The sequence below is a fragment of the Lycorma delicatula genome, chromosome 12 (assembly GCF_047948215.1).
Source record: "Lycorma delicatula isolate Av1 chromosome 12, ASM4794821v1, whole genome shotgun sequence".
Lineage (NCBI taxonomy): Eukaryota > Metazoa > Arthropoda > Insecta > Hemiptera > Fulgoridae > Lycorma > Lycorma delicatula.
Window position 1 is genome coordinate 76,557,870 of NC_134466.1, and position 134,075 is coordinate 76,691,944.

At 30.1% G+C, this 134,075-nt stretch overlaps 4 protein-coding genes across 6 annotated transcripts; 1 reads left to right on the plus strand and 3 right to left on the minus strand.

The window, feature by feature from the left end:
* Window positions 1-10,133: 10,133 nt before the first annotated feature.
* On the minus strand, window positions 10,134-71,968 carry Ythdf (YTH domain-containing family protein). Of its 2 annotated transcripts, none has more exons than XM_075380600.1 (5): window positions 71,741-71,968; window positions 71,596-71,620; window positions 64,767-64,837; window positions 49,998-51,587; window positions 10,134-11,288 (listed from the first exon to the last, which is right to left on the minus strand). In XM_075380600.1, the coding sequence occupies exons 1-5, from the start codon at window positions 71,762-71,764 to the stop codon at window positions 11,211-11,213; spliced, it is 1,788 nt and encodes a 595-aa protein (XP_075236715.1). In that variant the 5' UTR covers window positions 71,765-71,968; the 3' UTR covers window positions 10,134-11,210. The 2 variants fall into 2 exon arrangements, with proteins under 2 accessions (XP_075236715.1, XP_075236714.1); XM_075380599.1 differs by having other exon boundaries at window positions 49,998-51,599.
* A 467-nt stretch (window positions 71,969-72,435) lies between these two features.
* Window positions 72,436-83,893, plus strand: RpL30 (ribosomal protein L30). Of its 2 annotated transcripts, none has more exons than XM_075380082.1 (4): window positions 72,436-72,583; window positions 72,689-72,742; window positions 79,205-79,350; window positions 83,666-83,893. In XM_075380082.1, exons 2-4 carry the CDS (start codon window positions 72,722-72,724, stop codon window positions 83,844-83,846), a joined length of 348 nt encoding a protein of 115 aa, XP_075236197.1. In that variant the 5' UTR covers window positions 72,436-72,583; window positions 72,689-72,721; the 3' UTR covers window positions 83,847-83,893. The 2 variants fall into 2 exon arrangements, with proteins under 2 accessions (XP_075236197.1, XP_075236198.1); XM_075380083.1 differs by having other exon boundaries at window positions 72,455-72,583; window positions 72,667-72,742.
* A 3,551-nt stretch (window positions 83,894-87,444) lies between these two features.
* Window positions 87,445-95,206, minus strand: mRpL55 (mitochondrial ribosomal protein L55). The gene is made up of 3 exons (XM_075380224.1): window positions 95,043-95,206; window positions 92,203-92,377; window positions 87,445-87,697 (listed from the first exon to the last, which is right to left on the minus strand). Exons 1-3 carry the CDS (start codon window positions 95,060-95,062, stop codon window positions 87,554-87,556), a joined length of 339 nt encoding a protein of 112 aa, XP_075236339.1. The 5' UTR covers window positions 95,063-95,206; the 3' UTR covers window positions 87,445-87,553.
* A 5,959-nt stretch (window positions 95,207-101,165) lies between these two features.
* On the minus strand, window positions 101,166-120,965 carry LOC142333484 (odorant receptor 49a-like). Its single transcript, XM_075380722.1, has 5 exons — window positions 120,885-120,965; window positions 120,456-120,555; window positions 116,781-116,882; window positions 105,944-106,099; window positions 101,166-101,492 (listed from the first exon to the last, which is right to left on the minus strand). Exons 2-5 carry the CDS (start codon window positions 120,477-120,479, stop codon window positions 101,427-101,429), a joined length of 348 nt encoding a protein of 115 aa, XP_075236837.1. The 5' UTR covers window positions 120,480-120,555; window positions 120,885-120,965; the 3' UTR covers window positions 101,166-101,426.
* Window positions 120,966-134,075: the final 13,110 nt, after the last annotated feature.

A 134,075-nucleotide genomic window follows, 5' to 3' on the forward strand; every position in this document is an offset into this window, starting at 1 on the left:
TTCACGTTTTTCCTTCAGCTACAGCAAAATTATATGTTGAACTGTATGGATGGCATCCCATGACATCAACCCTACATAAAATTTTGATTTGCATATCAACTGTAATTAGAAATGTTATATTATCAATTGGTCAGCTATTGGAAGAAACAGCTTAAGTGAGAAACAAAACTTCCAGCACTACAGATTAAAGTTCTCGAGGGAAAAGTATAACAGGGAAATAGGCTTTTTCTCAGTTCAGACCCCTTTTTGAGTTACACAAGAATACTGAAGAAAAGAAGCAAGCCATTCTGCAAAGAAACAATAGAACTTCTGCCAAGAGCCATTCAGACAAATTCGTTCATTTGGCAAAGATTAGAGCAGTAAATGATGATGATGCTAAGGTTCAGAATTGCAAAGTGATCAAAAAAAGGTATTCAAAGGATGAAGAGGAGGAGAGTGAGACTGATACCAAGGATTCTGAATAGGGCACTGAACTTTTGAAGTAATATATATATTACTTATTATTAAAAAGTCTAAAATATTTTTATTATTGTTTTGCTTCACAAACTTTAAGTAAGTTAAGCTTTCATTTATAAGCAAATGTTTTGAAATCAATTTTGTATTTTTGTTTACTTGTTTTTATGTTGTTAACTGTAGTTAATCATATATATATATATATATATGTGTGTGTGTATTTATGATGTATGTTTAGTATTTAATTTTAAAAATTGAACAATTTGTTCAAAATGAATTAAAGTTATTTAAAATTAAATAAAATTGCTTTTTTCATGAAATATTTCCTTGTCTATCTGCACTGTTAATCAAACAACTAAGTTTCCTGTGAAATGTAGACAGTAAGTCAAACAAAAGCAATACTGGTAACTAAAAAGAAAACTTGTTAGTTAAAATTGTCAAAAATGTTTTTAAAATCATCATCACATCAGGACATTTTAAAATTAGATAAAATACAATTTAAGACAATCTTTGTTGAAAAAGATTAGATTATAATAGTTAAGTAATTTTGGCCAGCTGTGGATGTAAATTACTCCATTATGCACGATCTAACATTAAGACTGACGAGTAGTGTGTTAAATTTGAATAGTTTTACCTTTCATCAGATTTTGACTCAAGATTTGAGAATGAGAAAGGTTGTGGTAAGTTGCTGCCAAAAAACCTTCCCATTGAACAGGAAGACAATTGGAAGAATGTGTATCTTGACAGAATTGAAAATGACTTCAGTCATGCGATAACTGCTGATGAATCATGTATTTTCGAGTACGATCCAGAAACAAAACATCCAAGTCAAGAGTGGCAGACTGACTGATACTTCTCCTCAACCAAAGAAAGCTCAAATGAGCAAATCAAAAATCAAATCCAGGCTGATTTGTTTTTTAACAGTAGGTGGATTGTTCACAAAGAATTTGTACTCCAAAGGACAAACTATCAATGAAGCTTTTTATAAAGAAGTCCTTGAAACGCTAAAGAAATAAAATTTTTGAAAGAAAAAATCATTCTCATTACTTTCATGCCACACCTCATTTTACAGGGGGCCAAAACTACTTAAAAATTTTAATTACCCTTAAAGTTACAGAGAAAATAATTTTTTTTTAATTACCTCAATAATAAAAATTAAGAGTTAGAGCAAAAAAAAATATTAATTTTTTTTGGTGGGGAAATATAAAAAAATTATTAATTTTTATATATACATTAAACTTAGTAAAGTTTTCTCTAAATCGAATACTCTCTCGAATAAAGGCTAAAACAAATATTTTCAAAAAACGTTTCTGTGTTTATGGTCCAGAGTTAACAATTTTGGAAAACTGACATTTTTTGATAATCATATATAAGATGTATAAAATGCCAAACAATTTTTTTTTAAATATTAAAATGGAGACAGAAAAAAATTGATTGGATTATTTATATATACAACATAGGTAACACATTTGTTAAGTAAAGTTTTTCTTAGTGCCTCTGAAGAAACTCAAAATTGGTTTTTTCACCTCCTCCCTGCAACAAATTTTGAAAAACAATCATTATTAATGCTCTATATATAGATATATTTGAGCTAAATTTGAAGAAAATCAGTTCAATTAATCCTGAGATATAAGACCAAAAGTAGTGCGATACATATGCTTGTTGGTCTAGATGAACTAGTTGCATCCTAAAACAAAAAGATTTGCAAAAAAAACTGATATCCCATTTGATACAACATATTTTCCTCTTAAATTCAACTACTGCAGCTATATTTACATATTTGAATAAAGCTAAATTTGAATAAAATAAAACATGATGTGATGAATAAACAAAGAGTTGATATTTTTGAGGATCTGTTATAAAATAAGAATCATTCATAACTCCGATGCATGGGTCATTGTGATAGAAATCTTGCAAGCTTGTGAGAAAATTTAAGGCAACAGCTGTTTGAATATATTAAATATCAAAAAATTCCATTAACATTGAACGGGGTCAAAAAATATGTTCAGTTTTAAGCAATCCATAATTTAGTGTGAACCGAAGAAAAAAATATTTTGGTTAATGATCACTTATGAAATGTTCAAATATTTTTTAGTATATCTGCAACCTCCAGGACCACTATTAGGTATTACTTCAGAGGAGAAATAAAGACAATTAGCGTGTTAAAATGCCATGGCTAACCGGGATTCAAACATAATAAAGTATAAAATTATATAAAAAATATTTTCTCGTTTGCTGTTTACAATCTGCTGTTTGTATAAAGCAAAACATGACTGGGCAATTATAAAACTCTGAGTTTTATAATTTATTTATCTAACATATACATCAGTCAACCAACTTCACTGTATTAAAAATACATATATTTTTTATCTTGTCAAACAATTAACCTTTTTTAAAATGTAAATGAACTTAACAATTTGTTATAACATGGTGTTTTTGTTTTTTAAACAAGCCGTTTGTCAATGTCATGACAATATATAGAAACATTGAGAATAATTCTAAATTACAATATAAAAAGTATATCCAGAAAGTAAGGTATGTTTCTAAATATTGCCACTACAGTGATACAATCTTGAATCTATGCAGACATTCTTAACAGTCTATCTTAAAAAGAATTGATGCCATTCTTATTCAGTTGTGTAGCTTGTACGCTTCATAGTGTGCGTGCTTAAAATGTTTTAAGAAAATAGAGAAAACTGCCACCTGGGAAATTCAGTTCTATGATCAATTTTTTTGAGACAGAACATTAAACAAATTAAAATTGGTGGTGTTATGAAGAAACTGCAGTGATTCATGGTATGGAGACAGAGTACAATTATTTAATGAAGGATGAGGTAAACTTGCCTGCATGTTCTTCCACAGTGCAATATCTCATCTTAAGCTGGAAATGCAGTTAATTATCTCCCATACAGCTTAAACCTAGCATAGAGACTATCATCTTGTTTTTATATCTTAAAACCTTCCTTGGGTCACAAAACAGGTCAAACAAGAAATTAATACATAGCTTGCATTACAGACAGCATCATTCTATGAGAAAGGCATACTATACAACTTCTAGTGCTTTTACACGGGGAACTATGTACAAAAATAGGGAAATATTTGTACTTAAGAGCAATAAAAAGTTTTACATATGTAGATTTTTTAATAGCCCTTCAGGACTTATTTTCTGGTTAATCTCTCATATGATACAGGATCTAATTCATATCAAAATATGCTGCTTTTTATCAATTAATAAATTGTAGTATATTTTCTTTTACAACTTTATTTTTTTTGAACATATTAAGGGACTAAAAAACAATGTAGCTACACTGTTTTGAATTATTTCTAATTATCATAAAAAGGAGATTCCCAAATTGTTAAAAAAACAAATTCTAATTATTAGAAAATTAAAAAACATTATTAGGTATTGTAATCAGAACCAAAGTAGTTTTATGTATTTCAGTTGAACCATCAATTGTTTAAAACTAAATACACTGTATATTTACAGTTAAACTGACAATTTTCACACAAATTAGAATTAATTAACAATTAATCAGTTGTTTAAGAAGTTCAATTTTATTTTAAGTTAATAAATCTTTAAATTTATTTTTAAAAAGTAAACCAAATTTAAATTTCTTAATTAGTATTTAATTTACAATTAATTACAAAATTCAATTAAAAAGAATTTTCAAAGAGATCCTATCAATTTGATTTGAAAAATACTATTTAGTTATTATCCAAATGATCCTGAACATCAAAATTTTCACCTGTAGAAGCGTATAATATGATGAAGTTTAAGTATCTGGATGATAGTTACGAAGATGGAAAAATTAAGGGGGAGATGTGACAGCAAATTAGTTGAATATTACTTGCCCAGCTGCAGAAATGCTAATTTGGAATGGCTTTCATAACTATGCAGAAATAAATTTGTGGACTGGCCATTGTGGGCGATTCCCCAGACACCTGATGAATTTATATTTATGTGGCACATTGAAAAAATAAAAGTGTAGTTAAGCGACGCATCATTAAAGATTGTGTATCAGACTGATATGAGATTACATATAGAAATATAAATAATTGTTTTTTCTATGTTAATCTATTATCAGAGAAATGGCAAAACTGAATTTTCAAATGGACAAACTTTTTTTTTTAACTTTAATGACAATATAATTTCATAACTATAGTTAATTTTTTATGCATTTAAATTGACAACTGTAAAAATAAATAAAATGCACATTTGCATTTTCCTATCTGATTTTTAATCAGGTAGTAGATTATAGCAAAATTTACTTATTTTTCACTTTATTTTTTTTTGTTTTAATAATTTTTTCTTTTCAATTAAATTTTTACTCCAAAAGCACATATCTATTACAATAACATAAATATCCATCTACATATAAATCTATAAATCAAATCCAGTATCCATTTGTATTGTTTTAAACTAAAAAATTAGGGTTGATTTAGAGTTATTTTTACTTTTATATTTATTAGACTTTGGGAATAAATATTTTTATAATTAAATTTATCTAGTTGACTCCATTTTTAGGTACGGAGTAACACTGAAACTTACAATGCATTTTATTTATTTTTATAACATATTTTTCATGCAGTAATATTTATTTTATGTAAAGACAAAATCACGTTTAAAAATTACCAACAGCTACACTGTCTACAAGTTGAAACAGCGATGTGTTTTTTGTAATTCCCAGTATCTATGTACAGTAAATACAAGTTATTCTCTAAGAATTGCCAAGATGGCATTTTATTATAATGTTATTTTAGTTAATTTAAAGCAAATAACTTTTAGTTGTTGGTTATTTCAATCTATGTCTATTATTTCTTGATACCTTTTTACTATTTGTACAGCATTTTACTTTAATTAGATGTAAAATTTATACGACTGATATTCAAAATCCATCTATTAAATGATTCACATCGATTATAGATTTTTTCACATGAATCTATAATTCATGTGAAAAAATTATCAGCTACCAATTTTTGACAAAAAAATAATATACTTTGGTGCTCACCTGCTCAGGATACATTTATGAAAAAAAGGAATAAGAACAAAAAATTAATCTGTTTCCATTTTGATAAAACTTTCATTATTTTATATATATGATTATTTTACAAAAAAATTCCAAACTGAAAATTAAAGGAAATAAATCTTATATCATTTTCACAAACTTCTGAAATTTTAAACAGGATTCCTCCTGTTTTCATAAAAGTGTTTCCTGTTTTAATAACTTAGTTTTTATTGAAATTAACATTATCAAGATTTGGTAAAACACATCAATTAAAGTCATTATTTATGAAACTAAGTCTCTGCTCAAAAAATTCATTAGATGCAAATTAAGAAAATGGTATCATCTTCAAATTTTTTTCAAAAGCATTTAACAAAATGCAATAAATCATAAATGTTATATCCTTCAAAGGAATAAAATCTATATACTGAAGTAGATTGTACATAAATAATATACCTGACAAAATATATATATATATCACTACTTGAGATTTCAAATTATGTAAAATCAAACACTAATTTTCATCATTAAGTTTTTGATACAATACAAAATATGCAAAAAAAGAAGTGTTCATATATAACACAACACACAAAAAAACATTTCAAACAAAAATTATGAAGTATTACACATATATCTATGAGTATAATCACTTCTAAAATGTGTATCAACATTTTGATAAAACATAAAACAAATGGTAAAAAAATAAGAGAAATATATTTTGAGTATGAGAGGGACACTGCTCTTCATTTTTGAAATCATTTATTTTTTCTCAAGCTTTCCCCAATAGAGAAAATTTTACACAAATTAAACTAATGTTTTTCCAATTTCTGCATTATTTAAAAGAACGGTTATTAAAGTGTGTTGATGTTGAATTTTTTCGTATTCAAGTGTGAATAAATTCATTTTTTTTTAACTAAGTAATGCAAGTATGGATTTAATGGTAGACTGTGGATACCAGTGTTCTTTGGTGGTCGCATTTCAATTAATCACACATCTCAGGATCGGTCGGCCTGAGTCTATTCAAGACTATACATTTACTGCCACTATATACTTACATGCCAGACTGCGAATAGATGCCTTGGCATCTCTGCAGAGTACGGTTGACATCATGTCACTGTGCTGTTACTCTATAACCTGGTATTACATAAAAATAAATAAATAAAATCTAAGTACATTTTTTCAAAATAATAAATAAGTTAATTCAAGTATATTCTTATACGTTGTTTGTGATTAGTAAGACAACATCCAACTAATATTTTTACCGACTGTGAAGCATGCATTATCCACAGTTTTTATACTCTAATCAACATTTTTTTATGAGAGTGATTTTTTTTATAAATGCCTTAGCATTATCACTGATATTATTATTGGTGGAGTTTTACATTGCAAGAGGTTTGGGGCAGGGAGGGGAGATATATTTTTGACGTATCTGTTTAACTTATTGCTTAGTGTTGAGAAGGTGGTTAAAAAACCGGTTATGAACCCAAAAAAAACAATTTTTTTACAAGTATCCAGGTATTAGTTTATGCAGATGATATAGCTTTGTTATTTAGAAATCAAAATTTTAATAGAGAGCTTTAATAATACAGAAATGAGATTGCTAATCCATATAGAAAAAAAAATAACAGAAGGAGAAATAGTGGGCAGGAAGGTGTTTGAAAGCATGAGCTTAAGATCAAGATAGGTAAACTGGAAATGCTTGCAGTTGGAAATAGATATGTTATCAAAAACATTTTGAAAGCTAAAAACATCAGTAAAAAATATATAATACTGTGATGAGACCTGTTGCGTATGGATCAGAAACATGGATGGTGAGCATTACTCGCAGAAGCAGGAGATAAATTTTAAGGAGAGAGCAATGAATAGGAGACGAGAACTAATGTAGAATTGAAGCAGCTGTTTGGAGAATATGATATTGTCACAGAGTAAAGCAAGTGAAAACTAGATGGGTTAGCTATGTCTAAAAAAGTCAAGAGGATATAGCGGTTAGAAAAATATTTGCTGGAAGATTGGATGAAGGAAGACTGAGAATTAGATAGATAATATAAGGAGAATGAGAGTCGCTGAGGGTCAGGATGTTTGAGAATGTTATGCGATAGGCCAGGGTCCTCCACGGATTGCAACATCAACCAGTAATGGTAAATTCAGTGTAAAGTTTTTTCCTTTTAAGGTATCTAATTCCATAAATGTTAAATAATATATATTTTGTGCTGATTATTTAAATTTTTGTTGAACACAAGTAAAACTTATTATTTATTAATATAATCTTTGTTATTCATTAATTTTGTACATTTATTATATTTTTACACAATACTAAAATTATAAGGTATAATTTTTTTTAATAATTTTATGGAATAAAATTATTCTTTTAATAAGTTTAAAAACAACAGAAATAAAATTTAAAACAATAGAAAAAATTCTGAAAATTGCACATCACTTTAAAGAAAATAAATATTTTTAAACTCTCAAAATGGACAATCAGACATTATTTTATTGTTAATATAATGAAACGATCTGGCTTGTTTTACTCAATAAACAATATTTTATAAACTTAAAAACTGTTTTCATTAAAATAAGTTAAACCATTTAAAATATCAAAAAACAAATAACAATATTTAAAGAACAAAGAAATTTAAAACAAGTTTAAAAAGAGACCTGTCACTGAAAACAATGTTCAAGAACTATGCAATGAAGACAGCAGCATGTGTTATATGTTGCTTATCGAAATTACTATAATCAGAGGAAAACAAATAATATACTGAATCCACAACTGATTAAGAATAACATTGTGAAATGTTAAGTTTTTCCGTTGTCACATCCTGAAGTATCATACCTAATGAAGGGAAAATAAAACACTGTAATCAGTTATAAGCTAAATAATAAAGCAAAAAATAAAAAAATAAAACAGAATAAAAATACACTCCTTAAACATGTTCACTGCCATGTGATATTTATGAATATTTTCATTAGTTCACCAGATATTCTTATTTTAAAACAAATGTTTCTACTTTATTATACATGAAAAACTTTTTTAAATTGGTTAACCAATAAATGGTGACCTATATCTGTGTCACACAGGTCCTTCATAATTTCTTTGCTGCAATCCCTTGTGATTCAGATGTGGGTCATACAATAAATTAAATTGTAAAAAAATAGTAACATAAGTTAATGTCACAAATTACTAACACAAAATATATATATAATATATACTGCATAATGAATATATATTACTAAGATTGGGGAAAAAGTCTCTTCTTATTCTCCCAGTAGACTTTTGTGCTTTTGAAAGATGATAGATATATCATGCATTTTTAGAAAAGTAATTTTTATATTATTTTATTTAACAGTTATTGTGTCTTGAAAATGAATGAAAATAAAGTTTGACAAATTTTGAAAATTTATTACAAAAAAAACAACTGAGGCTGCTGTGCTATGTGGTCATGATGTATCAACATTGAGTGGCACAAAGCTGGTTCAAGTTTTTTTTTAATTTGGAAATTTTGATTACAATGATGGTCGGCCAACAGCTAAACAATTTAAGAAACCATAGACAAAATTTAGAAAATTGACACATTAGCAGTCATGATATAGTAATGAACTAAACACTGATCATAAAAGTTTTAAATCATTTGAAGAAATCTGGATATAAAAAAAAATTGTTTTGTATGTTTGGATGCCATATCAAACGGTGAAAAATAAATGGAACGAATTTCGATTCACAAACTTATTGCTACAATAGAAAGAAACTGAACAATTTTTTAAATTGCTTGTTACAGATAATGAATACTGGATTCATTTGTGACAATAATGTTAAGGAAAAGATCATGATCAAAGCAAGGTGAAGCTCTGCCAATAGTGGCAAAGCCTGGATTGATGCCAAGAAAGGTGGTGGTAACAGAACAAATTATTTGCGAGCGGTACTGGTCATCTGATTGTTTCTTAACTCTGTCAACAAATGGAAAGATTATGCCAAGCAATAAAATATGAAATATAGGGAAGGTGTTATCTTCAACCATGTTGACACATCTTTGATAACCCACTGAAAATCGAAAGCTGTCTGGGAAGTTATGATGCACCAACATACAGAAGTTGTACAATGACAGAATCATGATTTTATTTCAAAAATGGCAAAAAATAGTCGATTGAAACAGCACTAATTTGGTTTAATAATCATTATCATTTAAAATAAAAAAACGTTGTTTTATTTTTGCATTAAAATATGGAAAAACATTTTCTCTAACAATTATTTTCAGGGAAACATTTTTCCCCAATATATATATTTTTTTTGTCAAAATTGTAATGTTAACTACCATACATAAAAACTAAAGATAAAATTAAAACATTAATATATTATGATTGAACAGAAAAATACATCAAGAAATTTATGTAAAATGAAGTTAATAGCTACTTTTATTAGCCACAACTTTCAAAGGATATATATAAATATCATAGATGCATTGAAATTTTACATAATTTTATAGTAAACAATTATAAATAAACATCAACTTATGATAAACATTTGGTTCAGACATTTATATAATTATAATCATGTGTTTACGATAAATATGACACATAGCAGCAGTTGACATGTTAAAAAAAAAAAGAAAAAAGTCTAATATTTATAAAATTATACAAAATTAAGACTTAGGAACAAAAAATAAAATGATACAGCACAAATCATACATAAAAAAAGTTGTATTATCCATTTTAACAGTCAACAAAACAAAAAAAGAAAAACTATTAATACCTCCTCTCTTTTTTTTTTTACACATTATTACACAAGTCCTTGAAAAATAAGTCCATGGATTGTATTTTTTTTATTATTATTAATAACAGTCATTAATTACTTATTAATTCTTATAATTTCTGCCTTCTACTAAAAAAAAAAAAAAAAGTAATAATAAAAATTGTCCTTGCGACAGCGGGAAAAACACAACACAAATTACAAAGCAATGAAATAATTATTAATAATATAATTAATGCACAATTAATACCGTTTGAAATAAGTGTTTGAAGTAATTGATGATAATAATAATAATAATAATTATAACAATAATAATAATAATAAATCTTAATAGCAATAATAACAAGCCAAGTATACTTTTATTTTACAACTGCAATATATATATAATATACATATATATTATATTATATATGTACATATACATAATTCACTATTAAAAATTCCTACACCTTTTTCTTCATCTAAATTTTTATAATAATAATATTTATTATCATTATTTTCAGTTATGCCATTATTATTATTTAATAATAATAATAAAGATTATTATTATTAATAATTACATTATTATTTTGTATAAACAAATGTCCCACAGACACAGCAGATGTGAATATAAAGTATTAATGAATTATATGTAACTGTTAAAAAAGTAATAATAATAATAATAATCATAATAATAATAATAACTGATAATGTATAATAATAATAATAATCAAATCACGATAATTATTTTTCATCAAATTCTATGCCAGCAAACATCTAATAAGAATAACAATTAAAACTGTGATAATAAAGGATAGGTTAGATTAAGTTACTTTTTTTTCAATTTTTACTCCGTTTTTTTCTATATATATATTATATTTATATATATACCAATCTCACTTTTTCTTTAAATCGTTCATTTTCTTTTTTAATTCATATATCCATTTATTATATATATCCATTTCATTAATAAATCTATTTTCCATCAGCAGCAGCAATACAGCAGGCGTGGAATTTTAGCTTGTTGATGCTCAATTATTTCTTCCTCCACGTCCACTACCACCACCTCCACGACCACCTCTTCCGCCCCCACTACCACCTTCTCGGTCCTGTAAATTGAATATTAAATGACAAATTAACAAAATAAAAACTAATCTTAATATAAATAAAAGTCATAATATTAATCTATGATGTTCCACATCTCCGAAACTACTGGACTGATTTCAATCATACCGCAACCCCTGCGGAAAGGGTGAGAACCTTAAAACGTAACTAAAAGTTAATTCTGTAACATACGGTAATTAATATTAATATTTTCAAACATTGTAACATTTTGAAAATTTGAAGTACTTGAATATTTTGGAGCATTCTATTACATTCTAGTATATTTTTCAAAGTTTTTGTATGTATATGTCTTTGTATACAACTTACGGCAATCTATAGCATGTTTCTTGATTATAACAATTAATTAATACTTATATAGTCAATTAATTATATACTTAAATTGTTAAATCCAACAAGAAGGAATACAAAGGAGATACTTGCTTTTGTGGAAAGTTTGTTATAATTTTTGTAAAAAAGAAATGGATGGATTTATGAAGAAATTATGACCCCGAGCAATGCTGAGCATATCAGCTAGTTATAAACAAATTATTCAACCAACTATAAGATACTGCAAAAAAATTTTCAAAAACTTTCAGCTGGAAATTCCTATTAAAGAAAATATTTCTAAAAACATTTTTATGGAAACTGTAATCTTTCCCTCTTATTATAACTCGAGTAAAATAGTGTGTTAATGCGGTTTAGACTAAGTCACAGTAGACCATAAATTATATTCCAGAATCTCAAAAATCATGCTCCAGTATGATGAATGATTTAGTTATTACAACACAAGGGGATTTTGTATGTAATTCCTACAGTTTTGTTCAAATGAGCGTGAAATCAAGCTCTACACAAAAAATAAGGATGATAGAGTCTGTTAAAAAAAACAAAAAAACAAAGCGAATGCAAACTACTTTGAGAAGGAAGTGTTACTTCAAATTCTCAATTAAAATTATCACACAATATTACAATTTATTTACTGCTGGAATGAAAAATATCCATTAATAATTAAAACTGCAACAACAGGGTGATGAATGATAGCTGACAGTGAGTTTTATTGTAAAAATCAAATTTTTTGAACCTAAAATCTCCAGATGAAAGGCAAAAACCTTTCTATTCCACCACACAGATCCGGCAAATGAAAAACTGTTTATCATAATACATGTATCGGCTGGAATTTATACTTGTGTGAGACAACAAGAATAATTTCTTAACAAATAAGCCACTGGTGATTTATGAGCTGAATTATACGCTAAAGTAAAATTGTGGAAGATGACAGTCGAATGAATTTCTGCAAGGATATGCAGTGAAACAAAGAATTATTTAACTATGCCAACACCTTTTATTTTTCAATAATAGATTGATGTTACACACTAAGAACATATTGACAAGGAAGTACAAAATTATCCCAGTCTCATGAACACCACCACAATAAACCACAACTTATATTTTGTATCATAAATCCATACAAAATATACTAAAAACGTTTGAGGTTAAGGTGGACAAAACTGATTCCTAACTGATCAAATTTTGTTGATTGTACTATAAAATAATGCAGAATGTTCTGATAAAACACTGGTACATTTCATGTTTTCTAAGTGGATTTATAATAAGTAGTTAGTCATACAGAATTGCAAATGTTTACCAGAGGTAAATTAATAATATAAAAAAAGAAAATAAAATAAAAAAGATGATTGAATGAAATAAATGTTAATATAAATAAAATAAATTAATTAACATATTTCCAACTGACAATAATACGGTTAAAACTTTGTATGATGCAAATTTTCATAAGTTTAAAAAAGAAGAATTGTAAATGCAATGACCATAATGCTGTTACTATTAAAAATTATAAAAAATATTGTAAGCAGTATCCAAGGTGAAAGTACTAACATTGAATGCTTGAAAGTATTAAATATTTTTAAACAGTAGAGGAAGGATTCCTCATTTTCTAATTACTGGAGTGTGAGTGAAGCAAACATCCAAGAATGAACATCAATCGCTTATATTACTTAAGATAAAATGTTCAATGCTACATTGTTTAATCCAGTCACCATAGTAGTAAATGCATTCATAGATTATTTTAATAAAAATTAAATGATCATTCCAGCTGTCTGGTTTTGATAAAAACAATCTCCTAGTTTCTTCCAATATGTTAACTTTCTAAAATATTTACAAAGTAGAAAAGCCTTATTTGATTGTCACACCTTATAATATTTTTAAAAATAGATTTATTCAATAATATTTTCTTAAATATTAAGTAAAATTGTTTTTTTAATTTTATTATAAATAAATTGATGTCAACAGTGCGGGATAAAACTGTACCAAATTTAGTTTAACTTTGCATAGCAACCAGTTTAAATGTGGTTTTTGCCATTGGCAATTCACTGGGCGATTCAAAATAGACTACACAACCTTAAAAGCTTATTTAGATAACTTATAGATTTGGATGAGGTCTCATTTCACAGGTAGAACACAAGTTTTGACTTATGTAGTTCACTAGTACTGAATTCAGCCACCAGTGCAATCACCAGTGTTGTTAAAAATTGATACATTTACTGGTGAGGAATGTGCTCACTATGTGTTTTGGTTTAGTGATTCACAGCCAGCAACTGCAGTTCAATGTAATTTTCGTAGCACATCGTAGGGAGCCTCTAATAAGCATACAACTTACTTTTGGCACTAAACCTTTGTTGGGACAAGTTGTGTTAACATACAAAATCACCAGGATGGCCATGCATTCCAGAAGCTGCTGTGGAACAACTCTGAGAAAGCTTTGCGTGTAGTCCAAAGAAATCAACTGGACGTGTTTTCATGTTAGACTGACATTCCACAAATGACAGTTTAGCACATATTACTTAAACAACTGCACTTGAAACCATACAAACTAACTGTGGTTCAAAACATTACATATGCTTAGCTACAGATATGCATGAAAATTATGGAGAGAAATGCAGACGACAACACATTTTTACACAATATAGTGAGGGGGCACATTTATAGTGAGGGGTCAATGTTTCACATGGAGTGGCAAGGTCCACTAGTATCCATAACTGCCAAATACGGGGTAACAAAAACCCTCATGAAATTTTACAGAATATTCGTGATAGCCCTAGGCCAATTTTTTTGCGCCCTAAGCAAACAAAGACTGCATAGCCCATTCTTTCAATAGGTAACCATACATGGTATCGGCTTATCTGAACATTCTTCAAAATTTTCTAATTCCTTCCATGTTTTACTAACACTGTTATCATGCCAAGAGGCCAATACTATTAGCATGATAGAACACCACCTCACTACTACCAGAAGTCCAAGATTTTCTTGATACTCAATTCCTAGTGTTCAGGAAGGTCCAATCGCATGGCCACCTCTTGCTCCCCAGATCTGACCCTGCTAGATTTTTTCTTGTGAGCTTTCATTAAAGAATGGGTTTATGTACCATCTGATCTTGCTGAGCTAAGACTTCAAAATAACACTCGACTTGCTCGCTACAGTCTGGAATGATATTGACTTCAGGTGGGATGTATGTCGCATGACTAATATAGGGAAGCTATATCATACCGAAGTGAAAAAACAAAAACTTTATGTGTTTTTTTCTAAGAAATGAAGTTGAAGAAATTTAAAGCTGTGAAGTCCTTTTTGAATCGCTTTGTACTTTACTTCATATTTAGTATGCTGAGGCGTTCCAACTATTTTGAAACCACCAGGTAAGAGATGGGTTTTCAATCTGCAGCCCAAGGGCTGAAAATATTAGTTAAAAAGATTTATAAAAGTATTTATAAAACGACTTAATTTCCTAAGCCAAATGGGTGTGTATCATATTTTTTCTCAAATAAACTTTTAAAGTCCATTATAACTAGTAATTAATAATTGCACAAGAAACAATTTAAATATGATCCTGTAAAAATTTTACAAAATGTTCCATAACTAAAATTAATGTACATTGAAATATGCCCTTTTTGCTTAAGATGGTAGTAATGGTCTATAACAGTAACATAAATATTGATTCGAAGATGAAAACAGGTTGAAAATCCCAGTTGTAAAATACAATTTACTATCTAACCAAAGAACAATGTTATTCCTATGGAACAGGGTGTCTCATATAATATACATCAATCAACCTTCTATAAAATTTGAATTGACAAATCTATTTCCTTCTCCAACATTTTAGTAGAATGAACTTGTCCAACATCTGAGTATTGCACCACTGCAGTAGACATTTACCAGTACAGCCGCTACAAAGCGATCAGAACATTTAAAGAATTGTTAGTGAAAAGATTGTGTTTTCACAAGAGGAAAACATATTTTTATTTGTCGACTTCAGTATGCGATCAGAGACTGCAGTCCAAGAAGCTTTTCACTCTAGGTACAGAGAGAGACCAGTTCCTAATGAGACATCAATATTGAGGTCAATGACAAAATTTGGAGCCAAGTAATGTTAATGACAAGAACCACAAAAGATTGAGTACATTGTTAATGCAAACACAGTCTGCTAAAATCAATAACCTTTTTGTGAATTATCTCACAAAAAGTTTTTATAGTTTTATTGAATGTATTTAACTTTTACCCATGCCTGCCAGCTCAATCAGAACAAGGTCATAAATTGTGATGGCATTCATCTTAAATATGTCCACATAAAATTAACTGTTTCCTCATCTTAAAATACTGCACCTGATTTTTTACCTTAGTTATAGAATAATTTTTTCTTTACCAGTATTGTTGCTTGAGACAGATTAGGTATTCATCTTTGAATGAGCAACTTTTCATAATTCATTCACCATTACCATCTAATATCGTACTTAAGCGATATTATTAATTGTCATTCTATACCAATGACAATTAAGACTATTAGAAGTACTTTATGTCTGTAATTCTTTAATAAATTTAGCACTTTGTTGCACATTACAAGTTAGCTAGCTCTGTATGCATGTACATTTCTTCTGTATATTGAACAATTCCATGTTAATGATATTTCTCACTTTGATTAAATATATCAATAATGTACAGTCCTTTCAAACGAACTGCTTGTTTATATTTAATTTATTTCTAATTAAATTCTTAATATATACAATATTGATATAATTTTTTCCTAGCACCATTGAAAAATTTCTTACTTTCCTTATTTCAGATAATAAATCTTATATCAAACAATATAGCAGTAATATACTGCTTTTAATGAGATGATCTTGGGATTCAATTCCTGGTAGATTCAACATTTCTTAACCAACTATTACATTACCATCATTAAAATACATGTAGAAGCATGTATTTAGGTTGTTAATAGAATTGACAAAATATTACTTATACTACTATAAGCTATTTATTTTCTTTAAATAATAGTTTAAATGAAAACATCTGTAAGGAAAAATTTTGAAATTGTTAAGAAACCAGTTGATCAAATTATACCTTTTGGTTTATCTGAGTGCATCACAAAATAATGAAGAAAAATTAAACACAGAAATAAATATCATAAAACAAATTGCAATTCAAAATGGATATAGTGTTTTGTTAATTGATAATATAGAAATAAAAAACAAACACCAAAACTTAACAGCACCATAACTATAAAACCAATATGTAACACAGAAAACTGAAAAGGTTTAATTAAAATATTCATACACTAACAGTAATGTTGAAAATATAATCAAAGTTTATGACAAGGATAAATTTAAACCTACAAACATTTAAAACTAACAACTACATAATAAAATATTTTAAAAATGAACATTTTAGGCAGTATAAAAAAAAATAGGCTTCTCTAATGTTGCAGATCACTTTATAAATAATAAACATTACATTTCTGATGTTAATACTAATTTCAGAAATATTAGAAATTAAAAAGGAAACATAAATAAAAATTAAGATATTTTAGAAAAATATTATATATATATATATATAGATTCAACTTGATTAACTTACATACATATTTTGAAGGAGAAACACTTATAAAAGTTGCAATAGGTAGCAGCAGTACTTTCATAGATATTACATAAAATATTTATTTAAATAGCACAGTACTGTAGTATTTGACTAGCCATATACATGTTATTAAATGTTTGTTTTTATTTAATTTAATGACTTCATATACTCTTGTACAAGTAATCGCAATGTTAATCTTTTTATCCTTTAATTTTACGTTTAAATGTAATTTTAATAAATATTATACACGACTGATGATGCAGGATTCCGCTGAAGTACTTTTGTGAAAAATTATATAAATATACAAAATAAGGTAAGATTGTCTTATATCTTTACTTGGATGGATTAAATTGAATTATATATATTATCTTGTATTCATAGTAGATAAAATTCTTAAATAATGCACAAATGTCAGCATTAGTAAAAAAAAAGCAACAAATTGTTGAAGTTCTGACATCATTACCTCATTAGTAACCAGATGTCGTAGATCTCAAAACATAAAGAAACTTTGAAATATAGAACATTGCTTTGTTCCATCATTTCATTTTAAATAGACTGATTTATATTGTTTCTTAAAACACCAAATTGGCACATTAACTGATATCTAGTATAGAAATTTATAATTAGATCTAGTATGTATTTTTCATACATACAAATTTATAATTTAAACCAAAAATAAAACTAATTCCATTTAATTAAGGTTCATGCAAATGGTACTGTAAAACACACTGTATCACTATTTACTGAACGTAAAAAAAAATTGTTTCAAGTGGAAACCATAGGCTAAGAATTTATCTACCAGCTAGCGCAATCACTCATCCCTCCAGTGGCACCATTCCTTCAGAATATTTTAATAACAACATTCTCTTATATAATTTGTTTAATTCTACAAGGAATATCTAAAAAAAAATTTAAGAAATTTTGTCCACTAGAGAAGAAAATTAGGAAATTATATATAATAAAAAAATTTTTCCATTAAGGCAGATTAAGAACTAATCAATTATAACGCACTTGGGAAAATCTAAATATTTAACATATAATCATGCAACATAGGGGGTTTGATATCAACAATAACAACCACTTTTTAAAATGACAAAAAAAGACAATGGCAATAACAAAGATAAATATAATGTAACAATTAACTCTTTTGAGCCAAGAAGTGCTAGATTGAATAGAAATTGAAATCACATAATTCAAAGCAATGTCAGTATAATGAAATAAGCTTTAATTTAATAAAAAAAAAAAAAAAATTGTAGTATACTGCCAAAGCATAAATAAAATCATGAAATTTTTTTTATTCACTGCCCTTCCAAATAATGATGTCACAATCCTGTACTTTCTATTTAGAATTTTTGAGTACCCTTTTAGGAGCTTCATGGGGCTTAGTATATGACTGTTTCATATATTTAAAAAGAAAAATGTTTACTCAATGGAACTGTTTTAAAATCAGCCCTCTACTACAAGATGATTAAAAAAAAATTGTATTTATTAGAGATTAGGTGAATGCTGGTTTTGTATACTTTATAAATTTTAAGTAATAACATCATCACAACAATGTAACATTCATCTTTATAACTTTTTGTTAAACAATAAAAATATTTTCAAGTCATATTTCGGGTGTGCCACAATACACAACATAGAACTTCAATAAAGTACGGGAACCCTTAAAGAACCTTTAAACAGTTAACATAGAAAAATTAAATTTACCAACTGCTCCTAACTTGATCTATTTTTCTATACGAGACTACTACAACACCCCCAGTCACCTCATAAACTCAAAAGTTTTAAATAGATAGGGTGGAACTGCAAAACATTTTAAAGGGAACTGGAAAGAAAAATTTTGACAAAGACCCTCAGGCTCTGGCAACCCTAACTAAATTGGTGGCCATTTAACATTTTTTCATGGCTAGTTTCAAAAGCGGTCTACATGCAGTTTATCCAAGTAGTGTTGTCATAGCAAAATATATACAGTTTTGAGGCAGGGGGTAAAAAGGTTTTTCTTTTACTGTACAGCAGTTATTTAAGAGGTACTGTAGACCATATTTAAAACTAGCTATGAAAGACATTCAGTAGCTTTAATTTTTATTTTATTTTCCTGTTTAGCCTCCGGGAATCACAGTCAGGTATTACTTCAGAAGATATGTATGAGTGTAATTGAAATGTAGTCTTGCACAGTCTCAGGTCGACCATTTCTGAGATATGTGGTTTATTGAAACCCAACCACCAAAGAACACCTGTATCCAAGACCTGGTATTCAAGTCCATATAAAAGTAAATGCCTTTACTAGGATTTGAACGTTGGAACTCCTGACTTCCAAATCAGTAGATTTGCGAAGATGTATTCACCACTAGACCAACCCAGTGGGTTCAGTGGCTTTCATTTAGATTAGGGTTGTCACACCCTGAAGTTTTTACATCATACTTTTTTCCTAAATGCCCTTTAAAAAATGATGTGTCACAACAACCGCACCACCTTAGAACTGATGGGAGGAGTACAAAAAATATAAAAACGAAAGACGGAATAAACTAAAATTGTACATTTATGAAAAATTATAGAAATTACTAAGCAGCAAAGGAAGTAATGTCAAAAGACCAGATGGAAGACTACTGATGAGGAGAGAGGAGAAAGCTATACGGTGACAAGAATGCATAAGACTGTGGAAAGATAGAAAGATTATTCATTAGAAGAGGAAAGAAAATTGATAATTTCAAGAATCTACAATCTGAATTACTACACCCAAATATACTGTGTATATTAGAACATTATTACATGCAAAAAAATATTATAGACTGAGTGATTACCAACACATTTAAATAAAAGCATTACTTTAACAACAAACATATCAAACACACACTGGAAGTTAAAACACATCATTCATATGCATAGATATGCTGAACAAAAATGAATTCAGTCACAGAAATAAAATTGGGTGAACAAGAAAAGTTTTCAGATGAATCATTTTCCTGAATATAGTTACAGTAGCTATAAGTAAAGGGGAAAAATATGATGATCATACAAAAAAATGGGGTATTGAGCTTTTAGCAAATCTTACATTCCAGGGTCCAACTAGTTCATCTAGACAAAAAAAAAAAAAAAAATACGTAAATGCATACGTGTATATAAATTTTTTTCCCAAAAAATCAATCCCCACTTCTTAAAATTTGAATAAATGTTTTTTTGTTCTTTTGCTCTATATCCCTTTTTTTAAATATTTTTTCAAAATTCTTTTGAAAGTTTATACTTCATAATAAGAGCCACTGAAAAATGTCTACAACTTTTCTAAATCTAAATTATAATCTCTGAATCTGAAGTGCAGAAAATATTTTATTCTCATTCTAGCCTTTATGAAGGGAGCGTTAGATTTACTTAAGAAAATTTGCCAAGCTTAACCGATATATATTTTTTAGAAAATATTTTCTTAAAATTTATTCTCACCTCTAAAAAGAGAAGAAGATATATTCTGTTTTTTGTCTCAAACTCTTTTTATTTTTAATATTATTAATCAGGATTGCATTATTCATGCAATACTTAGCCAGATTTTTATAAAATAGAATGAAGAAAACTAAAGTATGTAAATTATAATGGTACACATTGAAAAAGATTTTGATCTGATACAATGGAATGGAATGCTATGTTAAGAAAAATAAGATTAAAATATAAAGTACAAATTATTTATGATTTTATGTGCACCGACTGCAATAGAAGTAGAATAACAGTATAAAAAAAGAAAGCAAAAGTAACTGGTTTAACCCAGTTACTTTTTAATTTGGTACGGAATATGTATTAAAAGAACTAAAGAAAATTTAAGAGCAAAGTATAAAAAATTAAAAGTTTTGCTGTAGATTCTTGTCTGACATTAGCAACGAGTCAGGAGTTGGAGGAGAAATTCAATTGGAAAGTAAACAAGAACAAGTATGAACGAGTATAATGAGCAATTAAATAATATATTAGAAAAACAATTATGCTCTTGAAAACCTACAGAACTCTGAGTTACAATTACTGTGATTCCTCTTTATTGTAACATATGAACATATAAAAAATACATTTTCCAACAAATTAATCAGTAATTCAATACTTTTCTAAAATATATATCATAGCTTTTTAAACAACTAATAGCTTTTTTTATTATTTTCTAATAATCAAATTTCACAAGAAAAAAAAAATTGGTTATTATTAGATGACAGTAAGCAGCACTTACAAGAGCCTTCCAGTTGAGATAGAGACACTACCAATATATCGGAAATTGAACCACAATTAAATCTACTTTGGGTTAAACTATCCTGGGATAAAAAGTACAGCAAAGAATACCATATGTACTAAACTTTCTCAAGTACTTTTGGAAACAGAGACCTTAAAGTACTGAAAAAAGGGAAGGGTTGTATTTAAACCAAAGGCAATACTTGACATCAAATTGAGTTGAATTACATGTATTTATTTTATTATCTCAATGAGAACAGGTTATCTACCTTAAGGCATATTGTTCCTTGTAACATGTTCACTTCTTTTCTGTTACAAACAGGGACAAAAGGGAAGGAAGTAAAAGAAAACTCCTACTACAAACAAGGAAAAACTAGTAACACAACTACAAAGTTAGTAGAAATATACAATGTTACTGTGCAAGACTAAAATAATATGACATTGTTTTTATTTTTGCAGTAATAGTGTTTAATTTATAATTCCGGTGTGCAAGTATGATTTATACATTTAAAAATTATAACGATCATTGATTACCTAAATATATTATCTATAATTATTTTGTTTTTGACATATGGCAATAAAATATACATAGGCTACAAGACTACAGTAGCGTTAACACAACTAAAAGATGCCAAAATTGTGACTTCTGCAATTTATTTCAAAGAAAATATTTCAGAATACTATCTAATTAATGAATTTAATCAGACAAAAACTTTAAGTTAAATAATCTTTGTTAAAGATATATTCTTATTGTACTGAGGATAGTGTTTTTCACCAGGGTCAGTTGTAAAAAAAAAATTTGTTAAATAACTTAACATAAATAAAAACTATATAGAATTCTTTTTTAAATGTTAAATAGCTGAATGAAATAATATGTAATCTCTCTCTTTTTTTGGTTTCTCCATCTTGGAGCCGGTAGGCTTTGTTACGAATATAGCAAAAAGGGAGATTCAGAAGGAATTCCTCACTCCTGCACTTCTTCCACTGTCTTTATCTGGATAACCTTGACTGATATCATGGACAATACATAACAAGAACACTCAGTCTGCAGCATAGTTCCAACAATATTCTCTAGGGTAAGCATACCGACATGCTTCCCTATAATCTAGGAACTGATCGCACATCATCACATGTGTTCTTGAACATCCTTCTCCGTACAATAATTGTACTCCGTGTAAGGCGTCAGTGTCCTTGACAGAACACCCAGTGGAACTAGATCGGCTTGTATCCCAGTTTATTGTGTATGCATGCCAGCCATCTTTGGAAGTCTGGGATGAATCTGTGAATACATTTGCCCTTCACTGAAAGATCTTACCTCTCTTGCTTGCATCATGTCCATCGCTATTCTCCTCTAATCCAATTAACCTTTAACATTGAAAGCTCCCGTTTCCTTTTAATTGTCTAAAAATCTTTTATTATTTTTTTACACTTTCTATTTATCCTTCCAGCAATATTTTAATCAATCCTTCTCCTCTCATCAATGCCCCATCCTGAACTGTTCTTATTAAGCTTCTATTCTTCTTAACTCTCCTCATTACTTAATTTTTTTATTTGTCCGTTATTTAATATCTTCCTTTATGTCCAAATCTCAAAAGCCTCCACCCTTTCTTTTTCTTGGTATTCATGTTTCACATCCATAAAGTGAGGGTTACAAAATGTCCCTTCAAGTAACTACATAATACAGTTTTTTTCTGTTAACTGCATCCTCAACATTACTGTTGTTCTTTACTTTGATTTCACTTTTGAAAATTAACTATTTGTCCTGTTTTACTCTGTCAATTATTCCTTCTTTTGTGCCGACATTCATTTGGTTTATAGTCTCTATCCTCAATACTTTTGTTTTCCTACACATTAATTTTCATTTTGTTTTCAATCTCGATGTTCTAATTTTGAAATCATTTGTGGAATATCATGTGTTTCCAATTTTAACAGTGACATTTTAAATTTATATGATTTCCTCCTACAGTGATTCCTTCATAGTTTTCTGAAGCTTTTTTTTTGTTTTACTTTCAACGTACACATTAAACTACGTTACTGATGAGCAGCACCCTTGGTATACTCATCTTTTTAAATCAAACTGCAGTTTGAACATTTTTTATTTTTATAGGTGTTCTCCGATTCATGTACATAATTTCTTAATCTTTTATATTTCTGATTTACTCGTGGCATTTCCATTAATTTGTCCCGACTAAAAGACCATAGGCTTTTTTAATATCTATGAAATATGTTCTTATTCTTTTACCTCTCACCAATACTTATTAGCCCAATCATTCCTTGTTACCCCTCCACTTCCTGAATCCACATTGTTCTTCTGTAACCATTTTCTCAGTCTTTAGTACACAATTCTCAAAAGGATCTAATGAATGCAAATTAAATTAATTGTTCTGTAATCTTGACACTGTGTTATTTTTCAAGGATTTTAATTGCAGTTGTTTCAAGGAAGTCCTTTGCCTACATCCCATTAATCATTTTACTTCATATCTTCTTCTTTTAAGATATTTCATCACTTTCATTTAAATCAGTCTATGAGGTCGTGTTGTTGAACTCATGTAATTTAAAAAAATTAATACTATTTTATGAAAGAACTGATGAAGGAGGTACTTCCAAAAACACGGCCAATACAATCAAATTTCTATCATTAACACATCTAATTTACATTTTACTGCTCAATTGAATTTGGATAATTTATAAAAAAAAGCAGTAGTATTCATAAAAAAATGTTCAATTCAAAAGTTAATTCCTTAAAAATTTGTTTTAAATCTGGAATGAGAATGAACACTGGTTTTTAATAATTCATTGTTAACTTTCCCCTCCCCACCCACCAAAAAAAATAAATTCAGGATATTTTCTTCATACTAAAGAGGAATTTTTCCTTCTTTCATCCCTACAAAACAAATTTTCAGAACTGGTTATATCTATCTAATTCCAGCAGGGATGATGAAAATTTTCAGAAATAAAGTTTAAAAATATCCTTTTCTTTAAAGAGAGTTTTACAGGATAGAAATTATATTCCTAACATATGGATTACTTCTAAATCTGCACCAAAAGTTTAAAATTTAATACAATAATTCAAAATTTTACAAAAAAAAAGTATCTCAAATTTTTTAATGTCAAAAAAAAATCAGGTATTAGGAGAAAATTACATTATATTTTCTAAATATTTTGTAATACAATTGGGATAGAAAGTAAAATTCCAAAAGTAATTACACAATAGTAAAATTTAAGTAAAGATGAAGCAAATATGTTAAAAAATAAACTGTGATGTCATTTTAGAATCATCACTAATAATTTAGTAAAACAAATTTAACGAGTATAGATTCCCAATTCTAAGTACACTTTTAATAAAATATAAACCAGAAATTTATATTTAAAATCACTGAAATACTATTTATTTACAAATTATGTTTCTCTATCTGAGAATGAGAGAAGAAAGTAATAATCACAATCAAAGACAAATCGCCCAATTAAATACATAAAATTATAGTTTAATGAAATTAATTCAATAATATGAATTAATAAAATAACTTTGTACACTTAGCTTGTTATTATTAAGAGATTGTATTTGTCCTTGTCTGGTTACCATAGTGATATATTTTTATATTACGTTTCTATAGTCACCAGTCAAGAACTAAATTCAGACAAAATTCACTGAATTGCATTAAACTTGCACACAATGATTTGTATGTAGAGATAATACTTAGTACAAAAGGAATAAACATTCTTTAATTCTTTTTGCTATTTTTAATGATTTATTGTAATTTTTTTTTAAATAGATTTTAATTATTTTTTTAGAAAGTTTAATTTTTGTTTTTCAAAAAACAAAATTCTGAAGATTTTGGGATTTAACAAAACAAATAATTTATAACATTATTATATTAAATAATAAACAGAGTACAGACTGTACGCCCTACATATAATTATTTTTATTATTTCTTTTTTGTTTTTAAGTGACGTAAACATTATCAAACCACCCAATATTTGTAATGTAATTACAAAAAAAATTAAATATAAAACTATAAAATAAATATAATTTATAAATATAGACGTATGTTTTCTCATGTAAAATAAAATCCTTGTGATGAAATTTACCTAAAAAGCATTAAGTAGTGAACATTTTAACCTAATTATAAAATTTAATGTTTACTATCACTGCAACAAACAAACTTCACAATTTTCTCTATTTCTCATATACAGATTATACTATTATATAGTTATTTACAGTACGTACAGAAAGATTTTAATCAAAAACATGAATATTAACCATAAAATTAAATTAACAAAAAAGATATATTTCAAGTATGTGTTTCATTTAGCTGGCTAGTTTATTGAGGCTTAAAACTTTACATATGAGTAATTATTTACACTGATAAAAAAACCCATACAATATAGGTGTACTGCAATGCCCCCTCGTCTGATGGGAGTGGAAAAATGTTTATTTCATGTTTATTACCATACCGGTAAACCATCAGGAAATACAACCTAATCCCGCATACAGTCATGACTCAGCCCCATCGTATTTCCACTTGTTCGGGTCACTGAAGGAGGCGCTACGTGTAAGATGTTTAATGGCAATGATGATGTTAAAGAAAATGTGCTAAATCGACCTTCCTGTGCATCATAAATTCATCCTACTACAACGGATACTAAAGCTCCTGTGTTGAAGTTTTGAGGTGTTTGAGATAATTGACACCAAGTGAACAAGTGTTTATTGCCCGTCGTGTCTTAATTCTCTTCCCCAAAATAAAGCTCATTATTTTTTATGAGTTGCTATTTCTGACACCGTTCAAATACAGTGCAAGTTAAATCACCTAAAAAAATACGACTTCCTTATAGCAAACCAAGAATGGAAGAAATGCTAAAAGCATGGTAGTGCAAATGTTAAGTACTCTTTTCTGATTGTAAGCAAAGTCTCAAAACATTTTGATAACACATTAAATAGCATGACTGCATACAAACAAACTTGCTTCATTCATTAATTAAATTAAATCTTTTTGTTTAATACTAATGATGGCACTTCAGGAATAAATAAATTATATCCATACTATTTACGGACATTATAATAGCATATTAAATATAGATTTAAAACAATTAACCTCTAAAGTGATAAATACAAAAAAAAATTAAGTAAACTAATGGAAATAATTATACTATCACTGATAATGAAAAATTACAATTATGAAATAAAACTATTATAAGATAAAATATTAGAAATAATTACTTATGTAAAATCAATATTATATAGAAACATTACTTGCATAATTATTATTATACATTATTTTTTCTTTAAATTAATTAACACAATACAGAAGACATACATAAATCAAATTACTTGCACAGTTTTATATTAAAAAAAAACTTCTTAAACAAAATATATTACATTTGTTATAGATTTTAATTTATATTAATAAAATGTATAAAATTAAAAAAATAAAACAGTAAACATAATAATTAAAAGAAAAGAAATGACTATTAAATGTTTTAATAAAATATACTAAATATGAATTCAAATGTCATAATAATAATTACACATAAATATTTACAGCTATACAGTTACAAAACCAGACATCCAACAACAGTAAATATAAATTAGACAGCTTGACATTTAATAAATTAAAAATTATAATACTTTCAAAAATAACACTTTATGAAATCAGAATGTTATTTTCATATACTAACAGTATAATACATTTTGACCAATAAGAAAACAACTTATTTATGTTTACAGATTACCGTCGTCATATATTCAATAATCTAACAATCAGAAAGATCTTTTGAAAAATTAATATTTCTTATTAAAAGAAAAAAAAAATCTATTAAGTTCTAAATAATATTTAATTACATAAACCTGCCTTAAGTCAAATCACTCTAAAAAAAAAAAAAAAAAAGGCATTGAGATGGTCTAATGAATCATATGATCAATGTTACCTAAAATAAAAATACTTTATGTTTTATTTTACATTCAAGTACATGTATATGAGAATGGTTCTCAGAATAATTGTAGATCTTAAGTAGATTTCGTTGCAATCACATAATTTTGTTTGTAAATCTTTTTAACTAATACACGCATAAACCTCAACTAGTTTACAAGGGTCATTCAATACTTACACAAATTACTCTGGTGTTAAAACTGTTTATTTATTCACTATGAAATATTTTCTTTTCAATTTCCAACATAATCTTCAGCAACATTAATGTGCTTGTACTGAGTCTGAATCGGTTGATTTATGTCTGCTACTCAGAAACGTTTGTCTTTATGTCAGAGCCGATTTAGCACATTTTCTTTAACATTGTCATTGCCATTAAACATCTTAGACGTAGCGCCACCTTGAGTGACCCGAACAAGTGGAAATACGATGGGGCTGAGTCATGACTATGTGGGATAAGGTTGTACTTCCTGATTGAATTTGTTGACGGTTGAGTTACCCGAGACGTGTGAGGCCAGGCAAAATATTGTAAAATAGAATGATGTCTTTGTGTGGAGAACCAGACCAGGGCATTTCTTCAGCATGTTTTCAGCTTCACTTTGCAATCATTTCTTCAGCATGTTGGCTTCACTTTGTTAATAAGTATTCACAGTTATAAGTCACTGTTTACTGATCTTCCAGAAAATTGACAAAAAACTGGGCCTTTTATATTCTAAAAGACTTATCATGATTTTTCTTGCCGACAGTCAATCTGTAATTTTTTCTTGGTAGGTGAACTTGTGTGCTTCCACAAAAAGCACATTTATTACAGGTTAGAATACTGTGCTAAAATCATCACCTTCCTGCTGATACCATCATTTCACCTCTGTGCACAACCAAATTCTTATACCCTTACGGGTATCTGTCAATTTATTGGAACCCACCTTACACTTACTTGGAAAAACAGATCACTGCACGCTGCTACTACTTCACAGACTTCAAGAGGACTCACCATCGTAAAGTGAGATTTTGTGCTTGCAAAACAAAACAATTTGACTCAAACAGATGATCAAAAGTCAACACAAGTTTACCAATTTACTTCTTTGAAAGCATTATAACACTCTTACAAACTATTTTGCCACCATAGTTATTTGTGTTTAATTATTTGGTTGGCTATTGGGTATTAATAAAGACCTCAATGTAATTTTCAATTTAAAAATGAATGATAAAAATTAGAAGTGGCATTAAATTTTAAATGAAAATCAAAAAACTATTACTGAAACGTTGAAGCTACTGAAAATAGAACACTACAGAGATGCTCTCAAAGTCATGTTTGGGTGAGGTAAGACATTCAAAGACAGATAAAATGATAAGAATAATCTTCCCAAAGATTTTAAGAGAATTAAAAATGGTGAACAAAGTGAAAAAATTTGTTGTAGATGATAAACAATGAAATTAATGATGGCAAATAAACAGAGAAAGAACCAAGCTAATTTTAATTGAAGAATTGGGTATGAAAAATATTTCTCTGAAGTTTCTGCCTCAAACCTTCAAACAGAAGGAGAAATCTGTGACTGTGAAAACAATTGCATATTTCTGAGTGATGAAATATTTGTTTCACCTAAAATCCCAAAATAAAATGCAATAACATGCTATGGAAATTTCCAAGCTTGCCACATCCAAAGAACGTATATCACGTTCACAGTTAAGACCATCCCGGCTGTATTTTTTCAATCATGTTCAAAGATCATGAGAGAATTTTCTCTCTCACTATGACAGTCACCAAATACAGTTAAACCAGTATACAGTAATGTACAGTTCTGAACATGTATTTTTACGTGTATTATACAAATAAAATTGCCACAACTTGTAAAAGAAGTATATATAAACACAGGTATCTAAGGAGGTACTGACCAGACTTAAGGGCTAATTCAGGATTTCAAAATATACAAAAAAAAAAAAAAAAAAAAAACATTCATATGGACAAAGTTTATTTTATTTTCCCCTCTATTCATCATTTTGTGTTTTTTCAATAAAAATTTATATCTTAAAAACAAATTGAAATTTGGTATACATGTACCCAACAAAATTAACATGTGCAAAAATTTTAATTTTTTATTTGTTGTATTTACATTTGTTTATCATTAATAGCTCCGTAAATATTAGTTTTAACAAATCTTGTTTAAATAATTAAAATTTTAGATGTTTTATTGTGTATAAAACAGCTGCATCAGCTGTTTATCAACCGATCTGAACTTATAAGGGGTATTTTACTTAAAATACAACAAAACAATTTGATAATAATAATATTTATAAAGTTATTAATAATTTAAAGCAAAATTAAGTGGCTTCCAACAAAAGTAAGATTTTTAAATTTATTTAAAAAAATGGTGCACTAGGGAAAATTGAGTAAGATAGGACTGTCCACATCAGCTACTGGCTAGGAACAGAGGGGGTGGTGTAGCGATCAGACACGCTACGAGGTGGAATCTTCTCCCTTCATGAGAGGGGAGGGGAATCAAGATGTCCACATGAACTTCTTAGTTTATTTTGGTGTTCTTAAGCAATTTCTGCCTGAACACCTGTACTTTGAATTCTTCTTAGCAAAAGTGGTATTGTAATTAATTTTACTACTCTGTTTTAAATATTAATTCTTATTCTGCGAAGGACAATAAATAAAAAAAAGGAATTGCTATAAAAAAACCTTTCATTGCCTATCTCCTAAACCCATTGTGGGTGAGAAATTTTGGGGCTATTTTTGTCACTTTGCAACCATTTTCAAACTTCTTTAAGAACAGAGAATACTATTTTTGATAGAATTTTATGAAACTTTTACAACTAATTCATAATAAAAATTCCTTTTTTAATTTTTAATTTTTGGAGCATAAAGTCAATCACAATTTTAGTTTTGAGCTAATCCAAATTTTGTTAAGTAAATAAATTTTATATGTAAAGTTAATTTGTTTTAAAAATTTATTGCATTAAATATGTTTAGTCATAATAAATTCCTAGTTGATGATTTACAGTAATTCATTACTGTAATTAAACCAAAAAATAACAGACCATTAAAAAAAAAAAATATTTTTTACTAAGCAAATTTATTTCAGGTAACTGCAGAACAAGCCTAACACACAAATTATCTGACTTACAGGTTAAAAATTTTCCTTACTTGCAAAGTGATTATTGATTGCATAATGTTATACTTTACAATTAAAAAAAAACAAATAACCGAAAATCACTTACAATCATATAAAAAAATGTTTACATCAAAAGAAAAGTGATCATTGCTTTTTAATTAGCTATTTACTGCTGTGATCTGGTAACAAATAACAAATAGATACACCACAAAAAACTGAGTAAAATTACAAGTTGTTCACTATGATCTAACCTAACATATTTTATTTTTTTGTTGCATAACAACTATTTCAGCAACACAGACACAACGATGAAGGATTTATCATATGTAATACATAATATTTATCATATAAATTTAAGGTATGTGTAAAATAATTCACCTAAAACTTACTAGGGCTTACAGAATTTACATCAATATTTATAAAACAGTACTACAATTTGTTAGAAAGCAGTGTACGACAATTTGGCAATAAATTAATACTGTAATCAGGGATGTCAAAAAAAAAACCACTACTAGATTTAATTTTGAACATAATTAACTTTATTTGTAAGGTATTCACAGACAAAACTTAAAAGGCTTTACCAAATAAATTTTTGATTAGAAATTTCAGATTTAATGCAGCTGGTTAAATTGCTGTGGGATTCAACTGAAATAGAATAAAATTACATTCTAATACTATGAATATTTCATGTCCAACTACTAAACAATTCTTAAAAAAAAAATTAAAAAAATTCAAATAGAGTAAAAAAGGCATAAACAGAGATGAAGTAATTTCTTTAAAAAAAAAAAATTGGCTTAAGAAATTATCATTGATATTTGTTTTTGGATTCAAAAGATTTTTATCTTTAAATAACCACCGGTTTAAAAATATTGTACAATAAAAAAAAAATCACGCACATAACATACCCGCTTTAAAAAGATTCCTGTTACAATACCAGATGATATTATAATCATAGATAAGTCTTATTTAAGTCATTCAAAAGATAACTTGTGTGATGATCAATCCAAAAATAAAATTTAAAGATATTTGAAGTACAAGATAGATGATATGAGGAATCAATAAGATTAGAATTTTATCTTTGTAGATCTTAATGAATAAAATTAACACAATGAAATTTTCACAGCTAGTTATACACCGTAAATTGTATTCCAATTGTTAAGAAGATCTGATATATTTCCTATAAATCTGACATATATAATTAAGGCCTTAGGGATCTAAAATATAATTAAAAAATTGTAGGTTACTTATATACTGGGCAAAAATTAAAACGTTCTAATTTTTCTATGCTATTATAATAAAATAAAAATTATATATATTCTAAAAAAAATAATGAATAACTCTTTTCAAGATTTACAGTATTTAGCAATTTAGGAAATAATAAACTAAATTTAAAAATTAAATATTGCAATAATTAAAGTAAATATCAGTTGACCTAGCAATTTAATTTGTAAACTGTTAATAATTGTGTATTATTATTGTTAGTATTATTTACTATTGTAAAGGATATTATTATTAGTTTTTGGGCCATTAATTTCAATATTAACAATTTAAAGTTTGCGACTACAAATAATTCTGAAGGTAATGTGAAATAAAGTTATAAGAGGCATTTTACCTAGTTTTATTACGACTGTGATTTCTCTGATTTTGCAACTTTGATTGCTTATAAATTTGAAAACAAAGGCATATTATAAAAAAGTAAATTCCACCAATGTTATTCTCATAAAATTAATCACATCTACTTCTTCCTGTTTAAAAAAAAATTTTTGAATTTGATTCAATGTGGTGAATCCAAGTTGGTGGACAAAAATTTCAAACATATCCTAAAGTAGTAATTTTGTAATTATCTACATTTGCACTTGTTTTTACCTCCTAGTATCAGTCAGTTTTGAAATATGAAACCATTTCCGTACTTTAATATCACCTGTATACAACAGAAAATTATTTGTTTGGCATTTGCAGAACTGAGAAAGAATAAAATCTATTGTTAGTAAATAGCGACTGTATATGTTGACATGTGACTGATACATCAGTCACTAATGTATCGTATCACCCTATCTACTTTAGTATCGAGGACTAAAATCTTGCTAAGGTGAATATTTTTTGATTCACTACTCGGTTAGTACTTATTGCAAAATATGTTCTTTGTACTAAATATTTCTCTATATCAGGTCTTTGATAGATACTTTTCTCATCTTGGATGAAATGTAAAAAAAAATATTTTCATTTTTCAGCCAGTCGTGAATAAGTTTTTTTTAATAATAACAATAATGCCACGAACAAATCCAAACCTACGTCCAGGCAATAACATCATGCACATGTCCAGGGCGGGCAATGACATGGTAATTTGGTACCTTCACTTATATCAACCGACTTATGGTTATGGTCAGGAACTCCTCTGTAGAGTACAGGATTGGCCATCCTGAGCTGTCCAAGCGGGTTGCAGTTATGCTTCTCGGTTTCACTGTTCACAGCAGTGGCGGGAGGCATGATTGTGATCCTGTTTTACAAATGCTGAGTGGAGTGTGGACGGCGAGTGCCCATCCCTTAATTCCCGATTGCGGACCCAGATTGAGGGTAGGCTGCTGTGAGCTTGCTCTTCCAAAGTCTTGCGCTGCTTAGTGTGAGTTAAGTCACTTTGGCAGGGATTGTCCCATGGGTATGGGTATCGGAGCCTTCACTGCTACATCCGAGCCCTGTGATGCTGGTATCATGGGTCAGGCAGTATCTGACTCAGGCCCAGGTTAAATCTGTGGGAGGCAGCTGATTGGGGGAACCCAGACAGGATCAGTGATCCAGGGCACACTCAAACGTCTTTCTGCCCGCACCTTGTGGTATACTACTGACTGATGAAAATAAAAGCCTATGGATTCTTTAACATCAACAACATCCATGGTAAAAGATTCATGTAAAAATCCTTGTCCTGGATAGCCACTGTCTTTTGGCTACATTGCAAATGTTTTTACCAGGATGGGAAAGAAATATATTTTTTTCTTTTGACATGGAAAGAGGCTGGTGACCAAAATAGCTGATACCTCTATACCTCAAAAAAAAAAAAATAGTATTAATTAATAATAGTAATAATATTTAGAACCTGCTTCATTTTTTTTTTTTTTTTGCAAAAATGGAGAAATTTTAATCCTATTAAAAGAAAACTTATTCACATCAACAATGTATCACATTCCTTGCAATACTATTATAATCTTTCACATGAAGAAACTAAACAGAATCTACAGCTATTTTATCTGAATATATAACTAACTGATAGTAACGATTTTAATTTTTAATCTCTATTATTTTATTTTACTCAGTTGAGTATTGTAAGCGTTGTTTATTCACAAACATTGTCCGTAATTTTTTATGGAAGTAAAATTTATGTGCAGATGGTGAAGTTTTAATTTTTGTATGCATTTTCTATAAATAGATTAAATTTCAAGTCACTTAAAATCATAGATTTGTATCCATCAAGTAAATTCTATGAACTGTAAGAAAATGGAGATTTATCAATAAATAACATTTTTTTCTGAAGAAATTATGGAATACATTCTACTTTTGATGATGCAAACCAATTTCCTTGATCATGAGATATAGAATCATATAAGATTTATCTACCTTGGAAAGATAGATGTCTCAAATGAATTTTATGTAAAATTGCCCACCATGAATCAATGGTCCTAATGAATAGTGTTTTCTGTTGTTCATTATCATTATTTAGTACCTGTTAAAGCAAGTACTCGCAAAATAAAACTTAAATGAGAAAAGCTACAGGAATACAAAAAAAAGTAAGACTGTAATGCTGTATTGAAATCGGTGTTATCGGAAATGGAAAAAATGTTTTTGTAGTGATAACTAAGTGACCAATTTGGGAAGAAAAATTTAGTATTCATTACTGGGACACTTCTTACTCACAAAACTGGAAGATTTTTTTTAAACAAGGTCTGTAAACAGACAAGCATGTATAAATTGCTGACTTCATTATTTTATATACATTAATATAATATTACCATTTTGACTCAAAAGTGCTCCAATGGGATTTATTGTCTTCTTGGCACTTTTTTATTTTTATATTTATTATTATAGTTGCAACAGACTTGTTTGAACCATTCAACTGCAATGTCCATGTTATAACAGGCGCCTGAAGTCATTTCCATTTTTCATTTAGCTTTGCAGTTACAGACTGGACAGTCTGACAATCAGTGAACTGTTCACATCTTTAGCAAGCGTCTCAAATTTCATCCTGTGTTTAGAAGTGTTTGTTAAATAAATAAGTTTTATTTATTATATTTGCAAATTTTAAAATCAGTTACATTTTTACATTATTCTCAAGTAATTTCACATAAAACAATGGAAGAACATGGTTCCATATGAATTTATATGAATGAAGAGTGTCATAACACATTGTACGATACAGAGCCAAAGAACTCATTAAAATTTGTGAATTTAGTGATAAAAACAAACTACTTATTTTTTTAATGTTAATTCAGAATCACTAGTGTTTATAAATATCATGAAAAAACGTTTTTGTCAAAATTCAGTCACCTGTATGGACAGTTCTATTGTGACCCTTTGAGAACTCATACAAAAACAGTTAAGAAAAACTTACGACAAATAACATTAGAGCAAGCTCTTAAAGAACACATTTTTCCAAATTTAATTTAGTTCCTGGAAAGTCTCTTTGTATCAACTGTTTCAAAAGTAATTTTTTTTAACAGAACAAAGAACTATATGAATACGAAGACCAAGAGCAATACATTGCCCCACATCACATTATTGAACAAATGGATGCTGCTTATAGCATTTTGGGTGTGTGGTCTCCAATAAAATTGAAAAAATTAAGCACCGTCAAAGACTATCGCATTAAAATTAAAAATAAATAAGGTATCTGAAAAATTAAAAAAGAATCATGAATTGTGTTTTGACTCAAAAGTTTCTGAAAATGAAAATCCAGCTTAATCTTCTTCACATGAATATGATGATCTTATTTTAAAAATAAAAGAAAAATGTGTTCTGGCTTCTAAAGATAAGATTAAAATTATAAGTTAACTTCTCCAATGTTGGACCAGTTCTAAAATAATATCAAAGTTCAATATGTCTGAGCATTTGGCTAGACTTACTAGAGAATTAGTTAATGAGCAAGGCATTCTACTGGAGTTAGGTAAAAGACAAAACGGGAATTAGTAACAACACAATTAAGAAAGTTGTGTTATTTTATGAAGATGACAATAACAGCAGGCTGTGTCCTGGTAAAAAGGATTGTGTTAGCATGTATATTGATGGTGTCAAAATGCATACGCAAAAGCGCCTTGTTCTGATAAAAACTTAAATGAATTATATGTTTCCTTTTAAAGTGAAAACCCTGAGGAAAAAATTGGAAGATCAAAGTTCTGCGAACTCTGTCCAAAATGATGTATCTTGGCTGTTGCATTCGGGACTCATACAGAATGTGTCTGTCCCCACCATCAGAACATCAAACTCATGATTGATGGTCACACACAATGTTGATTATAAGGAATAGTAGGCATTTTTGTTTGTGACAAGATTAACTACAGCTGTATGATGTATGTGTGCACCAAGTATCGAGATAAGCAGGCAGAGTTCGACATGCTACTCACACTGTTCCGAAGAGTGTGATGTATTGCCAGATATAATAACGTACAAACAGTGGGTAACAGCTGATAGGGCAGAGATGATTACTGTTCTTCAAACAAAAGATGAGTTTTTAGAATCATTAACGGAGAAAATTGAAAAAGCTGAAAACTCACAATCTTCTGTCAAAATCTCAAGCTCAGTTTTTCAAGAAGAAAAAATCAGAATTAGGTGAAGAAGAATGTTTGGTGTATGCAAACTTTGCAGAAAACTTTTCATTTCTTGTTCAAGATGATATTCAAAGCTTCTACTGTGTCAACAGCTAAGCCACAGTTCACCCTTTTATGTTCTATTTCAAGGAAATGATGTATCACAACAAAAGTGTCTGTATATAAGCAGACACTTTTTGTTGTAATACTGCATCAAGTTATCACTATTATGATCACTTGAAGCACAATACAGCAACATTTTATTGCTTTCAAAAACCTTTTAACAGACCATATCAAGTAAGTATAAAAATAAAAAAAATGTTTGCTAATTTTTCAGTCACAAAAAAGACTTCAACCTTGAAGCCAAATGGCACTTCTTTGGATCATGAAAAAACACCTGTGATGGTGTGGGAGGAACAACAAAACGAGAGGTGGCAAAGGTCACTAGTCAGATACTAAATGCTGATGAAATGTATTGAATTTGTAATCACAAGCTGAAAAACAAAGTATTTTTGATTAAATCAGATGAGATAGCTAAGATTTAAGAAACTCTAAAAAAAATTGTTTTGACTACTGTGAAAGAGTTGTTGGTACTAGAAGCTACAAATATGTTCCTATGTCAGAAGGCATTGTAAGATGTTACTTTACTTCACACTCCAAGGACTACGAAGACTATCTTGTATTGTACCACTTTCACTTAAGGAAAAAGACTCTATTGCTTGTGCGTATGATGGTAATGGTGGATAGGATAAGTGATAGACATTAGCCTTGAAAATGACGATGCACAGATTCGTTTTTCCACCCGGCTGGACCACGTATATAATTTCAAAAATCTCGACAAAGTGTAGGTACCGATCAGCAAAGTCCTGAGAAAGTTGATATCTCTTGAACTACAAGGATCGATCCAGAAATAAGGTTCCCAAAGAGCTTCGGCCGCACGGGAAGGTGCAAGGCGAAATCTGACAATACCGCTATGCGCGGCTGTTCCTCCACTCTCGATTCCGCCTGGCCACGCCGCTCAGTCTTGGCTCAGCAGCCATCTGAGATGGAGGTTCCACTTGTTGATCCTGCCAAATGCGAGATTCGTTCTGTAATTTGCTTTTTGCATGCCAAAGGGACTCCACCCGTGGATATTCATCTCAGTTGACAGAGGTGTATGGCGACAAGTGTATGTCTGTTCAACACGGCCGAAAGTGGTGCAGGGAGTTTAGTGCCGGTCGGAAGGAAGTCCACTATGAAGGAGTTGAAGACCGTCAGTTTCAGAGGCGATTATCGAGATGGTCCAACATGAAGTGCTTCAAAACAGGTTCACCGTCTGTGAACTTGTTGCTCAGATTCCTGGGAGTTCATACGGTACAGTGGAAAGAGCTTTAACTGAAAAATTGGGGTATCACAAGTGTTGTGCTCGATGGGTACTGTGGCTATTCATATCGGAACACAAGGAGAAACGCCTTGACTGTGCTTGCCAGTTTCTTCAAAAGTGTCAAGAAGATAAGGAAGGATTGTTGGACTCCATTACGGGAGATGTGGGTGTTTCATTTCACTCCCGAAACGAAACAAAAATCCAAACAGTGGCGTCACTCAGGGTCACCAGTCGCCATGGCCAGTGTTTTTTGGGATCGTGAGGGGATATTGCTGATCGATTTCATGGAACCTGGGACAACAATCAACTCAGACAGTTATTGTGCAACACTAAGAAAACTAAGGAGAGCTATCCAGAATCACCGGTGAGGACGACTGACAGCCGGTGTAATGCTGCTTCATAACAATGTCTGACCTCACGCCTTCCGTCAAACCCAGGAAATTTTTACACACTTTGGGTGGACTGTCATGCCTCATTCACCTTACAGACCGGACCTCATGCCTAGTGATTATTACTTGTTCCCCAAGTTAAAGGAACATTTGAGTGGCTAATGCTTCCGGAGCGACGATGAAGTCAAAGACGAGGTGAAACGCTTCCTCAACGAGTTGGCGGCAGAGTTCTACGATATTGGGATACAGAAATTGGAGCACCATCTACAAAAATACGTAGAAAAAGGTGGCGATTATGTAATAATAGAGCAAAGTTTCTTCTTTCCAACGATGTAAATTTCTTTGAGAATAAACAATGTTGTCTATTTACAAAATTGATGGGAACCTTATTTCTGGATCTACCCTTGTAACTCAGTGATGGGTTGTTCTCACACAATTTCAAGAGAATTATCAGAAGAGATATCACAGCTGTTGTTTAACCACACCAAATAATAAACTTTTATTGCTACAAAAACAGGCTATTTCAATGAAGATTTAAAATTTTGATACAATTTATTTTTTCTTCGATAATGTTTACAAAAATAAACCAATGTAAAAATAAAAATGAATTCTTGAAAAAAAGATGTGGGCTACTCATTGATATCTCAGTTCGGGTAAGTTTTACAAGCACTTTGAATCAAAATTATATTAGGTTAAGTTATCATAAAATTACGACCTATCATTAATAATTTTAAAAAAAAAAGTTTTAAATATTGAAAAAGTCAACTTCAACAACATAGGGGCTAAATATAAAAAAATATATAAGTGCAAAGAAGACAAGAAACTCCCCTTGGAGCAGTTATTTAGAAAGTCAAAATGGTATCGCTTTTAACAGGTTTTTCATGATTTTTGAAAGGTTATAACTTTTTTATTAGTACATTACACAAGAAACGTTTTTATTTGCCATAAACATCTATAAAAACACTGCAAGTTGTGCAAATTTTAGCTTTTTATCACCAGCCCCATCAGAGTTATTTGAAGCCAAAATTTGAATTTTGTTAAAAAAATTCGTTTTTAAATGTATTCACCATTAATATTATTTATAATAAAACTACCAACATATACCTACATATAAAAAGATAATTCAAACTGTGTATGCCATCCATGCCTCTTGAAAAAAATTACCGAAAGTGAAATTTCACATTTTCATGTTCAACTTTATTGGTAATTTTCTCATAGACATAAGAGAGATAGGTAAAAATTAATCACTGAACCAAACTTTTACTTTGATTAAATTGTGTTTTGTTTCATCCTTCCCGGACCAATAGGTTTTTAGTTATGATTTTTTCCGTAAACTCTTTCAATCACAAAAATAGGTGTGCACACCATAACAAAAATGGCCGCCATACATAACATAAACTGCTTAAATAAAAAATTAAGAAAAAAAATAGTTTTAAGGTCCTGAGACAAGTAGGAAACAAGTGGGTAAGTTTCAATTTTTTTTAAATTGGTCAAGCTACCACCAGCTTATGTTTTTTGGCACACACCACTCTTAAATAAATTTTCAACAATTAAACATGGAAAAATGAAATTTAGCAAGTGCTACTATCTCAAACGATCTACTTTTCAGAATGAAACCACTACACTACTTATCTGTAAACATTGTTTACAATTTCATGCGCCTGTCTTCAGAGCTTTTCACCTTTTACAACAGTCTTAAATTTAGCCAAAACTGTTCATATGTGAATGAATTACTTTAAAAAGTTTGAAACATACACCACAATAAAAACTTTTTAAAAAAGATTGTATCGTACATTAATTGACTATGTAGCAGAATACAAGACATGCCAAAATAACTGTATTGAGCACTTAATAAAACATACGAGAAGCAAAATTAGAATAAAAATAACAGTTTTGTGCTTGAAACATGTCACTTTCTTAATATGGTTAACACACAGAAACACAGGCTTCATAAACAGTTGCGCCATGTTTATACTACTAAGAGATGATTAAATAATGAACTAATCATGATGTGTCAATGTTTCAGAGAACAATAGTATAGCAGTGAAGTATGGGCTGATCATTCAAGGAGTATTCCATTTTAATTCAACAATTGATCGGTGTATCACTATTTTTGATGATATTTGGTATATAACTATCCACGTTGTAGTGGCGAAAGAATATCTTTTTTATATTTTTAATGAATTTTTTTCTTGAATAATAAACTATTTTCTAACTCGCCAACAAGAAAAAATAGCCATTTTCATCACTTTTTCTATGAGCTGTAGCATTCTTATTTTACATTGTACAGAGGATCAAAAAGGGCTTTTTAAAAGAGTAAAAATTCATTTAGTGTACTCAAAATTCATTTTGTTACATAACCAAATCTTGTAATAATTACTAAGTTATGTTTGCAAATTGTCGTTTTTTCGAATTTGGGCCCAAAATAACTAATGAAGGGCTTAGAGTAACAGGCCTCTTTTTTACCTTTTAGCTTTTAGGTACTAGTAGTACTTATAAAAAAAAAAAAAAACTGGACTGTTACCAACTGCCCTTCACAAAAAAATGGCTGCCAAATCATAAGATTTTTAAAAAATCTCATTTTTGGGGCCCAAAAACCACGTGGGACAGGTGGAAAAAAATCTGAAATGTTTACAGCAGTACTTATGTACTTTAAAACCATACACAATTTATTTTGTTACTCAAAGGGGTTGATGAGTACTGAAGCCAACAAGACTCCTAAAAACACTGTTCCTTCTAACTATAAACAACATATCCAAAAATACTGATGTTATATATTTTTTCAGATTATAAAAATTACAACTAAACTCATTAGAATGAAAAAATTGATAATTAATAAATAGTCAATTACAGAATGATGAATAATTACAAAATGATAAACAATTCAAATACATATTAATGTATTTGAATTCACTTTTACCTTATTTTACGCCTGCTAATGGAAGTTATGAAAATCTTGCACTTTTTATAACTAACTTAACATAACTTTGTGCTCATGCCATCTTTTTATTGTGTAGAAGTGATAAGTCCTCATTTATTTTTGGTGTAATGTTGTGTTCTCTTCCAGTAGTTGATAGAAAAAAGCTCTGAAAGCATGAAACTTTAAAATATTTTCCAGTTAAACCCACGTTTGATTATCCCACTGATTCCTTGAATAAGTACCAGGACCCTATGGATGGAAAAAGTGTATTCAATATTTTTCTTCATTTTCGTGTATTTTGACTTCAATGACTTCGCCTAACCACCACTTGCCGTTGTATACGCAGAAGACATAATTTTTACATTTTAGCTATGGTAAACTTATAAAACAATGAGAAACACTAATGTTCTTATGTTCCAATACTAACATAAATGTTTCGATTCAGAAGTCGCCCAGACAGAAAACATTTCTAACTGTGAAAGGTTCTTGATTCTGGGACTGTTCTGATTACCTGATAATGAGAACAGTTATTCTTTAGTCTCTTGAACACCTTTATTAGAACAGAAAATAAATGTTATATTTTTAATATTGTTTTTACAATAATTGTACATTTCAGAAGGTGCAACAATTTGATTGTTGACTGTCCTTTGAAGGCTTGCTTTAGTCACAGTCCTTTTGTGCAGTTCCACCAATACAATCACATGGTCCTTTTCCATGGTATGAGGCAAAAAAATTCCATTTAGCTGTGATTTCAAAATTTTCTTGATGGCACCACAAATTTATGAAATTTTTTTGTTTTTATACTGAGCTAAAGAGCCATCAGAAAAATAAAAAAATTGTTTAATTTGTGGTAAAAGTGTTTTTAATTTATTTATAACTTTGCTTTTGGAAGCAGAAAAACAATGCAGTATTTTGCCTTAAATACTCACAAATCACACAATAGCTTTGGGCTTTGTAATTTTCCTTCTTTTTTAAAATATATGGGAAATGGTTGTACTGTGGCATAAGTTTTTGACCAGTGATTCGACTGGAGTTCATCATGTATCACAAAAGAACAATTTTGAGAGAAGTCTACCATTACAATACATTCACCCTCCGAGTTTTCTTTTTTAATGTTGAAGAAATTAGCTTGTTTGCCTAAAAAGGTAAAAATACCTTTTTAGATTTAAATTTTCAGTAAGTTTATCTCAGTACTCTTGAAATGGAAGAATTTGAATGGTTAGTTCACAACGGCCAACAGAAACCCACTGTTTGAAGATAATTTCAGAATCAAAATCATCCCAGCTCTCTTGCAGTAATCTGAGCGCTTCATTAGTGCCTGGAGATTTTTCACCTTGTGACACCATGCATGTTTCATTTTCTGTATCTTGCCATGGTTGAAAGGAGAATTTTATACTAAAATTTCATTTTTAGAGTAGATAACATAAGTTTTATATTTTGGTGGGTGACATACACACAAACAGAGTGAGTACCTGACCCAACATCCAGAACAAAATTTAGGTCTTCAACAAATTTGGAAAAACCAATTTTTAAATTGTTTTTCTTTGAAGGCTGTATACAATTCGTTTAAGTTACATAAGATAAGCCTTTTTTTAATATTAATTTTCGTCCAGTCAGCTTGTTTTACAGACACAATTCTTCTTGCCTGGCATTATTCAGCTGTGCTCATCATTCTGGTAAAAATCTTGGACACATTTAATAAGATTTACCTCAATTATCTGACAGGGTTTCTTTTTGCCGATTTGTAGCAAAATTCCACTTTTTTAAATAATTGTTTGGATTGACAGGCTAATTTCTGTCTAACACTAAACTCGTTATGAATTTTTTGAATGCTCCAGTTGCTTGGTAATAGACTTAAAATATTAATTTTTCCCTGGGTTGATGTAACTGTTTTCATTTTATCCTTTAATTTAATGATTAATACTTCATATTCCCTAACTAAATCAGCATAGTTTTGTGGTACTTGACTGGTTTCTTCTGTAGAAATATTTAAATCAAAGGAATCGTTTAATTTACCGGTAATCGACTTGGCTGTTTTTGTAACTTTAGTTTTTAAAATTGCACTGCCTAATGATTTTTTAACATTAATGGAGGAAACGCCAAGTGCTAAACAAGCTTTATTCACCAACTCAACTATAACACACTCAAGCTCAAATATTATATGGTTTGCTTATTGAAAGTGTCACAGATATTTCTAACTGGTTTAGTGTGACAGCTAAATGGGTCAGTGCAACGTTTCCCATTAATATGAATATATTTATCTAAATATTCAATTTTATGAAAAGTACAGAAATTGTTTGTTTTAATACTCCCACTTCTTAAAGATATCAATGTTATTTGCAGTTCAGTAAACCCTAAAAAATTGTGCAATACTGAAGATCTAAGTCAATTTGTGACATACTGTTTCAGTATGAATGCTAATTGAACACTTCATAATCCATTTTTATAAAATGCAAGGATTCTTACAATAACAATACAGTTTGTACAAATTATAAAACTACCAACTGCATCTCACTTTGTCTCATACCAGTTTCTCTACAGCTAGAATAAAATTTTCTCTAATTAATAAACTTATTAAAAGATATCTCATAAAAGAGAAGTTCACTGCTAATAAAAATTACTTTATAAACAAGTGTACACTGCCTAACCACAGTGTAACACTAGCACAGTACAACATATCACAATGAAATCTCAAGAGTAACTGAGCCTTCTGCAATGTTTACATTCAGGATTATGCAAACATTCAAACATTCATTAATTAATTTGGGCCCAAAATTAAAAAAAAAAAACATTAATTTGTAAACGTAACTTCACCAAACATTACAAGATTTGATAATGTAACAAAATGAATTTTGAGTACACTAAGATGAATTTCAGTGTTTATTCTTTCAAAAAAGCCCTTTTTGACCCTCTGTTCGATGTAAAATAAGAATGCTACAGTTCATAGAAAAAGTGACAAAAATGGCTGTTTTTACCTGTTGGTGAGTTAGAAAATAGTCTATAACTCAAGAAAAAAAATTCTTTAAAAATATAAAAAAATATTCTTTGGGGACTACAAGGTGGATAGTTATATACCAAATATCACCTATATCAAAAATTGTGATGCAATAAAATTTTTGAAAATTTGTTGAATTAAAATTGAATATCCCTCGAGCTCACCATAACGTGGCAGCTACTGTACATGTAACACGGCTTACGAAAGTAAAAAATTATATTTTCCTACTTTGGAGGAAAATATGTATCTTAAGAGGATCTATGTTCTGTTGAAGCTACGCTTTCTCAAAAGAGAGAAAGATTTATTTATTTATTTCAAACATGCTTTTTTTTATTCATAAAATAATTATATACTTTGATTACTATGCAATACTATATATTAGAAAAAAATTTCAGTTTTTCTATAAATTTTTAAAAAACATTTACTTTTTTTATTTATATTATTAATAACTATCTGGTAATAATTTTTATAAGTGAACAAAAAAATTGAATTTTTAGAATAATAAAAGGGGGAATAATTATTGGAATGTGGATGTTTACTAAAGTTATTATTAATAACTTAACATATTAATAATTCAATAAATTTCGGCTACTTTAAAAATATAAATAATAGTTAATTTATTTAAATTTTAAAAGAAAAAAATTTCATAAATAAATTTAATATTTTGTAAGATTAACATTCCCTATATTATCGCTATTTTATAGTAAGTATTCATTAAGTGTGCTGTATTTACGCTGCCAATCTTTCATTCTTTATAGAATTTCCATAGGAAACTGATCAAACTCTGGTAAGATTTGAATTTTTTTTTGACAACTGAATTAGGTGGGTAGTGTTAAATTTAATTTTATGTTTAACAACTGAAAACATTTAAGGATTCCCTGACTTTAATATTCAAGTCTTGTATGTACGTACTTACCTATGTACGTACATATATATAAATATATAGCATAAATATATATGCTATGAAAACACATAATAAAATTAATATATTAGATGAAAACTTAAATAGAATAGTATTATTCACTTTTAAAACAGATATGAACAATGATTACTGAATTTCAGTAATTTTAAAGAAGTATTTTTTTAAATATAATTTTTCCAAAGCTTTAAAACTTCCTAGAAATAATTAATAAATTATCTCTAAAATTAAAACAATTGTTTAACTTAATTTATATGGTCAGATATTTCATTACACTATACAACACAATTAAAATTTTCAACTTTATATATATACATATACTTGATATATTTACAGGAACAAACAAATTTATAACAGAACTCCAGTCAAACCTGAAGTGTGTGTCATTCGAATATAGTGAAGAATAAAGTTATGAATATAGTGCGAATGTTATATCAATTAATTGAATTGGTACTAAATAGAATTATAACTAAAACAAAACCACAAATTGGCATATAAAATCGTTTATTGCCATTGCTTCTTTAAACCTCTCTAAATTATATTTTTCAAAAATTATGAATATTAATTATTTCATCAAAATTTACATGTAACAGATTCATCAACCATACATATTTAAAAAAATTTCCAGGATTAGATTTGTGATAATCCTAACTGGACAAGAGATTTACAAAATTTGAAATAATTATTACAGATATATATCAATCTAATAATAAGATAAGAAGAAGACTATACAATTACTCTAACATGATATATAGTCCAACCAAATTACAGAGAAAAAAATTTTTTACCTGAACTTTTTTAAGTGGAAATGGTACGTAAAAGAGGTTATAATAAACATAAGAAAAATAAATGTGTGATCAGAGGTGGTGGAGGGGTGACTTGGGGGGGTTGGAGGTTGAAAAAAGATTTTCCAACAAAAGTTGTAGATCACGCAAAAATCTTTTGTAAATGTCACTTCATAACCTCAAAATTTCCGAGAAAAATGCAAAAAAATCTTTTTTTCATCCTTTATTTTTCATTTCTGCAAAAATAATTTAATTTTGACAAAACTTGATGAAAGTATACTTTTCTGTGTCTTAAATAATCACAAATTTTTTTTGACATCAACTTTCTCTGGAAATCGCAATACCATTTTTCATCCCTTTTCAACTCCGCAAATCAACCCTCTACCGCCCCTGCTCACGCATTTATTTTTTTTACATTTATTATAAGCCCCTTTACCATTTTCACTTATAAAAGTTCAGATTACAATTTTTTCCCTCCTCTAAATGAGTTATTTCAATTGGTCTAATATAATAACAGTAAGTAATACAAAAAGGTCAGATTTATTTGCATTTCAATTTTATTAAAAATAGTTACCATTAACATTTAACTCATAAATTGAGATGTACGCTTAAAAGCATAATTGTGAAGAACAACCTGAAACATTTTTCCTGGAGCATATATTATCGATCCATAATTAGCATATTTAAACATTTTGTTTCTAGCAAACTCTTCCATTGATACAATGTTTATCAAGTAAATGTTTTAGTAACTTTTTCTAAAGATTTTCAAAAGATTTTTTAAAAAAGTAATTTATTATGAGTTTAGCAATAATAAAGTTAAGGTATATAGAGTAATAATAATACAAAATTACAATTATATTAACTTTTCTAATAAATATCATAAATAATTACATGAATATTTTTTATATATTTACAAAAAGTATATGTACAAAAATATAATATACTGTTTATAATGAAGAAAATTATTTAATGAAATGATTAAGTTAGAAAACTTAATCCTGATATAGGAATGAATCCCTATTCACAAAACTAACAAATGTACACTTATCCAAAACAGTTTTCTGAATGTCAAAATGACAAGAGATAGAAGATCTAATCTTTGCTCTAACTTCTATTTCCTTAAACTTTTATTTTACAGTTACCTTCCAATAATGTGCAATTACTGCCCCCTCGCCGGTACCTAACAAAGTTTGATGTTGATTAATGTCAAACCACAGCTACATTCCCTTTTTCGAAACATATGTTAATCCTTGACAAGTTGTACAAAGAAGTGATAAAATTACACACCACCGGTTTTCTGATGACAGGTCATTAAGTGACAAATATTTATAATTATAAACTATATAAATAAGAAAGAGAATTAAAAAAAAAAATTTACTCATAGAGATTACTTCAATAGGATTACGTACAATTATTAATTTAATGTACAAAACTCTCATCAATCATTACAACAAATTTGATAACAGTCAGGGACAAGATTCCTAATTTCAAAAAAATATAATACCATCACAATTTACTCTTTGATCTTGAACAATACGTTAAAACTTTTTACAAATCACACAAACTCATTCAAAAATTGGCACATAAGTATTGCAAATAATTAATGTGAGGAGTAACCAACTGAGATTTCAAATTTGTCTCTTTGGTCTTGCATTGACAAAATATACTAAAGGATAAGAGCATGTTACTATATCTGCTCAGTTCTTGAGCCCTTCGCCTGATGAAGCAGAGGGAAGGAATACAAGTATGTTGACTCATACACTCAGTAATATTATATATTCACTTCCTGGAAACATTAGTCATCAGCAACATAGAAGTACTTATTATTTACTTGTTATTTGAAGCGCATGATGACGTATTGATTTGTGTGTTAATATCTGTATATTATTACTTTACTTCAATTCATTATTAATCTTATATGCACATATATATAAATATTTTTTTAATTTAAAGTGCGTGTTAATATATGATAATTCTTACTTTTTTCATGCAGTATTTATTATTATTATTGATTTAAACTAATTAATTTTGATTCTTTAAGTTTAATATGTCTTCCCACAAAAGTATTCTAAGAATAAGGAGTGTTATGGAGTGGTCTGTAATACACATTTTTCCTAGGGTTCAAGAACCATTATTACATGGATAGTACATTTGGAGGAACTGATGAAAATTTATTGACATGGATTGATACAGTTTACTTAATTATTAAAATCAAACTCAAAACCATGTATCTTATAGAAGGTAGATTCCAAAACTGCCGACTGGCAATGACAAAGAAAATTGATTTAATAGAGTAAGCAACTCAAAGACTGTCAATGAATGGCTGACACAAGATAAATATTTGAAAAGAATAACGACTCATGAGAAAACTATATTATAATTAAAAATTACAACTTATAATTACGGTAATGCAAGTCTGAATAAAAGCAGCTAAACCGTGGAGTGGAAACATCCCAAGTCTCCAGATAGAGCTGTACTCCAAAGCGCAAACAAGGGCCTTTCATCCAAAAGTCCTGGGTTTCAATCCCCGCCAAACATGGCATTTTCACACACTACAAAACTGCCATTTCATCTCATCTAAGCAATACCTAATGGTAATCCATCTCTAGAAAGAGAAAAAATTTAAGACCTAACCAATCATCAGCCAATTGAAGATGATAATAATTAAAAGAAGCTAATAATCTTTTGAAATTTGCAGGTCCAATTCAGTTGTATTATCTTATTAACAGTCAGTACTACCGAAGTATGCTTGAAAACAAAGAAATGCCTCTGCAATGCTTAAAAAATTTATAGAGCAAATGAGCATATGTCTTTAGGATAATACACATCTATACAGTGCATTGTTGAAACTCGACTTATTGAAAATCTGTTACATCCACCTTATAATCAAACCCTTGCACAGTAAGACCGTATGACTGTACATAACTGGCTTTAATCTCAAGATAAAGAATTTTTTGATGATGTCATAAAAAAATTAGTGAAACAATGTGAGAAGTTTACATTTGTAACACTGTGGATAATTTAATTAAAGTAGTTATTAAGTTTGATACTCATCAATAAACAGTATTAAAACAACAATCATTTCTTTACTTATTGAACAATGTGCTCATATTATTACAACTACTCAATTTTATAAAGTATGAAGTACCTGTTTCACACCAATTTTACAAACCAAAATATAGCGTAACCCTAACTGATTTTGTAAACTAGTAACAGAAAAGTTAACTAATTTTAGTGTACTTAGTATATAATGGCTGGTGTAAAAAAAACTGGCAAAAAAGATCTGCTAAAACCTAATGTAATAATGATACTGTTACACAAAACCAAATCACCATGAAAATTCAGTATACACTTTATGAAATAACTTTTACTTATTAGCTTTAGAAATGTTAAAGTATTGATTCTTGGGTAGTATTTGTAAAATCTATACATTTAATAATTTTATTTTTATAAATTACTAATAATACATTCATTAAAACTAAATAAAAAAAATACCTTGAACTAAAAACTTTCTTATGTAAACAACATTTATCTAAGATAATAAAAATTTTATCACATTAATTTATGGCTCATTAATGACATCAAAAATGACTGATTATAAGCAGTTGTATGATCAAAAGCAGTTGTATGTAACAGTTGTATGATCAAAAAAATTATAATTATTAAAATGATTTTATCCAACATTATAACTAATTTTAATATTTTTCAAAACATATATGAGTAATTATAACAATTAAAAGTAATATTGAGAGCAGAATGATCTGAAGGTATTAAAAAAGGCATATCACTGATATTAGTTAACCTCCTCCATGTTTCTAAATAATCAAGGACTAAAATTCTGTGTTGAGAATTCAAAAACATTATTCACACTTCTGAAAAGAGAATGAGATAAATGGAAATAAGTCATCTAGTTGAAATTACTGAAGTAAAAACAATTATTTAAATTAAGACAATCTAATGATTAACACTAGATCATTCTTTCTACTATTAACAGAACATTCAAATAATTCACAGTTTTTGTCATCAATTTTAGTTTTCAGTTTTTAATTAACATTTCAATTTTTTTTTAAAACTATACAAAAATCATCAACAAAAAACCAATAATTGCAAGAAATTTTCATCCTAATACATACTGTTTCATACATAATGAAGTTCTATTAAATCTTACGGTACAATATTGGGATTCCAAATGGCAAAGAAATTATGTTGTTAGTGAACATGCACTGCTATCTGAAACATTGTCATATTAAATGACAATAGACAAGATGTCACATTATCATGACCAATTATTTTTGGCGTGATTATATAAAAAACCTTATTACTACTACAGTTGTGTTAAATTGAGAAAATTTGTACAAAAAAATGTTATTAAGAAAATAAATAAAAAACATAACATACCTTATGATGGTGCGATTGAGCACCCGAGCGATCGCCATGATTATGTGGTGGGCTGGGTGGCTGCTGCAATGCCTCTTTCCTCGAGTCTTCTTCTTCCTGCCGCTTTTCATAGTGTACGAAGTCATCGAAGATAGATGTTGAATGCCGAAACTGATGGATCACTTTCAAAACGTGTTTCCCTTTTTCAAATGGTACTTCTTGCGCATCACGTGAATTAGTCACGGGTTTATTTTCGTTATTTTCTAGACGGATATGCCTCAGCTGCACATTTGGGACATCTTTAACATAGATCCACTGCACTTTGAACTGTCCCTTCCATTTGTCCTGAGACCACACCGAGCTAGACGCGTGGTAGTCCACAGGGGAAGCCATACGCGCCATACCACAGAAATGGCCCGAACCGTTCACAGAGAAGAAAAGATACACCATTCCTTTACCCTCGCGTTCACGACATACTTCACGTTCCCGATAAGCTTCATCCAGACGCTTATTTCCATGCTCTGTTGAGCACCAGATCTCATACTTTATTGACCGATGAATATCGTCCTCTGAATAAGACTTGATAACAAAGAACCTAGCTCCTTTTGCCGACAGGTCAAAGTCCACAGGATTATAGTTGTTTTTAACTCTCAGTTCATCGAGCACAGGGTGTGACGGAAGAGGACCAGGACCTTGAGGTTGCGGAGGCAACATATTGGGTGGGGGCGGTGGCACTTGTTGTAAGTGATGAGGGGGAGGGGGTAGAACAGGCTGGTGAGGGTGCGGTGGTGCAAGGATTGCCACCTGATGATGAGGAAAACTGGTCGGACCAGCGGCCCGAGGACCGGCACCTCTGATTGGACCAGCCCATGTAGGACGAACAGCCGGGGGGGGTGCAACTGGAGTCTTCACACTGCTGATACTTCCTGCACCTCCATTTTTGCCCTCCCACGTACCAATGTCCATGTTATGTTTCCCCGGCACCATCGGTGGAGGTGGCATTCCTGGTCCCTTCTTTTTCATCCCACCTGACCCGACCTGTGGCTGTGGTTTTGCCGGTTGACTGGCGACCGATGCCCACGTCATCTTTTTAGGAGCAGGTTGCGACTGCCCTACCATATCTGCTTTTACACCCACCTGTTCAACGGCTTTCCCATCTAACATCTTAACGGCCGAATTAGGATCTGACAATGAGAGTCCCTGCATTGACTGTTCAACTCCTTTAAGTTGGTCCACTGCACTATACATACCCCCATCTCCAGTAGTAGGTCGGTAATAGTCCTCATAATGCGGTTTCCTAGACATCGGGGCAGAACTTCCCCATGTTGAGTAGTCACCATTACCGTGGAAATAGTTGAAACCTGCTGCTGGTGCTGTTGGCTGTCCGAACGCTCCTCCAAATCCACCACCTCCTCCTCCAAACATTCCATCCATTCCATATGAATCGTGCCCCATCTGACCGCCGTAACCGCCTAAGAATGTCATCGGATCTCCACCGTTGGACCATGTTCCATCTCCTACTCCAAATGCCTGGTACGGGAAGGACGTTCCATAATAATTGGACATGTAAGGGTCTGATGCCATCGAGGTTGAAATCGGGGTGTTGTAACCCTGCAACATAATCTACTTATATATCTAGCTATTCCATACAAGCAAAAATATAAAAGGAAACAAATACTAATGGTTTTTAATTTAAACTAATGGCAAATGTATGAATACAAACTTTATTGAAAATTTTGTATAAATAGTTAATTAATTATAATTAAGACATAGCAGGTAAATCTGTCACATTCAATGACAGTCAATTAAGAACAAGAGCACAGATGTATTTCATAGGATATTGTTGACACTTAGAAAAAATAATAACATAATTCAAAACAAAGAAAATACTCTATATAAATAAATATACAGTACAATAAGCCAACTGTGCAGTACATCATGTTACTTTATTTTCAACCCTTTGCCTTCATAATTTCATGCCTTAAGTGATAATGTATTTTTACCATTCTAGAATGAATATTATTTAAAATAATATTAAATTAAAAGGAAATAATTTTTAACACAATATAACTGATACAACGTAAAATGGCCAGAAAAGGATAAAGAACGACTATCATTAAAAAAAAAAGAAAAAGAATCAGAATTATATATATATATATAAATCTAAAATTTGAAATCACTATTTTAATTCTGTGTTCGATCCAGCAGCATCAATTTTGTTACTGCGCAAGTAAAGGGTTAAAAATCAAGGAAATTATATATATATTTTTTAAAATTATAATTAAATTAGATAGAAAATAACTGATAAAATATTTTACTTGTAAAATAAACTGCGGGAAGGATACTCATCTTTGTTTTGTTTTATGAAGTACAGTATATAATTTAGTCATAAAAAACATATGTTTAAACAAAAAAGGTTTTTAAAAGATAAATACTAATTTAAAAAAAATATATATTATTAATTAATAAATACTACTTGCATTAAACTGCAATAAAGTAGCAATTAAGATTCTCTTAACCAAGCTTTTATTAAATGTAGTCTTTTTCTTAACAAACTTCCCAGTATTTATCTAGGATTACCTTATGGCATAAACCACCAAAAAAAATAATCAATTCCATAATATATTATAAAATAAGTAGTAATTATGAACAGCAGATTGAGGCAGTATTTGTAGACATGAGAGATATAACAGTTCACTCTTTTAACTATTATTTAATAAATAAACTGGTGCAATACTTTCCAATTTACAACAAAATTAATAAATAATGTATCTCTTGTGTGGCTAAAAATTAAAAAAAAGGACACAGAAGCAAAATAAAATGACAGTAGCAAGAATTTAACAAAAATGCTATTAATTACAATCTGATGTTCTACCTGGTGGCAGGTCCCTTACACCATCACTATTGTCTTCATATATTTCTGTTCTTTGTCTCCTTGTGGTTTCCAATTTTCACCTCATCTATTAACTTCATATTTCTTGTTCCTCACTTCTTTGCTTCTTCTATTGACTCTTCCAATGCAGTTGTCAAGATTCCACTTTGTCTAACCGCATGACCTTACTGGTTTTCTTTTCTTTCATGTACTTCCTGCATTAAGTGATTTTCCTTCTTTACTTCTCATTCCTAACTTTATCCATCCATTTTAATTCTCCATATCAACATTTCAAAAATCCTCAATCCAATCACTCACCCTCTTCCTTATCGACCACGTCATAAAATACATCATATATATAGTTAGGCTAACCTTTTCCCTAAATCCAGGCTTTTACTACACAGTAATTTCCTCTTCTTACTGAAGGCTTCCTTTGCCATTGCTATCCTTCCTTTTATTTCCATTGCACTCTAACAGTCCTCTTTCATCAGAATTCCCCAAATTCTGTAATAAAATGCGATTAAAGAATGGATTATTATGGAAACCAATAATATAATTTTTCTTGTATTAAACGATGGCAAAATTATCATACGAGTAGTGTTTAATAATTTACTTTTAAAAAAAGATAAACAGCAAGACAAAAATGAGATCTCTCCTCCAATAAGCCGTGCAAAAGGTGACAGCAATGCTTCTGAAAGCAGTAACCTGTTTCAAAAAGATGTAATGTTCCTTTCACTGATGCAGTTACCATGTTGAAATAGAGCAATCATGTTGCATTTGTTTACTCCTCAGCTGTAGAAAAAGCATTACACTTTTTTTAAAAGAAGTTAGAAACCTAAGACAATAAATATAAATATTTTTAAATATCTATATTCATTTGCGTGTATATCATCATCAAAGTGTAGTAAGTATGCGCTTTATAATACAAGTTATGAATATTTTATAGCTATTTAAGATACAAATGTAATATTCAAAACACTTTCACAATACAAACTCGGTTATCATTTCATCACAAATGAGTTTACTGTTGTTATATTCAATAATTTTGAGGGTTTTCTGTTTTTATAAAAATTTATAAAACAAAAGACATGATCTCTATCATCCAAAAGTTTCCAGAAGCTTTGTCTACAACATTCTTCCAAAAACTTCCATCGGTTAAGAGAATCTCTACTGTAGACATAAAATTATGTAATAATTTGTTAAATTTAATATACTTTCTGTAAAAGACTGATTTTAAAACAAATTTTACAATTGTTTAGTCGTTAGGTCATTCATTTATGTACTTGCTTACTTATTACTATAAATTTCACAAGATAACAGTAAAAAATAAATCACACTGTATACATGGCATCTTTATTTAACTTTTTAAGTGTTAGCCATCTGTTACTTACATTATTTTAAATAAAAGCGTTTTCTTTTTAAACAAGTCAATAAAAACCCACTTGATCAAATGTTTATATTGATGTCTCAAAGTTCATTCTTCCTTTTTGTTTAAATTGGATAACTAGCAATTCACAATTTTGTTTTTGAGTATAGAAAGTGTAGGTAAAAATTAAGGGACAATTCAGGACATCAAAATAAACAAAAATGTTAATGTGGACAAATGATTTATATTGCTTCATTTTTCCTCTTAATGTCATTTTGTGTTTTTCAATAAAAATTCTTTAATAAAATTTTTAATTTTTAACTTCAAAATGTGGCTCTCTGCATTTTCACATAGAAATAATGGAGGCGCCTTCCTTGGTAAAATATTCCGGAGGTAAAATAGTCCCCCGTTCGGATCTCCGGGTGGGGACTACTAAGGAAGGGGTCACCAGAAAATTAAAAAATAACATTCTACGAGTCGGAGCGTGGAATGTTAGAAGCTTGAAAAAGGTTGGTAGGCTAGAAAATTTAAAAAGGGAAATGGGTAGGACAAATGTGGATATAGTAGGAATTAGTGAGGTTCGGTGGGAAGAGGAAGGCGACTTTTGGTCAGGTGATTTTAGAGTAATTAACTCAGCGTTAAATAATGGGCAGGCAGGAGTAGGTTTCGTGATGAACAAGAAGATAGGGAGGAGAGTGGAGTATTTCAAAATGCATAGCGATAGAATCATTGTAATAAGGATAAAATCAAAACCTAAACTGACAACGATTGTTAACGTCTATATGCCTACAAGCGCCCATGATGATGATGAGATAGAGTGTGTATACGAAGAGATTGATGAAGCAATTAAACACGTAAAAGGAGATGAAAATTTAATAATAGTTGGAGATTGGAATGCAAGCATTGGAAAAGGCAAGGAAGGAAATATAGTGGGTGAATACGGGCTGGGCAAAAGGAATGAAAGAGGGGACCGACTTATAGAATTTTGCACGAAGTATAATTTAGTAATTGCCAACACCCAATTTAAAAATCATAATAGAAGAATATACACTTGGAAAAAGCCAGGCGATACTGGAAGGTATCAGATAGATTATATCATGGTTAAGCAAAGATTTAGAAATCAACTCGTTGACTGCAAAACTTACCCTGGAGCAGACATTGATAGCGACCATAATTTGGTGATAATGAAATGTAGATTGGGGTTTAAAAACCTGAAGAAAAGGTGTCAGATGAATCGGTGGAATTTAGAGAAGCTTGAGGAAGAAGAGGTAAAGAAGATTTTTGAGGAGGACATCGCAAGAGGTCTGAGTAAAAAAGATAAGGTAGAAAATGTAGAAGAAGAATGGGAGAATGTTAAAAAGGAAATTCTTAAATCAGCAGAAGCAAACTTAGGCGGAATAAAGAGAACCGGTAGAAAACCTTGGGTTTCAGACGATATATTGCAGCTGATGGATGAACGTAGAAAATATAAGAATGCTAGTGATGAAGAAAGTAAAAGGAACTATCGGAAATTAAGAAATGCTATAAACAGGAAGTACAAACTGGTGAAAGAAGAGTGGATTAAAGAAAAGTGTTCAGAAGTGGAAAGAGAAATGAACATTGGTAAAATAGACGGAGCATACAGGAAAGTTAAGGAAAATTTTGGGGTACATAAATTAAAATCTAATAATGTGTTAAACAAAGATGGTACACCAATATATAATACGAAAGGTAAAGTCGATAGATGGGCGGAATATATTGAAGAGTTATACGGAGGAAATGAATTAGAAAATGGTGTTATAGAGGAAGAAGAGGAAGTTGAGGAGGATGAAATGGGAGAAACAATACTGAGATCTGAATTTAAGAGAGCATTAAAAGATTTAAATTGCAGAAAGGCTCCTGGAATAGACGGAATACCTGTAGAATTACTGCGCAGTGCAGGTGAGGAAGCGATTGATAGATTATACAAACTGGTGTGTAATATTTATGAAAATGGGGAATTTCCATCAGACTTCAAAAAAAGTGTTATAGTTATGATACCAAAGAAAGCAGGGGCAGATAAATGTGAAGAATACAGAACAATTAGTTTAACTAGTCATGCATCAAAAATCTTAACTAGAATTTTATACAGAAGAATTGAGAGGAGAGTGGAAGAAGTGTTAGGAGAAGACCAATTTGGTTTCAGGAAAAGTATAGGGACAAGGGAAGCAATTTTAGGCCTCAGATTAATAGTAGAAGGAAGATTAAAGAAAAACAAACCAACATACTTGGCGTTTATAGACCTAGAAAAGGCTTTCGATAACGTAGACTGGAATAAAATGTTCAGCATTTTAAAAAAATTAGGGTTCAAATACAGAGATAGAAGAACAATTGCTAACATGTACAGCAACCAAACAGCAACAATAACAATGGAAGAACATAAGAAAGAAGCCCTAATAAGAAAGGGAGTCCGACAAGGATGTTCCCTATCTCCGTTACTTTTTAATCTTTACATGGAACTAGCAGTTAATGATGTTAAAGAACAATTTAGATTCGGAGTAACAGTACAAGGTGAAAAGATAAAGATGCTACGATTTGCTGTTGATATAGTAATTCTAGCCGAGAGTAAAAAGGATTTAGAAGAAACAATGAACGGCATAGATGAAGTCCTACGCAAGAACTATCGCGTGAAAATAAACAAGAACAAAACAAAAGTAATGAAATGTAGTAGAAATAACAAAGATGGACCGCTGAATGTGAAAATAGGAGGAGAAAAGATTATGGAGGTAGAAGAATTTTGTTATTTGGGAAGTAAAATTACTAAAGATGGACGAAGCAGGAGCGATATAAAATGCCGAATAGCACAAGCTAAACGAGCCTTCAGTAAGAAATATAATTTGTTTACATCAAAAATTAATTTAAATGTCAGGAAAAGATTTTTGAAAGTGTACGTTTGGAGTGTCGCTTTATATGGAAGTGAAACTTGGACAATCGGAGTATCTGAGAAGAAAAGGTTAGAAGCTTTCGAAATGTGGTGCTATAGGAGAATGTTAAAAATCAGATGGGTGGATAAAGTGACAAATGAAGAGGTATTGCGGCAAATAGATGAAGAAAGAAGCATTTGGAAAAATATAGTTAAAAGAAGAGACAGACTTATAGGCCACATACTAAGGCATCCTGGAATAGTCGCTTTAATATTGGAAGGACAGGTAGAAGGGAAAAATTGTGTAGGCAGGCCACGTTTGGAGTATGTAAAACAAATTGTTGGGGATGTAGGATGTAGAGGGTATACTGAAATGAAACGACTAGCACTAGACAGGGAATCTTGGAGAGCTGCATCAAACCAGTCAAATGACTGAAGACAAAAAAAAAAAAAAAAAAAAAAAAAAAAAAAAAAAACTTCATCAGAATGGACTAAGATAATTTAATGAAATTTATGGTCTGACAATATTGTGCCTGACTAATAATTAATTTATCATTAAATTACAATACTTATAATAGCACTATTAATTATTTTTAATCCAATTGGTGACGAAAATGAAAACAGGCACAGAACTGTGTTAGGCCTCATAATCTATCAATCCAATTTTAACAATTTCAGCTACTGATCAATCGATTTGAAATGTAATGATCATAATATTACACCACCACAAATGCCATCATAAGGCTTCTCATAAAACAAAATTTGATAATTTTTATCATTTCTGATAAGTTGATAAATTTTTATCGGGAAAAAAAACAACGTTGCACAAGCGAAAATGAAACAGATACCCTATGTATCTGTTCAAATGAACTTTTTTTGGTTCGATCACTTGAATTAGTCCCTTAAGTTTAGCCAACACCTCCCAGGCCACCTGTATATGTGAACTTGTTGTATAGTCATTTCTCTCATAAGCAACATTTCAAAGTTGTATTTTTTATTAAAATTTTCACATATCTGTTTAAATTACTACCTAAAAGTTGATGTGTTAATCTAAATACTAAAAATGGAACGATGTCAACTTCTGATTGAGAATTATGGAGTAAAATGGAAATGTACACAATATTTACTTTCTTTTTACAGCAGTAATTTCACTACAATCTTGTTTATAGCATTAGACCTAGGTTATAATAATCAACATAAACTTTCATTTAACCAAGATTGTAATAATTTTCATTTTGAATATAAAACTTCAATATAACATATGATTTATATTTTATTTTTAAAACCTTGTTTTGATCATTCACAAAATGGTAATTTTATTTTCCTAAAATTTATAAGCGATGCACAAAACAGATTTCTTTTACAACAGGTGAAAAATAAGAAACTAAAATAAGTACTATTTTAAGATACACAGAAATTACTTGACTTGATTATTTAAAATGATAATAATATAAAGAAGTTTCTACTAAAAAGACAGATCAATTAATTTAACAATATAATAAAAATTGATATCACTAATGTCTCTTTTAAAAACCATTAATGTTAATTTTTTAGTTTTAGTGAAATTACACAGCTGTACAGTTCACAAAAAAGAACAGAACTTTTCTGTTAACTGCCCAAACTCAGATTTTCACAAATATCACTTGTGATGTTAAACAATGAGAAGTATATAGTACAAACAAATTTCTTGTTAATTCTGAAGAATTTTATTTTAGCTAACAAGTAAAAATTTATGAATACTAATTAAAAAGCAGAAATATAATTCCAGCAGGGTATTTTGAAGCGGTGAAGCATCCTGCTGACATTATATTTGGCAATAGGATTTGGGGGCAAATTTCCACTAAACAAAAAAAGATAATACTGTTTCTGGCCAGGAACAGTAATATCTTGACAAACGGTGGACATAAAATGAATGATATTTGCAACATTTGATGGTTAATTTCTTTAATTACAAAACAATTAAAAACAACAAAAGGAACCGGGCGGAAAATAACAGAAAAATACCAACCAAAATACACTCATAAAATGAAAAGGAGGAAAAGTTAACAATATATAAATGTTGATTCTCAAAAGTTCCAATAAATCTGGTAAAGGTTTATTTAGTCAAGATCTACTAGGAGTTATGTTCCTTTTTCATGAAATGTACATACAGCGATACAATTTTATACATTTGCCAGGCCTAACACAATGTTAAAATAGAACTTATTTTCAAATGATAATCATAAGACAGAATCAAGGAATAGAATGCATAAAATTTGGCCAATATGACTAAGATTTAATCTAAAATCTGCAACTAAATGTGAAAATTTTTGATAAAATAAAGTTTAAAATCAAAATACTCTTAAATAAAAACTGAATCCCTAATATAAACCACACTATACCTTAATCTCTGGATATGCTTATTTTATTGCGGTATGAACAACCATCCCATAAGTTATCCTTCCTATTAAAACAGTAATATCAATATGTAAATCAACAAATTAGTCTGTATATTTGTACTGAAGTCCAAATGAAATTCAAAATCATTGAGTATCTAAATGATTATTGAGTATCTCAATAATTTTGTAAATATATTTATCCAGACATAAATGTTATATGTTAACAATAAAGCTTAAAACTGATAGCAAAAATCATAATTAATATCAATAAGCATACAGTAATAAATTTAAGTGGCTGACTAAATCGTGATGTAAGAGATAAGATTCTGAGTAAAATTACATTAATTTTTTAAATGAATTGATATTTCATTAATAAAAATTGGTTGGCTCTTCTCAAGAAATCACAATTTTACAAAAAATTTATACTTTAAAATGAATTTCATAGGCAAGTAAAAAAAAAAAAAGTAAACTGTATACTATCTACAAGCTACAATCCAATTATATTTGTAAATATTTACGATAAAGAATTTTTCTTTCATGAGAAAATATTCTATATTAAACTAGAAACAAGCTTTACTTTAAATTTTATATCCTTTTATACTCAGATGCACCATTCATATTTATTTATATTCTAATGGACCTAAGCATAAATAACATAACTAACAATTTAGAAATTGAAATCTTAGCGACTATTTATTTATTTAAAACATTTATCACCTTTTGCTAAAATTTTTTTTTTACAATTCGGTATGCAGTTTTCACAAAAAAGAATTTTCAGAGGATGAAAATAAAATTTACAAAAAAGTTTTCATTTTCAATGAGGAATGGGAGTTTAACTCTCATATATTTTATTTTATATTATATAAATCGATTATATTATACAAACCAAAGGTAAATTTAAGTGAAAAATATTTCATGTAATCGAATATTAAAACAAATAACTGTTAACAACTTTCACAAAATCTTAAAGCAGAGTTCCTTTCCCCATCATATAAGGACACTTTTTTTATTCACTCAAAATGAATTTTAATGAACATCTATTACGACAAAAAATAAAATCTAAATAAATTTTCATATAACATTTGCAAATCTTGACTCTAGTTTCCTTCCAAATATAATATAATTTGGTAATTATAAGAACATCAGGTAGTTCACCTTATCAAAGTGTCCATGGCGTTTTATATACCAAAATTAGTTAAAAAAAAAAAAAAAAAAAAATATATATATATATATAAACGAAGCAGTAAAATGGAAGAAATAATACTTTTATAAACACTTCTTTTCAAACTCTGATGCCGATAAATGAAAAAAATATTAATCTAATCTTAAACTGGCAATTATTTATATATTTTTATATTTCAATTATAAAAGAAATTGAAATATTAATGAAGAGATTTAAAAAAAATATTTTTTTTTGGCAACTGTGAGCCTGAACGTCCTCAACTTAAATCTCTTATATTGGAATTTGATGGACAATCAAACTAGTAAAAAAAAACAGAAAAACGTAGAGTAGTTGTTGGAAAGTAGTCTTTATCTGTGTAGGCTTCACAGCTGGTTAAGTTCTCAAAGGCACAGTGCAATATTATTATTATTGTAATGTGCAGAGTTATGGCTAGCTGTTTAAAGTACTGTGGTGTGTTTGTGATAAATGAGAATTAACCACAATTACCGGCACTGAACTTTTGCAATTGGTTGATAACATTCATAAATTTTTCTATGTTCATGGGGCATTATCTAAAACTAAGAAGTGTCCTTTGTGCAACAACATGTGGCTGGATAATAAAAATCAAATTTTTGGATGTAAAAAACATGTTGAAACAGCAGACAAACATAAGGAAAAAATTAAAAAACAATGCAATATATCTGTTTCCCAGTAGCAGTACACGGTTTGTGAAAAGTAAACTTCCTTTACAAACAATTTTTCATTTTTTTCCTATTTTCAGTTTATTAAAACCACCAAGTCAATTAAACATAAGTTCCAAGGCAGATTTCGACTGGTCGAAATGATCAAATTACTTCCATGAAGTTTTTTAATTGTTTTGTTCAAATCCGGTACTGATAGGAGGATCTAACAAAATTGTTGAAATCGACAAAGCTAAATTAGAAAAGAGAAAATATAATAGAGGAAGAACTACTAATGCTAGTTGGCTTTTTAATTGCGTTAAGAAACAAAAGAAAAATTATTGGTTCCTGTTGCAACATGTGGACATGCCACTTTATTGCCTATCATACAAAAGTATATTCTTCCCAGTACGATAATTATTAGCGATTGCTGGAAGACATATAATTATTTGCAACAAGGTGGCTACCAACATTTATAGGTGAACCACAAACATAATTTCAGACATCCGGACATGGGAGCTCATACACAGACAATAGAGTGTCCATGAAGAGAAGTTCATTCAAACGTTCCTCGCTATGGAAATTGTAAGCACCACTTGCACGGGGATCTCACAGAGTTCTTTTGCAAAAGAAAATACAGGGACTACAAGACCTGAGTTCATCATTTATAGTCCAGCCTTGCTTCATTATATCCTGACTATATGATGGAGTTGCCAAAAACAGCTGATAACAACGCTACTGCCATTAGAGATTCTGTAGAAGAATGCTAAGGTAATTTCACTCTTCCGATTTTTGAAACTTGTATTTTTATTAATTATATAACATAATTCAATTACAAAAAGATTAAGGATTAAGGATGAGGATGTTCAGGCTCACAATTACCTTTTTTTTTTTTTAGCTTTTCTTAAGTTTTACAAATAGGTTTTTATTAATGTTTTAAAGTTAGTTGTATTTTTATTTAAAATATGAATTAACTTATAAAAAACAGTATAACATTCTTCTGGTAATGGACCATACATTTTGGTAAAAGTAAGAAAACGAATCCAGAAAATGATGTAAGGTTTTTAACACAATTTTTTAAAAATTTTTCCATGAAAATACTTTGAATTTCAAAATTACATTGCCCTATATTTCATTCTGTTACATAGTTGGTGACAAAAAAAAAAGGAAAGAAAATTATCTTTGTACTGTTATGTTGAAGTAATTTTTCTTTAAATCCTCCATATGTTTTATATAAAAGAAAACTGATGAGACAAATACAGAAAATTTTCTTTTCAAAAGAAATATCTTAAAAATCTGTCAATTAGGTGAAAAGAAAACAGGATAATTCACAAAAAAATATAACAAACATTCATGACATGTTCTACCAGTGAAGATAAAGAAGAAAGTTCATATAAACAGCTTCAGAAACGCTTTCTTAGAGAGTGTCGGATGGTGAAAGATTTCTCCCTTTTTCTGTACCTTCAGTAAAATTAAGCAGACTGTAATTCTTGAGACCCAATGAAGTAGGAACTTGAACGGTTTAATATGAAATATTCCATAAAAAATTGAAAGAAATAAATCACAGAACTGTAGTTTCAGTATTTTTCAAGAAATCAGGGTTAGACAAAAGATTGGGTTCAAAATAACTTGGTAAAATAATTAATGAATACTTAAAAGTTTTAAAGAGAAGAGAATTTGAACGGGAGTAAAATGGTAAGAATAAAGCCCATAGAAACAAAATACAAACTTAAGAATTACAGTTTATTAAAAACAAAACATATTCAAACCTATGTTAATATAATTTTTGTCTTTATTTTCACCAGTAGAATACGTCTAGAAATTTAGATACAATTTTTGAGAATCACCTATATGTTTTTTAAATGAACAATGGAGGTAAAAACTGGGAAAGAAGGAAAAAATTATAAATGATGTGAAATTATTATGAAGGAAAAACACTAACAAAGGATTATAAATAGCAATCAGATGCTAACAAAGAATATTACTCAGTAGATCCAGTGTTAAAGCACTGAAATGAAGTGCTACCCAAAACTTCCTGATATTGTGGCATATGAAACAGCTGCATTACAGATGTTGGCACTACTGTATAAGCTACATTGCTGTTAGATAGTGAAGTGGGATTGCGCTATGTTGGTCTAGGTTTGTAACTTAGTAACCCAGTGCTTTTGTTGTTTTGCGATAATATAGAGTAAATAAAAGGTGAATATGCTTCAGGACAAACACACACACATAACTCATATAAACATTTAAAAAATGCATAACCGTCAGTAGATAATGACAAGCCTTTTTGCTGTCCTTAAACTGAAAAAAACCATCTCAAAATGCAGCACAAACGCTTGGAATATTTTTAACTATCCTACAACAAAAAAAAAATCTATAAAATTTGTGAGATTTTAAACCTGTCATATAATGTTTGTCAACAAATTGTGCCACAAGAACTCAACATCCAGTACACTCCAGCAAATTTTGTTTGGAAGCTTCATAGCATTTAAAATAAAATGCACCGTATTTAAGTTAAAAAAAAAAAAAACTTTCTGAAAGAAACCCAAACTTCACCTCTACCATTATTAATGGGGATGAATTTTAGTTTTACAGCTACAACCCTGAAAAAAAACAACAGTTAACACAATAGAAGAGTTCAACATCACCGTAGCCAAAGAAATGCCTTGGCAAGGCAGGTTCAAAACATCAAGTTGATTTGCTTTTTGACTCCGATGGCAATGCGCTCAAAATTTCTTCTATCAGATCAAACTACAAATGGATACCACCAACTCTACTATGATGTAGTGAGATGGTCACGAGAAGGCATCCGATGCAAATAACCTAACAAATGGCTAACACAATCTTTGTTCTTGCATCATAATAATGAGCCCACACACATATTTCACTTACGTATCATTTATCATCCCACTACATCCAGATATTTCCCTATGGGACTATCATTTATCATCCCACTACATCCAGATATTTCCCTATGGGACTTCTTCCTGCTTCTGAAGATGAAACTGAAGCTTAATGGACAACTGTTGCTGATGAGATCCAAGCAGAATTATAGGAGGTATTTCATATGGATAAAATAATGGGAATGTAATGTCTGTGGAAGAGGGAAAATATCAATTTTTAATACAATTTTTTTTTAAAGATTAATTTCAGAAAATTTAGGTAATACCTCATTAAATCATCATACAACCTATAAATGTATTGACATCAGACATAGTTCAAATATTAGTACCGTATGATAAAAAAACGGGCAAAATTTTTAATAATTTAAAAATATTTAAAGCATACGTTTATTTTTAGAGAATGCAATTAATTTAACTGAGAAATTAGAAATACCACAATTTGAATAAGTAGCATTAGGTATTCACTACATTGCTTCAAATACTCTTTAAGTCATCGTATTTTTGGTTAAAAATAAAACAATATTTATATAAACTAAAACATAATGTACCTGGTGATGCTGAGACCTCCATGAATCAAAATCTTCATGCTCATTTACGTGGTCCTTCGGGCCATTTGTTACTACAAAATAATAATAAAAATTAAAAAATAATATACATTTAGTTCACTTTTTTTTTAAGAATGAAAAGAAAGATATGAAGGAAACATTTAAATAAATAGAAAAATTAATTTCATACAAATAATATCTATTTCACAAATTATGACTATTTTAACTAAAAACAAAAGAACATTTACTCTAAACAAATTTCACAGAAATGAAAAAAAAGACCACATGGAATATATAATTAGTAATTAAACGGCCAATTGTTTACACAATCACTCAAACATATAGCACATTGTTTCCATGTATCCTAGACCAGGATGGTAAAAATTCATCAATGCTCTCTATTTCATAACTCACATCAGTTAATTATTGCTCTCTGTTTATTAATTTTTTTACTGATTTATTGATGAACAGTAAGAACTATGAGCAACTGTTACATTTACATATTAAATAAGACTTAATATGCACAAAATGATTATAAAAAAGCTTTAAAAAATCTTTTCTTCTTCTACCATTATTTTTATTGTTTAATCCAAATAGAAATAAAGGACAAAAGAAGTCTTTCAGGACAGCCTGGATGAATTAAAAATAATATTAAGAATGAACAATAAAAATACTTATTCTTGGGAAAATTCATTTAATTAATTATTAATATGTGGTGAATTCTGAATTCTATACCTTCATAGTTATTAAATAAATAAAATATCAGTATGTGTTGAAAATAAAATGTGAATATACATAAAATAAAAGCTTATCCATAAAAAGGAGAGTTGGGATTTTATTGCATCCCACTATCAAGGGTTAAGTAAAACTAAAAATAAATAATAAAAATTAAAAAAAAAAAAAACTATTTTTATAACCTCAAAGTGTTATAAAATTTATAATTAAAAAACACCAGCTGACATAATAACAAAATAAGCTTTAAATATTAATTGCAGATAATAAACTGAAATACTTAATGATGCATTATTATGTACTTCATTTCACACACAATTAATTTTACATGTATATATCCAATTAAATCAATAACATTTTTTAACAATTTAAGAATTACATAAACATAAACTAGACTCTGATGACCTATTGGCCTAAATCTTACTTCCAATCTGGCTAAAGAGTTTTATACTTCATTTGAGAGCCTTCCACAATTACATGGAAGAGTAAAATTATTACCTTTGGAAAACCTTAAACTTATTCTTAGATGGCACTTTTATAATTTAAAAAAAAAAAATTTGCTGAATGAAAATTAAGTCGAATGTCAACACAAAAATGATTTTCAGTAATATTTTCTGATAATGCAAAAAAAGAGCAGCACATCTAGAATTTTTAATTTTTATCTGGAGGAGGTTGAAATTACCTCATATGGAAGTTTTACTTTTCAGTTTGTGTTGAGAGTGCCCAAACTGTGTGTGGTATAATGGTGTGACTGCCTATAAAACTTCACCACCACTAGTACTCATATTAAATATATCTAAGCTTCCTGAAATAAAATTACAGTAAAACTTGTTTTAACGCAACTGTCAATAAAGCGGAAAACTGCAAAATGGTAAACAATTCTAAATCCTTATCACAAATATGTAAAAAAAAGCCCTCAATAGAGAATGAAATTAAAAAATCCTTTATTGTAGAATTACAGTCTGAATAAAAGAAATTATGTTTTATTGGGAGAGAACTATTTTTGCAGCCTTGTTGGGCACAATTTGAAACAAATTGTGCCCAACTTTTGCCCACTTTTTTCCCCTATTAACACAGAATTCAAATTCTATGATATATCATAATAGTAAGATATAAATAGTTTATTTCTGAGATCTAATCTGGCACTGTTTTAAAAAGTAGTAGACACCTTTAGAAATGTATTAAGTGATCAAAAATTATATTCAAATTTGATAAATAAATAAAATTCTTTATGTGTTCAGCTGTTAGTGTACTATATAAATTTCTTATTATGGATGAAAAGCTATTTTTCATATTTATAGTTACTTTACAAATTTTCAGTTACATAATTTTTTTTAGTTCCACCAGTTAGCCTAGCAGATAAACTCATCATTGCAAAATCATATGATTTTTGAAGTCAAGAGTTCTAAGGTTTGGATCTTTGTAAAGGGAGTTGCTTTTATATGGATTTGAATACTAGACTGTGATACAGGTATTCTTTGGTGGTTGGGTTTCAATTAAACACACAGACTACGTATTTACTGGTACATTTAAATTTACATTGTATTACATCTGCGGCTACGTCAGGCCTGGCAAACTGGTAGCAGTAATTTTATTTGCTTACACCCATGCGCGCACACACGGCAGCAGCTGCAGTACTGAGTGGAAAAAAATATATATATGTAATTTGAATTAATACTGCAGATGACAATATTATGTAGAACTTTATTACTTATTTGAATATTTTATTACTAGCGATTTAGATGATACAAGCTGAATTCTTTAATGTCATACTTTAAATTTTAAACTGGTTTAAAAAAATAATTTTAATTTTACTAACAAATAGTTATAATAAACTTGCAATAATCTACAAATCGATAAATGGAAAATAGATAACATGACAAAGAAAAGAAAATATGTCTGATAATATTAATAATGACATTCGCTAATAGTTGGTGCAAAATGTTTGGAAGGGAGGAAAAGATGAAATTAAAACAACAAATGGTTGATTTGAAAGCTTCAAGAAACAATACGTCATATTAGTGTTGGCTTGGATCAGAACTATATAAATTTTCAATTTTGAGATATTTTATGTAAATATTCTTTGGGTGAGTACTTTTTAGGTGCAAAACTATTGTAAGTGCAATATTCAACAAAGAAGCTACTTTTCTAAAATAAAAATATATTAATTTCCTTTGTGCAGAAGTGGCCTAATTGAACTCTCCTGAAAATGAGTTTTTGGACTTATTAAAGCAAAGTTCTGATCCAAGCCAATAATATGAAATCATGTTTGAATGACACACACCAAAGTAGTATGTTAATCTGATGACAACTAGATTGGAAGAACTATCTTTAAGGATTACGGTATGAAAAGCATAATAGCAAAGAAATTAATCATTTTTTGGATTAATGCAATCAAAATCTTTAGTTGAATGTGACGATACATAAATTAAATAGTATATTTACTGTGTTTTTATTGAAATTATTCTTTTTTTTTAAAAGACTATCATAATTTTCTTAAACTGTTTAATTTTAACAGTTTTCAAACAAAATGTTTGAAATGATATGAAACAATCCCTTAAGTGAAAACCTGCAAAAGGAGAAATTTTTCTCAAACTACAAGTTTCAATTATAGAAAAATGTTGCAGTGTAAATTATTTCAGATATTCTCAAATTAAATTAGGAAAAAGACAGTTTAACATAATATTTCAACATTTTCTGTATGTAATATAATGATTTTCGACTGTATTTTTTATACATTATACATTAATATAACCTAACAATAAATACTGCTGACCTAACAAAAAATTAAAAAAAAAAAGAGGCTTTTTATAAAAATAAAACAATAATGAGCGCATTACGATTAAAATCATTGTGCAATAATAAAATAAAAGTAGTTTTAAGGTTAACATGGTTGCCATTCAACCTGAAAGATTGGGTTTTAAGGTAACATGGTTGTCATTCAACCTGAAAGTTTAATACACAACTGAATAGTTATATTTTGTAAAGTATTGACTCCAGCCATCGCTTGTTACATGATTCTAATTAAAAATTAGCTATATTTTTAATATAAACTAAAAATATAGTTTTTAGTTTATAAAAACTAAAAACTATATTTAGTTTTTACAAACTAAAAACTAAATATAGTTTCGTTTAGTTTTCAGATAAACCTTTCATGTAAATTATTACTTCATGAACAAGCTACAGAGCTGAACATGATTCCAAATAAAATAAGTTGTACCAGATGATTCCCTGAAGATTCGTTGAAATTATCCTGTCCCATAGCAATAGGGGAACAAATTTATTGATTAAAATATTTTTTCACTCCTGTGACCATTACCATAACATTTTTTTTACATTTTACTGGTAAAACACAAAATGCATATTACAAATAACTAGTATATTTTAAATATTGTTTTCAGAAACAACCAGCTAAGTTAACCTATACTTGTTAGTAAGTTTCAGTCTAAATCAATTAATACATCATATCAAAGCCATCTAATAGGTCTTACATAGAGGAAATTTATGTATGTATAGTGTATATATATATATATATATACATATACACTCACAAGAAAAATATGCCTATAAAGTATGACAGAAACAAAAACAAACTTGTGAAAGTGTGTATATAAATATACATAATATAGAAAGTTTTTCATACTTTATAAGCATATTTTTCTCACCAAAATAATGAAAAAACTCATATAAATATGGTTTGAAAACACTTTGTTTTTAAATTAGAAGTAGTAAAGATCTTGCTCACATTTCTGCTCAAAAGGTCAAATAATCCTATATTAAAACTCTATAAACCCTTATTGAGCTAACTTTTAATAGTTTCACACACAATCTTTCAAGAAAAGTTGATAGGGAAAACTTAACGTATACTGGTATATATATTAAATACAAATGGGAAGTTAACCTCTTTAATTTGCAATATATCATTTAATGTTTTCGTTTACTTGTTTCACTCACCCAAAGATTTTTTTGCATAATAATTTAATATATATATATATATAAAAAAAACATACATCATGTGCATTTCAGCTTATAATTTTTAATTATGAAAATACAACTTTCAATAATATTAGAAGGCAGTGAGCTCAAAAAACCTATCTCTGAATCAACTTTTATAAATTTGGGCCAATAGTAAACACAATCATATTTAGCATAGGCGAATTCATGCATTGTTATTTCAATCTCAACTCAACTATTTTTCTGTTATACATCTTAATTTTTAGTGGAAGATGATTAGAAAGAGATTAGTTGCCTTGAATGATGCCATCTCATTCAGGAGACTATAAAAAAAGTCTGTAAGGTTATTATAAAAAAAATTGGCTATTCATTTTATTATTTTTGACTTAATAATAATATAAAATTGTAAGATAGTTTAACCTCACATTTGACATACAAAGTGAATTTTGATAATTCATCAACAAAAACTGTAAAATATATTAAATGTATAAATTTTACGTAAAATATTGTTTACAACTTCTAAGCAACTAAAACCTGCAATGTACCTACGCCTGATTTTAAAAATGAAGAATTTATAAATATCCAATCAAAACTTTTCTTATTTTATTCTTTTACAAATAAACCAAGCAAAATATTTGTTATTTTGTTCTTTATTTAACAGTATAAAGAATAGTTCATGAACAGCTCTCTCTCTCTCTATGTCGGTAAATATCCACTGTTAATAAGGTCGAAGGGGATTCAACAATAGAAAAAATAATTATATTATGAGGTTATCTCGCTTATCAATCATTTTTAATTTAAGCAGACTTTAAAAGCAGGTAAAAGAAATTCAAAACTATACTTTTAAGTTTAAAAGTTTGAATCATTATCTACAAATTAAATCAAATAACTTGCATTCAGTCAAAAGGGCTTAAACATCTACCTAAATACTAATTAATTAAATGCATATTTTATATATTTATGTACAAATGAATTTATATATGGTTTTTGTCTACAACAGTCAAATGATTTAATTTCAGTTTAGTTTTTAAATTTTACACAATGGAAAAGAAATTGTCAAATGATTAATTGTAATTAACAATTCTAATTTGTTAAGAATACAACTTATTATTTGAGTGAGAAAAATGGTTAAACCATTAACCAGATGACAAGATAGTACAGCAATTATTATATTAAGAGTTTCCGGCACTGTTCTGGAGGTAAAATTACAGAATGCCTACACATGATTACTCTTACAAAATTATCTAATATTGATATCTTGAAACATTTCTTTAAAGCCCCTTGATATAGAACCTATTATAGGTTTTTAATTTTATTAGAAATTACATAGTTAAAAGCCAGACTGAAAACAATCAATCGCAAAATAAACAGAAGCTCACAACAGCCAGTAACTGAAATGTTATGGAATATTTTTGATTATTAAAAGAAAAATATAAGCTTTCACAAATACATCGTTAATTATTAATCAACCTTCTGCTAATGTGTTTTAAGAAATTACTAATTTAGTAAATAAGAGCAATCTTCATGTCTAACATAAAATGTCAACTTTCCATTCACCAATGAATTGATAAAAAAAATACAGTGGTTAAAAATCTTACTTTAGAATGGAGAAATGTGTAATTTACCATTAATTTCATTAACATATACAGGTATCATAATAATAAAATATAAGTTGAATAATTTACATATCATACTCATTTCTAAATTGTATTATTTACTTTTACATTAATTTCGGTTAGAAAAAAAAAGAAATAATGAATTAGTGTAGCAAAGACTGAACCCAATATTTATACAAAATAAAAAATTACAAAAACGTAATATTAAATCGGTAGTCAAAATTTCAATAAACATAAAGCTTGAATTTTCTTAAAACTAATCAATAGAGGACCTGTAGCAACAGATGTCTGTATAGACAACAAGGAATAAAATTAATCTATAAGTAGGCCTACTTTGTAACCTATTTTTTAATTTAATTTAAAAAATTCAAACCGCCAATTAATTTTTATATTTAAATATAATTTGGTATTCTCCGGTAATATCTACGCAACATCAATTACTTAGGCCAGCGTAATAGCAGTTAACTAAACTAATTGGAATTAGTCCCTCTAAACATAGGTCAAAATTAATTGATATTAATATGACATACCTTGATTCCCTTGTCCTTTCATCCGCTTCAAGGGCAGGCACGTAATCACATGAAAAATAAAAGGAAAATATTAAAACCACAAATTATTTAAAATATAAATATAAATTTCAACAAATTACGCCCAAGACAAAATTCATTTGCCTACCTGGTCTGACACGCCTGCTGACATTACCTATTTTCGGCACTATTAAAAACTTATTCAAGATAAAGTCTATAAAAATATTATATATAACCTGTCCACAATAAAACAAATGTCTTTTAATCACCACACTCACTTTTAACCGGTAAAAATTAAAAGTCCCTCTACAAAAACAGTCCCTTTTAACATATGAAATGGCGGCTGACCCAACTCGGCTGATCGACTTCAGCGCATGCGCTGCATCGAGATGTCTTTCACAAATACGTTCATAAATTCCAATATTACCTAAAAGAATTTCATCAATCAGCTGAAAGTAATATGAATGAATAAGTAAATTTTAATTATTATTTCGCAGAATAATATTTTTTATTTAAATCGTGATAAAGATATGAACATTTTTTGTTAAATAAAACATTCATAATTTCATTTCACGCGAGAATCTTGGATGAAAATTGGATAAAGAGGTATAGTAAAATTCATAAATTGATGCAACAAGCATTTAATTGATTTAAAACAATAATAATAATGATGTTTGAACTTACGCAATTCAATGTTTTGCTACATCTAATGAAAAATAATTTGCTATTATAATTGGTATTGGAGTAGTATTAAATGACCATACCTCTTTATTACATGAAGTAATCTATAATTCAATTGGTCGAATTTAATGATTATAAAATTTTACTAAATAATTGTTATTTTTTAATCATACTATTCTTATTTATGAATATATATATATTTATATTTCGATGGTGATGTAATCGAATATTTCATTAACTGCCGGTTTCCGTTCACTCGTCTTCCTTCCAGTGATTCGATACAGAACCACCTCGTGTAATAGGTTAGTTGGTAAGTTTTGATTTAAATTTTCATGATTTTATTCACTTTTAATCATTTTATTGTATACCTGTGGTTATAACTGTTCTGATTAGTTTTTTTTAATGTTTGTTTCAGTTCTTTTATCTCGGTGACTGAACAAGAAGAAAAATGGTTGCCCAAAAGAAGCAGGTATGTTATTATTTGTCTGTATAGTGCTTTATATCCATTTCCCTTATGGTTGAAGGTTTGAATTGTATTATCTGTATATTCCTAAATGAAATAGATCAGTAATTTAACCGAAAGCTGAATTTTCTTACCCGCGTGTTAACCGCTTTAGCAAATTGGTTGAGGAATAAAACAAGGAAAGCACTCTTGATTACCCTTATTTCGCACAGAACAATTATTATTTATGTTTTAATTTGAACAGCAATTGAATTTCACTTTGATCATATTTGTTGTTTAAATATGTAACTTTTTTTATGACTACTTTAGGTGCCTAAGTCATGCAAACAAATATAAAAATATTTATCACAAATTTTAGAAATTTAGTGAACGAGAATTTTTTACAATTAATTTTTACTTCTCAATATAAAAAAAATATGTGCACACTAAATGCTGTCAACCTCTGTATTAGTATTCTGGGATTAACAATAGTGATTATAGATGAATTCAATTTTAAATTAACTTGTATCTTGTGTATTCACTCAAAGGGCAGATGATAACCTTAGAATGGAGTTTACCCTTTGCGTGGTAGTTTGGTGGCAAATGCCATACTGCCAGAATGATAATATGCCATTTTGGATCTTGTTTTAAATCCAAAATTGCAGCATCTAACTTTGAACTCGAAAAATTATGAATATCATGTTATTCTAATTGAATTTAACAATCGACCAAAAAATTTTTATGGACATGTGAGAGTAGGATTCGCTTGCAGAATAAAGGATTAACACGTAGACAAATGGATTTTGTTTTTTTAAGCAAATTCTGTTTATTTGTTGGAAAAAATTAAAATAAATTTAATTTTCAGAATGCCTGTATTAATCTGCATGATTATAATTATAAACCAAACAAAATATAGTTATTTCAGATTGTGACAGGCAAGCTGAAAATTAAAATAAATTTATTTGAATTTTTTCAAGTTTAATTAAATAAAATTTGCTTGTTTGGTTAATAGATTATATTCAAATAAAGTATTAATTGGCTAACATGAAATCCATGATTACATTTTTGTGTGTGTAAGTAAGAAAAAAGAATAAAAGTTAAAAAAATCAGATGTGTAGGGTCTCAGGTTGAAGAGACCCTCTTGATTATGAAATTTGAATGCTCATTGCCGCTGTTGTGACTAGATATATAAATAAGTTAATTGAGCTAAAAGCATAAATATGCAATAAATGATATACTTGGCAGTCAAATTATTAAAGTACCAGCTGCTTTTAGTATATTTCATTGATTTGAAGAAAAAACCCTCTTAATTGACAAGCATGATGAATATTAAATTTTTAAACTTTTTTACTCTCCTGTCTGTAGCAGAACTATAGTTTTAATAGGGAAAGTATTGCGATTGATCCAATTTGGGCATAAAACAGTTTTCATCAGATCTTTATATTTTGACACCTAAGGAAAACTAATGGAAATTTTCCAGATGTACATGTGTGTGGAGTCGCACCCAAAATTACCTTGTATCTCCTGAACTAATTGACTGATTTTGACCAAACTTTGTCATGTTACTTCTATATATGTGGTACTGATGTCATTAAATTTTCAACTTAGGTAAAGGGGGTGAGGCAATTGAACAAGGACACCCTCAGTATCTTGAAATTTCGCCTAATTAAGGTCTTATTTTTTTAGGAACATTTGTTAACATTTAAAAGATAATATTTTTGCAAAATTCCCCCAAAAAATCTTTAATTAAACTAGTTTGTACACTGTGTTAGTAGTGTCCCTTCTCACCAAAGGAGCGCTAGTGTAACACTGACATACAGCTGCTGTAGTCTATGTTGTGACATCACAGATAAGCAGTAAAATTAAATTAATGAATAATAGTGGCCACTAGTACTGCCACACCCGCACGAATGAAATACAGTATCTGCATGGGTGCTTTAGTTAGAATCATTGAATTAAATAAAAAATATATATAAATAAAATTATAAATGTTTTTAATAAAGTTGTGTGTGTAAGCCATGCATCAGAGAAAAAAGCCACGTGCATGAAAGTCCTACAACTGTGTAGTCAGCTTTTTTAATTTACATACTTAATACATCTATATAAGTAGAAAATAAAAATAAAAAAGTTTTGACAGGTTTAAGGATAATTTGCCCCTGTTTTGATATATTTTAGAAATCTTTATGTAAAAAGTGTATTACTATTTACTTCAATATCAGATTTCTCATTAAATTTTTTCTAGTATTTACATATAAATAACATTGAATAATAAAATCAAAAAGCTTTTTATGTAATTCATTACAGATTGTAGATAAAAGCGTATTTTGACTTAAACTTTTTTCTACTTTAATATACTATAGTAGGTATGCTTAGGATCAAGAAAAGACAAGATCAGAAAGCAGAATTGCATAGAGGGTGACTTGTGCAAGTTAAAAGTCTGTACCTTGTTAATGTGTGAATTATGTCACTTGTTCTGTGAAGAGAGGGTAGGGTTAAGCTTAGAATTTTGTGAAGATTGGAATAAACTAATCTTAACAGTTGTCAGACTAGAGTTAGCCTTTGAAGATAAATGATTGCACTCTTTGTAAGGTGATAATACAACATTGTACTTATGACTGTTCCATTTGTATATAAATTGAGCCAGCTGCCTTATAAGATGGCATTAAGAATTGCCATACCTTGGTTAGTATTCCTAACCTCTCTTATCAGGGGTTAATTGGTCTTTATAACAAGTAGTTGTAAATTGGTAGTCTACTGATAGATTCTATTTATAATTAGGTGCATATATTTCTTTAGGTCACTCAGGAATGCATTATCTCCATCATATTATTTAATATATCTAAAATAATTATATTAAAATTAATTCATCAAAAGTTAGAACATAAATAATAGATATTAATTAATTGATAAATTGTACAGTTTAAAAATTAGTAATGGTGGTATTTTTTTATGATGTATTCAAATATACTTATTGAAGATAAAAATAAAATTAAACTACAGTAGTTTACACCAATATCTATCCTACTATGTGATATTACGTCATATTATGAAATTTTTCTTTAACACCTTTTTGTATAGTAGTAAATGTTAGAATTGAAATGTATAATATTAAAAAGCTGGGGAAGTATTTAATGACTTTTACAGCTGTTAATGATAAAAATTAGGAGACCCAAAAAATAGAAGTGTTTTTATAAACTTTAAAAAACATTTTTCTAAAAATATTCATATGTAGGTTAACCATATACAAATAAAATTGTTATCAATAATTAATAATAGTCATTATTATTATTATTTGAATATAGTTAAGTAGTTAATAGATAAGTCAAATTCACTTCAGTAAAATTTTCTTTAAATTCTAAAAACCCTCATGTCAGTAAAAGCTAAAATTAGGATAAGATTTTCAAAAACTTATACATTTTACTAATGGGGTTTATAATTTTTTTAAATTTTATTAATTTCTTGTTAGCTCTATATATGAAGTATTTTTCAAAAAAAAAATTGAAAAATATTTAAACAGAAAGGAGATAAAGCAAAATATAAACATATATTTCAAAAAGAGGTGGTAGTTAATTTTTTGAAGTGAAATGTCAGTATTGCTATAAATTGCGGTACTTGCGTATTAACGCCACCGCAGCTACAGCTTTATTTAAAAACAAAGTAGTCAATCGGATTTCGGTGGAAAATGGGCTGATATAGAGTTTAACATAGATTCAAAACAGTCTCTTTTTTAATTTTAATAAATTGTTATTTGTATTTATTTATTTTATAAATATAATTTAACCAAACTTAACCTACGCTCACTAACCTTGACTAATTAACAGGAGTGTTTTGATTATTTAAATAATGGTAATAATTACTGAATTTATTAAATAAATACTCAAAAAATTACAGTGTTAATTAGTCAAGGTTAGCGAGCGTAGGTTAAGTTTGGTTAAATTATATTTATAAAATAAATAAATATAAATAACCATTTATTAAAATTAATAAAGAGACATTTTCCACCGAAATCCGATTGACTACTTTGTTTTTAAATAAAGCTGTAGCTGCGGTGGCGTTAATGCGTAAGTACCTAAATTGCATTGTAGATAACTAATTAATAAAGTTTTCTCTAAAATTCCTCCAAACAAAATCGAAATTGATCTTTTTCCAATATTCCCCACTACCGTAATGAATTGGAGATAATTTGTTTGGTCAATCCCAAGATATTAGGCTAAAAGCAACATCCGCATATATGACATGATTACCATATTTATCCCTCCCCCTTATTTTACATAGGTATTCTAGCTAATTTCGCCAGGAAAGTAAAAATGGAATATTTAATTATTTTAAATAAATTAAATTTGTATAATAACAGAGATTAAAATTTATTTAAATTTCAGAATGATAGACGAATATATTTATTTAGATATAAATATTAATGCTAATAAAAAATAATGCGGTTTTTAGGAACAGCACATTCAACTATTCACAGAAAATCAAATCATCCTTGCTCACCGAAAGCAAAAAAAATAAAATTTGACAAAGAAATCTAAATTTCACATTTATAGCAAACAAAAATGAATAAAAGAAAATTTGATAGAGAATATTTATGAAAAGCATACAAAATAAGTAATCCATTAATTCCACGTGGAAAAAACATAAGAAACAAACCTGTTAAATATATGTAATGTATTTAACATATTAAAAATAGTTCATCTGCAATTTTGAAAATTATAGTTATTAATACTGGCATTTATAAAATGAATTATAATAAATGTAAAAAAAGAATATATTGTTTAAATTAAAAACAACCATTACATGTAAAGTTAGCAAATATAAAGAATAATTTAGAAATACTAAGAATAAATAATGAACTTAAATATTTGTAAAAATATTACATTATAAATATCAACATTATGCATACAGATAAATTTGGAATACAGTGAATTGTTTAAATTGGCACATTCTTTAATAACAAAGTTATTTTTAACCATGACAGTTTTCACCTTTGAATTATGACAAGTACTATATTAACTTAGAGTATTTAAATAACTGATTATATATATTAATGGACTCAAAAATTACTTATTAATAAATTGTTAAGTTTACAATTCAGCTTTTACTGTTGTGTGATTTTTGTTGATAATTACAAACTGTAAAAACAATATGTTAGTAGCCTCAATTGAGAAAACTATAAAAGTTTTGTTAGCAGAAATGAACAGAAATTGTAGTTTGAAATGAAACTACAAACTACAAGTTGTAGTTTGCAGATTTTTCTTATTTCATTGATTTCCCCCCTACACAGTGCCATAAAAGGTTCAAAGAAACTATACCTATTTTGGTAAAAATCAAATGAATTAAAAACAACTTAATATGTCGCTACTTACTTTTGTAATTAATTTATCTAAATAAAAAACCATTTTTGCATATGTAAGGTGTGTTTAAAAAGTAACGAGTTTTGAAATTTTCGCGGGTTGTATTAGTCTGATTCTCAGGATTTTTTTGTTATATTGGTAACCATGTCTGAAAGGTATCTGTACATTTTTAGCCGTATTGGATGTTTAGTCTGTTGTCAGCTGTTAAAAGGATAACACATGTGATTTTTTATTTGTATAAATAATGGATCGGAGAATCTGTATTAAATTTTGTTCTAAGAATGGAATAAAATGTAGCAATGTTTTAAAAATGTTTTTGGTGAGTCTGCTATGAGTTGAGCAAGGGTTTACGAATGGTATAAGCATTTCCAAAAAGGTCATGAAGACGTTGAAGTTGATGAGCGCCCCGGATACCCCAAATTATTGCATTATTGCCCCCGGATACCCCATTATAGCAGTTTTTAGCCAAAAACAGCTATAATGATACTCCAGCTGCCATATTCACCAGACATGATAACCCGTGTGACTTTTTTCTATTCCAAAAAATAAAGAGAACTGTAAAGGGCTGTTGTTTTATGAGCATTGATGAGATTAAAGGCAAATTGTTAAAGAGCTAAACACTATTCCAAAGGTGAGTTCCACAAATGTATAATAACTAATGGGGACTATTTTTAAGGGGATAACATTAATGTAAACAAATAAATAAAATTCTTTCCAAAAAATAAATTCTCATTACTTTTTTATTACGGCTAATCTTAAGTAAGATTTCTTACTTGATATCTTATTGATATCAAACTTGAAAATAATATTTGTATTTATTATGATCTGTTCTCGATCATAGACATTATTTTTATGGTATAATACTTTCCTTCTGGAAAAACTGGAAAGTATATAGCTCAGTAAGAAAATTTACTTTAAGTTTTCAAGCCCATCAGGCTGGTCTAAGTCATTGTTGTGTATTAGTTGATTTTCATAAAATATTTTTGTATATAAAATAGAACTGTGGCCTATGATGAAATATTTAAAAACTATCCTGTGAATAAAATTCAATAACAAACCACAATTTTTTCTTTTCATTTTGTGGAAAAAAAGATTTTTTAATTGGAGTAATTTTAATTAAGATTTTTGTTTACAGAAAAAAGCCATGGAGAGTATCAACACTCGGCTGGCATTGGTAATGAAATCTGGAAAGTACTTCCTCGGTTTGAAGCAGACATTGAAGACACTTCGCCAAGGAAAAGCAAAATTGGTTATTATTGCTAATAACACTCCTCCTTTAAGGTAACAGCTGCTGAGAAGCAGGACATGCTTTTTAGTTCTGTGGAGTGGCCTACTTTCAAAATTTTACCATAATGTTCTAAATTTAAATGGGGGGGAAAAGGTGTGAAAGTTATTTGACTGGAATATTAATTGAAAAATAACAAAAATATAATGAATTTTTAAAGTTTTTATTTTTTTCTTATTTATTAATAATCAAAAGTGTAATATAAAGCTTGCTAAAATTGGGAAAATGAAATAAGGTACAATCTGTTAAACCAAGAAAATATAAAATGTGAAATTAACCATTTTGTGATTATTTTATGGGCGGCGATGTTTTATGGCTGTGGGCAGAAGACATTCTAAAAAAAAAGTTCATGCAAAAAGTATTTAAAACGACTTATATCCATTCATGCATAAAAACAACATATACCTTGTGTTTTTGCTGAATTCTGCCACCAACCTGGCTAAGGAACACTGTTTAATTATTGCGAGAAAAAGTTTATGCGAAAACGTCACAAGTCTCACTGAACGCACTAGAATTTGCAAACTGTGGATGATGATTTTGGCTATGTTTTACATTGAGTTCTTTCTATGTAAAAGACGCTGAATAATAATAGTAACAGTAGTGTAACATTGATGGTAATATAATAATAGAAATTTTGAAGAAGTAGAGCACTTAGCAGGAAATTATTTTATTATAATATAAATATTTTTATTCATTTCCTTCTGAATTTTTGCCTTGAAAATTTTGTTTGAATTCAAACGAAGCAAGCCAAAAATGAAGTTTTGTAAGGAACAGTTTGTAAACAAATTGCTTAAAAATGAGTGAAAACATGAAAAAATAATGCTCGCATCTTGTTACATACATATGGTCATTGAATTCTTTTGATAACTGAAGTAAAATGGTTCCCAATGACGTATCAGGAATTCCTGCCTCAAGCTGATTGAAAGAACATCTGCCATCTCTTAAACTTATATATAACTACATGAAGTAATATAGCCGGTCACACTCAAAGACTCATATATGGGTTTCCGCCCTTCAGCATAAGTACAGGTAGCCCTACGTGGGCTTCTGCCTACAAAGGGTTAAAATTTAGAATATTTGAGTCTTTTTTTTTTTTTTGTCTTCAGTCATTTGACTGGTTTGATGCAGCTCTCCAAGATTCCCTATCTAGTGCTAGTCGTTTCATTTCAGTATACCCTCTACATCCTACATCCCCAACAATTTGTTTTACATACTCCAAACGTGGCCTGCCTACACAATTTTTCCCTTCTACCTGTCCTTCCAATATTAAAGAGACTATTCCAGGATGCCTTAGTATGTGGCCTATAAGTCTGTTTCTTCTTTTAACTATATTTTTCCAAATGCTACTTTCTTCATCTATTTGCCGCAATACCTCTTCATTTGTCACTTTATCCACCCATCTGATTTTTAACATTCTCCTATAGCACCACATTTCAAAAGCTTCTAATCTTTTCTTCTCAGATACTCCGATCGTCCAAGTTTCACTTCCATATAAAGCGACACTCCAAACATACACTTTCAAAAATCTTTTCCTGACATTTAAATTCATTTTTGATGTAAACAAATTATATTTCTTACTGAAGGCTCGTTTAGCTTGTGCTATTCGGCATTTTATATCGCTCCTGCTTCGTCCATCTTTAGTAATTTTACTTCCCAAATAACAAAATTCTTCTACCTCCATAATCTTTTCTCCTCCTATTTTCACATTCAGTGGTCCATCTTTGTTATTTCTACTACATTTCATTACTTTTGTTTTGTTCTTGTTTATTTTCATGCGATAGTTTTTGCGTAGGACTTCATCTATGCCGTTCATTGTTTCTTCTAAATCCTTTTTACTCTCGGCTAGAATTACTATATCATCAGCAAATCGTAGCATCTTTATCTTTTCACCTTGTACTGTTACTCCGAATCTAAATTGTTCTTTAACATCATTAACTGCTAGTTCCATGTAAAGATTAAAAAGTAACGGAGATAGGGAACATCCTTGTCGGACTCCCTTTCTTATTAGGGCTTCTTTCTTATGTTCTTCAATTGTTATTGTTGCTGTTTGGTTCCTGTACATGTTAGCAATTGTTCTTCTATCTCTGTATTTGAACCCTAATTTTTTTAAAATGCTGAACATTTTATTCCAGTCTACGTTATCGAAAGCCTTTTCTAGGTCTATAAACGCCAAGTATGTTGGTTTGTTTTTCTTTAATCTTCCTTCTACTATTAATCTGAGGCCTAAAATTGCTTCCCTTGTCCCTATACTTTTCCTGAAACCAAATTGGTCTTCTCCTAACACTTCTTCCACTCTCCTCTCAATTCTTCTGTATAAAATTCTAGTTAAGATTTTTGATGCATGACTAGTTAAACTAATTGTTCTGTATTCTTCACATTTATCTGCCCCTGCTTTCTTTGGTATCATAACTATAACACTTTTTTTGAAGTCTGATGGAAATTCCCCATTTTCATAAATATTACACACCAGTTTGTATAATCTATCAATCGCTTCCTCACCTGCACTGCGCAGTAATTCTACAGGTATTCCGTCTATTCCAGGAGCCTTTCTGCCATTTAAATCTTTTAATGCTCTCTTAAATTCAGATCTCAGTATTGTTTCTCCCATTTCATCCTCCTCAACTTCCTCTTCTTCCTCTATAACACCATTTTCTAATTCATTTCCTCCGTATAACTCTTCAATATATTCCACCCATCTATCGACTTTACCTTTTGTATTATATATTGGTGTACCATCTTTGTTTAACACATTATTAGATTTTAATTTATGTACCCCAAAATTTTCCTTAACTTTCCTGTATGCTCCGTCTATTTTACCAATGTTCATTTCTCTTTCCACTTCTGAACACTTTTCTTTAATCCACTCTTCTTTCACCAGTTTGCACTTCCTGTTTATAGCATTTCTTAATTGCCGATAGTTCCTTTTACTTTCTTCATCACTAGCATTCTTATATTTTCTACGTTCATCCATCAGCTGCAATATATCGTCTGAAACCCAAGGTTTTCTACCGGTTCTCTTTATTCCGCCTAAGTTTGCTTCTGCTGATTTAAGAATTTCCTTTTTAACATTCTCCCATTCTTCTTCTACATTTTCTACCTTATCTTTTTTACTCAGACCTCTTGCGATGTCCTCCTCAAAAATCTTCTTTACCTCCTCTTCCTCAAGCTTCTCTAAATTCCACCGATTCATCTGACACCTTTTCTTCAGGTTTTTAAACCCCAATCTACATTTCATTATCACCAAATTATGGTCGCTATCAATGTCTGCTCCAGGGTAAGTTTTGCAGTCAACGAGTTGATTTCTAAATCTTTGCTTAACCATGATATAATCTATCTGATACCTTCCAGTATCGCCTGGCTTTTTCCAAGTGTATATTCTTCTATTATGATTTTTAAATCGGGTGTTGGCAATTACTAAATTATACTTCGTGCAAAATTCTATAAGTCGGTCCCCTCTTTCATTCCTTTTGCCCAGCCCGTATTCACCCACTATATTTCCTTCCTTGCCTTTTCCAATGCTTGCATTCCAATCTCCAACTATTATTAAATTTTCATCTCCTTTTACGTGTTTAATTGCTTCATCAATCTCTTCGTATACACACTCTACCTCATCATCATCATGGGCGCTTGTAGGCATATAAACGTTAACAATCGTTGTCGGTTTAGGTTTTGATTTTATCCTTATTACAATGAGTCTATAAAAATAGAATGTACATCAAAAGGAAAGTTGTTTGGCGGTGATAGTATAAGCAACATTTCTTGTAAAAATTAGTTATGGTTTTTTCTAGTGAAATTTCTTTTTTCCAAGTGTTTCTTTTTCTCAGTTATTATCGTTACTAATATTTTGAAAAACTGAATAATACCTTCATCACTAAATTCCATGTAATATCATTGCACAAAGCATATTTTTAAAAGTAAAGTCCATTAACAAACTAACAATAAAAACAGTATTTATTTACTACTTTGCTGTGCAGCTGTTTTCAGCTTAACCCAATTTTCATAGCATATCACTTACTGTCATATAAAGATTGGATGTGCTAAATGTTTACATACTTTCAGAGATTTTACTTAGAAAAGATTCCATTGTAAGTTCAGTTCGGTGAAGAAAACAGAAAATTTTCATTTCTATCTTTTCCAAGTAAGCCCTGGAGTGTTATGGTATGGTGTGTTTGTTATGCCTGAAAATTGCTATGCTGTTTTCAAAGTTGTTTGATGTCTCGCATCCATACTATCCTTCTATAAACATTAATTTTTTTAAATTTTAATGCGTATAATAAAATTGTTTATTTTAAAAATAATTTTTGATTACAGGAAGTCGGAGATTGAATATTATGCAATGTTAGCCAAGACTGGTGTACATCATTATTCTGGTAACAATATTGAACTTGGTACAGCATGTGGAAAATATTTCAGAGTGTGTACGCTGTCAATCACAGATCCTGGAGATTCTGATATTATCAGATCTATGCCGTCTGAACAGACGACACAGTAAATTTCTTTGTTATTAAATGGCATTTAAATAAATTAAAAAAAAAAAAATATTGTGCAAGTTTATTTTTTCTTCCTAAATGAAAATTGAAAGGTAAAAATTGCTATTATTTCCATCTTCTTGGACTCATTTTCAGTAGATGTCAGTATATACAAATTTTTACTTTGTCCACTAAATTGAATAATTATGAAAAGTTAAGCTGGTGATACAGAATCCTGTTTTGCAACAAACAATAAAGATTATAATAATTAAATCTTAAAATTTGAATACAAGTAAACAGTGTTGGTCATTACATGGAGTAAGTTTTATTGTATCATTGGTTAGAATGCAAGATTGTTTGTAATGGCAAAATGCTCAAATAAATGATTTATGATGTTTCAAAATTCTTTTAGTCTGAAAAACACGATCAAAAAAAGTTTATAGAAATTACTGAAAAAATTATCTGCCATTAAATTTGGTCATAATTTTAAAAAAGGTGGGGAGAAGTAGTTTTTGTCATTATATATATATATATTCATAGAAAAATTAGCTTTATTACAAAAAAATATTTATGTTATTTAAAATTATAAATTTTTTGATTAATCATTAAAAAGTGGGAAGATATTCAACATAATGTTGAATATCAAGTAGTTTTTTGTTTATCTTGAAAACTGTTGACCAAAAAAGCAGAAATTTATTATAATTATTTGACTGTATATCTCCTGGCTTTGCTTGACTTTTGATTTTGTTGCTAAGTGATTCATGAAGCATCTTGTGATACCTATATTTTTCAGTGAATGATTTTTTTTATCCCTGTTGAATAACATTGCATCAAATGTGTGGGCAGTGTTGTTATTCCTTGCCTATGGTTTTTTTAATATCAAAATTGGATGGAATGATTCAGAGAAATTGTCATTTTTTATGCTGTATTGACCAAAATTAAACAGCAATGGAGAAGGAGATATAAAATTTTATGTATACAAAATATTAAGGGTAGAATCATGTGTTTATCATATTCTAACCCACCGTTAAGTGGTGGAGATAGAAAAATCCTTTTTTTTTTTGATTCTGAATAACAGATGAAGTTTTTTGCTTTTTTTCATCAGTTAACATTTTGCTTGATATCTTTAGACTGTACAATCTCTGAATACCGGTCATTAAAGCTAATTAATGTCAGTCGAGGCTTCTCAATTTAATTATGTTTAGTATTAAACATGTGCGAAAAATAAAAGCAACGTCAATATTTGGTGTGAAATTTCCTGAAGCAAAGAGAAAAACATTCGGCAGATGTACAATACAGTTTATTATTTCTATTGTTGGGTTTTTTAATAGATATGTGATAGGTTTCCTTTAGATTGGAGTAGTTTACTTCAAAAATAACTTTTCTGGCAGTATGGAATGGTACTAACAAGAGCAGATTGTCAGCTTACAACAGAATCATTAATGCCCTTTTGCAAAGAGGGAGTCATCTTTCCAAAATGGCAGCTTCCAACTTTGTCCCATTTCAGAATAATTTTCTTAACAGATTTTTTGAGCGGTTTAAATAGCGTATTTGTATACTTACAAGATCACAGCAGCTGAGTGGCTAGTGTTCCTAGTCTTTAATTGTGGGTTCACATTTCCATATTGTATTTTTCTTAACCTTTCTCTTTCTTTCTTTTTCCCGTTTAGCCTCCGGTAACTACAGTTAAGATAATTCTTCAGAGGATGATATGTATGAGTGTAAATGAAGTGTAGTCTAGTACATTCTCAGTTCGACCATTCCTGAGATGTGTGGTTAATTGAAACACAACCACCAAAGAATCCAAAGGTATCCACGATCTAGTATTCAAATCCGTGTAAAAATAACTGGCTTTACTAGGACGCTGGAACTCTCAACTTCCAATTCAGCTGATTTGGGAAGACGCGTTCACCACTAGACCAACCCGGTGGGTTTCTTCATTGATCTGGATTTTGTTCTAACACCTAGACTTTGTTCTAAGCCTTGGTCGGAACGTCATAATAGTATAGCCGAGTTTTCTCACCTCTCACAATACCGTTCGCATAGAGAGATTTCCCATATTAAAACATTTTAATCATTTCACTCAATGATGAAACATGACGTGACATCTGATCGTCGGTCAAGTTATGCGGCTCCTAAAGGGTACAAAGTTTTCTAACTGGAAGGTAATCTCAAAGAATAGCAAGAACTGCTGATGCATTAATACCCGATGATGACACCTATATTTAGGCCACAGGTTCTGTCTGTCTCAATCATTTTTCGTACTGCAACAACGTTACCCTCTGTCACAGATGAAGTCGGCCGATCTGACCCTTAAGTCCCTTTTCTAACTCACTGAAAGTGACGTTTCTACTGGTGGTGGGAGTGATTTTTCTGAGGAGACGGGGCCTGCCTTGCCCTCCTTGGCGAGTCTTACTCACTACTACAACAGATCTAAATTTCAATGAAATTGATCAAACAATTTTGGAGATTTTCAAGCCATATAGTTTTATATATCAGCTTATATTAAGTAAAAATGTATAAAGAAATTCCAAAATAAAGTGAATGGAATTTTCGTGTATTTTTTAACTTAAATTAAAAAACGCTACACTTTTGTGATTGTAGATATACAAAGAACAATTTTCACATGTACATTTAATCCACAAAATACTAACTCGCATAAAGGTCAACAATTTTCTTTTTTGTTCACTAATTAAGAAATCCTATAATGCTTTAATTATCCTTTAGCCACTTTAAACAGTATTAAAATCATTCACAATACCTGATTTATAAGTGGTTACTATCTTAAGGGTGAAAGAATATATTCAATTTGGTTGAAATTGAATTTCAAATTTTTACTGAGGCACTTGAGAAAAAAGTTGCAAGTTGTTTTTATCAATATCACATAATAACAAGCTATATGATGCTTCAGAAAAGGCATTAATGGAGTTTTTTGCATCTATATTTTCTGCATCAATAAGCTTTCAAATCATTATAACTTTCTTGCCCATCCCACTCCAATATAGTATGTGATAATTTTTTTTTTTTAACTCCATCCCACAAGTTACCTGCTACATTTAAAAAGTAAAACTCCTTTATTTTTTGATAGACCTTATTTTGAGAGAGAAAAAAAATTAGTCAAAAATTTTCATCCCCTTCCTATAAAATCACAACTTTGTTAGTTAAGAATTATGGCATCTGTATTTTTTTTAAAAACAATATTACCACATTTTAAATGCTACCACTTTGGTATGGAAGCCCCTAAAATGAAAAAAAAAGTTCAACTTGAAGAACAAAACAGTCCCACCATTAAATCCAACACAAGTATAGAAATAATCATTTTTTTTTTAATTTAGGTAACATAAATCATAAAATTATAAATAAATAATTTTACATAAAAATGTGGAAAAAAATTATTTCATCATAAGTTACAGATAAAGCTTTTTTATGAAAATATAACACAAAAAAGCAATATGTTTGATAATATAGTATTTTTTTTTTTTGTAGACTTAAAAGTTACTACTGGTTTTCAGCAAGATGATAGTTGCTCATTATTCCACATTGTATCATTCCAATTCATATACTATTATAGCAACATTGGATTGGATGGAGATTTATTTATTGTAAATAATGATAAATGAATAAAATGAAATATAATTTAATAAACAATTAACTACACGTGTAATATTTTCAGATAAAATATATGTAATCTACTATTTGAGAGAAACACATCCTATTAAATAAAAAACATTCATTTTTTAATTAAATTAAGATATTTATTTGGATTAAAATTATCCTCTTCTTCGTCTTCAATTTTAACTTTTGATTTTGGCTTACGTTTTTCCAAACGAGTTTTCCTTTCTTCTTCTGATAATGTTGATAAATCTAATGGAAGCTGAAATTAATAAAAATTAAAAATATTCTTGATTTAAAACAGATTAAAATGACAAGCATACTTATTAAGACCAATAAAAGGTCTGAGTGATAATTTATAGTATTTTGCAGTTTGACTACCTTTTACTTCTACAGCTGTTTGATTATATATAAAAGTGAAATGAATCTGTTTAATAAGATACCAATTAATTAACTTTTTTCTACTGAAGTATTCTGTTAAGAAAATTTTGAGTATGTACAAGGGTGGTTAAAAAATATAAGGTGATTCAGAGAAATTTGTGTTGGTAGCCTGGGGTGAGACTCAGCAATGAATAACTTAAAAGGCCAGCTCACCCCATCTTTTGATATGATGCGCAAGATGCTTTTTATAAAAATAATGAGTGTGAGGGTTGCACAGTAAAGAATTTTACTGCCAGTTTAATTTAGGCACTACAATCTTATCCAGTCAGCACATGGATATGTAATTTTAAGGAGACAGATTCACCAATGAAAAAAAGAAACCTCCACGTTGTGTGTGGATCGTTCACATGCCAGATAATATACGGATGGTTCGAGCTGCTGCCATAAGAAGCTCATCATACTTTCAATTCATTGCCATACAGTGTCTTCAGTCATATTCTTCAAACCCAGCACTGGGTTGGTATAGTGGTGAACTTATCGTAAATCAGCTGATTTCAAAGTTGAGAGTTCTAAGGTTCAAATCCTAGTAAATTTTTATACTAGATCATGAATGCCGGTGTTCTTTGTTGGATGGTTTCAATTAACCACACATCTCGGGAATCATTGACCTGAGACTGTACAAGTCTATAGTTCATTTACAATCATCCTCTGAAGTAATATCTTACACGGAGGGCTAAACAGAAAAAAAGTGTTCAAAGAATACTGTATAGGATTTACTTTACCATCCATACAAGTTGCAGATTGTACGGGAACTGATACCAAATGTCAATAATGCACCATTAATTCAGTAAATATATGGTTGGTAAAGTTAAAAGAGGGCAGTGACTGACTTTGTTAATAGATCATTTCTACCTATAAGCTAATAAACAACATTTTTGTACAAGAGAATCCTACACCAGCACGAATATAGTTGCATCAGACTGATGTCTCCATATTGAAAAAATTTCAGAAATTTCTACAAATTATTGACAATGCTCAGTTTCAAACAAGATGGATCAACATCATACAAAATGGTACAGCAATTGTTTGACAACCATACAATTTTGAGAAATGGTGACAATCCATCATGGCTTCCCAGGTCTCTTGATTTGGCAGTGTGTGATTTCTTCTCATGGGGGCAACTTAAAAACAAAGTGTGTCTGCTGCGACAGAAGAACTAAAAGCCAAAAAAAAATAGCAATTTTTTAAATATTGTGTCAAACCATGCGGAGTTTCACTTTGGAGACTCAGAAATGGAGCTCACCTGCAAGATATGATCTTTAAAAAAAAAATTCTGTCGTGTTCATAAATGGCATGTCTTCTATTTAAATGTTAAAAATAAACTTATCTAATACAATTTTTTTCATTAGAATACTTAATTTTCAAAATTTGCCATCACCTGATCAATACAAAAAAGAGAAATTTTCAAGCTTGTTTTTAATGAGCAATAATATAGATGCGATTTATACAACAAACATTTTTCATTAGTGTTGATTGCTCTTTTTCTCCTCCCTGCCAATTGTAATCATTGTCTAAGTAGGATGAATATTGTAATATTGAAGAGTGAGTTACAGTTAAAATTTATTATAAATTAAGAGATAATTCCATCTTATATTTATATAGGGTGGGTCGTATTGATTGGATATATTTATATTTTGAATACTACGACCAGTAACAGTCGTGCAAGTTTTTCATGCAGGAGTTGCTGATGCATGTTTCTTTCATTGTGGCAGGGAATCCAAGTGATATGGATCGCCATTGAAATTTCATACGTCATGGAGGTGTTCTTCAGTAGTGGAAGTTCTATCATCACACCACAATGACATGTCAAACAACATTTTAAGAAATGGGTAGCACCATCCCAAAAGGTCATACAGGGTGCTGTTCATGACTAGCAAGACCACAAATTCAAGACAAAATTCTCAACTGTTACACAAAACAACATTACACAGTGCCAAGGTTACTATGTGGTGTGCAATGAGTCGTGCCTGTGTGATAGATCCCTATTTTTTCAGAATGAACATAATGACACCATCACTGTTTCCATTAAGCGGTACAACACAATCTTACAAACATTTTTCATTCCCGAAATGAGACGGATTAATCTAAGGGACATGTGGATGAAGCAGGACAATTCCACCAGTCATACTGCAGTAATGTCTACGACAACACTTCCTGGGACGCCTCATTTCTGGATTTAGTGTTATCCATCGGCCATCCGGATCCCCCAATCTAACTCCACTGGACCATTTCCTGTGAGGGCTATCTAAAGGAAAAGGTGTGCACCATAAAGCCACTACCATCAATGAAATGAAAGACAGCATCCAAAGGGAGATAGCAGCCATTCCTGCTCAAACTATGCTGAACATGATTTTTAGGGTCAAAGAATGTTCTTGTCAAGGTGATTCTAAGGGATGTAATCTTCAAACAATGAACACAGTGCAAAACTCCCATCCTTTGGCAATAAGTTCCACACAGTTGGTAATAAACATTGTGTTCAACATGCTCCATAAATGCATTTTAAATGTGTCCCATCAATATGGCCCACCCTTTATAAGATTTACAATGTAATTTGGAAATGATTGGAAGAATATTGTTCATCAATCACTTTTTCCAATAGATCGGTCTAGAGGATTCTATTTGATAATGCAGTATGCGAGAGAGATACAATGAAAGGCACAGGCAAGCAATTTAAAGAATAACAAGAGTTCCTTAGACATAATTCGGGCAGGGGGAGTGCATTGATAATGAAGCGAATGAACATGACCAAAGATAACATTACTACATTTGAAGTTCGAGGGTCATCCAGAAAGTAAAAACTGCTTGTTTTTATAAAAAAAATATATTTTAACTTTAATATATGCATCATGATCTACATCTTTCAAGGGATTTTTCCATATAATCACCTTGTAAATTTAAGTATTTATCAAACTGTGGCACTAGTTTTTAGCATGCTGTCATCAAAGAAGTCTGCCGCCAGTCCATTAAGCCACTCTTGAACAGCTGCCGTGCATCATTGTCACTTTCATAGTGGTTCCCACCAAGAAACTCCTTAAATTTTGTAAATAGGTGGAAATCACTTAGAACAAGATCTAGACTGCAGTGGATGATTAAAAACATTCCATCGAAAACCTTTGAGAATTTCACAAGTTTTTTTTTGTGGCAGGAGGATGTGCACTGTCATGAAGCAAACACACTCCATAAGTCCAAAAATCCACTGTCACCACATACAGCACGAATCTGACAATAAATTTTCATAGGAAGAACACTTTGCGCGTTCAAAATCATGTCCTACAAGATACGTAAGTCAGTAGATTTTCAATTGTTTTATTCATTATAAACACACGCAAAATCACCCTGTGTCACAGTACAGCTAACAAATTTCATACAGTACCTGCAGAATAACAGGCCAGCTCCGCTTGATCCATTTTTGTGAATGAAGATGCATGTGATGCGCAAACAGTTCTTACTTTCTGGATGACCATAGTAGAATAACACAAGTTAAGAGATCCTTTTTTTAAAAATAAGTTTGATTTTTTAATAGACATGTATTAAAAATACATACATTATGGAACCAGTAAAAATTAATTTAGAGAAAAACAAAACAAAGTTTAGAAAAAAGAATTAAACAGGATTGAAGAAATATATTACAAAAATAATTATACTCCAAAAAAAAAGGCTTTTTGAATATAAATTTTATTTAAATTCTTATAATTTAAAAAACCCTTTCAATGTTACTTAAAAATCTTAATCTAGATTGCCATTTCAATCTGTAAACTATAGAAAAAAAATATGTAAAAGGTAAACAAGATAGAGTAGAAGCAACAGAATTATAAACAATATTAATTTGCACATAATTAGTACTTTTGAAACACTATAAAATTAGTACTTTGTGGGAGGATTTAAAAAAATAAAAATAAAATACAAACAGTTATAATTCTCTAAATAAAAGGTATAAATTTAGTTTTAAAATTGCACCTGTTTAAACCTACAATTTGACTGGATTAAGTAGTATTGGCACCACAACATTTTGATAAACAAAATGACCATCTAGGTTCAAATTTAAGTAACATTTTTTTGGAGTATTATTTTTTTTTCAAATTCATTTTCATTTAGCATAGCTTTTTATGTGTATTAAATAAAGAGAGATAATGATAAATCCTTGATGAATAAGCTATTTGTAAGGTACATGAGTCAAATGGTGGGAGTAAATCAAATTATAACAAACAAGTCAAGATTGAATAACATGCTATTTTCGACAACTGTAACACTTAAGAATATTGGTCGGTTCACAGTGTAATAGGGTAAACCTAAAGCCCCATAACATGGAAATTGTAATATCATTACCTGTATAATGGCCCGTGGCTCATAATAACGAATTTCTACAGAAGAACCATCAGGTAAAATTACTTTAGTTGGATAATGACGAAGGAATTGCCTTCTATGGATTTTAGTAATAACTGCAGAAGCACTACTAAGATTTCTGAGTTGAACAGTTTTCTGGATGCTATGTTGATACAATCTGTAAAAATAAACTGAATTTAGTGTAAAAAAAATTAATATGTACTAGATAACAGATATATTTAATACATAAAGTTACCTACCTGAAAAAAAGATTATCTATTTATTTTTACATGTTGATGCTGATGGATAATTAATTTAGTAACATGTGAAAAATTCCAAGCCTGATAAGGACTTGAAGCTGGGCTCTCCAGATAAAAGCTGCTACCATTTTACTGAAGATGGATATGAAAAGAATTTGACTATACAATTAAGAAAATTTACTAATGTGCTCAATGGAACCTATTGTGTAACCAATAAAATTTTAAGATTTATAGGCTACTTCAGGAGTGGACATCCAGACAAAATTAGGAGTTCCAAACTCCTAGATAGAACCAAGACAATTAATAAATGGCGAGCTGGTAAAGGAAAAGGCTGAACAATCCAAAAATGAGATTCTCTGACTGGGGTAGATATTACTGCAGTTTACTGTCGGAACATAACAACAGTACCCAGCTACACTGGTAAAAAAATTAATATAAAACTTTTTTTAATGATAATATGAAACGAGAAATAAACAAACAATTCAGATGGTATTATAATTAAACACTACATAAATCACATGAGGAGTAATTTGTTAATCTGCAGATAATGAAAAGAACTGCTCCAACATTTTTCCAGAAGGATAAAAAACCTTTGTGGATAAACCTTTAATCAGAGTAGCTTTACTAAGTGTACAATTACAAACAATAAAGAAATGGTTATAGTATACATTATCATAAGAATGATTATTTTATGATATAATTGTCATGTGCAATGCAAAAATAAATAAAACTGGTACATGATACCAAGTTGTGAAAGTAATATTTATATTAATGGTATACTGTATATTATATTAACGCTAAACATTCGAGTACACATTTATGTCGACAGAAAATAGTATACAATGTAAACAGGTTAATTAAATCGGTTTTATTTAAAACATTAACAGGGAAATATGATTATTTTGAATGAAATTTCTTTTAATTTAATTTTAAATAAATTGTTATGAAAACCTTTTAAATTGATAAGTAATTTATTAAAAGTAGGTAATGGAACATAATAAAGTCCTTTTTTGAACGTTAAGTATTATATTGTGTAACTTAAAAATAGTTTTGTTGTCTGGTTTGATATAAAGGAATATTATTAATTTTAAACAATAAATGTTACTTTTTTCAAACATTGCACATTTGGAAATAAATAACAAATGCATGAAAATATTAGAATCTTTTATTAAGTAAAAAAAAAAAAAATCGGTCAACACATCATATTCAATGGCACTATAGGAATATTTGACAGCTTATTTTCATACCCAGATTTTCTAAAATAATCTCAAGATGTAACTGGGAGGATAGATAGTGAAATTTTTGCATTTACTGCTTTTATTTTTCATCAGTATTTATTACTTTAAGGAGATATTTGATTCATCAGAATATTTTTAATGAAATCTTATTAAAAAGAAATTCAAAAAATTAAATTTTAGAGGGTCATTTACTATTTCTCACCAATAAAAACTACAAATTTCTCTAAAATTCTAACATTTAAAATTATTTTTTTAATAATTTTATTAAAAAATAAATATGTATTTAGAGGAAAATACAGAACATAAAGGAGAAAATTAAAACAGTAAAAAATTAATTTTATAAACATAATTTGCAAATAAGATACAATTTGCTAAAATAAATAAAATGGCTGAAAAGCAACTGAAAGAACTTTAATTTAAATTTTAAAAAGAGCCTGTATTAAATAAATTCATTACGATGATTATACATGAAAAAAAAATTTTTGTATAATTCTTTTGGCCATCTTTTAATAATACAAATATAATGGTATATAACTTTTATACTATTTTTTTTTATAATTCTATTGAAATATTCTCATTTCTTAATTTCTAATAATATTTTAAGTGATATTGTATTTTTAATGAATGTTTATTATTAACAGGAATCTGACAAATTCCACATAAATTATTGTAATGATATTTCTCATACATAAAAATTGATACAATTATGTAACATTAAACAGTTACTAAAACTAGATGAAATAATCGCACCTTCAATATAATTACTGAATTACGCCTGAAAATGAAAAAGAGAGTTAAGTGGCTTTTTCAAAATGGGCAGCATAAATTGCATTATAATAATTATAAATTTAGTTTACGAGCAAGATTTCAAAATGTTAAACATAAACTTAGTATAATAACATAATTTTCTACTACATAGATTAGTTCAACATATATACAATATCAAATCCTCCGTTTTTCAAAAGAAATTTGGATTACAGTTTGAAAAGTTTCAATTTTATATTGATCCAGAATATGTTTGTTAAGTTAGTTAATATCCCTGACATCATGCCTAAAATGAATCAGTATACTTTTCTGTACAACTTAATTCTAAGAAAATGTGTAACTGTAACTCACAAAATTTGTAGATTCCTCAGTTTTAAAATTCTGACAAAAATACGTACAACTAAATTTACTTTTTTAAATTCATTTAACTTAACACTGAAGAAAAACAAAACAAAAAAGCAATTTCCTATTGAACAGCTAACTATTAAAATAAGTACGAGGATCAAAAACCTTAACCTAAACGTCAATAAGGTTTTTTTTTAAATAACATTAATTATCTTAATATAATTATACCTCGTACCTTAAAATGTTGGAACTCATTGTATAAATTCGATAATTAGTTATTGATAACGAAATATGATTATTTAATCAATCATTACCATATATCTCGGAAACTCTTAGGTTAGGATAACAACAGAACCCAGAAAAAAAAATACTACATAGTTCAGTAGTGATTCGTATTTTTAAACTGAAGAAACGATGCAGATAAGACTTTGAAATCAGCTGATTTCGAATTCGGGAGTTTGAAGTTTCACTCTCTTTTATACGGATTTGAATACTAGATCGTAGATTACGGTGTTCTTTGGTGGTTGGGTTTCAATTAACCACACAAAAGTAATATCTAGTGGTGATTCCGAATGCGAAAAAGAAATAAAGTCTCCTAAGAAATTGTGATTCCTACGCCCATTATAATAATCAAAATCTGAACATAAGTTTAATGATGTCACTTTAATTTTATAATGTATTTTAATTTTTTTATTTAAAAAATTGGTTATATGTAACAAATTTAAATAATTTAGAAACTTTATATGTTATTACAGCAATTAGTTGTATTTCACTCATTTTAACTAAAAAGTGAAAAAATTACACATTCGTAAACAAATGTGAATGCTATGAATTAAAAAAAGAAGAGACCCACCATTTGCTTGGGTAGACTAAGGGAAACTAAGGTAAAACCTTGACTAAAGCACCATCACAAAATTCACAGTTATAACATGAAAAATAGGTGAAATTAAAATTCATATCAATAATTTATAATATAAAGACATGATATAAGACAAGATATGAATATAAAGACGTTAATCTTAACGTACATAAAATAGTTGACAATTCAAAAGGAATTAATGAAAATTACACTAGTCAACAAAAATAAAGTTTTTCATGTATTTGGAATTGTACTTGGTAATTTTATCTACGAATGGTTGACGAATTCAAAATTTATCATAATTTGTGTAATACATCATATTTTTAGATACATTTGATTTAGACATACAATTTATTTACCAATAAATGCATAATCATTGTGAAATCAATATTCTAAAAAAATTATTATTTATGTGTATTCATTAAAATTTGTTTAAATCATTTAAATTTTTATTTATTCAGATACAGATAAATTGAAATACATCCAATACAATTTTAAAATAACATTTTTTGAAATTTTAAATTATTGGAATTGTCTTACCTTTCATTTTTTAAATACTGACAAACGTTTTTTCTTGTACGATGTTTGATCAGTTTCTCTAAATAAAATCCAATAATAGTCGCCAATCTTCTTTGGTACCAGTGCTCCATGGTCAGAATATCCTGATACAAACACTCTGACAGAGCCAAATTTTCAAGAAAAATCTACGTGGGAGTGAAGGAAATGAATTTTAAAGTACAAATTAAAGTAATCAATTAAAAACAAAAAAAAAAAAGTTTTCTTATTTTTTTTCTGTTGCTTATAACCACCAAAAACATCTTTTACGGACTTCCATGCAGCTAGTTACATTCGTTAAGTTTATCATCAAAAGTTAAGTCCTTAAGTAGTTTCTTGATTTGCGGACCAATAAATATACTCTCCTCAAGGAGGGTATATACCATCACTCTGTTTAGAAAAACTTATTTTTAAAATTAAAGATTTAAGATTAAATTCTGGTCGATTCTTGTCTAGTGCCTTTAAAAAATGTTTCATAACCAAGTTTTATGTGAAGTGGCAGAAGTATGATTTTACCACTCTCAATTAATGATAAATGCTTTACATTTTTTTCACCAGCCACAAAGTTCTGCTGCAGTGGCCAGTTGTGTACTTGATAATGGCTTTTCGTTTCACAACTATTCCAAAGACAAAGAAAACAACAATATTTTGTAAACCCACCTTTTCTTTTTCCTCTTTAGCCTCTGGTAATTACCTTTCAGATAATACTTCAGAGGATGAATGAGGATGCTATTGTATGAGTGTAAATGAAGTGTAGTCTTGTACATTCTCAGTTCGACCATTCCTGAGATGTGTGGTTAATTGAAACCAAACCAACAAAGCACACCGGTATCCACGATCTAGTATTCAAATCCGTATAAAAATAACTGACTTTACTAGAACTTGAATGCTGGAACTCTCGACTTCCAAATCAGCTGGTTTGAGAAGACGCGTTCACCACTAGATCAACCTCGTGGGTTTTGTAAACGCATCTAGTAAACCAAGGAGTAATGCAACAACTTTCAGATCACTGCAAACTTGTCACATATGATCTTTGTATTTTATTGTTTCTAATACTGAAGTCAGTCGTAGTTTCATATGTTTCTTTCATGTTTACTGAATAAGCTAATGGAATGGATGGCTGTTTGTTACCATTATGCAATAAAACTATTTTCATGCTGACTTTAGAAGTATCAATAAAAAGACTATATTCTTCAGGAATACACTAAATTCCAAGCTCTTTCATTAGGCCATCGACATCAGCACAAATGCACAAAGAATTTTTCATAGTAAAATAAGTTGAAAGAGATTTATTTTGTGTTTTAAAGATAATAACTTTTGTTTTTCTGCTAAAAGATTCCACTGCTGCAGTCAAGACCCCAGAAGTTAGGCTTGCTGTGTTGATAACTTTAAATCACAAACTAAATCATTAAGTTCATGTTGTTGAATTAAATGAGAAGATTTCTCATTAGATACAGGAAGAAATTCTTCAACATTCTCTACATCATCTGCTTCATTTTCAGATTGTTCTTCTACCGATGTTGGATTAGGTGGTGGAAAAGGTACAAGTAACTCCTCTCCATGTGGTACCAGCTTTAGAGCTGAGGATATGTCTGCATATTTTATGAACCTTCTATTTTTGAATGAAAATCCAAATATATTTGTCATACAAAAGTAGCAGTCAACGAAATGATCCTTAGGTTCACACCAAACCATCGGTACAGCACTTCTCATTTCTCCTTCAACAATTCAGTTAGAGTAACTGAACATGATATGCAAATAACATGAGGTGCCCAGATTTTATCTTGATCCCTGAATACATAATTAAAATAAAACTTATATCAATTCATAGATGGTCATTCTTTGAGATTTAGGCATAAATTTAACACAGATATAGCAAAAATTGTCTGGATGATTTGAACATCCACAAACCTGTGCAAAAGCCATGTTATAGCAAATAAAAACAAGAAAAATTACTCTTGTTTTATAAAGAATTGATGAAAATATATCTAAACATTAATAACTATGTGAAACACAACACAGTACAGACAAGTGAAGATATACTGAATAAGATTTTAAGCTCTGTAGTAGGCAACAGATATTTGTATGATGTCATCATACAGACATGTCTACTTCTCATGATACATTATATATATATATATATTTTTTTTCTTTATGTTGCATATTGTTTAAAAGAAAAAATACATAAACTATTCTTAATTGTAACCAGTAGTTGATGAAAATGAGTTTATTATAAAAAAACTTTTACAAATTTACGATTTACGTAAAATCTTTATGTGGTAACAATTTCAATAGCATATTTGAAAAAAGCACCCAAGTAACAGTGAGGGAAAATGTTTAACATATAAGATACAAATTTTGTGTTGACTAGTGAATTATTACACCATATATTTATGTAAACTTAAACAGGATACAAAAAATCCAGGGTTATAAAAAAAAATTAATCGCATTTAAAAATCCATTGACAAAGTAATATTGTTTCTATAAAAGAAAATCTTTTAATCGCATGTTAAATAAATTGATAGGGACATAATAAGGCTCTTTCTCTTAGGAAATTAGGAATAAGGAAATTTCTCTCCTTAAGGTTGAAGAACAAGTGTCGTTCATGGCCACGCTAGTAATGTACAACACTGAATTGTTGTCTGTATGTTGTCGCGTGTAGTGTCTTTGATTACGTGCGAGTTATTAGTTATAAAATGAATAGGAACATTTATGTTGCCGCCGACTGTGAAATACGTGGTCATACGTTTTTTAAATCATCAAAACGTTAAGCCGTCTGAAATTCATAGGAAGTTGGTTACTGTGTACGGTGATAATGTAATGAATGAAAGAGTCGTCCTAAAATGGTGTGAAAGGTTTAGGGATAACAAAATTAATGTGCTTGATTAAGAACGTTCGGGGAGGTCCTCGATAATCACCGTTGTTGAAACGCGTCGATTTCTGATTTCATATCAGAGCTACGATTTCCGATCTGGCCCTTCTTTTTCCTAATGTTTCAAGAGCTGTTATCGGTCGCATTGTTCGTGACCATTTAGGCTGCAGAAAGGTTTGTGCACGTTGGTGCCGCACGTCTTAACGGAACGTCACAAAAAAAAATCCGAATGGGATTTACTTGGGAATTTTTGATGCGCTATACAGAAAAAGGCGATGAGTTCCTTAATTCAATTGTTAGCGGGGATGAAACTTGGAATCCGTATTACACCCCAGAGAGAAATCGGCAGTCAAGTGAAGGCGTTATCCTCAATCACCAACTATATCAACAATGGTCAAGCCACAGCCGTTTGGACGCAAACTGAGGGCCACAGCTTTTGTGATCGGTTTGGCACGCTGATGATTGATTTCATGCCACGTGGAACGACTGCAAATGCAGAAGCCTATTGTGAAACTCTACGTAAGTTACGGCGCGCCATTCAAAATCGGTGACGTGGGCGGCTGATCGACCGAGTCGTCCTGCTGCACGATGATACGTCCACAAGTTGCGAGTCCGATACGTGATTTACTGAAAACGTTTGGATGGAGAGTTACGATCACCCACCATTTAACCCGGACTTAGCTCCTATCTGATTGTCATTTGTATGAGAAATTTAAAGAATTATTGGGTGGTAAGCGATTCGCAAGTGACGATGAATTTAAAAATGCTGTTAATCAGTGGCTAAATGGACTGGGGGCAGAAGAATATGATGAGGGTATATTGAAGCTGGTGTATCGCTACGACAAATGTCTTAATACATGTGGTGATTATATAGAGAAGTACGATAAGATATGCAGTTTAAGAGAAAAAAAATATATATATTAAGTTTTCAGAATAAATTTTTTACAATGAACAGTCTTTACTTTAGAGTTAAATGAAAATGTTCTGTCGTTTGGTTTGATAATATTATTATTATTTTTTTTAATAATAAGCGACAATTTTTTCAAGAAAAAATGTACAATTTTTTCAAGAAAAAATGTACAATTTTTTCAAGAAAAAATTGTACATTTATAAATAAATATAAAATCACGAATAAGTTAAATTGTTTAATGTTCTAATTATCAATCTGTATGATTCATTTGACAGGATATTTTTGTATGTTAAAACTAGTGACATTTTAAGGAAGCTCCAAAAGATGAGGGGAATATACATACGAATAATAATTATTTAATGACAATAAGTTTAATATTTTATTAAAGTAATTCAAAGGAAAACAGTATTCTTTGACTATTGCAAACATAAATCAACTTGATCATCCCAAAAACACGTATCATAAAATTTTGCTAAGTCATAAATTTTACTTTAAGGATAGCAAAAATAATATTGTTATGATTATGGGAAAGTCTATCAACATGATTTGTCATGTTATGATATGTCTACTGAGAAGCACACTGTAGCTGACTGTTTAGGATTGGTTTACATTTTTTTCTGATGACCAATCCTGTGATGGAGTAGTTTTTTGACAGCAGCACCTTTTCTTTAAGTTGAAACGAAACAAATTTCTTTTAACTGTTTAAAATATCATTCACAGCATATATGCTAATATTAAATCGAACAACTTGTTGCCAAGTCATACTGGTTTGCTCAAAAAAAAAATTCTGGAAACATTTCTTGACATTATAGTACATCTCTTATATTTATTTAATCTTCTATCTGGAATTCAAATTTTGTAGCAAGGAAAAAATATATAAATTTCAACAAAATAATATTTTAATATTTACTACTTACAAGACAAACAATGATTGTTCAATATAAAGAAAATAAAGAGCAGATGATCACAATGTCAAAAGAAACAAAAACTTGTTTGATTTTTAGGAAAAGGAAGTTAGAAAGTGGAAGGGGTAGTCTTAAGAAAGGTTGAATTATTATTTAAACGATCATCAAAAATGGTAAAAGAAAAAAAAATCACTTGTAATTTTTTCAGAGTGCATTTGTGTTATTTCAATGTCTCAATGTCAAAAAATATTTTAAAATTACATGAGATTGCAATTTAAAATGTTTTTGTTCAACTAATGATAAACTGAAACAAAGCAACCATCTCTAAAAGAAAAACAATGAGGGATTTTTATTTGAATGATTTGTGGTTATTTAAATAATTGTGTATCTTTTAATTTAAATGTTTGCGGTTAATAACATTTAATGAAATTATTTTAAATATTAAATACTGCACATAAAGTGTTGTGCTTTCTCTACATTTATTTTCGTGTAGTTCTATTATTTACATTTCCTGATTTTTATGAATAATTTTTATTTGACATTTTGCTAAAAATACTATAATAAGAATAAGCTGCATTCATAACCTGAAAATTAAAACAGAATATCATTTATATAATGAATAATAATAATAATTTTATTTTGTTTAATAAGTAGTATTGTACATATTACAAAATAAAAAAAAGCTGGCAAAGTATAGCATGACTTTACCAATTATGCCGGTCAAGTCAAATAATACCTTATGCAGTGTTTTCATTGCAAACCTTCTCTGGCTTCACTAAAAAATCTTTGTAATTCAATCATTAAAAATCTTATAAGACTTCTTATTTAATGTACTTGTAGCAGTGGGGCTTTTTTTTTATTGATTATAATGATTTGGAAATTTGATGCCAAAATAACATTTAGCATCAAATTTCCAAATTTCAAATAAACATTTCTTTGATTTTGGGGGCACTCTTGCTCTGTAGGGAAAATTTAGTAAATATTTATCTACAAAGAAGTGATCCTTAAGAAAAAAGAAGCTACATGATCACCAAGCTTTGCTCTTTAATATAGCTCTTCTAGCTTATTCACCGGGAAACTAAATATTATTTTATGAAAATAAAAAAAACTTATCTCCTTATAATTGCTTTTTACTTAAATTGGATGTTAAAGAACATTCATCCAATACAATGTAATATCTTAAGTGTAATATTAAGTAAGAATATTAGCATTATTTTTAATTTTATCGCTTTAAAATGATTAATTATAATCAGATTTCTTTTTTAAAAAAAATGGTGCAAAGGTGCCTTTCACAGCATTTTGCCTTTTACTTTCCCAGCAAATATAGCTAGAATAGCTTTTTTTATATTAAGGTAGTATGATAATCATATCAAAAAAGGTGTATTGGGTTTTTGCAAATTTTTAGGGTCCAACTAGTTCATCTACACCAATAAAACATGTATTAATATGTATGTGTAATTGTGTGTTACATTGCTTTTGCCCTTATATCTCAGGATTAACTAAACAGATTTCTTCAAATTTGGGACAAATATTTTTATATATGGGGCATTAATCAAACAAATTTTTCTTTCAAAATTTGTTAAGGAGTGGGGGGATATTGTTAAAAACTATTTTCTTTACTGGCATTTTACAGAAAATTTTTCTAAAGCAAATTTGTTACAATGATTTTATAAATTAAAAAAAAAACTGTTTTTCAAAAAGTCAGACCCACTTCTTAAAATTGAAATATGTTTTGGTTCTTTTGCTCCCTTTGGTTTAAATATTTTTTCAAAAATATTTTGAAAGTTTATACTTCACTTATAGAAATGAATTTTTTTTTATCAAAAATGTGCACAGTTTTTTTAGTCGTTCACCCCAGATGTAAAATGAAAATTTACACCTAATCTTATATGAATATTTTTCTTAAAATTTATTCCCCACTTCTAAAAAATACTTTTTTTTTGTTTTTGTCTCTAACTCTTTTAATTTTTATTATTAATAACTGAGAAAGTCATGTGATACTTTGCCAGCTTTTTTTATTACTATTTATTTTGATCTTATATAAGATTATTTGTAATAATATAATTGACTTTCACAAATTTAAGCAGCACCTTCTTTGTTACAAGACTTCTTTGTTTTTGAAAATTGAATTATCTTGTTATGATATGTGGTATTGTAAGTATCTACAAGAAAATATAATGGATGTGTCTGTATGATCATTAATGGGTCCAAAACGTATTAAACAAGCTAACTTGATGTAATTGAATGTATTATTGTATTATATATATATATATATATATATATATATATATATATATAGGAGGTTTTTTCACCTTTTTAACAAATTAACACCTTATTAACAAATAAATCATTTATTCTGATAGGTATAATAATATATTATTTTACTTGATACCTCCTTTCTATTTCTTTCATGTCCTGATGAAAACTCCCATCAATCTCTTCACTAAGAGCAGCCAGTTTTTACAGAAAACAGCCCTCATGTAAATTTGGGAAGTGAACCTTTAAGCTCATGGAACAGCCTAAATATTTTTACTTCTGCAGCATGTTTTTGGTAAGACTTTGACAGATTGCTTCATCAAGCTTAATTTGATATATAGAGGTGGAAGGAGAATTTTATTCGAATCTACAAAAGCTTTTTGGAGCACATTTTTGATTCTAGGTTCTAATGAAGCTCTTTTTGGCCAATATTTCGTTTAAGGAAAGATAATTTTCACTCTCTGCTATCCAATTCACATAAGAAAACAAGTCCTAGGACAAGTTGCTGTCCTAGGAGCATAGATATTATTTTGAGATCACTGCATGTAATCACTTATGATTGTCTTATTTAGTTTTATTTAGAACAAATTCCAAATTATAGTAATTATCTTTTAAATGTACAGAATGTCTGATGGGTATTGACAGATATGTATTCCCATTGTGAAGAAGGACAACTTTGAGGCTTCTTTTGGATGAATCTATGAACAGCTTCCAATCAGTACTTTCATACAGAATGTTAAATCCACTCGTATGTCCACGTACATCAAAGAAGACGAATTCTAAATCTTCTGAAAAATATTGAAGAAAATCCTTTTCTCTGTATCTGAATCAGGAAAATGAGGTGCTAGCTGCTAGCAAGTTCTTCTCTTTAAGCCTCGAACCAAGCAATTCAGAGTTTTCTTTGGTCAGATGTAAGTCTCGAACCAAATCGTTTATTTCAAACTGTAAATAATGCTCTGGTGCATAGTCATCTCCAGGTTTGTACTCCTTGATGTTATCTTCATTTAAATCACTTGTGGAACTGTCTATTACAGGTAAATTTTCTGGTGGAATTGGCACTAGCATGTCTGGACCATGAGGAACTGAGCAGAAAGCAGATGGCATGTTTGGATAGATGATTCTTTTTCTATTCTTCAAATTGAAAGGGTGAACACCAGTCAAAACAAAATTAATAATCATTAGTGTGATTTCTTGGCTCTCACCACACCATTGAAATTCCAAATCTGAATGCTTCTTGTTCACCCTTTGACCACTGTCTAAGTCCTTTAACACATGTCTAGCAAACATAGTGGGGTGCTCAAGTTTTGTCGTGATCTTCTATTTTCACTACAAAATATGTGAGGTACACTTGTTAAATGAAACTTGTTATATTTCTTTTTTGCCTTTCCACCATTAACTCACCACAAATGCAACAAAAAGAATCTGTAGAATTTTTGCAGCCTCTTGAAGCCATTTTAAAAAGGACAAGTTTGCTTTATGGCCTGAAAATATATTTTCCCCCAACAAGAACACATTTGATCAAGAAGGATGGAAAAAATCGATCTATGCATGCTGATGGTTGAAACATTGTAGTTACACAGTGCATGATTAGAGCAGATAGCTGCCAATAAACATGCTACATCTTGTTATAACATGTCGGCCAAGCTGTTGACTCCATGCATTCACTGAGCAATGGAGAGCCAACTCTCCCACCATCTTATCATCTTCAAACCAAACCCCTCCCTCCTCTTCAGACCAATCAACTGTTTAGCTATAAGGATGTAATGGATAAGCCAAAAAAGTTAATATATTATATTAATTTATTATTTAAAAAAAAAAATTATGTCTATTTTACAGTATCATATTTTTGCAATTTTTCAACTTTTTACAAATTTTGAAATTTGTGATTTCTGAAAAATCCTGATGTGATGGAAAAAAATGAAGGCTAAAAAAGGCATAGGAATCAATTATCAAAAGTTAAAAAACATTCCACAAACCAAATTTTGCAGGCTTGTGTAGTTATTTAAAGTATACTCCATTGTTTACACAATATTTCATTTGATTTAAAATTCCTTAGGTGGTTTCAGAATTATTTTGTATAATTTCAACTGGGTTGAAAATTCTTGTCATTAATTCTTTTTTTCTAATTACTTTTTGTAAGTGACACCACACATCTAACTTCACAGGTGTTAAGTTAATTTGGTGATTAGATCAAAAACCATACAAAACATTAAAATTTACCCTTAATTTAAGTTTAATTTTATCCTCAAAGCAGAGATCAAACTAAAATATTTTGCAAGTTGTAACCCAAAAATGAAGCATTTCCTTTTCCATGGATTTCTTTCTTTATTTTTACTAATAGAACATATTCTGAAATCCTTTTCAATTCTTTGTTAGACATGCTGAATTAATAAAAAAATTTATTCTTACTACAGCTTAAAAGGAAATAAAGTTACAAAAAAAAAAATATGTATTTCTTTTACTTTAGTTGTTGAGATTGCCTGATTATGAGAAGTTTTACTAAATTAACATCAAATGATATAAAATATTTGAAAAATGCCTTTTATAAGGGTTGTGGATAGTGTCAGAACTACCTTTTCTCCTCTTGTTCAAAAGCATACAACCAATGAATACTGAATATGTTTGTACTATGCGCTAATGAATATTCATGTATGAATACTAATTAAAATATTAAGTAACATCTAAAATAACAGCTGGATTAAATTATGATCATATAACCTAACCCAAGATATACCAATGAGTTATTAAAAAAAATAATAATAATTAAAAATATTCTTACCTTTGCAAAATTTTTTAAATTGATTACATATATACCAAATGGTTTTACTTCAATGTTTTTATTCATTCCTGTCATCACTGTAAGCAAATATTTTTTTAACCAGAGCGGCTTATCTACCCAATTAAATTCATTTATTGCTCTTCTAACATTATTATCCTGTAATGAGATTAAATATAGTTATTGGTGTTATCTGTTTATGAAGTGACATCAGTTAGGGTTTCTTATTAATAAAAACTCCTAACAAAACGGATTTTTGTGTTCATATAAATAAGGTTGTAACTATATATAAACTAAAGAACTAATAACGTTAAAGCTGAATTTGTAATAACCAAATTGTTACTTGAATTAGTAACTACAGAATATTATATTTAGTTTTCTGAACTGTTCACTCATTTTCTTGGTATAATAAATTAAGTGAATTATTTTCAATCACAGTAATTGTTACAATAAAATCTTTATAATTAAAAAAAGCTGGCAAAGTATTTTACTTTCTGGCTACGCTGGTCAAGTCATGGCCAAATTTATTTAAATAAAGTTTTCTCTAAATCTAACACATCCTCCAATAAAGGCTAAAATAAGAAAAATAAAATTTTCAAAAAATCTTTCTTTATTTTAGGTCCACAGTGTTTAATCTAAAAAAATTGTAGATATTTCTTGATAGCTCTATGTATGAAGTAAAAAATTTACAAAAAATTCTTGAAAAATATTTAAACTGAAGGGAGATAAGAGCAAAAAACTAATAAGCCTATTTCAATTTTAGGAGGTGGGAATTGATTTTTTTGAAAAATGTCTTTTGGATTACTTATATACACATCGTTGGTAACAAATTTGCTTTAATAAAATTTTTTATAAAATGTCAGAAGAAGGTAAAAATAGATTTTTCTGCAATATCCTCACACTCTTAATGAATAAAAAACAAACTTATGCCCCATATTACATATGTACGTATAATGTATGTGTGTATGCACATAGCTTTTTGTTTTAAATGAACCTTAAAACATAAAGATCTGCTAAAAAACCAATATCCCCTTTTGTCATGATCATTATATGTTCACCTTTAATATATAGCTATATACCTTCTTTTTTTTACCCGTTTAGCCTCCAGGAATTACTGTCAGTATTACTTCAGAGGATGAATGCGGATGATATGTATGAGTATAAATGAAGTGTAGTCTTGTACAGTCTCAGTTCAACCATTCCTGAAGTGTGTGGTTAATTGAAACCCGACCACCAAAGAACTCCAGATACACAATCTAGTATTCAAATACATATAAAAGTAACTAACTGTCTTTACTAGGACTTGAACGCTGGAACTCTCGACTTCCAAATCAGCTGATTTGCGAAGATGCATATTTGTTAATGCATCTTGAATAAAACATAAGTTAGCTGCTTACTTAAGTAAGCTATTATTACTAAGCTGCTATAACTCCAGCTGCTTATTTGATGAATAAAAAAGAATGCATTTTCTTAATGAAATTAATGTTCTAGATTTTATTTAAAAAAAAAAAATCTGACAAAGTAGTAATATATTCTTGGGATTGGTTATTAAAATAGTGAAAAAAAAAATTACACGAAAAAAGTTACCTAAGATTTCTTTTTTGGTGTAGGGGTAATTTATGTTGAAGTTTTATTGTAAAAGTCATTATATGTTTAAGTAAACCAAAAAAAAAGTTTTAAACTCAAAAAACATTTTTTTTTCTGCTCCACAATCTGCAAAATTAACTTCCAAGAATATATTTACTTTCTTGTCTAGATAGCATTATAGCAGACCTATAGTACTAGGAAAGTATTGTAATTGGTTCATTTTAGTCATATGGTTTTCATTGGATTTTGTGGACTTTTGACACCTAAAGGACCCAAAAACCTGGATGGAAATTTTCTGTATGTTAATTTTCATATGTATGTGTGTGTGTTCAGTGTTGGACTCTAAATCACCTTGTATCTCCAGAACTACTGAACCGATTTTGACCAAACTTGGTCAGATTACTTCTATACACAGGGCATTGATGCCATTAAATTTGCAACTTAAAAATTCAGGGGGTGAGCTGTAGAGTAAGGTTACCCTCAGTATCTCAAGATTTCACCTAGTTAAGGCATATTTTTCTTAGGCACATTTGTTAACGATTAAAAATTAACAATATTTGCAAAAAAACTTTTTGCAAAATCGCACCCCCACCCCAAAATATGCCCTAAACTACTGCTATGTTTGACATCAAAGGTGAGTGGTAGAATTAAATAAATGAATAATATTTAAAGTGCAAAAAAGTAACTCTGGTTGGGTCTCAAAGTCGATCGTTCGGTCGACTCGGTACTTATTGCATTAAGCTTCGCGGCTACATCAGTCTGCCAATCGTACAAGCGAAATTTGATCTATGTAAGTTGCGAAATTACATTAGTTTAATTACTGCCGACCGTTGCCGATAGTACCGTTACACCTGCGCGAATTAAATACGGCATGCGCGCACGCTTTAGTTAGAATCACTGAATTAAATAAACAAAAAAAATATTATATTTAAATAAAATGATAAATATTTTAAATTAAGTTGTCTGTGTAAACCGTGCATCAGAAACAATCCACAGTTATAGGACCTTCCCGTCACGCGGCTTTAGCCGCGTTCCGGTAAAATCCTGCAAGGTGTTGTCAGGTTTTATTTGATTTCTCTACGTTTAGTATGTAAAATGGAAGAAATTAGAAAAAAACAAAAATATAATAAAAAAATGTAAAACCAATAAAAAGTCACCTAAAATTTTTTTGGATGCGAGGGTGAATTATGATGAAATTTTTTTATAATACTACTAATAAAAGTTTATTATTAACATTATATTATTATTATTAAACTTTTAATAGTAATAAAAGTTTAAATAAACCCAGAAAAGCTTTGAAAAATTAAAAAAACCGATAAAAATCGATTAAAAAAAACCGATTTTGAAATCGATTAAAAAAACCGATTTTTAAACGTTTATCGGCTCTGCACCCCAAATATTGCCATCAAAGTATTTTTTTTTCAGTCCTATGTACTACTATTATGCCTAGGAAGACATTAAAAAAAAAAGAAAAGATTTTTTTTGTCCTTTCATGTACTGAGCTTAATATAAAGTGGAGTAATGTTGCATAGACTCAGGTTTCATTTATGTTATTTAAAATTTACTATTAATAAGAAACATTAATTTTAATTTAATTTAGGACTTTTACTTCGGTTTCGGTCAGATTCACACGGCTCCTGACGGATGCACTCGGCTCCTGTCGGCTACACTCGTAGTCGACGGGTGGATGGTGTGCCTGCGGAGGCAATGAAGGCGTTGGTGGAGGCCTCTCCGTCCGCCTTTTTGGGGGTATTTAACGGCTGCCTATTTAAAGAAATAGACCATGAAAATATATATATGCCTATTTAAAAAAAAGACACCATGGAAGGTGGCGAGGGTGGTCTTGCTGCCTAAAAAAGTTGGGGGAGAGAGTGGCCCAGCAACATGCAGGCCGGTCTGCTTGCTTGGTAGTCTGGCTAAGCTGTTTGAAATTATATTGGTGAACAGGCTTCAGGAGGAGCTGCGGAAGTCAAGCTTCACTGATAAACAATATGGCTTTCGAAAGGGCAAAGTTCAGTGGACGCTGTCCGAAAACTGATGGAGGGAGCGGCCCGGGGGTCCAGGTATGCGAGGAAGATTCCCCTGGTCGTTCTCCTGGATGTCGCCAATGCCATCAACGCGGTGAGACGGGAGGCTATTTTGCGGCAGTCGGAGGGAAGAGGTATCTCGTCGTACCTGCTGAGGATGGTACTACAGTACCTCAGTGAAAGGGAACTGAGTATTATGTCCGAAGAAGGGAAGGAGGTCGTTATACCCGTGCAGCGTGGGGTACCAAAGGGGTCGAATCCTGGGCCTCATTCTGTGGAATAACGATATCTGTGGTGTATAACGACTTCCTTCAGAAGGAGTGGCCGCCTGAAGTGGAGTTGGTGACATACGCCGACGATTTGGCGGTGGTGGTGACGGCGAAGGAACTGCCTAAGGTGGTGAGGATTACAACAGGGATAGTTGAAAAAATTAAGACCTGGCTTCAGAGGAAGGGACTACAACTGGCAGCCAAGAAGACAGAAATCGTATCGATGACACAGAGACAGCGTATACCCCCATTTTCTATCAAAGTAGATGGGGAGGAGATTGCCCCGAAGAATGGGGATAAGTACCTGGAATGTGGCTTCACAGGTTGAGGGGCTTCGCCTTCCATGTGCAGTAGGAGGCCATGAAGGTGGAGAAAATGTTCTCAACACTGATGAGTTTGATGGCCAATGTCAATGGCCAATGTCAATGAGTTTGATGTCTCAGGGCATCTAAACGCAGGATGTTAGCGTCTACGGGGTGTATACCATATTGTATGTGATGCCAGTATGGTGGGAGGCCTTCAGGATAGGGAGAAATGTTCGGAGGCTGAACAAGGGTATATAGGAAGTTGGCAATCAGGGTGGCCCAACTGCAAAGGACAGCCTCCCTGGATGCTTCACTAGTGGTAGCGGGAATGCCACCGTTGGACTTGGCGGCCAAGGAAATAAGGGACAGGACGATAGAAGGCAAAGAGAAGGCGAGGAACTGCATGTTTACTGAATGGCAGGAGAGGTGGAGGAATGCAAAAGAAGAACAATGCAGCTATATTTTGATCTCAGAGGTAGCTACATGGGTCAATGGACCACATGGGAGGTGGACTTTTGGACGGTTCAGGGGCTAACTGGTCATGGATCGTTTGGGGTCTACCTCTGCAAGATTGGAAGGTGTACGAATCAATGTCAGTATTGTGAAGAAATGGACACAGTAGAGCACACCTTTTTTGTGTCCCAGGTGGAAGGAAGAATTGCCATGAGACAATTTGGACTTGCCGAGGAGAGTCATGCAGTTAGTTGATGCTCTTGTCCAGTGAGGGTTGGACCATGTGAGCTCAGTGGTTTAGAAGAGTGCTCCACCAGAAGCTACTGGTGGAAGAACGTAAGGAGGGCAGCGAGTATGTCGGTTGAGGATGGCACTGGGCGGGAAGGAGGGCACTGGGTCGGTTGAGGATGGCACAGCCTTTGGGGGCAGGTGGTGGGGATACCTCAGCATTGTCATCACCAATGGCTTCCGTGGAACGCATTCCTGCCATCTGAGGCCGGCATAGCTGTACGGGATTATACACATGTATAGTGTATATATTAAGTTGTAAATATGGTGTGAATGTGATTTGTAAGTATTTGTATGAATGTGAGGTGTGTCTGTGACATATGTGGTGCTGAGGTTGAACCTTTACGTCAGTTCCAGTACCACATTGCGTAAAGGAATGGTTTTTTAGTGGGTCCCACAGCAGTAAGTGGTAAACCCTACACACCCAGTGTGTATGGGTTACTGGGCGTTTGGTTTAAGCAAATTTTCCCACTTCCAATGTGAAAAAAAGATCCTTAACCAAATGTTTTAATTTAAATCCTAGTAAATAATTTAAAGGACATACTGTTAGTTATTATGGAAAATCCATTTTTTATCAATGTTCATTTCGTAATTCAAATCATTATATATTTCAATGTAAGAAATTTCTAAATGTGTCCATTGATAATCGTAAAACCTTTTTGGCAAATAATAATTGTCGTTTTAATTGTTTATGTAAAGGCCACCATTCTGTTGATCAATATTATTCAAATCTATGTAAGATTTGTGGTATGAAATACAATACACTCATTCTTATGGACAAAATGAATCATTCTAAGATAGATGGCAATAAGCCTGAAAGTATAACTAACATATTGTTCGTCTAAAAATTATTCAAATGAAAATAAAATTTTGTCAACAGCTGTATGTAATAATACTGATATACATGGTAATAAGTATTCATGTAGATTACTGCTAGATTCTGGTTCATAAGCAAATTTTAATACATTTAGTTTTGCCTGCAAATGCAGGCCTTAAACTTAATAAAAATAATCTACCCATTTCAGGCAAAAAAATTAATTATTTCAATCCAAATATATTGTTACATTTACATTGCATTCACGTTATAAGAACTTTTCGATCAAGGTGAAACGTGCTGATTTACTTGATATATCTGATTGCCTTCCATCAACCAGATTAGACACTTATAATCTTAATCTTCCTTGTAATATATTTTTAGCAGATCCAAAATTCAATGTAGCAAATAATACTGATGTTAGGATTGGAGCTCAATTCTATTTGAGTCTTATCCTTCCTCAGAAATTCATTCGTAATATCTATTACATGATATCTCATTATACAGGAGACTAAATTAGGATATATAATTAGTGGTAGCCTTCTAAATAACATTGAGGGCAACAATAATGTCACGTCCTTCCTTGTTCGTAACACTCATAAACATCTATCTACTTTACTTGAGAATTTCTGGAAACTTGAAGAAATTAATACTGATGCTTCAGATATTGAAACCTCGACATGTGAAAAACATTTTCAATCCAATACCACTAGAAACAAATAGAGTAAATTTGCCGTGTCGTTACCACACGATAATAACATAGATAACAAGATAATAACACTCAATTAGTTGATTCTTTTGTTAATGCTAAAAATAGATTCTTATCATTACAAATAAGACTAATTAACAATGCCAACCTTAACAAGGACTACTTCACTTTCATTCAAGAATATTTAGATTCAAGTCACATGTTGTTACTTAATTCCAATGATTTGTTAATTAACAAACCGAATGTCTGTTATTTACCTCACCATCCAGTCTTTAATCCATCAAGTTTAACAATTAAATTACAAGTTGACTTCAACGGATCATTGAAAACCACAAATGGTTTATCCATCAACGATACTCTATTAGTTGGACCTGTAGTTTAACAAGATCTAATTTCCATATTGCATAGATTCAAAATCGATAATTATGTCATTACTTCTGCATAGCTAAAATGTATCGTCAAATATTAGTTAAATCTAGTGATTACAATTAATAATGTATATTTTGGCATGATTCTCCAGAACAGGAGATAAAACACTACACATTATGTACAGTAAGATATGGGACTGCATGTGCACTATATTTGGCCACACAGTGTTTAATTCGAATTGCAAATGAAAATGAATTTCCACTTGCATGTAAGTCCATTCGAAATGATTTTTATGTTGATGATCTCTTAATGAGTTCACACAACTTAAATGAATTTACTCAGTTAAAAATTGGTATTTCTAAACATTACAACAAAATGGTTTTGTTGTATTCCATAAACGGTTTTCCAATAATAGCATCACTTCTACTTCTGAACACAATACTTCCATTCCTTTAAATCAAAATCAGAACTTACGTACTTGGAATAAGCGTTCTATGGAATAATTCCTCAGATACTTTTCCCAACTACTCATGCTAATGATTCTAAAAAACACACTAAAAGAAATATTCTGTCCATCATAGCAGGTGTTTTTGATCCTTTAGAACTCATTGGCTCTATTGTCTTCTCACATAAACATTTTGTGCAATCATTGTGGCAACTTAAAATTAATTGGGACGAAACATTACCCGCAAAATACGTTACTAACACAATGGCTCAATTTATACAAATTGCATTTGATTGAATCCATTAAAAAACATCTTTCCTTCAAACCCAATATTGATAGTTGGATTAATTTTATTCAAATACATGGATTCTCCGATGCCTCCATAAAGGGCTACAGCTTTTGTATTTACATAAGAACTGTACACACTAATTATACAATTTCTTCTAATTTACTTTGTTCCAAATCAAAATTGGCACCCCTAAAACAAATTACACTTCAAAGATTTGAACTTTATGGTGGTCTACTATTTAGTCATTTATTATTAAAGGTAATTAATGCCTTAAACATACAGTTTGAAGAAATACATTTATACACGGTTTCTGCAGTAGTACTACATTGGATTCATGGACAACCATCAAAGTGGAAAGTATTTGGCAATCAGCAACAGAATTTCTGAGATTCAACAAATTACCACAAATACTAACTGGCATTATGTCAAATCCTCTGATAATCCAGCAGATATATTGTCTATAGGTTATTCACCAAGGAAGTTAATTGACGTGTTACTCTGGTGGCGTGGCCCTCATTGGCTTTCAAAAACTTCTGCCCATTGGCCAAAAGGTATTAATATTACCTTTAATAACTGTAATATAAGTGATGAATGTCTAATAGAAAAACACAAACATATTGTAATATTGTTTGTACCTACTGTTGTAATCGATGACACAGAACGATTCTCATCACTATATACTTTAATTCGCAATTTTTTGTTTCAGATGTACTCATAACGCCAAATCAAGACAATCAGAATGAATTTCTGGTCCTTTAACTACTCAAGAAGTAAACCACACTCTTACCTTTTTATTCAACAATCACAATACATGCATTTTGGTGACAAATTAAATATCCTTAAAACAATCAAACTATATCTAAACAAAGCAAAGTTATATCATTTGATCAATTTCTAGATAATTCAGGCTTACTACGTGTAGTGACTGACTGCAACACTCTTTGTTACATTACCAAATGAAACATCCTATTGTTTTACATCCTAATGCTAACAACACAAAACTAATCATTAATGCTGAACACTTGCAACTTTTCCATGCTGGTGTTCAATTTATTCATCATTTGTTACGATAAAAATATTGGATAATAAATGGCAAGAAAGTTATTTCCTTTATCATTCGTAAATGTATGATATGGTTTCGATGTATTGCAAAAACCCAAGTGTAACAGGTTGGTCAGCAACCATCTTCCAGAGTTATTCCTTCCTGACCATTTTCTACTTGTGCAGTTGACTAGGGCGGTTCAATTATGATTAGTCTTGGTGAGCAAAGGTCTAAAACTTCAAGCAAATCTTTTCATATGTTTCACCATCAAAGCTATTTATTTAGAATTAGTTTCTGATCTCACCTCACAGTCTTTTATAACAGCACTTAAAAAGATTTATATCACGTAAGGGCTTCCCACTCAAATCTTTTCTGATAACGGTTTCAATTTCCATTCCGCCAAAAATATACTTTATAATTTATATCAATTTTTAAATTCAGAAAACTTAAATCAGACATTGGAGCATTTTCTACAATACAAGGTATTACTTGGTCATTAATTCCTCCCTTTTCACCCGATTTTGGTGCTTATGGGAAAGCGCAATCAAAAGCGTTAAATATCATATGCGTCATGTAATAGGACAAACCATCCTTAATTTTGAAGAATTATATACAATTTTGATAAAAATTGAAACCTATCTTAATTCTCGTCCTATCTTTCCTATTCAAATGTTCACATAGACCCAGAATCATTATTTTTATTATTGTTATTCAATGTCCACTCATTTCCTTACCTGATCGATTAAGCTGCTGGCAATTACTCCAAAAATTTGTTCAATCTATCTGGAGACGATGGTCAAAGGATTACTTACATTATTTACAGCAACACAATAAATGGCATTTAGTATTAGTTTCTGATGAAAATTCACCACCCATGAATTGGAAACATGGAATTATCACCCAGGTTTATCTGGACTCTGAAATCTTGTAAGAGTTGTTGATTTGCAAAGTTAACGATCTATTAAGAAGACCTATTCATAAATTATGCCTGTTACCAAGCCCAAATGATTAATTCAAATAATATATTTTCTTTTTTGTAATATTTTTGATCAATTTAAATATTTGATACACTTGTTTTCTTTAATTCCATTCGATTGTATTTTTATAAAATGTCTGTGAACACACTTATAAATATTGCTTTTAATTACATAGTTGTATTAGTTTAATCATGATTATGTAATGAGCAAATTACTCAGTTGTGTTATTATAACAATATGTTAATTATATTATTGTCCATTTATACAACTAAACTTGTTATTTATTCAGATACTTCATTATAAATGTACCTGTTATGTAACTTACTTGTAATTATAAAAATCATGTGTTTAAAAAAAAATCATATGATTCATGTTATTGTTTATAATAATTTAATTCATATATCATATGATTTTTGGCGTGCAGTATGTATAGACTCAGGTTTCATTTATGTTATTTAAAATTCACCATTAATAACAAATATTAATTTTCATTTAAATTAGGACTTTTAAAATGTAAAGATCTTCAGCTTCGGTCAGATTCACACGGCTCCTGTCAGGCACACTCGGTTCTTTACATTTCACACAGCTCCTGACAATTCAGCGGCTCGTTACAGTTCACACAGCTCCTTTCGGATGGACTCCGCTCCTGACGATTCAGCGGCTCCATGCAGTCTATATAAGCAGGCTCCGCACTTCATTCAAGCAGTCCTCTTCCGGTCTTCAAGGACTCATCAAGTTTTTTTCAATCATTACATGATATTACATTTATTAATACAATAAATTTGCATAAAGTTATTAATGTTATATATATGAATTATATTTACAATTTATAATAAAAATAATTATAATCGCAATTACATAAATATTTAATTTATTTAAAGAATCTGCACAATTTTCGACAAATGTTTGCAAAATTTTGAAAACATTTTTCCCAAAAAAAGCTCCCTACCCTTTAAAGATACTTACTCCAAAACGTTAATAACAAATTTACTCATATACACGAGTCTGAACAAAATTTAATCAAAATCGGTTTATCCAGTCACAAGTTATTAAGCTTTAACACGCCAACCCACTTCGTACGAAATTATCCCCTGCCAAAAATAAAAAAAAACCGTTGTACATGTTTTTTTTGGGGGTACCTGGGTCATTAAACTTCGAGAAATAAAATTTTGTACCCCATTTATTGACTGATTGACCTTTTTGCAGTATATCTATGAAAGAAACAATTATAATTAAACATATATAGAATTTTATAAAAATATTTACCTCATTTATTAAGTTTTGTCCGTTTAATGCGTAAAAATATAGTATTATTGTATAGAAAGATATCTGAATTCCATATTTTATGATTAAAAATAAATCATTTTCCTGAAAATATTAAGATAAATATGTATAGTAGGTGTATTTTATTTTATTTTAATTTTTGTATAATTAATAAAAAAAAATCGATTCATCAAAGTTAAGAAAAGATGTTCAGTGAATATCTCGATTATAATATTAATTAATTTCATAACAAAATAATATAATACGCTTTATTTTCTGAATCCTTCGTATTTTTACTATACTTTTTACAGAGAGTAGGGTTATGTTTAAATAAGGTTATATACAACATGACGTGTACCGCTATGACAGTTCCCTGTTGTGATGAAGATCTTCAAAACCCGTCATCCACTAGGGGGGAGTTAAGACCAGAGTCTCGGTAGGGGAACCTGTTGGGGACCCCTTATTTGAGGCATAAGACAGATAAGACCGAGACCCGGCGTTCGACGTGGGGATAAAGGTTGCGAGCTCAGCTGGATCTGAGTCTCCTCGCTGAGAGTTAGAGGTTGGCACAATAAAAAACATCCAACCGCCGGGCCGACCTGCCTTGCCGGATACAGGTGGTGGGCGGGAAGGTCCGTTAAAGGACACTCCCCTGGACTGAGTTATACTTAGCTGTGGGGGTGGCTGCGCTGCCGTGGTATGGTAGTCCGTGCGACCGGGGGCGTGGCTTCCCTCCGCCGGTGGCGGTCCTGATCGTGATTTGGTAATGCCACGCGAGACAACATGATGGACCGAGTGGAGGTGCAGGGTTTGTCCCCGGCTCCTGCGCGGAACGGAATGAGGTTGCGTTCCCCTTGTTAGGTGACCTTAACTGGTCGACTTGTTTGGGTGTAGGTCTGAATTTTTATGTTGCGTAAAACACAATTTTGATCGGTACGAGTGTAGCACCGATTTAACTTTAAACTCGTTCGTTTTCTGAGCCATTCACAGTTACGAACGGTGTTGTCAAATCTGTACTAGGCGCGGGGTCCACGCTTCCGCGGTTTCGGTCAGTTAGTTTGAGGGAATCATGTAGGGTTGGATGTGAAGATGTCCGTTTGAGGCTTACGTGAAGGCGAAATTTGATATGTATTTACTGATGCAAATGTCTGCCGAGGCATTTACATCGGTGGCATCCCAACCGGGGCCTGGCTGATGACTGTGAAATGTAATCAGTTAGAGGGTCTAAAGATGACCTCCCGTAAAGCCCCTCAGGGCTTGGAATGGAGGAGGTGGTGTGGCGACCGTTAACGTCACAAGGTGGGTGTCTTTCCCCTACGGGGTTGGGATGTGGGTCCAGCTCAGAGGAGGCGTAAAATGGTTATATACAAAAAGTTTACTTCGTAGGAGGAAAATTAATAATAAGGGTTATTTTAATAAAATCCTGGATTCACTTTGGTATACTTTCGACTAATTTGATTATGTATTATTTAAATTTTCAATTTTGTATGACAAATCGTTATCAAGATATACAACTAGAGCTGTATATAAATTGCTCTCATCCTCTTGCTAAAAACTTTAGACACAATTCATTGAACAAAATTATAGAATTCAAAATCTTTTATCAAGATAATTAACCGTAAGTGAAGAGGTGGTAGATAAGTATTTCGTAGGTGCATAACAAAAAAAAAAAAAAAAAAAAATAATAGGCTTATTACCTTCTACTCTTGAATAAACTTGCTCATACATCACCACACTTACATACTATTATAATGGAATAATCTGACTTTTGTTACACGTAACAAAAATTTAGAAGTAAATATAGAACACTATAGAAGGTGGTCTAACAGTTTTATTTAAATACTGACCAAATACTCAGAGTAAATTTCTCCGAGTAAATTCTTGTTCCGGAATATTTGCCAGATCAAACATTAGAGCGTTAAGTTGGCGAAGAAACCATCCTTAAGTTTGGGCGCAGCTTTTTGAGAGCTTCTACCATTTTAGGCAGGCATTCCTGGGTATACATCTTTCCTGCAACTGTTTTCTAAGTTTTCGACACGACTCGTACAAAAACTCCTCTCACAATAAAAAAATACGACCACCATTCTCTTCTTCACTGATCTTATTTTTCTTTTTTTCCTGTTTAGTCTCCGGGAATTACCGTTCATTTATTATTTCAGAGGTGATATGGATGAGTGTAAATGAAGTGTAGTCTTGTACAGTCTCAGTTCGACCATTCCTGAGGTGATTAAATGAAACCCAACCACCAAAGAACACCGGTATCCACGATGTAGCATTCAAATCCATGTAAAAATAACTGGCCTTACTAGGACTTGAACGCTGGAACTCTCGGCTTCCAAATCAGCTGATTTGGGAAGACGCGTTCACCACTAGACCAACCCGGTGGGTTTCTTCATTGATCTGGATTTTCGAAAAGCCACGGGGGACTCCTTATCTTTTAACACCTAGACTTTGTTCTAAGCCTTGGTCGGAACGTCATAATAGTATAGCCGAGTTTTCTCATCTCTCACAATACCGTTCGCATAGAGAGATTTCCCATATTAAAACATTTTAATCATTTCACTCAACGATGAAACACGACGTGACATCTGATCGTCGGTCAAGTTATGCGGCTCCCAAAGGGTACAAAGTTTTCTAACTTGAAGGTAATCTCACAGAATAGCAAGAACTGCTGGTGCATTAATACCCGATGACACCTATATGTAGTTGCAGGCCACAGGTTTTGTCTGTCTCAAGCATTTTTCGTACTGCAACAACGTTACCCTCGGCCACAGACGAAGACGGCCGATCTGACTCTGAAGTCCCTTTTCTAACTCTCTTTTCTTTTCACCTAAATATATTGTTGTACGGTGAGGACAATTCTCTCCAAGCACAGGAATCATTTTCTAAGCGCTGACCAACAGTTAATTCTTGTGCAATTGTAGCGAAAAAAATCGCTCTGTATTCAGATTTGGACTAGGACATCACTACCTACTTTCAGTAACAAATTGTGATCCCGAAGGAAAGATACCTTCCATGGCGGTTATGGTCGCCACTCCATCCCCTCCGTACCTAGCCCTTAGGGGCTTTACCGGAGGTCATCTTCAATACTACAGCAACAGACATCTTTCAGTCTCAAATGCCTCGGTCACGATGACGCCAAAGCAAATGCCACGTGTGACATTCCCTTCGGTGTACTACCGCTAACCTAATAAAGCTCTCTTTTAACGGTCTTAAGCAAGACCATACCGCAGTACAGAAGGAGAGAGGACGGACATGTGATGCACCTGTTAAGGCGGCAGCGTGGGTAGGCTACCTCCACGACTACAGACAGTGTTGGTTTTGAAAGTGACGATTTTACTGGTGGTGGGAATGATTTTTCTGAGGAGACGGGGCCTGCCTTGCCCTCCTTGGCGAGTCTTACTCACTACTACAACAGATCTAAATTTCAATGAAATTGATCAAACAATTTTGGAGATTTTCAAGCCATATAGTTTTATGTATCAGCTTATATAAGTAAAAAGGTATAAAGAAATTCCAAAATAAAGTGAATGGAATTTTCGTACTCCTTATAATCTCAAAATGTAAAGACAATTCATTTTCATCCCCCAATTCCACCATGCGACCGAAAGTTTCACCGTACTTTTTTTGAAAAGTCTAAAAAAATAATTAATAATAGAAAAAGAAAACAATGTTTACCTGTACAAGCGTATACAGACACATGCAGATTAGAAAGGTTATTGCATTTTGCTCGACCGTTACAGTACTATGTAAATTACGATTGAGTGAATCTGCTTTCCTGTAAATGAAATATATTATTAAGATTGTTTGGCTAGTAATAATTTTTTTCTTATAGAACAGCAAGTAGTTTATTTTGTATTATATTTTTTTATGTATGATGCCTATTGACAGTAAAAGATTTCCAAATAGAAGAAATTTGCACACAAATTTGATTATCACGTAGTTCATTAGAACTTCGTCAGTAAGAGGCGACAAAGTCAAGGAACTACGTTTACAGTTCTAAACATGACCTAGCCTAACTGTGAAATGAAAATGTGGAAAAATAAGCGTGAAAACATTATATTTCAGTTCAATTAGATTATTAATAAAGAATACTTTAAAAAATACCTCGCATTTTGTTAGACAACGTTTTTTTCCATTTGTTGAACCGCGGGACTCGAATATGTCACTTTTATTCATTTTTTCAATGTATGTTTATGAATCGGGTCGCTAGATAGCAGTACTTGATAGTACTAGGTAGCGTACAAAAACTTGAAATAATAAAATTTAAAAGAAAATATACTACCACTTGTTTTAATAGTAAATGCTCTTATATAAATGAAAGTAGGGAAATGAAACAATTTTTTTAATTCCCATCACTTCTCTAAAAAAAAAAAAAATTATTAGTTTACAACAGAGTAAACTAGATTTATTAAAAAAGGAATAAATAAAACAGAAATAAATTCGATAGGTAAAATCGAATTCAACGACAAAAATCGAGGGATATATTTACAAAATAATAAGTGCCGTATTACATCACGGATTTTCGATTCCTAAAGGTCATTATACTAGTTTTATTAAAAAAAAGGAAAAATATGGTATGAAGTGAATGATAAGACTATCAACAAAAAAAGTTGGCCGTGAAATTCAATTTGTTTGTCCAAGGACGATAAATTTTAATAAAAAATCCGTAAGATAAAAATCAGTAATCATAAAAAAAATTATAAAAGAATAACAAAAAGCAGTGATATCCAAAAAAAAATTACAATGGAATTGTAAATCTAGTCTCGCAGATATCATTTCTTCCGCTCAAAAAAAAAAAAAATTTCTGTAATATAAATAAAAATGTTTTTAACAAAACAATACTGATATCAAAAAAATATGACACTACATTTCTATTTTCAAAATCTGTTATTAATTTAGAATTTTCTTAAAAAAAAATACATGTTAAATATATGTAATAGACAATAGAAATACAACAATAGATAATAAACAATGTTTAAGCGTTTCATACAATAAGCAAAAAAAGAAAAATTTGTTATTACTCTTACGATTTCATCGGTAAGAATTTTGTAATAAATTTTTCTTTTTTTTCTTATTATTTGGAACACTTAAATATTTATTATTATTTATTGTCTATTACATATTTGTAACATGTGTAAATGTTTTTAAAGAAAATTCTAAATTAATAAAAGATTTTGATAGTAGAAATACAGCGTCGTACTTTTTTTGATATCGGTATCATTTTGTTAAAAACACTTTTATTTATATTACAGAAATTTTTGTTCTTTGAGCGGAAGAAATGATGTCTGCGAGACTCTTACCGTACGGTTTACAATTTCATTGCAATTAAAATTAAGATATCTAATTTTTTTTTACGAGTTTATTGAGTCGACTGCAACGGTCATTAGCCCAAATTGAAATTTGTAGCGTATGAAAAAAAATGCCATGCTTAACCGGGACCTCCGGATGAAGGGTCGAGGCGCTACCACTCCGCCGCGGAGATCGGCAGTAAAATTATTAATTGTGGAATAACGTGAATATTAATTTTTAAAGTATAAAGATGACGTTAAAATAAAATTGCATTGTATAAAATCATATAATTGTGAATTACGATATATTAAAAAAGCGCTTCAAAAAAATCTACTAAAATGAATAAATTTCCACCTGATGTAATATTTACAATACCATTAAACATTTTTTTCAGTAAAGAAATTAAAACACAATATATATTTTTTAGAGGTAGGGAATAAATTTTTTCTCAAAGTATTCATTTTTTCTTCAGCCATTTGAATGGTTTGATGTAATTCTCAAAGTTTCCCTATCTAGAACTAGTCGTTTCATTTCGGTATAACCCCTACATCCTACAAGTCTGTCTCTTCTTTTAGCTATATTTTTCCATACGCTTCTTTCTTCATCGATTTGCCGTAAGAACATTTGTTACTTTATCCACCCATCTGATTGATAACATTCTCCTATAGCACCGTTTCAAAAGCTTCTAATCTTTTATTCTCAGGTACGTCGATCGTCCAAGTTTGACTTTTACATAAAGCTACGCGCCAAACATAAACTTTCAAAAATGTTTTCTTGATGTAAACAAATTACGTTTCTAACTGAAAGCTCGTTTCGTCTTTGTTATTCGGCATTTTATACAGCTCTTGTTTCGTCCATCTTTAGTAATTCTACTTCTCGATTATAAAAATTCTTCCGCTTCCATAATCTATTCTCTTCCTATTTTTATATTCAGCGGCCCATCTACTTTAATTCTTCTACGTTTCATTACTTTCTTTCAGGAATCATTCGTTAGTCTGTCTCTCACCAAATACCACTCCGATACGGTTACACCTTCGGTGAATCGGTGAGCAAATCAAGCCCTCTCACCATCGGCAAAGTTTCATGTTTCATGTATGGGGAAAATATTCATATATAAGTTAAACTAAAAAATTTGTTTAAATCTACACCCCCTTCAATAAAGGCAAAATAAGAAAAAATATTTTCAAAATCTTTTCCGCATATACTCTACTTATAACATATGTGCACGACACTACTTTTGGCCTTATATCTCAGGATTGACACGACCGATTTTTTTCAAATATTTCTTAATGTATCACGTACATACGTATACCAAGACATTATACGTATATTAGAATGTACACCTCTGTTAAGTACTTTTTTCTTTTATTTTTTTAACCTCCGGGTCCACAGTTAAATATTGCTTCAGAGGATGAGGTGAATGATTTGTAGCGTGTATGAAAATGCCACGCCTGACCGGGATTCGAACCCGGGACCTCCGGGTGAAAGGCCGAGACGCTACCACTCGCGCCACGTGGCCTCTGTTAAGTACTTGCATTGTATATATCTACAATGCATATATGCATAATCCAAACAATTTTTTTCAAGTAATCAATCCTCATCTCTTTAAAGTGAAATATACGTTTTTTACTCTCACCCTGCGATTTTAATATTTCATTTTTTTTATACTTTACACATCATATATATGGAGCTATGAAAAACGTCTACAATTTTCTAAAATTAAAAACCCTGGACCTAATTTGCACAAAGTTTTTTGAAAGTCTTATTTTTCTTATTTTAGTACCTACTGAAGAGGTTATTAGAGAAAACTTTACTCGAGAAAATTTGCTACGCTTAATTTATATATGAATATCTTTTGGAAAAGTTTTTCTTAAAATCTATTCCCACCTCTAAAAAATACAATTTCTGTTTTTTTGTTTCTTACTCTTAATATTTACTTTTCTTTGTAATTTTAAGTACGATTAAAATGTAAGTAGCTTTTGGCACCCGTATTGTCACAGTATTTTCTAGATCTATGCGATGGAATACTTGAAGAAGGAAAGTAGCCGGAGGACTTCTGGGATACAGTAATGGTACCGGAAGAAAAGAAATGAAATACAAAGAATTGTGAAGAACATAGAACGATCAGCCTAATATCATGTGCAGTTAAGGTAACATTAAGGGTTCTAAATAAGAAGTTATATGATAAATTGGGTGGCAGTATTGAGGAAGAACAGTATGAGTTTAGAAGAGGTATTGGAACAAGGGACGATATAGGACTGCTAAGAGTAGTAGATAACAGGTACATGGAAAAGAGACGGAAACTGTATGTTGCATTTGTAGGTAGATGGGATAAATTACTGTTAACATTGAAAAAGAACGGAGTTGACTGGGTAGAGAGGCACCTCATTAAAGAGCTATACTATAATGACAAGGTAAAAGTAAAGATAGGAGGCAAAATGACAGGAAGAATATGGATTGGAAAGGGAGTAAGACAGGGATGCTGCATGTCACCGACATTGTTTAGTATATATCTGAAAGAAATAGTTAAATTCCGCCTGAATGGGAAAATAGTAATAAAGATTGGAGGAAGAAGAATAGAATATATAAGTTTTGCTGATGATACGGCAGTGCTGGTGGAGACATCAAGTAAACAAAATGAAATGCTCAATAACTTTAATGAAGCTTGCGAAAGTCAGGGTGAAGGATCAACAAAAAAAAAATGTACCGTGGTGGGAAAGAGGAGAGGATCGAGATTAAGATAGGAAATTAGGTTTTAGAGTGGGTGAAGATATTTCAATACATAGGTAGCTTTATAACCGATCGGCTGACTTGCACAAGAGAAATTAAAGCAAGAATATCAAGAAGTAAGCAGGCATTTAGAAGGAAAGACTACCGCGTAGAAAGTTAAACTTAGCATTAAGGAAGAGATTGATGAGATGTTTTATTTCGAGTGTGATGCTCTATGGAGCTGAAATGTGGACGATGAGAAGGCAGACAGAAAATGAATTGAGGTTTTTGAGATGCGGGTGTGGCACAGAATGATAAATGTCAGATGGCAAGACCGTGTAACAAATGAAGAAGTATTAAGGAGAATCTGAGAGAACAGGAAAATGCTAAATGCGATTGAATATAGGAAAAGGACATCGTATGAGAAGAAAGTGATTATTAGTCGATAGAAGCCACGGTGAATGGAAGGAAAGGAAGAGATATCAAACGATGGATGGGATTATGAAAATGAGAAAATACGATGAAGAGGTTAACAGAGTATAAAATAAGATGCAGAGCAGCAACCGCGACAGGATCTGCCCTAATGGCAGAACACTACGAATGAATGCACCTGTATTATATTCTGAATCTGAAATGAGAAGCAATTTTTTTCATTACTTTCATAAAAGTTAAACTTTTTTAAAAATATTTTTAAACACTTCTTTTTCTTAATTAATTTTGTTATATATAAATTTGTAAGTATCACTTCTTTATAAAAAAGAAAATTATTAAATTGTTGCCCGCAGAGTAAGGGAGCTCCCAAAATCAAAGAATTTTTTATTTGTAAATTTTGATGCTTAAATCTTATTTTGGTAATAATTATAATCAATAAAAAAGCTCCATTGATAAGGAAGCCTCAAAATTAAAAAAAAATTGAACTTTTTTTGTAAAATTAAAACGTTTATTAAAGAAATAAAAATAATAATTTTAATAATTGCATTGTAGAGACAAACTGTGCCAGTTTTTATTTCTTTTTAAATTAGAGATGCTTTCCAAACGTTAACGTCTACCAAAATGTGATCCGGTTAACACTGTAGGGTTCAGGAAGAAAGGAAAATAATTTGGGAACCGATACTAAATCTTGAATTAAGGAAAACCGTTCGTATAAATATATGTCCGAAAACGCTGTTATCGAGTTAGGTTAGCGAAAAATTTTGATTACATTTCAGTTTACCAGGTGAAATGAGGTCATACTCAAATTTTTAAGGCGTTATATAACGAGTAACTAGATGCTTTTTTTTATGTTTTTTGATCTCAAAAATCGAATAAAACAGGTCCCAGAACTGTATGTCCCCTAGTTTTCACGATATCTAACGTAAAACAGACAAATTCAGTGACGAAAAACTGATTAATTTAGGCTTAAAATTCAATAAATTTGTTAAATTACCAATATGCGTTCGGTTTTTATAAAAACTTGTACTGAATTTAATTTTGAGAAAATTAATGTAATAAACTCGATGAAAAAAAAAAAACCTTTTATTATTAACTTGAAAAAAGGCGAATATGTTACTGGTTTACGTTTCATTACACATGATTTTGTTAAATATTTTTGCCAATTGTAACAAATTCATTAATTTAGAGTCCCAACAACAACAAAAACTTTTACAACGAAAATCTTAAAAATCCGAAACATTTTTAGCCGTTTTTTGAGATGTGAGTTTTTAACAGACATCTCTAACCCCATCCACTGTTTTCCATTTTTATCCTCAAAACACAAATATAATTTTTGCAAAATCGTTTGATCGAATGAATCGTCGTGCACTAGGCGCAGCCACCCGCCCCGCAGTGCTCGAACGAATGAATCGTTCGTGCACTGCGGACAGCCGCCCGGTGCACCGCCATTGGTTCGCTCTGCGCCAACCGCAGCTTAAATAACAATGTGAGCACATACAGCAAACCCACGCAAGATGAAAACAACGTAATAAATTTAAAAAGATTTGATGCGGGCATCACATTACTTCCTTGTAAGCCTGTTAAATAATTTATATAATTTTTTTATTGTTATTATTGAATTATTATTTATTGTTAATTTTTTATAATAAGAGGTTAATAATTATTAATATATTTAAATTTAAAAAAAAGAGATGAAGTCTAATTCGAAGAGAAAGCGCCTTCCCCTTGTAAGATCCAAATATTTTAGTAATTAAAATTTTATTTGGCTATAACTCTAGAACCGATAAGAATAAGTACCATTTATGATATATCGTTGAAAAGCTCTCAATGACGGCTTATTACTGCAGTTAAGAAATAGCCCGAAATTCAATTTTTTTTGGATTTTGGGCTTTTATGACACTTTTCGTTCATCGATTGCAAAAAAAAAGGGAGATGCACAACTAGATGTTACAACAGTTCTAATTCCAAAATTTCAACATCCTACGGCTGATCGTGTTTGAGTTATGCAAGATGCATACGTAAATACAGAAGTCACGCCGAAACTAGTCAAAATGGATTCAGGGATCATCAAAATGGATATTTCCGTTGAAATCTGAAAAACGAAATTTTTCCTTTACTTCGTACAAGGAAGTAAAAATTGGAAACTGTTGTTTTTAGTACAATAAATTTAGACCCTTAAAAAATTTGTTAAAATTTAAGCAAAGAACACAACTTACGTTTGAATTATCTGATGATGTCTTATAACTTGTTTTATAATCTTTTTAATATTTTTTTCTTTGTCTAAAATTATATCTGAACTTTTTTTTGAATTCTCTTTAAGTAAATTATCAACATAATTTATAGCGGCTGAAAGTAATTTAACATCAGACGTTAATCTATTTATAGCTAAAATACAGGAATTATTAAAACAGTAACCCAATATTAGTACGCCGAATAAATAAACGGTTTGTATTATATATATTAATAAATATATAAATACATTTTTATATTCGTAATTTTGTGATAGCGGTAAAGGATAATCTTTAACCGTTATATTTTTTTCTACAATTAATAAATATATTAATGTAATTATCGGTGTTATTAACATACTGAATACTTGGAATATCACCAACGATTGAATAATTTTTGATTTTGAATTAATACCTTTAATGTTTTTATCGGTTATCGTTTTCCATTCTTTAAAATGAAAATTATATTTATAGTATTTTTCTTCGGTTATTTTTAATAAATTATGTATGTATTCCGGTTTTATTGCATATTGTACTGACATCACTGCACACGTTAATATGTAAATAAAATGTTCAACGATTGAAAATCTTTCATTTATTTTATACCAGTTATTTGCCAATGATATTGTACATTGAGTAAGAATAAATAACGATAACAATATATATAATACGCCACTTGTTTTTATACCGTATGGATATGTAATATCATATCCCAATAAAGATAGAAATGATCGTATTTTATTAGAAAATTCAAGGATTATCATTTTTTTTATTCTTAAAATAAACGGTTTGCTTTATTATACTGAAAAAAAAAACACAATTAATCTTATTAATTAATATAGCCAAAATTAAATTAGAATTGAGAATTAAATCTAACTATAAAACATCTTTATTAATTTATATAATAATACAATTTATTATTAGAAAGTTGTCGGCCTGAGATAGTGATGGCGCATGTCTATAACCAGGGTTCCAAACCGTACACCTGCGTACACAATAACGACCGTCAACCGATTTCTTCGTGCCCACCACAATGCACTTAGACGGCCGCTTTAGTAGTGGCGGGCAGAGATGGGCGTTATCGAATTATTCAAAGATTCTCTAACGATTTTGACATTCGGTGATTTTATTCGATAATTTTTTGGAATACATATCACGAAACGAGTAAAAAGAAATCGAATTCAAGATTATCATCGGATTTGATCCGATAGCGATCGGATTCTGTATTCAAATGCAACCGTCCAGATAGCCTTCCCTTATCTTACGATACTTTAGAAGTATCATAAGATAACTTATTTTTTACGTAAAGGCCTAGAAGAGATTAAGATGATGAATAGCGTAGAGAAATAAAGAAACTCGATACGAGGGGGTAGCGAAAACGGATGACGGTACTCGTTATGATTTTTAAGCTCGATTGAAGAAATAAAAAAATATTCTAAAGCCAAAAACGATAATTTTTATCGACCAAATGACAGCTGCTGGCCGGTGGATTTCGGATTTTCTCACAGACATCATGCGAAAATTGAATCCTTTAAACTCGGAGTCGCAAGAAAAATACAAAAACATATCCCTAAAAGATAGGCTCTGTAAACTCGTTAAAAGTAAAACTGGGTTTTATATCAGAATCGAGGATGGAGTATTTTGTGCGTTTCCCAAATACAAAAGAAAATGATACGCGACAGAGAATTTAACCGGTCATAAAGTTCTTCAAATACTTGAACGGTTTGAAAAAAGATTTCCACAAGCTGACATTAAGCCGATGATTTTACGGACTCGTTTCTATTATACTCGTCGAGTATAATAGAAATGAGTGCATAGATTGCTTACTTTGTTCAAGTAAGAACCGGGGCTAGAAAGTACAGATCTTCAGAATGAAATTACGCTAACTTTTGTACTAAACTAGTGAGAGTAGGTCATTCTTAAAAAGGGCATCTTACAATACAGAATCGTTTTTCGGTATCGCATATCTTTGACCGTAAATATTATATTAAAATGTACATCTCGACTCGCTGATGAGCATACAACCGGTACAGCATCATACTGAACTAATTATGAGGCGCTGGCCGATGAAATGCAATATCAGATATCCCATTGACCTTTAGACTGATATTTTTTATTTTATTTTTATGTAATATGAACTTTGTAAACATTCATTTAATACACAATTTTAAGCGATAATTTCTATGTATTTTAATAGTTAAAATTATAGATAGAAATAAATAATAGTTTGCATATTATATGTATTAGGAACTACATCCAAACATAAATTTGCTTTTATAAAATACATAGAACCCGTCATCTTGCCAGTATTTTAGAATATATTGATGTAATAAAATTCAAGGATGAGAGTTTGAATCCAGAAAGAAACGTTTCCCCCATCTCTTTACAGGGGTTGATTAAGATCAAATACAATTAGGAAGCGTCTTAGCTATTGAAGTTGAATTAAATTTTCAAGTTTTCAATGACGGTTTTATTATTATATGTTTTTAAGTTATCGTTATTTTATAAATATTACTTTACTGGGGAATATGGCTAGAATAGGTATATTAAAAGGGAAAGTCAAAGGTAGGGTATCGGGTTTTTATTTTCTAAATCTTTACGTTTAAGGGTCTGACTAGTTTATTTAGATCAAAAAAACATGATGTATGTATGTCGCACTGCTTTTGGTCTTATATCTCACGACTGACTGAACCGATTTTCTTCAAATTTGACTCAAATATTTCTATACATGAAAATTTGTTCAGGAGGTGGGGAGGGGGATATCGCAGAAAAACTGATTTTGATTACCTTCTGTGGCATTTTACAGAAAATTTTATTAAAGCGAATTTGTTACCTAAAATGCATATATAAATAAATCCTTTTTCAAAAAATCTAACCCTACCTCTTAAAATTGAAATATATGTTTTTTGTTCTTATGCTCTATCTCCTTCGGATTAAATATTTTTCAAAATTTTTGAGGGTTTACAGTTCATATATAAATTTGTACATTTTTATTTTAAATTATAGAACCAAACCTAACACGCAGAAAATATTTTTGAAATTTATATTAAAATTATAATATTATTATTATATAATATAAAAATAATTATACATAATAATATTAGAAGCTGGGCAACGGACTTGACCGGCATGCCAGGAGAGTCATGCGATACTTCACCGGCTTTTTAAATAAATCGGGCAAAGTTTTAATTCTGATTTTTGGTAAAGAAGAATTTTAGATTTATTTTTTGCTATTGAAAATATATCTACAATTGTTTTTACATGTAAAGTAATGTCTTATAAAATCAAATCAAAATAAACTCTTACCGATTAATTTGTTAAGCAGAATTTCTTTTTAAGTAATAATTTTTTCTATCTTCGCTTTTAATGCAAAATGTGAATTATTTTTTATTATAATCAGCAAGGGATAAAACCGACATATATATCGGTACAACTTTATATCTTCTGATGAAAAAAAAGAATACAAGCTGTAAGAAGTCAGAATTCACTTTATACATATGTGTGTGTATATATATATATATATATATATATATATATTACATGAATGTTATTTTAAGTATACAGAAATAGATATTTTTGTTGTGTACCTACTGAAATATTTAAATAAATGCGTTTTAAAACTTCAGCAGGAGAATGTTACGTATTTTTATTTTTAAGTCAAGGCGTTTTAAAAATTTAAATGTAAATAAACTAGAATAAAAACACAGAGGTTTTTAATAGCTTTATTTTTTTTTGTATCGTATTCTGTGTAATGGAAAATTATTTTTTTTAAATATTACCAAAAGGTTGTAGGAATGGTTTTATATGTTCCATTTTTAGTTTCCCAGGCAAATAGTTATACAGTATACCGCATAATAGAAAAGATCAGATCGAATATTATATCTCAAAAAATAAAAACAATTTTAAAGTTGAAAAATTTTGTAAGGATCTATTTTAGCCTATTTTTTCTGTTGGACCGATCTCGATGATTTATGTATACAGGTCATTAATACTTTTTAATTTTGGAGGTCTTAATAGATGAAGGGGACAACGATTTCATACCTCAACATTTACTTGAAGTAGGTAAATTTAAAAAAAATGATTTAATGCCCCGGACAGTAAGATGCTTTCTGACGATGTTTGGTTTTATTCAAAGCCACATAAAGTGGTATCTGATGAAAATCCTTTTTTAATCTTTTTTTTTCTAGTTTGTACATTCAGTCACATTCTTATAATAATTAGAGGATTCAGTTAAATAGTATGTCAATTTCATTACGGATTTTTGAAATTTTATTCGAGGATGGGGGAGGGTAATAATAATAATAATAATAAGTGTTCTGCCAAAGGCAGGTTTTCACATGACCACCATCCATTCTGCTCGATTCTGTGCCATCCGTTTCATTTTATAGTAACTTCTTCCCTTTTTATATTATCTATAATTTTCATTCGTCTACGACTTCTTGCTTTCCTACCCGTTACAAATCCTTCCAATGCCCTCACCAACAGGTAGTCACGTCTCAGCCAGTGTCCCAACCAACTGCATTTTCTTATTTTTATTATCTCAATAATCGCCCTCTGTTCTCCTACTCTACGAAGCACCTCCTCATTCCGAACTCTCTCCGTCCAGCTGTTCTTTTCCATCCTCCTCAAAAACCCACATTTCAAATCTTCTCTCCTCTTTCTTGCTAACAGTCCATGTCTCTGCCCCATAAAAGGCTACACTACACACAAAACAGGGGGTAATAAGCATACATTTTTTGGCGGTTATCATTTTTCTTGATATCTGCAAAATAAATTAATCTATATTTTGAAAATTTCATACGACTTCTGAATACGGGTCGTTGATGCCATTTCATTTTTTGTTACAATCGGTCAAAAATGCAGGAAGTTACAATTCACCATGTGTTCTGTATATTAAAATGTTACTCGGTGTAGAATAATTATTTTACTTACATCAATCTTCCGCTTAATTTTCTTCTGAATACCAAGTCTTTTGAGGGCGAAAATCTTGGTAGGCAGAATTTTACTGCTTTACTGGGTAAATTATCTAACTCTGTGTAGATTGTTTGAAATCAACGCAGAGTTAGTTGCAGTTGACGATTTTTTAAAAAAATTTTATTCGAATGTGACAGGAAAAGTTATACTTACATGTGCTGGGGGTCTCTTGTTTAAAATTTTTTAATTCCTTTAACTACACCGTTTTTAAAAAGATTTTCAACAATTCATTTCTGTTATGCGACGTACATATCTAATGAATTAAACAATATTTATTTCCAAGCCGATATAGAATAAGTTTACGAAATGGAATTAAATGGGATGTAAAACTGTTTGAATGATTTCAAATGTACATTAAACGAATAAATTACAATGTTAAGCTTAAAAATTATCTGTAGAATTTTTAATTTTATCTGTTTTTACCGATAGTTTATGGTTTGGAACTGAAATGTTTATAACTAACTATATTTATAGTATTATTATTACGAGTATTGTTATTATTATAACAAATTCGATCTCCAAGGTGGAGTACAAACAGCTACGAAATTCATTGGGAAGGTTCTAGTTTCGAATCCCAGTCAGGCTTGGTATATTTTTCATTACGCATAAAATTTATTATCATCCATTAGTAACAGTTACAGGGTGTCATCCCTGTCACGTCTTCACCCATGCAACATGAAACACTTCTGTTTCCCACCGCGGTCAATTTTTTTAAATTTTATGTTTTTTTGTCTAGTAACCAGAAGCTGGTGCAGCCAATCGCATTACACATACAAGAGTGGCAGTGACTATTTGTTGAGCCCCCACGCCATAAAATGTAGAAGATTTTAATATTCACATAAAGATTATACACACCAAAGATCAAGTAGATATCAACATTTGTTATAGAGAATTCGAAAAAATAGTAATTTCATTGTTACTCAATTTGAACCTTTAAACATAGAATTTCAAAAAACTTTTTCTTATTGCTAATTTAAAGTGCAAGAAAAACGTGTAAATTTCCATCAATTAATCTTCATTGGTGATTTATGGACTCTGATTATAAATGACTTACAATATGTTACTTTACATTTATGCATACAGTTTTTAATATTCTTTCTCAGTTACTTCTAATATACTCTTAACTTATAGAAGATCTTTGCAAGTCTCTTAAACTTGTAGTTTTAGTTTATTACAGATTAATAATATGTAGTCTTAAAAGTACTGAGTATTTTGCGCACTAGATAGTTTAGTATTCCAAATCTGAGGGTATATGAGTCGCAGCACGCCGAACATCATTTGACAGCTGGCAGTTAAAGATAGTAGATATTCTTATACCTGGAAGTAACGTTTTGCACTGTGAAAATTACTGCACTTTCCAGCAAAAATGATGAACATTTTACAATTTTATTTCGATAAAGACATAAATGCTATGTAGGCCTGTGAAGAAACTTGTGCTGTATATGGACAAGATACGTTGTAAAAAGCAACAGCCAAAAGATCGTTCAGTTGCTTTTGTTTTGGAAATTTTGATGTCCAAGATCCTCCATTCAGTGGATGACCGACCGCAGAGAAAGTGAATGATATTCTGGCAAAAGTCTAAGCATGTAAGCATTCACGATATTGCCAATGACCTAATACCTATCACCAATCATTATTAAACCATTCAGAGAAAGCTGGTTAC

Excerpts from the sequence above, each read along its gene's own strand:
- Ythdf (XM_075380599.1), bottom strand. The coding sequence starts at position 71,764 with ATGTCAGCAGGCGTGTCAGACCAG. Across the intron at positions 71,621-71,740 it reads CAGCAGGCGTGTCAGACCAG|CGGATGAAAGGACAAGGGAA; the intron begins GTAGGCAAATGA and ends CTGCCCTTGAAG. Across the intron at positions 51,600-64,766 it reads GGAGGTCTCAGCATCACCAG|ATTATGTTGCAGGGTTACAA; the intron begins GTACATTATGTT and ends ATATATAAGTAG.
- RpL30 (XM_075380082.1), top strand. The coding sequence starts at position 72,722 with ATGGTTGCCCAAAAGAAGCAG. Across the intron at positions 72,743-79,204 it reads TGGTTGCCCAAAAGAAGCAG|AAAAAAGCCATGGAGAGTAT; the intron begins GTATGTTATTAT and ends TTTTGTTTACAG. Across the intron at positions 79,351-83,665 it reads AATAACACTCCTCCTTTAAG|GAAGTCGGAGATTGAATATT; the intron begins GTAACAGCTGCT and ends TTTTGATTACAG.
- mRpL55 (XM_075380224.1), bottom strand. The coding sequence starts at position 95,062 with ATGAGTTCCAACATTTTAAG. Across the intron at positions 92,378-95,042 it reads ATGAGTTCCAACATTTTAAG|ATTGTATCAACATAGCATCC; the intron begins GTACGAGGTATA and ends TTATTTTTACAG. Across the intron at positions 87,698-92,202 it reads AGCCACGGGCCATTATACAG|CTTCCATTAGATTTATCAAC; the intron begins GTAATGATATTA and ends TATTAATTTCAG.
- LOC142333484 (XM_075380722.1), bottom strand. The coding sequence starts at position 120,479 with ATGTGTCTGTATACGCTTGTACAG. Across the intron at positions 116,883-120,455 it reads GTCTGTATACGCTTGTACAG|GAAAATGATTTATTTTTAAT; the intron begins GTAAACATTGTT and ends TAATATTTTCAG. Across the intron at positions 101,493-105,943 it reads ATTTAAAAAATTTTGCAAAG|GTTATGAATGCAGCTTATTC; the intron begins GTAAGAATATTT and ends TTTAATTTTCAG.